The sequence below is a fragment of the Talpa occidentalis genome, unplaced genomic scaffold, assembly GCF_014898055.3.
Source record: "Talpa occidentalis isolate TD23 unplaced genomic scaffold, MPIMG_talOcc4v2.1 talOcc4.6, whole genome shotgun sequence".
Lineage (NCBI taxonomy): Eukaryota > Metazoa > Chordata > Mammalia > Eulipotyphla > Talpidae > Talpa > Talpa occidentalis.
The window spans coordinates 85,727,017-85,871,195 of NW_023604972.1; positions in this window are offsets into that span (position 1 = coordinate 85,727,017).

Consider the following 144,179-nt stretch of genomic DNA (forward strand, 5'->3'; position numbering starts at 1 on the left):
AGCAGGAGACTTTTTCTGAGACACTCTTGCTAGGAAAATGATGTAGTTTAGAGAAATGCATGACCTTCACACTACCCTTCGTCTATACAGACCCTACGCTTTCTCCAGATCCAGGCCAGGGAACATGAAATAGAGCCAAGTGAGAAGGTCTAGGAGAAGAAAAGAGGGTGCACATGGAGGAAGCCGAAAATTATCAGATGTTATGGGCTCAGGGGAAGAAGAACAGTTATAGGTAACAGGTCCCTGTTGACCCTGGACCTGTGTTGTAGGCATGCAGGCACAGCTTGGCGGGTAGGGGAGTTCCCAGGGGTTCAGGAGAATGCTTCCTCATTTCCCCTACAGGGTGAGCCTAAGGTGGCTTGACAGGTGACTTTCAGGCCCCTGGGCCAGACTGTCCCACTCTCTGATCTGAAGGGCAGGGTAGAAAGTGCCTGCCATTTACAGTCTGCCTAGTACTCCCAAGCACTTGAGTTTCTGGCTCTCAGAGGAAAACCTACCATTTAGCTGGGTTGTTGCCACAGAAACAAACAAACAAACAAACAAACAAACAAACAAACAAAGAAACAAACTGAAAAGCTTATCAGCTTCCCTCTTCAAGTAGGGCTTGATTTGGAAAAACAAAGGCAGAAGATGAAGCTGGTTCTGGACTTCTTCTATCCATATTTTTCTGTGCAGCATCTCCTTTGCCCCAAGACATTAGAATACTCCCTCAGCTATAATAACTCCTTCTTAAAAAAGAAGAATCTGAAGACTCCTTTATGTTAGGGTAGGTAGATAGAGAGTACACAAACCTTTTCTTTTAGTAGGAGAATATGGCCACTGTTGCCTGCAGCTCTGTTACTCTGGCAGTCTCTTAAAGGTGGAATGCATGCTGTGTTCCCAGGTAATAGTGCTGATGTTAAAAATTACCCCTCATGTAGCTTGCTTCTAACTTATAGAATGTGGGAATATTGAGGTGATGCCACTTCTGTAATTATGTTGCAAAAAACCACTGTGAGGTCTGTCTGCTAGAAAATTCTCCTTTTTGTTGGCTTTGGGGAAGCAAGTTGTGATGTTAGGGAGGCAAGAAGGATGGCTGCCAGCCCACGGCCAGAAAGTAACCGAAGCCCTCTGTCAGCCCCAGAGGAACTGAATCCCTCTGACAGCCGTGAGTGAGCTAGGAAACAGAGACTTCCCTAGTTGCACCTTCAGATGGGACCCCAGCTCTGATGCTTTACATTCTTATAAAAGAGGGGAACTGTGCCTGGATTCCTGATTCATGGAAACCGAAATAAAAAGAAAAAGGATATTATTTAAAGCTGCCAAACTTTAGGGCAATTTGTTATTAAAATGACCAACTGTCCTGGTTTCCTGGGACTGTTCCAGTGTTAACTGAAAATTTTGCCCTTCAGTAAACTCCATAGTACTTGACAAAATGTGATGGTTGGTCACCATGTTTGTAATGCAGCAATAGTTAACTAATACTCCTATACATATTCTATTTCTCACTTGAGCAGTGAGAATTTTACTAGCTATTTCCAAATTCCCCTTCATAGGGTTTGTGCCACTTTGTACTCTCACATGTATTATGAGGGCACCTGTGTTTTTGTGGTTTCCTAACGGTTTTATTTTCCTGTTATCTATTTATTGGATAATAAATTAATAGTTTATTGCATGTGTAAGCTGGCTCAAATTATCTTAGAACAAAGAAATACAGTTAAACTTTAATTAATGCTTGCAGAATTAAAGTCATGATTTATACTTTGTTTATCCCCACAAACTCATTTCCCTGACGTCACAAAAGGAATAGAGATGAATGCTTAGCTTCAGTACTGGATAAAGGAATGAAAGGAAAGCAGAGATGGTGGTTTGAGTATAACTCTGTGTGATTGCTGGCAGATTCAAATGTCTATATTGTCAGACAGTTAACTCCAGGGAATGAACGTGGCTGGGCTAGGAAGCTGATGAGCTGGATAGCGTGCATCCTGTCCAAACAATTCACTCCATCAGCCATGTGGCCATGGAGCAATACAGACCAAGTGCTATTTTTCAAGATACACTGACATAGCAGTTCTAGAAAAATCTTCAACTGTGACTCTTTATAACAAACACACACACATATTTTGCAGCAAAAGCATCTATAAGTCAACTTAGTCAATAGACTGCCTCTTTAAGGTTATTGGGGATATATAAAAGAAGGGGAGAAATGAATCAGCAGGCACCAGTGGGCCCTTATCTTTCACTTAATCCTTGGATACATGTATTAACAACTTAATTTTCCCAATGAGGGAACTAGAGCTCAAGGAGACAAAGTAACTACCTTAAAGTCATGTAATAAAAGAGTGGCAGGTCCACACCCAGGACTAAGATGCCTATATCTCTGTTATTTCTACCCTACCAAGCCAAGATTAGTTCTCTCCATGATGTGAGTGATCTTTCACTTTCCTCAGGGAATAGTCCTAAACAGAAATTAAATTGCAAATTGAAGTGATTTCCTGTTCCTCTCAATTTTGTTGCTCAGTGGCGTAACAGAACAGACACATTGATTTTTACAATAGTTTGAGACATGTGCCTGGGTGAGGTTCTCTAGGCAGGGATCCTGCAGCCTCATCCTTCATGAGTGTGCAGTGGATTCCTTTCAACTGGAAGAGCACACAACAAAAGCTTTTCAGTTTTGATTTCCCCTGTACTGACTTAACTCCTCCTTTTAGGAAACATTATGGGGAACTTTAAGGAAACTCAAATGAGGGTAAAATTAGATTAGGAGTCAGTGTAGATGAACTGTTCTGCCATACGTCCTGTACCTGGCAGCACTTGAGATCTTGTTTATTATGTCCTCAGTTTATAGTCCTTGCATTCCCCAAATTGCTCCCCCAGGACAGTCTGTGAGGTGGTGTGAATGGAGCATCTGTGAGGCAGTGTGAATGGGACTCTTGTAAATAGAAATGAGGCCTAGGAGGTTTGGTTTGCCGGGTAATCAATGACACCGGCTGCTGGTCCTCTTCCAGTTTATAACCTGAAGTGGCTCTCTTAGTATGATTTTTATACTTTCTTCTAGCTATTCCTTTGTAAATCTGTTTTAAATCACTTCTATCAATAATTCTCCCTGTTATTTGCCCTCATGTGGGACTTCTCTTTCTTGCTCTTTTTCTAATCTTTTAGAACTTGCACCTCGATACCTGCTTGGTGTAATTCACTATGTTTTCAGTGATCAGGAGAAAATTGTCTAAATTTTTGAGAGACTAAATAAGTCAACCTCTACAAAACACAGACTTACATCGTTTAGTCAGGAAGTGTTTTGATAATCTTTTAGTACACTGAGTATTAATATAAGAGGATGGCGGAAGTTAGTACTTTGGCTCCTAAGGTAAGTTTTTCATGACTTGGAACAAGTAACAGGGTTGGGTGCTCTTTTCATGTGGTTCTGGGGACATAGAATAGTGCAACTTAGAGCTGTGTTTTGCTTAATTTTCAGTTTAACTGAAAAAGGAAAGAGCAAAGCTCATCTGAAATAATAGAAATCTTTTATGAAAACAGCAAATTTATTCTCTGAAAGCTAAACCAGGGGGGAAATCAAGTTATCATCAACTTTTCATTTTTGACTTTCTAATTTTCAGTGTGATTTTATAAAGATAATTAGATCCTTGAATTGGTTAGGGATCGCTTTTGACTGTCACAAATAGAGACTCAACATAACAGTGGCATTAACAAAATGAGTCTTTTCCCTTCTTACCATTCATGTAAAACAGAAGCAAGTTTTCCAGAAGCAGTGGAGCAGCTCCATAGTCATCGGGAACCCAGACTCCTTTTTATCTTTATGGCTTCTCAGTTCTTAGTGCCTGCCTTCTATGTTCAAGGTCATGTCACTGTCAAGGGATGGCTGCCTTGCAGACATCCATCACTTTTGCTTTGCAGACATCAGGAAGAAGGAAAGGAGATGGGTATGGGAACCTTCATCCCAGTTGAATCAATTTCTTTTGAAGACCTTTTCCTAAATCATTCCTCAATAATTTCTGCATCAGTCTTGCTGGCCACCTGTATTTATAAGTGAGGTTTGGAGATGTGGTTTTCAGCTGAGTGCATTGCAGTGTATAACTTCTATAGGTGTTTTTTACTAAGAAGGAGAATGGCTATAGGTGGGCAGGTGGCAAGCTCTATTGTCCTTTTACTTCTGACTCTGGCAGGCCCACCACTGGAAAATCCAACCAACAGGCTACCTTGGTTAGAGCAATCCAAGGGTAGTTGACACAGGACTAATATATTAGGCCTGTAAGCCCATATCCTTCATTACCATCCCATTATTATGTCATGTATGAGTTCCTATGGCAGCCATTAGCAAATTCTCTCAAACTTGGCAGCTTAAGGCAACAGAATTTGTTTCTCTCACTATTCCTAAGGTGGGAGATCTGAAATCATTTTCACTGAGCTGAAATTAAGGTGTTGACAGGGCTGTGCTCCTTATCAGGACTCTAGAGGAGAATCCTTTCCTTGCTTCTTCGAGCTTCTAGTGGATTCCAAAGTCTCAGGCAGTTGGTTGTGTTTCCCCAATCTCTGCCACTGTCTTTACATCACTTTCTCCTCCGTATGTCCCTCCCACATCAAGATACATGTAATTGAGTTTAGGACAGACCCAGATAATCCAGCATAAGCACCTGCTCTCGAAATCCATGCTTAATTATCTCTTTTGCTGTGTAAAGTCATATTCAGAGGTTCCAAGGTTTAGGATGTGGGCATATCTCTTTTGGTGACCACCATTCAACTGTGATGATGGGAAAAGTTTGTATCCTAAATTGCCTCATCTGGCATAAATACACGTTTTTTTTTTCTTCTTGATAGGTAAATTTAGTTGCTTTTCTTCCAAATATAAGGAAACATGTAAGTTTGATGAAAATCATACAAAGAACCAGATATTTATCTTTTCTTATTTGTTATTGACATAAACTAGTGTTAAACTGACACCAACCATTAGGGCTTTGTAATTTTGAGTCCATTTTTGTTTATTGTAAGTCTGGTTTTTTTTGGCCACATTATTAAAGTTTATTGAGGTATAAGTTATATACAAAGTGTTTGGCTCTGTCCTCATCTTTCCAATTACAGAGGTAATAAAGAGCAATCATTTGAATCAATTCATTAATCAGTCACTGAGTGCTTATGAGTCTCAGTTCTGTGACTTGCTATTTATGTGAACTTTGGCATCGATCCCCTTTCCTATAATAACAAAATGGATAAATTAATAGTACTTCCAATAAAATATGTGTGATCATAATAGCTTCTTTGCATTCACTCTAAGGTACATTTGATGAATAAATGAAATACATGTAAAATTATTTTATAAACCTTAATGTATCATCCATACATTGTTAGCCCTACCTCATGGCCTACAGTCTTCTAGGTCCCTGAGGGAGGTGGAATGTAAGGAATATATGGAAGAACTAAAGAACTTTAAAAACTAGTGCTGTTCTACATGTGGTATCACTAAGTAACCATGTGTCCAGGATTTCCTGAAACTGTCCTCTCTTCCCTTGCAAATTCTTTGCGTTAGCATTTGTGTCTCAATCTTTGGTTCAGAAATATATTAATCATACATATAATGTATGTTTTATATGCATGCTCATAAACCTCATGGAGGTTAATAGACTTAGGGGTTATTTCTATAATAATATTGTTTTGTTACTCTTCAAAGATTCAAAAACTTGGTTGTGTGAATATGTTACTTTTTCTTTTGGTGAGCCTAAAACATAGGGTGTGTACATATAAATATGGTGTTTCCATAACACAATAAGTCAAATTTGTACATATTATGAAAAGATTATCATAATCAGTCTAGATAATATCTATCACTATGCATAGTTACAAATGTTTTTTTTTTTTTTGCTCGTGGTGAGAACTTTTAAGATCTACTCTCAGCAGCCCTAGAATATGCATTACAGTGTTATGAACTGTAGCCACCGTGCTATACATTACAGACTCCTGACTTATTATTTTATGAGTGGTGGTTTCTACCTTTTAACTTCCTTTACCCATTTTGTCCCCACCCTACCCTTTTCTTTTGGCAACTACCAATCTGTTCTCTGTATCTCTGAGCTTTCTTATTTTTGAAATTTCACATCTAAGTGAAATGATGAATTTTGTTTTTCTCTGACTTACATTATTTAGCATAGTACCCTCAAAGTCCATCCATGTTGTTGCAAATAGAAATATTTCACTTTTTTATGAATGAATGATGTTTTATTATGTGTATACCACAACTATTTTACACTTTCATCCATCAGTGGACTCTTAGATTGTTTATATATCTTGGCTATTAGAAATAATGTTGCAGTGAATAATGCTTGGCTATTAGAAATAATGCTTTGGAATTAGTATTTTCATTTTCTTTGGGTAAATAAACAGAATGGAATTGCTGGCTGTATGGTAGTTCCAATTGCAATTTTTTTTAAAAATTTCCATAGTGGTGGCATCAATATGCACTCCCATTGTAGTACAGTGTGCAAGGGTACCCCTTTCTCCATATCCTCATCAACATTTACTATTTCTTGTGTTTTTGATAATATCATCTTAATAGGTATGAGATATCTCAATGTCATTTTGATGTATACTTCTTTTCATGTACTTTTGACTATTTCTGTTTTCTTTGAAAATTGTTTATTCAGCTATGCCTGTTTTAGAATTTGCTTGTTTTTTATACTGAGTTATATGAATTTTAAATTTATTTTAGATATTAATCCCTTATCACATGTGTAATTCGTAGTTATTTTCTCCCACTTCATAGGTTGCCTTTTCCTTTTGTTGATTTCCTTTCCTATGCAGAAGCTTTTTTGATGTAGTTTCACTTGCTTATTTGTTTGTTTATTTATATTTTGCCTTTCCTTTGGAATCAGATATAAAAAATCATTGTCAAAACTGATGTCAAGGAACTTCTGTTTTCTTCTAGGAGTTTTATGGTTTTTATTTCAGGTCTTATGTTCAAGTCTTTAATCCCATTTAGAGTGAATTTTTGCATGTGGTGTAATGTGGTACAGTTTCATTCTTTTGAATGTGGCTGTTCAGTTTCCCAGCACCATTTATCAAAGAGACTGTCCTTTCCATGTTGTATATACTTGGTTCCTTTGTTATAAATTAATTGACCATATGCAGGTTTATTTCTGGACTCTATTCACAGAGCTAGGTGGTTGTTTTTATGCAAGATCAGTCTGGTTTGATTACTGTAGCTTTGTAATAATAGTTTCAAATCAGGGAGCATGATGTTTCCATTTTTTATTATTTTTTAAGATTCCTGTGGTTATTTGGAATCTTTTGTAGTTCCATACACATTTTGAAATGGTTTGTTCTATTTTGTGGAAAATCTCATTTACATGTGTATTTTTAATTGGTAAGAATGCTCTTGCACTTTGGGAATAATATTCACATGATTGGATTCTTTTTCTCTCCTTTGATATAATGGTGATTTTCTCAGTTAAATACAAAATGAGTTCCTTGTCTCAAATGTTTGCTTCTCTCTCTCTCTCTTTTTTTCCTTTGCTTTCCAGAAACCTGTCATCCAAGTGAGAATCTTTACTTTTAGCCAAAAGTTTGTTTCATTGACATTTTTGTATAGTCTAATCTCAAGAGTTTTTGCTAAAGATAATAATTCTACAAAAGAAATCATTTTCATAAAGTAAATCTTGCTTTACTTACAAATAGGGTTCAGGTTTAGCCCATTGATGCCCAAACAAATGGGGATACTATAGGAGTAACAAACATTATTCTCTGTGATTATTGTATCAGCATCAATCTTGTGCTTTCTTTGATACAGAAAACCAGGATTAATTGATTTTGATAGGGATTGTATACAGTGTGTCTTCTCTGACATAGGCTTTAAATGTATGTATCATTAAAAGCATACTTATGTGTCAACTTCTTCCTGGCCTTTTCTGAAGTAAACAACAAGGGGAAGCATCCTCAATTGTGTTCTAAGTTTGTTGATCTGCTTTATGTATGTACCTGATGTAAACTTACAAATTCAGACATAGGAGTTCCTAGCTTTATGGAGCTCACCTGGGTTCTGAGGCGTCCCTCAGAGGGGGGATTCTGATAATTGTATGGGGAAGCTAAAAAAAATCATATTTTTTCTCATCCTTTCCTATTTATCTCAACACCCCTTTAAAGAAACCCCACTTCTCTTCTACCACAGAAAGGCCCTCTATATCCATCTCTAGGAAACTGGGAGATCCCAGAATAAGTTGCTCTTGTCCATCACCGTGCAAATTTATATCCTTCTTTGTCACTGCACCAAGACCAGGTGGGAGTGGTGGTACCCAGATTACTAAATACAGAAAAAAGGTTTTCAAAAGATCATTTATCTAGTAGGTAAACCAAGGAGTATGCAATCTGAAAAACAATACCCTGGTTATATCTAATTATCATGTTCAGATATTGGAAAAGGGGAGAACAGAGAAATGCTTGTGTTGAACCCAGATCTGGTGACCATTCCATCATTGCCAGGTCTTGGCATTGTTACATCTGATTATAGCTTTGGGTGAACATAATATCAGGATAAGTAGTGAGACCAAGTGCCCCTGGCTGTCCCACGGAAGCCCCCACAACAGGGATTCTAAGATGAGTTGTGGGAAGAGTATAGCAAAATCATTAGGTCCTAGTAAGTCCTAGTGAGTCATATTTTTGACGGAAAAGTATCACATCCCTAGGTGTACTGCAGTGCCTACATTAGTGTTTGAATAGTGGGTAGAAGGTGAGTGTATGCTGCTAAATGGCTGCTTGCTCCCTGTGTCCTGGTAGTTTAGTCTAATCTGTCTCACACATCAAAAAGACATCACACCCTCCCTCTCTCCTGTCCTTCTGTTTTTTCCTTCCTTTCTCTGCCTGTCTGCTTCTTGCCTTCCTTCCTAATAGTTCCAAACTTATTTTTTTGAGATTTAGAATTCCAGCATTTCCAAGGCACAGATTGGATTTTCAGAATGCTTGCATCTTATTGGAAAAATCCATTCTGTAAGCTAGAACTTTATCAGCATGTGTGTCCTGTGTGGAGTGCTCCTTCTGCTTTCTCTCCATCTCAAGGGGATTGTTCAACCTCAGACTCATGACACAGGCTGCTCTATAAGCTACCTCTATCCAAGAATCATTCCAGGCTGGACTTTCAAGTTTAAGAGCATGGTGGGCAAAGATTTATGTAATTGGAGATGCCAGCCACCAAGCACTCAGAAGAATCACTTTAATATGGAAATCTCTCTTCTCTACAAATCCATGCACATGGGACAGCCACAACAAATAAGGCTTTAAACAATGCCAATTGTGCTGACTTCACACACAGATGCAGCAGTTTTTCAGATTCATTTTAACAAAGAGATGAATCAAACTTCTTGTTGGCAAACAATCCCACATTGTCTTCCCTCTCTCCCCACAAATGGGGCAGCATTGTTCAAGCTTTGCAAAGCACCAAATGCTTGGGTGCAAAGCCATGTGGGATAGTCAGTAGATAAATGCCAACTACCCCAAGATCCAGACTTGCTTGACACTTGATCTGAACATTCTAAAAACAGGGTAGCTTAAAATCTTCAATCCAAGTAATCATCTTGGAGAGGTCCTTGTATCAACAAGGCATCCAGAAGTCTGCCCCCACAAGGGTGTGGAATGTCTGACAGATTACTCAGCCCATTGCCACAAACTGGGAGAGCATTTGCCTTTTTTTCCCTCCTCAGTGTTTAGCTGATGTAATTACACATTTGTGTAATTACAGTCTATTATTTACCATGAGATAACAGGGGGGCCCAAACAACTGAGTACAGGAGCTGGAAATGCACAGATCATTTACTTTAATGACTGCACAATGTTGGAAATGAACAGAGGGGTCAGAATCCCATGACAGAATACTTGATCTCAGCCTCAGAATCCAAGAGTGACACGGCCTCTGGGTTCTCTGCCTTGATGAAGATATCTGTAGTGGGGAAACAAAACTCTTTCCTCATGGTCCTGGGACAAGGCACCTAGAAAGCTTTCTGTTCTTTATTCTTACCTTCTTGTCATCTTGGAGAGAGATGAGCAACTTTTCTGTAAAGAACCAGATAGTAAATAGCATAGATTTTGTTTACAACTCTGCCATTGTAGCATAAAACTCAGGCACAGACAACATGTAAATGAATAAATGGGGCCATGTTCCAATAAAACCTTACTTATGGACACAAATATTTGAATTTCATGTCATTTTTACATGTGATAAAATATTCTTCTTTTGATTGAAAATGTAGAAACTGTTTTCAGCTTGTAGGCCATACTAAAACAGGCAACAGGCTGGATTTCACATATGGACTGTATGGCATCGGCCTTTGGCAACTTAGGATGCCACTTATAATTTGGAAGTGGCAGTAGCTTTGGAGCTCCTTCTTGCCACAAGGGTCTGACATCTGATCAGAAGCTCTAGACCTGGCCTGTGCTACCTCAGCCTTAGTTTTCTAATCTGCTCTCTGGAGTCACCCTTTGTTTGCCTAGCAGCCTGATATAGGCATGAACTAATGGTTGCAAACTCCTCAGAGAACCTTGAATTCAAGCTCAATCTTTTTTTTCATTTGACTTCCCCTTTTTCGTGTTCAGTGTGGTTGTAAAACATCTCCTTCCTTCTTAGTCATCATTACTGAGAGTATTGTTGGTTTTGAGGATTGTAGAGGTTTCAATGAGATAAGCTTGTCACTTAGATTTTGAAGTGTGAAAAGACACTGAATATCAACATGCCAGTGGGGCCATTTGAGGTTCTGTTGGTGCTTTCAGCCAGACTGTGTGCCTGGCAGAGCCCACTTAAAAGCTTTGTCTTGTTCATTTCTCTGCTCTTGTCTCTCTGCATAGAAGAGAACCTTTTCTTAGATGTCTTTCATTTTTACTGTGATATATTACCTCTGTGAAGTTTTAAATGAAAGAAATACTTTTGAACATCTATGTGTCAGACATAGTTCTATACTTGAAAATACAATGAGTTCTTTGGATAACATTCTGCGTTAGAATTTAACCACAGTTTGTAATTTCTGTTTTCTTTAAGCCTGAACAGCCTTTAAAGGCTTTTGATTTGGTTACCTTGCCTCAGAGTAGCTCAGGCCCCACAACTTCAAATAAAAGACCAATATATAGGGATAAGAAAAAATGAGAGTGGGTCACAAACAGCCCCCCTTGCCTTTGTCTGCAGTGATTCTGTCTTTTACAAAGGAGCTGAGAGGGACGCTCACAACCTTTTGTCATCCTTTTGGCAGAGAATAGGACTCACCCTTCCCTGATTTCCTTTGTCAAGGAAAGAGAGAGGAAATAGTTTTGTCCCTTAGGTTTGGATAGGTTACAGTTTCCAGTAATTAGATTGAAAATCATACTGTCACTTTCAGTCAGATGGCATGTGATCTCTGAAAATGCTCAGAAGCCTTATTAGCTACATGCAAAAACTTCAGCAGCAAGCAAAGCCTTATCCTTTAGCCTGCCCTGCTCAGAAACACAGCAGAGTCCAGGACTGAGTTGAGCCAGTCGCCCTTGGTCCAGGGAGCAGTCTGAGGCCCCAAAGAGAGTCCAGCCCTGAGTTATTCTAGCTTTTAATGACTGTTTGCTGTTCCGTGTGATTCTCAACACAAGGGAGGTGCCTGTTCTGTGCTCAGCCTCTTCTCAGGGAGGTAGAGGCAGCCTCAAGTGCAGCCCAGTTTTTCCTAGCTCAGAGGGAAGGAGTATTGATAAGGTTCAGAATTTTATAGCAGCAACTAAGCATTCACTCTTCTTCAGTTTCATTTCATCTGCAGTGTGACATGATGCCTCCAGCCACTTGATGGCATAGGAATTCAGCCCTTTGTGCATACCTTTATTCTCCCTCACACCTGTTGTCCGTACCTGAAAAGAGTTAGTCATTGTGTTTTGCCTCTGTCTCATCTCTCCCCAACACATGCACACACACATATGCATGCACACACACACCACACACAGTTGTATATGGGCACCCATGCAAGACCAAGAGCCATCTATGAACTACACATGTGACTACACCTAGATGTGCAGGTGACAGGAATTGTAACTTTCAGAACTACAGAGATTAAAGTCAACCTCAGAACCTTTAGCCCCAGTCACCTGTTCCTCTCATTTGCTGACCAAGTGAATACTAATAAAGGTGGTTTGTATTTCACTATCTAACCCAACTCTTAACAAGAAATAGAATGATTGTTTCCATGTAAGATACAAAGAGCATTTGTTTGTTAGAGCAAATATTGATTGAATGATTATTACATACCAGTTAGAGATAAGGCATAGAGTGTTGAAGAAAAAAAAAAAGATAAGCCACTAACTATGTGTGTCTCTAATGAACTGTTTGACCTGGTGATGGCAGGGGATGTTGTAGATGCAGGGAGCTAAAACTTCTCAGGGGACTAGCTTTGTAGATAGGACACCACAGCCAACTGGTTGATTATTCCATCAGGATAAACTTAAGAATGAAACAGCAATTTCTTTCTTCTTCATCCCAATAGAATTTTAAAGGATTCTTGCTGTATTGTGCATTGAAAGCTCTCATTAGCAATGCAAGCACTTCAGAAGGCAGTGAGTGACTCATACCAAGTCCAGAAATAGTTCTGAGGAAAATTGCTTTTATGTAATTTTTTCTCAGAATGTCACACTGTGAGTACTTATCTTCTCAGCAGAAACACGTGGGAATGATGACATTTTTCTGGGTCTGCAGGAATGCTCATCCCCCCAGAGACATGTCATTGCGTCCCTGGCCTCCTGGAGCCACCAGCAACTTGAGGGAAGCTGTTAAAACACAACAGGAAAGTGAACAGTGACATGAAGCCTTAGAAGTGACTTCTGTCTTCATTTGCAGTCGTGTATTCAGCCATATACCCCGAAAATGTGACCGCATATTTTTGTTAGATTTGTTTGCTGCCTCAAATAGGCTGAAATTAAAAAAAAAATTGTGGTAAAATGTACATACAAAAGTCACCATTTTAAAGATTTTTAAATGTATATTTCAGTGATATTAAGTGCATTCTCAATGCTGTATACCCATTGGCACCATCAATCTCCAAGTCTTTTTTTCATTCCAAACCGATACTTTGTACCCATCATATAATAACCTCACATCCCCTCCCACCAGCACTTTCCAACTTCCATTGTGCTTTCTGCCTATAAATTTGATGACTTTAGGTAGCTCATCTATGTGGAATCAGGTAGTATTTGTCCTTTTATGATGAGCTTTTTTCACATAGGATAATGGCTTCAAGTTTCATCCATGTTGGGGCATCTGTCAGAACTCCATTCCTTTTTGTGACTGAGTGTTTATTCCATGGTATGTATATATCACATTTGGCTTATCTGTTCACCTGTCCATGGACATTTGGGTTACTTCTTACCTTTAGGCTATTGTGCATAATGCTGTGCAGTGAACATGGGCGCACTCTGGTCGACTCCTGCTTTCAGTTCTTTTGGGGATTGATGGATCTCTCTCTCTCTCTCTCTCTCTCTCTCTCTCTCTCTCTCTCTCTCTCTCTCTCTCTCTCTCATCTACAGAGCTAAAAATAAAAAAGGAAAGTCCTGAGGAGAGTAGGTCTCACAGTTTCTACTCTATCAACATATCCAGGACTCTGTACCAATTGGGGCCGATAGAGGTGTTCACCTAGGCAGGGAGGAGGAAGTGAGAAGGGAGGGCTTGATTTGGAAGAAGCTCACACTGTTGACAAGTATAGGATTAGACCTTGAAGTATTCCTTGGTGAAGTCATTGCCAGCTTAGAGGGAAGTCCAGCAAGCTAAACAGAACCAGGGCACCCAGGAGCCATGTGAACGCTCACCACCAAGTGTACAAAGGAGCTGCACTACCTCTTTTCTCTGCTGCTGGGGAACCTTGCCAAGGATGGCACTAGCCCTTGCTTAGTGATGGCCCAGCACCAGGATGGTGTGCTGGTTCTCCCATGTAAGAAATGGGGATGAGCCCAGCCATTCTGACTTACAGCTGCTCTGGGATGCTAGAATGGGCACAGTTACCATAGCTTCCTTCATTCAACTGACCCTTGGAGCCAAATTAGACTCTGGAGTTTAACACTTAACTGCAAGGAGGTCCCCAAAGGGTAACTGTGCTGTTCAGACCCTCAGTCTGTGCAAACTCTTTGGGTGAGAGGGCAGATGAAATGGTCAAATGTTTAGAAGTCACAGCAAAGGCTCAGGATGGTCACCGTTGGTGGCCTGGAATGATCTGACCTGGCACCAGTACATCCCCTCCTTGGGACAGGCCCAGCCAGTGCCCTAGGGACTGCGTTCTTATTCTGCGCTGCCTCTCCCATTAGGCAATGGCAACAGCACCTCAGATTATGACCAATCTTGGAAAGATTAGGATTCTACATACTTGGTTGAAAAAAAATTTATGCAACTTATGTTCTACTTTTTCCTAGAATCGTTGCCTCTCTGAGGACTATTTCTTGCTCTTGCGATGTGAAGGAAGAAGAGAATCCAAAATGTATTGGTCCTCAGGAACTTTCAATTAGCACCCCCAGCCAAGTGATAAAGATACATTACATACAAGAGGCCACCCAAAACCCTGATTCTTGGCTTGAAGAGCCCCTTCACAATAAACTAGCTTACATTTCAGGCCTAGATTTCAAGAGGATTCATTAGTCAGTGGTGTGAGGTGGTGGGAGGAGGGGGTTTGGCCCCACGACAGCTTGGAAGGTTCGCGGTTGATTTGGAAAGAATGGCAGCCCGTGTTCTGAATAGAGAGAGGGAAAAGGGGACAGAATTCTCAGCTGAATACTAATGAAAATAAGATGAAACTGCTTCCAGAAGATGTCCCGCCAGCAGCAGATGAGTACACTTGTGCTGTGGTGGACATTTGATCACGATCACATCCAGGAGCAGACTGAGCTCACTGTAAGGTTGTCCAGGTAGCTCTCATCACAACATTATTTTTCCAGATAAAAAAAGTGACTCTGTAAAAACAAGGCTGCTCTTATTTAATTGTTTAAATCTCTTACATTTTGCCCCATTGAGTGGCAGCAGAGGATGTCAATTTTTTATGCAAGTTGTCTTTGGGATGAGATATCAACATAACAGTTAGAAATTTCATTTAATGATTCACAAAGCAGTGAAAGGAATTTTGCTTTAGGAATTGAGGGAATTGGAACTAGGTTTGGCTCTGCTGTAACTTTGACTATTAATAATAGAGTTATTATTTTACCCATTGTACTCTCTGCTTTCTCATTTTATCATGGGGTAGGAGTGGGTGGGAGATAGCTGGGTTATGTATCTTTTGTTCATAATACAGAGGACTTTCAGAGATTTTGTGAACCTTACAAAAGCGTTTATAATGCATTATGTCTTTGTGCATTGGGTATTTTTCTGGAGAGAGGTTCTGTTGCTTTTATCATGTTTCCTAAAGTTGTCCATGGTTCCTCAAATGTTGAAAACTTCTGAACTGGGTCCCTCAATATCTTAATTTTTTTTAAAGATTTATTTATTTATTTATACAAGCACTGGGTACAGTCAGAAGCTCAGGAGGGTGAGAGAATTCACCAGAGCCAGAGCGGGGAACAGAACAGGCAGACTGATGAAATACACTGGTGAGGGGAGCAGCGGGCACGCTGGGAGAGGTCTGCGCACCATGTGGGACCCTTGGCGACTGGGGATTGAAATGGAGCTGCAGAGGCTGCAGGCAGCTTTGCAGCCCAGCACTCAACCGCTGCGCCACCAGGGGAGGCCCCTCAATATCTTAATTATCTATGGGGACTGACGCTCCTATTGCTGAAATTTGGGTGCAAATAACTAAGGCCTGCTGGGAATAGGACTTCTAAGATGTGGCTAGAAGGCCGTGGACCAAGGGCTATTTTGCTGGCTATGATCAGGGCCTCTGAAAACAGGAAGACCAGACAGTCCTTAAAATTGAAGGCATTTATGCTCTAGATGAACTGAATCTACCTAGGGGAAAAATGTGTTTCTGTATCCAGAGCAAAGAACAGCACAGTCACTCCCAGTGGCAAACCTAATAAAACCAAAGTCATGAGGATAAAAGCAATGTGAGTCTGCGGAAGCAGTGGTATGGTGCTCCCCAAATTCTAAAGGTACCTTTTCCTAAGGCCATAGGACACCAAACCCATGATGTGGTACCTCTCAAGGATTTAAACTTGCAGAGAGACAATAAATAAAAAAGAATTTATTAAAAAAATTACTTTTGGCGTTTCTATCGCCCTCTGTGATTCTCAGGATATTCCGGTTTATTCGGAGATGGGAGCTGTGCTGTTGTTTTCCCTATATCATGTTTTCATTACCTCTTGAGAAGTTGGGGATATGTGCTGTGGTCCACTCTTGGTTCCTGGTCTCAGCTGGACTGTCTTGGGGGAAGTACAGAAGAAGCATGAGTCTTTAGACCTTCCAGTCTCCCTAATTCCCAACTGTACCTCTTCAACCCTCCCTGGGGTGCGGGAGGGACAGCAGCATGTCCATTGGGAAGTCCAAAGCAGGTTTCTGCTCTTGAGCCTTTGCTGATGAATACCTTTCACCCTCACTCAAGACTCCCATTGAAATATGCCTTCCATTCCACACGCTCTTCTTCAAAAAAGTTGACTGTGGTTAAAAAGCTAAAATTGACTGTGGTTGGAAGATGAACATTTTAGTACCCCCAGCATGCTGTCTGCCTATAATAAAGGAACATTTACTGCTAAATAATTAGTCTATGCATATAAAGAAGGAGCTGGCATTGAAGAGATGTGTTCTTTTAGAAGGGGAGAGTTCCTGGGGTAGATTTTCATACTGGGTGCCCTTGGTGGGAAACACCCACAGACTAGCCCATCAGACCATTCTGCCCACAAGCATTTAAAACAAATGAAATGAAATCAAGTGATTCTCTGTTTGACAAACACAAAATTCACTGTTTCAAAACCCTTTCAACATGATTTTTGTTTCTTTAGATTTCTTGTTCCAAGGATTTTGCCCCACCCAGCAGGGGATTACTGAATATTCTGAGGACTGTGTCTTCTGCCCTGAGTGTGACCTTCTCAGTGCAATGCCATGACTCAGGGACAGAGATGGGCTTTTAATAGGAGTAGGGACGTGGGACTGTCAGACTGTTGGCCTCCAAGATTGTTCTGCATATATTTCTAAGCTCTCTGTTCATTAGACACCATTAACAGCTTTCTTTGGAATCATGGGAAACTGTTTCCCTGAAATGGCATCTAGGATTATCCAATTCTAAGGCACAGGGCAATGTGAGGAGACTTTGATAGGGTACTGCTGTTAAAGGTTAGCCTGGATTGCTTTGAAAAAGTTGCTAAAACATGAGTAGGGTGGTGCAATAGTGAGACCATCCTTTTTGTTCATGTGAAAGTTCTAATTTTGTTTGCAAAGGAGAAAAATTCAATTTAAGTCAATTTGGAATCCTGAAAATCATGGAATACATTGAAATGGCATCTAGGATTATCCAGTTCTAAGGCACAGGGCAAAGTGAGGAGAAGTTGATAGGGCACTGCTGTTAAAGGTTAGCCTGAATTGCTTTGAAAAAGTTGCTAAAACATGAGTAGGGTGGTGCAATAGTGAGGCGATCCTTTGTGCTCGTGTGAAAGCTCTAATTTTGTTTGCAAAGGAGAAAAAATTCAATTTAAGTCATTTGGAATCCTGAAAATCATGGAATACATTGTGTTTTTTAAAAAAGAAAATTTCTTCTCAAAGATATATCAAATAGACAGGGTTTTTTTTTTTTTTTTTTTTTTTTTGGAAAAGAGATAATTTTATGGATATAGATTCATTAATTTGATGTCAACTTTGTATCCTGAATGTTTCGGGTGCATATCAACTTGATGACTGTGACCCTGCAGTTCAGGTCACTATGCAGGATGCATTTTCAAAAGTTAATCTTTTCCCTTTCACTTAGTGTTCTCTTTCTTTGCCAGCTTTCATATTTTCTCTAGAATATTTTAAGAAAGAAAATGTATAGAAACATCTCTATTCCCATCAGATGTTATCAAAGCCCTCTTGTGGGATGAGGTTTAACTCTTTAACAGTGGCCCTTTGATAGCTAAAAATTTGGTGTTCAGCAATTACTGCTTTTTGAGAACTCCAAGTACACCCAGCCTTGCAGTTTTTAAAACAATGGTTTCTTTTCTCCAGTTTCTCATCTCACTTGGCTCCCATAGAGACACGAGACAGGCCCTCTGTTTCTGGTTAAGCAGAACAGCTGACATTTACAGCCCAGCTGGACGTACAGAGGTGGATGGACTGATCCCAGCTTGCTTTTTTATTCTTAGCTAAAATGTGATAGGCGTTTGTTATACATTTGTTTAAATCTTAATTCAGTCTCCTTTACAAAAATCCTGGTGGGAGAAAGAAAGCAAATTTTTAACATAAATGTTGAACTTGGAATAAAAAAACCTTAATCCTTGGAAAAGTGTTATTATGTAAATTCCAGATTGCAACTAATCATAATATATTCAGATGGTAGCAGGAACATTTTCTTTTCCATTTTAATATTCAGTTCACACAATCATGCATTGAAGTGACCTTTTGAGTACATATTTTCCTGAAATTTTCTTTAGGCCTGTTTTATCTTATTCTACTAAAACCCTAGTGGCTAATATGAAGTAAACCAGATGTTTTCCATTTCCAGAAGATGCACCTAACAGTCAGAGCCTGAGCAGGTCTGCTGGGGCCAGCTGTTTGCCTGCACCCTCAGTACTAGTGTATATTTTAACTGCAGAGAACAAATAAGATTTCATTTACCAGACACTTATAACCTGCCCCTCTGCTGTGGATTTGAGGTTCATTAGCTGATTTATTGCTTACATGATCTAATGAGGTAGGTCTTTTTTACTAACCTACTACTTTATTGATGAGAAGACCAAGGATTAGAGAAGATAAATAACACTTACAAGGTCACCGAGATAGAATTTAGAAAGCCAGTGTTTGCCTGACTACAAATCATTACTGTGTTGTCTCACTTAAATCCAAGTATCAGGGGTCCCTCCTGCCCCTTCAGCTATGAATCAGCTTGCCTTGAAGCTCATTCCCATCCTCAAGTGTGAGGGAAAGTCTGGTAGCATTTGGTGAGTTTCTGGGGACTGATCTTTGCAGGAGAAGTAGTTCAGCTTAGTGAAGAAAAGCATGTGCTTGGAGCATGTGATCAGCTTGTTTGCTTCTCTGTAATGTGGAGATAGGACATGGCAGTGCTGGGGGCTCAGCCCTCGTGGTCACTGTGGTGCATGTATTTCTGGACCCAGGCTCCCACTTCTGGCAAGTCACCTCAGTTTATAGAGGATCTCATCCTTGGGGGCCTGGGTCCCATCCCCATGCCAATGATGACAAAACCCTGTCTGTTTGGTTTTCCATAAAACTCCTGCTATTTCTGCAGGCCTCTGAGTGTGTGTGTGTGCTTAGTAGGTTTTACTGAGGGTTTGAGGAAATCACAAGAGAATTTCCATGTTCTCTTTTCTGAAAAGCACACACATCATTCCAGTCCAATGTTGGTTTACTTTTTCTTAAAAGTTCATGCTGTTCCTGTCCTAACTATAATTGCCCTGTCTCCTGCTAACTCCTATCCTCAGAGCCTCACACTCTACCTTATTAAGGTGTTTTCACAGAGGCAGTGTCATAAAGAGAATCCTAGAACTGAATGTTATCCTTAAAAAAAAAAACAAAAACAAAACAAAACTCTGACACTGATTTCAGGGAAGGGAAGCCTTTTGCTGCTGCGGTTAGTCCTCCTTTTCTCCTCTTCTCTCCCCTTCTTCCCTCTCTCCCTCCCTTCCTGTTCAGAAACATAAGTGCTGAATTAACTGGTCAGGTGTTTTCAAATGTCATGAAAAATAGGTATCTTGAAATGTTATTTTGCCCTGTTCACTGCTAGTGAATAATCAGAGAACCTTTCTTTTTTTCCCAATGACCTGTTGATAGTGTTGACCTCCCAGATCCCACATAGATGGAACATGGAGCCCCTGGGCAGCCAGTATCTAGGGAGCCAGTATCTGGGGAGCCAGTGTCTGGGGAGCCAGTATCTGAGAGCAGTGTGTCCCCTGGGTAGAGAATGCTTGAGTTCCCTCACCCAGGGTCCATCTCTACTTCTGGCTCTGTGGCTGCTGGAGCTGGACAACTGGTTGGGGCTCAGCATACATCCCTGGACTGCGTCCCTGCCCTCAAAGTAGGCACTCACTCCCCAGGGAAGAGAAGTGGGGAAAAAGCCAAAAGGTAGCAAATAGTTCCAGGAGCGGAGAGCAGAACAAAGGAACTGACTAAAGCTGGACTGACCCACCCAGCAAATGTAGGGGTGATATAAAATGTATTTGTGTGTATGCATGTGCGTAATTTTTCTAATTATGTAATTCATACATATGAAATACTTTTGGTTAGGAAAATTGGAAAATACGAAAAAACTCAAAGGAGATAAGAACATTCATAATTTCTGCAGTCAGAGTAAGCTTTTTGAAGATATTTCTATGTGCCTTCTGAGTGGCCTTTCTGTGACTACACATATGTATATATAACATATACTTTAGACTAGAAAGGACCCTATGCCTTCCTATTATTAGTAGTTTTTTTTTTTTTTTTTGCATAGGAGAACTGGGATGTTGGCCAGAGTTATGCCAAGGGTGAGAGGATTCACCAGAGACAGAGTGGGGAGTAGAATAGGCTAAAACACATTGCTGAGGGGAACAGTGGGTGAGACAGGAGAGGTCTGCTGTGCCATATGTAAGTCAGCTTCCTGACCAGGGATCGAACTCAGGCCATAGAGGTGATGGTGCTGAGACTTAACCCCTAGGCCTGCCTATTATTAATTATTTAGGCAAAAGTAGAATATATGTGGATTTTTTTTTTTTTGCTCAACTCAAGAAATTTACTCAGTGTCCTCTGATCTTTCCAATATTTCCAGAGTCAACACTCCTTTCCAATGAACTCATCGTTCAATTTGATCTGCTCAGCTCAGGATCACTTGCATTCTTGCTCGCCTTTCAGGATGCTTTTGTGACCCTTCAGTTTCATCTATATAGCCTTCTTTCTTTGTACCTCAGCAGGCCCCAGCTAGAACTTCACAGACAGGAGTCCCCATTTTACCAGTGTTTTTTTTTCACCTGGAGGCACTGCAGGAGACACCTTCCTTCACGAGTGTCTATGAAATGCATCATTTTAGCATTCACAAGAAAAACAGTGTAATACTGGGCTTGGAGGTGTAAGCTTAGGTTCAGCTTCATTTCTTTAGCTACAGTTTTATCATCTGCAAAATGGGGTGTGGAAAGAACACTTGACCCAAGCTGATCGTAAGGATTCAATAACTGAGGAAATGTGCTCAGCACAGTGCACATGATATGTACAGTTCTCAATTTATGAATATACAGCATGCTTCTCCAGCTGCAAGACTGGAGAATGGACTAATTAGGCAGTATTTGAGTGACATTTTCCCAAAGTTAACCATTCAAGATGGAACTTCCCTGTGAAGAAATGACAGAGAGAATGAGTTGAAGTGGAAAGAATAGAGCACTACAATGGCAGCTACTTGAGTACCTTCTGCCTTCCAAGCACTTCACAGGGTTTCATTTAATTTCCCATGCAAGCCCATGGAGTGGATAACACCACTTTGTCAGTTAGAATATTTGAAATCCCAAAAGCAAGCCTGGCTTAAACGATAAGGAAATTCTTTCTCTCTCACAACAGGAAGTCCAGAATTAGAGCAGTCTGCAGAACGGGTTGATTCAGCAATCCGAAATGTCAAGTACAGCCCTGCTTCACGCTCTCTCATCTGTCATCCCCTACATTGGCTTCACTCTTAAGCTCAAAGCAAGATGGTGGCGGTGGCAGTACTTCCAGACATCACAGCCAAACACAGCAAAGTCCAGAGTGAGATCATCTCTTCATGTGACTCTTTCTAAGAAGTGAGAAATTTTCCCAAATGTCTGTACAGATTTTCCTTTACATTTTATTGTTCAGAATCTTGTTCGTTTTCAAACCAATCATTGGAAAAACAAATATAATTACTCTTAGATCAATTAGATGCACTCCTGAAGCTAAGGGTGGGATTAACTACCCTGAGGCTCATGTCTGCATGAGGGGGCACAGATAATTGGCTACACTGGGTCTTGTTAAGAAGGAAGAATGGATGCAGGGTTGGCACACAATAGCATCCACATTATAAGATCATCTCTGTTTTTCAGATGAGGAAACTGGCAATCGAAAAGCCAGTGTCTGATGGCCTGTGGCTAGCAAAGAACAAGCAAGACAAAATTACAATCCATGCTTCATCTGACCTTGATGATCACATATCTCTAAAACAGATAAATAGACAGTTGTCCTCTGCTTTTTGCAAACATTCAGACCATGAATGTGCAGTTGAAGCAAGATTCTTTTAGGAGAGTATAGAAGCTTATGGACCAACTAAAGCCTAACACTTAGCAATGTGGAATGCAAAGAATGCTGTTTGTAGCCAGTGTGATCTGGCACAGAGTCAGCAGTGGGGTGGCGCCTCTGGAGAAAAGTGGAGGTGAAAAGGCTAATCCTTCAACAGTGACAGGTGGTACAAAGAACATGTGCAGTCTCATGCCAGAGACCAAACTGTCGAAAGAAGAGCAAGATAGAAAGTGTCCCCGTCACACATCAGTGACTTTTCCAGGGCTGTTTTCTCGGTATTCTTCACAGATGTTCACTTAGCTGTTCATGAGCTAAGCAGAGGTGAGCACTCTTCTCATCTTGAGAAGTCAAAGTTTTTTTATTTTTTTTACATTATTTTATTTTATTTTATTATTTAAATTTTATTTTTATATTCCCCATACAATCACAACCCCCTTATTTTGATCCTAAGCCCTCCTTTCCCCGCCCCCCCAACCCCCATAGAGTGTCTCTGGTTCATAGTTGTTTGTTGATTTTGATATTTTCTTTGTTATAGTTATTCTTTTTCCTGATCCCTTATTTAAGTTTTCTAGATTCCTGTTATGAGTGAGACCATCCGGTATTTTTGTCTTTCTGGCTTATTTCGCTGAGCATGATCCCTTCCAGCGCATCCATGTTGCTGCAAATTGCATGTGTTTATCTTTTTTGAATGCTGAGTAATATTCCGTGGTGTATATGTACCACATCTTCTTGATCCAGTCATCTATTTTTGGGCATTTGGGTTGTTTCCAAAGCTTAGCTATTGTAAATAGTGCTGCTATAAACATAGGGGTGCAGGTGCTCTTTGGAATTGATGTTTCTGTGTCCTTTGGGTAAATACCTAGGAGTGGAATTGCTGGATCATATGGAAGCTCTATGTTTAGTAGGTCCAGAAATCTCCACACAGCTCTCCATAGTGGTTGGACCAGTTTGCACACCCACCAACAGTGCAGGAGAGTTCCTTTTTCTCCACAACCTCACCAACATTTGTTGTTGCTAGTTTTTTTAATATGTGCCATTCTCACTGGTGTAAGATGGTATCTCATGGTAGTTTTGATTTGCACTTCCCTGATTACAAATGATGTTGAACATTTTTTGCATTTCCCTGATTACAAGTGATGTTGAACATTTTTTTCATATGCCTGGTGGCCATTTGCATTTCCTCTTCAGAGAAGTTTCTTTTTAGTGCTTCTGCCCATTTTTTTTTTTAAGAGGCATGTATTATTTATTTATTTGTTTGTTTGTTTGTTTGTTTTGTTTGTTTATACATGCACTGGGTATAGTCAGAAGCGCAGGAGGGTGAGAGAATTCACCAGAGCCAGAGCGGGGAGCAGAGCAGGCAGAAGGACCGAAGTACACTGCTGAGGGGAGCAGCGGGTGGCAGGAGAGGTCTGTGCACCATGTGGGACCCTCCTCCGGTGGCCGGGGAGCAGCCGGGGATCGAACCAGCACTGCAGAGGCTGCGGGCAGCTTTGCAACCCAATGCTCAACCACTGCGTCACTGGGGAGGCCCTCTTCTGCCCATTTTTTGACTGGATTATTTTCTTTGTTTTTGTTGAGTCTCATCAGCTCTTTGTAGATTTTTGTGATCAGTCCTTTATCATTAGTGTTGTGTGCAAAAATGTTCTCCCAGTCAGTGGGGTTTCTCTTTGTTTTGGTTATTATCTCTTTTGCTGTGCAGAAGCTCTTTAATTTGATGTAGTCCCAGCTGTTTGTCTTTGCCTTCACTATAACTGCTTTGGGTGATATGTCTGTAAAGATGTCTTTGATGTGCATATCATGTAGTGTTTTGCCTATATTTCCTTCTATGTATTTTATGGTTTCAGGTCTTATGTCTAGTTCTTTAATCCATTTTGAGTTGGTTTTTGTGCATGGTGTTAGGTAGTAGTCAAGCTTCATTATTTTGCATGTAGCGACCCAGTTTTCCCAGCACCGTTTATTGAACAATCTTTCTTTGCTCCAATGCATATTCTTTGCTCCTTTGTCAAAGATTGGTTGACCATAAATCTGTGGGTTTATTTCTGGATTTTCTATTTGATTCCATTGGTCTGTGTGTCTGTTCTTGTTCCAATACCATGCAGTTTTGATGATTATGGCTTTGTAGAATAGTTTGAAGTCTGGGAGTGTGATGCCTCCGTTCCCTTCTTTTTTTTTTCAGGAGAACTTTGGCTATACGGGGTTTTTGGTGATTCCATATGAATTTCATCAATAATTGTTCTATTTCTTTGAAAAATGACATTGAAATTTTTATTGGAATAGCATTGAATCTGTATATTGCTTTTGGTAGGATGGCCATTTTATTTATTTTTTTTTAAAGATTTTTATTTTTTTATTTTATTTATTTATTTATTTATACAAGCACTGGGTACAGTCAGAAGCGCGGGAGGGTGAGAGAATTCACCAGAGCCAGAGCAGGGAGCAGAGCAGGCAGAAGGACCGAAGCACACTGCTGAGGGGAGCAGCGGGTGGCAGGAGAGGTCTGCGCACCATGTGGGACCCTCCTCTGGTTGCCGGGGAGCAGCCGGGGATCGAACTGGCACTGCAGAGGCTGCGGGCAGCTTCGCAACCCAGCGCTCAACCGCTGCGCCACCGGGGAAGCCCAGGATGGCCATTTTAATAATGTTTATTCTTACGATCCAGGAGCAGGGGATGTCTTTCCATTTCTTGGTGTCTTCTTCTATTTCTTTTAACAGTGTTTTATAGTTTTCTTTGTATAGGTCCTTTACCTCTTTTGTTAGATTTATGCCCAAGTATTTAATTTTTTTGTTTCAATAATAAAAGGGATTTTTTTTTTTATTTCTTCTTCTTCAGATTTATTGTTTGTGTATAGGAAGGCTACTGATTTTTACGTGTTGATTTTGTATCCTGCCACTTTACTGAACTGATTGATTAGTTGAATTAGTTTTTCTGTGGAGTTTTTGGGGTTCTCTATGTATATTATCATATCATCTGCAAATAGTGATAGCTTGACTTCTTCTTTTCCTATTTGGATTCCTTGGATGTCTTTTTCTTGTCTTATTGCTCTGACTAGGACTTCCAGTATTATATTGAAAAGCAGTGGTGAGAATGGACATCCTTGTCTTGTTCCAGATCTTAATGGAAATGCTTTCAGCTTTTCACCATTGAGAATGATACTGGTTGTTGGCTTGTCATATATGACCTTTATGATGTTGAGGTATGTTCCTTGTATCCCAAGAATTTCAAGGGCTCTTATCATGAATGGGTGTTGCACTTTGTAGAAAGCTTTCTCGGCGTCTATTGATATTATCATACATTTTTTATATTTCTTTTTGTTGATGTGTTGGATAACATTGATTGATTGTCAGATGTTGAACCATCCTTGTGTCACTGGAATGAATCCTACTTGGTCGTGGTGAATTATCTTATGGATACATTGTTGGATTCTGATAGCTAAAATTTTATTCAGGATTTTTGCATCAGTGTTCATTAGTGAGATTGGCCTGTAGTTTTCTTTTTTTGTGTTGTCCTTGTTCGGTTTTGGTATTAGTGTAGTGATGGCTTCTTAGAACCTGTTTGGTATTATCCCTTCCTTCTCAATTTTTTGGAAGAGTTTGTGAAGGGTAGGCACTAATTCATTTCTAAACATTTGGTAGAATTCATTTGTAAATCCATCAGGTCCTGGGCTTTTGTTTTTGGGGAGGTTTTTGATTACCATTTCAATTTCACTGCTTGTAATTGGTCTGTTTAAGTGTTCTATTTCTTCTTTATCTAGCTTTGGGTGATTGTAGAGTTGTAGGAATTTGTCCATCTCCTCTAGATTGTTGAACTTCTTTCCATATAACTGTTCATAGTAGTTTCTGATTATTCTTTTGATTTCTGCTGTGTCTGTTGTGATTTCTCCTCTTTCATTCGTGATCCTGTTTATTTGTACTTTCTCCCTTTTTTCCTTTGTGAGCCTGGCTAGGGGTTTATCTATTTTATTGATTTTTTCGAAGAACCAGCTCTTGGTTTCATTGATCTTTTGGAGTGTTTTCTTAGTTTCAATTTCATTTATTTCTGCTTTTGTTTTTATTATTTCTTTTCTTTTACTGGTTTTGGGTTTTTTTTTTGTTGTTCTTTTTCTAGTTCTTTGAGCTTTGAGATTAGGTTGTTTCTTTGAATTCTTTCTTGTTTCTTGTTGTGAGCCTCTATTGCTATATATTTTCCTCTTATTACTGCTTTTGCTGCATCCCGTACATTTAGGAAATTGGTGTCCTCCTTGTCATTCAATTCAAAGAATTTTTAAAATTTTTCTTTGATCTCCTTATTAGTCCAGTCGTCTTCCAGTAGTGTGGTTTTCAATCTCCATGAGGTAGGAGAGTTCCTTGCCTTCTTTTTATGGTTTATTTCTATTTTGATGCCTTCATGGTCAGAAAAGATGCTTGGGATGATTTCAATCTTGGTGTATCTGTTGATGTTTGTCTTGGGTCCCAGTATGTGATCGATCCTGGAGAATGATCTGTGTGCACTTGAGAAAAATGTGTACTCAGATTTTTGGGGGTTAAGTGTTCTATAGATGTCTGTTAAGCCCAAGTGCTCTAGATCCTTATTTAGAGCTTTAGTGTCTTTACTTATTTTTTGTTCTCTTTGATCTATCCATTGTTGATAGTGGTGTGTTGAAGTCTCCTACTATGTATGTGTTTTCTCTGATGTCTGTTTTCAAAGATGACAATAGTTGTCTGATATATTTTGGTGCTCCTTCGTTTGGTGAGTATATGTTAATGAGTGTTATTTCTTCTTGAAGTATTGTCCCCTTGATCATAATATAGTGACCGTTGGGGTCTCTTTTTACCTTTTTGAGTTTGAAATCTGTTTTATCTGATATAAGTATAGCTGTTCCTGCTTTCTTTTTTGGTCCATTTGTTTGTAGGATTGTTTTCCATCCTTTAACTTTGAGTCTATTTTTATCTTTTGTAGCTAAATGTTTTTCCTGGAGACAGCAAAAGGTTGGGTTTTGTTTCTTAACCCAGCCTGCGACTCTGTGTCTTTTTATTGAAGAGTTTAGTCCATTTACATTTAGAGTTAATATTGATATGTTAGCATCTGTATTTGCCATTGTGTTTGTCTTTTCTTTGATTTTATTTATTCTTTTAATAACTTTTTTTGGGCCTTCTTTCATTGCTATTTGTCCCTCTGAGGTTCTGGCTTAGGAGTGTGGGTTTAGTCGTAATGAAATTCCGGAGTTTCTGTTTGTCTGGGAAGGTCCTTATTCTGTCTTCATAGAGGAAGGAAAGCTTTGCAGGATAGAGTATTCTTGGTTGACATCTGTTGTCTTGAAGTCTGTTGACTATGTCCCTCCACTCTCGAGGAGTCAAAGTTTTTGCTTGACACCCTAAAGTTAGACTCTGAGTTTTTGTGTGACCAGGTGCTCTGACCTTATTCCTGTCTCTCTGGATACTCCCTCAGCTGCACTCCCTTTGTGTGCTCATGGAGTCAATCCTTGACCTTCCTTCATTTCATGTACTCTCCTTGATGTATTTTCAGAGATAGCCTGAACAGTAATGATGTTTAGGTCTGTGTTTCAGACTCTTCCTTTTACCTAAACTCCAGACTTTGTTTTCCCAAATACCAATGGACATCTTCATATGGTCACCTTACAGATTCCTAAAGCTCAGTATGTTCAAATAAATTTGTATCTCCCCCCACCCCCACCAAAACCAAAATAGGAACATTTATTTCTAATCCATTATCTTTCAAAATGGACACCACCAGAATCTAGCTGGTATTGCAAGATGGTGTCTTAGGGTCATTCTGACTCCTGACTTCTAATTCATTTTTTTCCTAAAGATTTATTTATTTATTTATACAAGCGCTGGGTACAGTCAAAAGCGCGGGAGGGTGAGAGAATTCACCAGAGCCAGAGCCGGGAACAGAACAGGCAGAAGGACTGAAGTACACTGCTGAGGGGAGCAGTGGGCACAGCAGGAGAGGTCTGCGTGCCATGTGGGACCCTCGCGGGTGGCCAGGGATAGAACTGGTGCTGCAGAGGCTGCGGGCAGCTTCACAGCCCAGCGCTCAAACGCTGCACCACCAGGGAGGCCCCATACTTCTAACTCATTTGAACCCATCCTCCAGGCTGTTGCTAAAGGTATCTTCCTGAAACATAGACACAGTCGCATCACTTCATAAGAAAGGAGTTAGGCAGATACCAGAGAATTGAGACACAGGAAGAGACTGAAATTCAAAATGTACCATATAAGACACCATGATATTAAGAAAAACGGCTGCAAGGACCAGGAACAGCCTTCCCATGTATCTCATTCCCATTTCTAAGTGTCTAGATATGTCTCCTCCTCTCCCTTGTGCTCTCTCTCTCTTTATATATCTGCTTCACTCCTTCCTAGCTGCATTCAGGAAATCTGGTTCATGGCATGCTGGAGTTTATAATCCAAGGTGATTGCATGTAGGTGAGGGTGTGGAAAATGGTACTGACTCATTGTTTCTTTGCCTTTAGTGCAGATATATCTATAACAGAATTACTGTTTCTCCAACTTATCAATGAGGAGACTGAAGGAGAGAGATGAAGTGATTACCTTCCCAAGATAATCACACCACTCTGTAAATGATGGTGCAGTGAGAGAACCCAGGCTGTCTTATTCCTGAGCCAATAATCTTGACCACTAAGATGCTGAGCCACTAACAATGGTCTTGTTTTTGTCTTGCAGTCACAGTTAATCATTTGTTTTTACAGAAGATGTTCCATATCAATTAAAATCATTAGTGGCCAGGAACAAATATGAGTATGTTTGATTTTCCTACTTCTGGCATATTCTAGCTAAGACTCAGTTCTGATCAACACATTCTTTCATTGATGCTTGGAATCAAGATATTTCATCACACTCACTTAAGTTACCAAATGATTACTCTTCAGGAAGATGAATAACAAGAGTTATGAGTCATTAATTCACCAAATTGGATTTCCCATTATGTAGTATACATCATTTTCTCTTTTACCCTTGTAATAATACACCCATTTTTGTCCTATCCTGATAAATAATAGACAATCTTGATAGAGACAGGAAAATCACTTGGACCATGAGAAAGAAAGTAAACTGAGTATCTCCCTTCTCCACCCCCAGTCAGCTGCCATTAAAGGAGGAGGGTTATAATTATTCTGCTAGAATTTGAACCTGTAGTTCCAGGGAATCCAGGCATTTCAAACCTCTGACTAAAAACCACTAAACTGTATGCTTTGTGTGTGGGTATATGGGGCTGTATCATGGAAGAAAAATAACAAATCCACTTTCAACATCAGGGTTAGCCATTATTCTGCCTTCAGTTTGGAGAAAATAAAAAAGATCTTGTCCTTTCAAATATAGCATCTACTATAGATCTTATTCTTCCACTTATCTCAACTCCTCTTCACTTGTCTCCTCTTTTATCTCTTATCCTCCTGCCTCCCCTCCTTCCCTCTTTTTATATGCAGTCTCTCAACAGTTCTTTACTCTCAGTGCTGTTGAACAGTCAGTCCGTTGTTCCTTTGCATTTGTTCTAGAATCATTTTGCAAGCTTGCATTACCAGGTCTTTTAAACCTAGAAGGCCTGCCCCTCATCTTGCCATCTGCTTGTTTATTCTTCATAGTACCATTTTAGGAAACAGTGTTTAGTATGAAATGTGTGCTAACTAGGGCTGAGGTGGATGGGGAATTCCCTCTGTGGATGGGGAATTTCTGTCTTTGTGCACAGTCTTCCATGGCTCCTGGTACTGTGTAGGTAGACCACATCCTTCTTTGTGTTATGGGTATGTATTTTTCTCTCTAAACTCAGTGACACTCTATGAAGGCTGCTCCTTGGAAGTATAAGGCACTAGAATGGAAGAGGTTATTAGTTTGTAGGGAGCAATTAGCCCTTGGCCTGATTTGTTCAGATCACATGAGCACTTGGAAAAGGGTTTGGTATATGTAGATATTAACTAGTGATCTTAACCATTCTTTCCATCACTTCCTAACTTGTTTTCCTCCACACACACTTAAGACTTGCTTAGATTTCCCTTGTGGAAGGAAAGCCTTGGAGTGGTGGAGAGTGGGAGTTAGATTACAAATATGTGGACTCAATCTCATTAAAATCATTTGATGTAATATTATTTGCTAGATTCTATGATGGCTGCTTTTCATTTTATTATGCAACATGATTGATACTGGGATACTTGTCTCATTTTCTCTGTTTGTGGCAAGCGGAGAGGAACAAGGAGCAAACCACACATACAATACAAACACATCCCTGATTATTTACAGTTTATGGCACATGAAGGGGTAGGGATGCCATGTTTTTCATTCCCAACCCAGGGGACATGTGCTACTTATACACTGAATTAAACCAATGTGCATATCTGATTAAGACCCATCCTGAATTTCTGAGAGTTGGGAGGCCTGTCCAGTCCTATCCTCAGGAAAAGAAAAATCTTGCTACAGGCTGACTCCTTAAGATTGGAAAAATAGAATTTCACTGACCAAGTGAAGCCGGGAATGATTCATTTCCTGTCATTAACAGTGAAAAATATGTCATTCACAGAGTTCTTTAAGCTGGAAAAGCACATTATGCTAAACACTCAATTTCCTGATGGATGGCATCAACCCTCATAATTTCCTTTCAGCAGCAGTGCTGCTTTTGGGTATTTCTAGGTTCTAGAAACTATCAGAGCACATGCTAAGTATTCCATGGGCTCTACGCAAAGTCGTGGGAGTAAGAGGACATCACGTAATTCAGCTCTGGGTTACGGGGGTGACGTCTGCTTTCTCCTGAATGATGTATTGATATTTAATATGCCGGTTGCTATAGAAGAATGTCTAAATATTTAGGGATTGGATCTCAGGTTATAACTTCCATGTTCAGACTCACTTGGGTATTAATCACCTACAATAATACAAACAGAAAACAACAGATAAAACAAGGGAAAACCTAACCTCCTACTTAAAAATTACAGTGAGTATTATTTGTAGATAATTCCTTCTTGGGAGAAAAAATCTTTCAGCTAGAAAAAACAGTTTTCATCAAATAGTCAAGTTAGTGTGTATTTTGATTTTGTAGAATTAATAAAGTCATAGATTTGAATTTATAGAATCCTGCTGTACAAGGAGCTTGAAGAATTTAATCTTTCTTATTTATTTGCATAATGCCTTGAGGAGAAAAAAAATAGTAACTAGATTTCCCTTCTTACAGGTGGCAATGGACCTAGCACACAGTGATGTTAAGTGAATTGTCTGTGTTCTCACAGCTAGAGTTGGGTCATGGTGTGCCACTAGAGACACGTATGCTCACTCATTGCTCAGTGCTGCCAGCACTTGATGTTGTGCATCTTGAGTGACTAATAATCTTTTTGTATGAGATATCTGAAATATATACTGCAGGATGCAGACTGGGGTCCAGCCTTATCTATTCCTGGGGTTTTCACAGGATTCATTTCACCACCATAAGAGCTTTCTGAGGTCAACTCTGCTATCCCCATTTCACAAATGAGGGAATTGAGATTCTGCATTACATAGCTGGCAAAGATAAGTTTGCAGTCAAATCTACCTGACTCCACTATATTGACTGGAATATATAAAAGCAAAGATCTCTGTACACGAAACAGATAGAGCAGGCAGGGTATTCATTGATATCTGGGGATGCAATAGTCTAAGAGAAACCACAGAGTCAACATTTCAGTTGAAATGTGATTTGCTAACTTCTGGTTACAATACAATTATTAGTACAGATGTACTCCTTTTTGAAAATTGCATTAGAATACCTTGCTTTTATGAAAGACCTATTTTAGTATCTGCTTTTGCTAACCAAAAGAAATCCTAAGGATTGTCATTTTTATGGTAAAAGGTGAAAATCAAAATGAGTGGTCAATGTTTGTTTTGCAGCAGCATTCTGGAGGTAGCAACACTGAGACTGCCAGCACCCACCAAGCTCCTTTCCCGGACCTACTTTTCATACATGTATCCAATATATATCTGTCTGTCCTGCTTTTACTGTGTTATTGTTATTTTAGGTTTTAGGGTTACTTGTTATAATTTGGTATGTTATTTTTTGGTCACAAATCCTAAATTATTTTCCATATAAATTAATGGTAAGTGTTTTTTTGTTTTGTTTTGTTTTTTATGCCATTTAGTTTTGTGCCATTTAGTGTTCATAGGAACACTTACTTTCAGATAGCAGGAAAAATGGGCAGGTGTTTCTCAACACCTAAAAGAAAGTGAGGGTTGTTGCAAAAAGGGTTTTGTTGTGAGTGGGAAAAGAAGGAATATGGAAAGGGTAGAAGGTGGTTGAAAAAGATCTCCCAATGGTGGCCTCCACCATAGTCCTGTTTATCTTTGAAGAGAGCTGATTTTAGGCAAGGGCATGAGTGTGTGTGTTGGGCGAGGGGCGCCGGGGTGGGGAGGGGTGGGAGGAGAGAGAGAGAGAGAGAGAAAGAGAGAAAGAGAGAGAGAGAATATTAGTAGCAGCTATTTACAGGGTGTAATTAGCTTTGAAGAACCTCAGAATCTCCTCCCCTTAGTCAGAAAGATAGCGATGCCTGCTATCTGCAAAATTCCTTGAGGTGGTATCAGGGTGGGGTGGATGAAAACAGATGGAGAAGAGAAGGACTTCAGAAATGCCAAGCAATGGAAAGGAGAAAATTACTTGTCCAATAATCTAGGAGAACTCAAGTGTGGTCTGAGTATCAGCATCATGTGGGCACTTCTTAGAAAGCACACACTCAGGACTTCCTCTGACCTTCTGAATTACAGTAGAAATGCTGGGATGGAATCGGGCAACCCAGATTTGACAAACTTCCCAGGTTTTGAAAGCACCTGTCTTTGAGAAACATATTCTGAGGCATACGGAACCAACCACACAGGTGACCCCTGAATAACAGAGGGAGGGAGAAGCTTGTCACAGGTTAGATTCAATCTTATTAATGTGATAAATATATGTGCCACATAAGGCTATAAATGTAGACTAGGTGCCAGTAATGGCTGGATGCTTCTTGTTCATATTTTCTGGGCACACAGGAAGACTATATTTTCTAGCCTGTCTAGCACTTAGATTGGCATATGACTGGATTCTGGCCCATCTGATATCATGTGAGTGAGGTAATCCACACCAGAGCCTTCCTCCTGACATGTGTACTGCCAGTCTGCACAGGGTTAGGGGAAATAAACCTATATGTATTAAATGACTAGACTTGGGTTTTTTCTCAGAGCAGCTTCTATTAATTATTTTGATTAATGGAGCCTATAAGTAACAAGAGAGCAAGGACCAGTCCAGTCCAGTTCTGCTCATGATTACATCCAAGGTAATAGTCAGAATGTTAACACATGCCAGAGACTGGAAGGGATCAATTCACATAGATACTGAATGCAATGCTGAGTAGGCTCCTGGAAGCCCTTTGTATTTCAGTGTTAACCTTTTAGTTGAGGAATTTGGGGGAATTTCAGGCTTTCTAGAGGGAGGAGGCCTTGGTTGAAGCGATATGGAAGAATTTCAGTATTTCAACAGCCCATACAGCTGTACTGGCATATGCCAATTGTATCGCTAATGCTTAGCACAATCCTGGCAAAAGCAGGTGTCCAATAAATATTTTTTAATTGAAACCAGATAATTTGAATATAACATAGTTAGGGTCCTGATTGAGCATTGAACATACAAATTGCAGACATCTGTTTGGAGTCCGTCCTGGTGTAAATAACCCGTGGAATCTAGAGATACCCACGTGGGATCCATTTCAACTACTTCCTTGCCCTAAAAGATGGGCAAAGAACTATTGGAATGGTGAATCCTGATCTTTGTTGGGTCTCTGAATCATTTTGGTGTTTGATAAAATTTACAAGTTTTTTTCCCCTAAAAGAATGCACTTATAGACATAAATTCAGGAATGCGGATACTCTTTTAAGGGTTTCATGTGCCCTTTAGCTCTACCTCCAGGAATGAAGAATAAAACAAGAAGAGAGTAATTCCTGGAAGTGGCTAAGCGAGGGCCAGGACCTGTTTGTCTCTGAGCAAAGGATATGTGTAACTTATAAAAACAGACTTGGGAAGTTTGTGCAGCCTCTATAACTTTAAGGATGTTTGGTTTTTCTCAATTCCTGTCTTCTTGCCTGTTAAGAATTGCAGCATAAACTCTTGTACAACAAAAAGGAGGTTGTGGCTTTATATAGAAGTGGATGTTATTGTTCATGTTATCTGTAAATTAAGTTTCACTTGCACACTAGGCAGTGTATAAAAACCTGCATATTATGTCCACGCACTTCTTTCTCTGTCTCAGCTTCGTCTTATAGGATCAAGAGGTTCTTCATGCAGCAAGAGCCTGTTTATTTTATTTTTTTTATTATTTATTTATTTTTTTTGGTGGGACCCTTCCCGGCAGCCAGGGAACGAACCGGCGCTGCAGAGGCTGCGGGCAGCCTTGCAGCCCAGCGCTCAACCTCTGCGCCACCAGGGGAGGCCCAGAGCCTGTTTATTTTAACACCCACCATAGGGGGACCCGCCTTCCTGTTCTGTCGCTGGATATAAGAACTATTGGATGGTGAATCCTGCAGATTTAAAGGGAGGAATTTCTGGTGGGTGGGAGGTTGAATGATTCACTTCCTGATGTTAGTGCAGTGCAAAAAATCTCATTCATGAATGTTTCCTCACCGTAACAAACTTTAGTTTTAGTAGGTTTTTATTAATGGGTCATTCCAAACCCTGATGAGTCTTTGGCATAGTTGGGAGGAATGAGAGGATATATTTGTTATTCCGCAGTGGACTGTCCATAGAGTAGGAGTTACTCAGGGACCAGGGTTAGAAGTCATTCTGAAGGAGAAGTGAAGGTGACTAGACAAAATGAAGTGGGAGTTTTTTCATGGTAATGGGAACTCAAAATTAACTCCCATCAAGATTTTTAAACAGTGCTGTGACTGTCTAGTCCTGTTGCTATCAAATAAGCCCCTTTGTTCTTAAGTCTGAGAATTGAGTATTTTAGAGAAGGTCTTTCACGATCTTCTGCAACATGCAGATGAAACTGAATTCCTACAAGATGAAGGGACTTGCTCAAGGTCAGTGGCTGCACAGGGGTCGACAGTGTTTCTGCTTGGCTGTTGCAAGGCTTTAGTGGAGAGATGTAGTAAGATTAAGGCCAATCATTGGGCAGAGAAAAGGGAGGTTTGGAGTGTTGCTCTACAAGAATTGTGCTCAATTCTGTGAGCCATAAAATATTGCTCAAAAGCTCTGAGTATAGAATGAAGGCAGCATTTGTCCAGGAGACAAGCCAGGAGATGGGCTGGGCACTTTGGTGGGTGTGCTGAAATAGATCACCTGCCTAGTACTTTTTCCTGGGACCCTTCGTGTGTTTGCTGCTCCAACCCATTGTAAGCCTTACCTGGTGCCTTAGAGGCACCCTGTCCACATGTGGTGGACTCATGGGCTGTGAGGCAAGGCTTGATCAAGAAAGGTGGATGTGGTGCTGGGAACGAGAGAGGTGAAGTGGAGGGCAGGGGTGAGGTTACAAATAAAAGTGGAACCAGAGAGAATGTCAAAGGTCACAAAATCAGGATAAGTTATGAGCTGAGGAGCCTGTGGGATATGAAGACCTTACCTATCTCCAGAGAAAAAACGAACATATGAGCCTGGGTGTAGGGCACTGCGCTCTCCACCCACAGACTCAGGGCAGGCCCATTCAGGCCATCTGATCACCTTGTAACTGCATCAGTGTATGGTTGGGCTACTTACCCAGGACTGCACTTCTTGACTATCAGTCAAGGATTCAGTCCTGGCGCTATTTAAAGACCATTTCAAAACTGAGGCAGAGCTGGCCTCTGAGAGGGAACTTTGGTTTTTCATATTGATATAACAGGAACAGGTGGCTGTTCTTTATTGCTGGTGATAAAGCTGCTAACTGGAGACCCTGATGGGTCCCAGAGGAGCCCAAGACTGTGAAAGCTGGGTTGTGGCTGTCTGGTTTCTACACAGACTCGGGGCAGAAGTCTGATAACAAATCAGACTCTGAGTCGATGTCAGGTCTGTGCTGGTTTCGAGGCTGGACCGTCTTCTTCTTTACCAAGATCCCCACCATTTTGCCAGGTGAATGAGTTCTTTCCTCTTTAGGAGGAAAGAAGAGTGCAGAAAATGGGTAGGTCACAGGTCAAGAAAGCCTCTTTATCTGGGGAAATACATTTTGTGTTTTCCTGTGGAATGTGTAGAAAGACTGCTCTTAAGGAATGAGTTCCAGGTCAGATGTCTGAGCTTTCGTCCTGCCTTTATCACCAGCTGCCCACACGCCTTGGGCAAGTTACTTATTCTTCCTGAGCCTCAGTGCCCTCATCATAAGGTGGGGATAATAGTTTGTCCCTCATGCCTTTTTTTTAGGATTGAATCAGCAGTTACAGGAAGAGAATAGACTTGTGCCTGCCGTAGCGAGTAAGGCCTCAAAAACTTTGGCTGTCATCACGATGGTGATAGTGATGTCATAGGCAATACCAGTCACCCATAACTAAGGATTTTCACGTTAATGAGGGTTCATTTCTCATATTGACCTGGGAAGGTGACACCAAATAGGGACACTTTGGTCAGGGTTGAGCTTTTACAGAGACAGCTTTGGTGGGCTGCCGGGAGGAGAAGAGTGTACCATGCTTGAACAACAGCTTCTTAGCTGTTGAAAACAGTACTCTTGGGTGACTCAGTGGAGGAAGTGAGCTGCACGGTGGATGATGGAGAATTTCCTTCTCAGCTGTGGGACTGGTGAAACCGTAGACAAGTGCCAATGGTGAAAAGGTGGTAAGGGGTGAGGTAGAGGGGAAAAAGAAGGGCAGGGGTGGTGGGGCAGATAGCCATCGGCTAGAAGCCAAACCAGAACCTCAACTCAGAACAGGAGACAGCTCATGAATCAGCATTAAAAGTCCCTCGTAAAGGCCATATGTGCGGCCCCATGAAAAAGTTTATCCCCCAGATGTGACATTTTAATACGATTGAAACAAGCCTTGACAAAGTTGAGCCAAACAGGGGCGGGGGTGGGGGTGGTCTGTGAACTCCTGCAGATGTTTTGTGAGGTGAAGAAATGTATACAAATTCACTCAAAAGCCTCAGAAGACCAGTAATTGCAGATTTTGTGTAGTTCTAATGAGAAAGCATTTTAGTTTGGCAAACACATCAGTGCTGTGTGTCCCCAAAGCCCAGTGGTATTTGCCTGCTTGGCTTTTGAACTCTGAAAAGTGGCACAGCAATCTCCAGTAATCACAGGAGATTTCAGATTGCCAATGGGTTTATACCAGAAACATCTTAGCACAGGGCTTAAGAAAACCTCACACTCTAATTATGTGCTGAAAAAGGTCGTTGGGTGGAATTTCCTTAAGAAGGATTCCAGTGTCTCATACGGAGAGGCCGCCAGGCTGAGGCCACTTTCACATTCTGCTGTAAAACCAGCTTTTTTGCACAATTTCCATGGAAAAGTGGTGAAGAATTCTGTAGCCATTAAGTCTATGTGATTTGAAAATGCTTCTACTTTGTGTGTGTGTGTGTGTGTGTGTGTGTGTGTGTGTGTGTGTGTGGGTGGTGGTGGTGCTGGTGGCTGTGGTGCTTTGGTAAAGAGTGTTCTAAGAGAGTGATGTTTGTGGAAAAACTGGGCAGATTTTGAAAATTTAAAAATAACTGACACGTTCCTGGGGTTCATGTAGAATTCTGTTGTGCAGTGTCTTTGAAGTGATGTGTCCTTGGGCTGAATATTTAAACTCATCTCACTTTGGCCTTTGGGAATAGAGTACTAAATTTCTCTCATAGACAGTTAGGTGGGAGCATTGGAGAACAAAAGACATTTCTGCTCCTCAATATTCACAGTTTTTGGACTAGAGAAGGGTGATCATGCCCTCACTTGAGAAGTTGTGTGCATGTGGTGTTTTCTGTGTCTCACACCAGATATGGCAATAGTGCAATGATTGCCAGGTTGCACAAAATCACTAAGGACAGAGGAGGCCGTAGGTAAAAACATTAGGTGGGTCACAGGTGCCTGAGTATTTAGACAGACAGCAAATCTATGGGTCTATTTCTAAAGCAGGGTCTAGTTGGTGTGTACATGTGGGTGGGGCTTATTTTGGTATTTATAGTCTTAGGAGATATGTAGGACTGTGTATACCTGTTGAAATAGTCTTACCTGACAGGAAAATAGCTCTAGAAGACTTGAAGTGAGTAGATTCTGTGTGAGAATAAGTTCTTTTTTCTGCAGTTTACCATTAAAATTGTCTTCTAGGATAATATTAAGACTTTCCACTTATATATAAGAAGATGCATTTTAGGCTTCCTGTTCCTATTCCTTTTATGTATGTGTGTTATTTTTGCATACAAAGACTTCTTAGAGCCAGGATCCAAAGCCTCAGCCATGGGAACTACTAGCTTTTTGTGTGGCCTTCTTCCTCTTCAGCCAAACGCTCTGTTCCCCTCCTTTGTACTGTTGACAGCCACAATTTGTGGAAGCCTCTTGGTGTTTCTCTTCTCATCAGTTCTCTGATACTTTATTCCTGGTAGTGCCTCAGCTTTTCTAGGATGGGAATAAAAGACCTATTGTTTGGTTCTGTGGAAGGTTTTTCCATTTGCTGCTGCAGAATGGAGTACAGGACACAACAGAGTCCTGAGTGCAGTTTTTTCAAGTAAATCTAGTTCTGCTCTTTCCTGGCTACATGTATAAACTGCATAGGCGAGCATTCTTGTGGTTGGAAGGAGCCATTTGAGATGGTCTGGCTAATGATTTGTGAGTAGGTGCTAAGCCCCACCTCTGGACTGTAATATCTCCTTGTGGGACCTTCCGGTGTTCTCCCTTCCCTCTGGGGAACACACAAGATGAAGACTCAACTATGACAAATAGACCCTTTATGCAGACCCAATATAGGCAACCTGCATTGCTTAGTCAATAGGATTTTAGAGTTAGTTGACCCTTTCAGATAGTTACCTATTATGAGAATTCAGATTCTACTTTTCCTGTTATTATTTTAGAGTGTCTAGAAAGATACTCTACCTCAGAGTACCACCACCTCCTCTTAGTCCATTCCCTGCCCCTGAGTTTGCCATACTTATCTGAAGCCATGTGACTAAGGGCAAATCACCCTTTGGCTTTTTGAACCTTTGCTCTTTAACTTTAAAATAAGCTTTGGATGTGATGACCCCAGTGCCACAGTTGGCTTTCTGCTGTGTCTCAGTAATGAATTGGTTTCCAAGGCACCTATTCTGGTAAGACTGACAGCCTGAAGTGGGCCTGGCAGAGTTCATGGATCTTCCTGTAATGCCACAAATGCTTCTATTTCAGACCATTTCTGCATGTTTTATTCCTTCTGCCTTAAAGCATTCAGTTGCAAGAAGCTCAATTGTCATGTCCCCAGAGAGGATGCCCTTGAAACCCAGTGTAACACCAGTCACTCACTCTCAAGTCACTGAATTTCATTGTCACCAAGCCCCTAAAATGCTGGTAGAGGTCACTTCTATTTGTTATTTTATTGTTCATTGGCTGTTTCCCATTCTAGAAAATAAATGCAGTGAGGCAAGAACCTTGTCATTTCATTCATTGCTGAATGCTCAGCCTGGCACTTGTAGGCCCTCAGTAATTCTGGCTGAATTATTGCCTCTTGGGCTAAAGGCTGGGGAAGCTCAAAGAACAGAAGCTGAACCATGCATGAGCAGCCCTGGGCCTCGCAGTAAGCAAGCCACTGCCTCTGCGTGCCCTTCCGAGATACAGGAGCTGTTTTGTTGGGACCCTAATAAAACACAGAAGCATTTCCCCTGGTGGTTCCTACAACTGGAGAATGAAACTCATAGAATGCATTCCTGTCAAGGTAAAGCTTGGGTGTGTGCCAGCAACAGATGTGTGATCTGTTTGCCAGTGGGGAGCCAGGCAGAAAATGGGAGATAGGAAAAGCTGGCCTGGGACCCCAGGAGCATCGGCAGTCTTTGTGATTCCTTGCCGCTGGCTGTGAACGTGGCTGAACGTGAATGCTGCTTTATTTATTTGCTTAGGATAACAGCACTTTGAAGGGAGGGCTTTTAAAGAGATGTCTCCATTCCTAAGATATCTACTGTATATACTTGGTAATGAATTTCCAAGGGTGTGTATGAATGTTGGTTTCATAAAACTTTGGTCTTCTTTTCATGAGCCACTACCCTCTTTTTTTATTTTTTTCCTTTAAACAAACATAGGCCTATTCAGTAATAGCCAGAAAGGGAAGTAAAATTCTGATAACAGAATTTCATTTGGATTTATATGGGAGAGTAGATTGGCTTTTTAAGTTGCATCAAGTTGCCTCTCAAGGTGTTGTAAAAAGTCAATTTAGATGCAGAGTGTTCTGCCTTTTCTTGTCAGTGATATGAAATATGAAAATCAGTATAGTGAAGAATTTAATGGTTTTTAGGGTACCTGACATTTTTACAAAATACTTGTTCGTTGCCAAACATTTGGTCTGTTGGGTACAAATACTGAAATCCTATAGCCTGTACAAATGTTAGACAAAAAGCTGGCTAAACAGCTCAGGGATCAATTAAACTTACCAGGTGTTTTGATATTGCCCTTAAATTTCTGCAGAGTGAATGAATCTGAATGTCAATTCAGAAATTATGATTAATTTATCTTTTATAAAATTCTGACTTTTATGCAATTTTCATTTTCTTCATGAACATCGGAGGGACTAGTCAAACTACTGGCTCTCCCTTTCATACCCAAGCTATCTATGGCTGCACGAAGGCTGCCCATCAGCTGAGGCATTGGGTCTGCATGTGATATGGCTGGCGGTCATGCTGGGGCTGCCCTTGTCCTGGTGCAAAGAATTGGGCTCAGCACACTCTCAGCACAAGGGCCAGTTTTTTCAAGGTCCCACTGTTGGCAAAGCAGCAAATTGCTCTTTTGTGGGAGTTGGGGAAGTCACAATTGGTTGTCTGTTTCTTGATGGATACAATAAAGAGACAGGGTGGCCTCCTTACCCTGTGCCCAGGACAAGAATTCAGAAGCTTTGCCTCCTGCCTTCAGCTCTCCCACTAACAAGCCCTGATCCTCCAAGTCAGTCAGCCAAACCCACTGTGACTCAGCTTCTTTCTTTGCAAATTGGGTGCAAAGACTTGGTCAGATTAATTCAGGAGCTGCGAGGCATGTTTAAAAAGAACTTTGAAAATGCCAACTCACATAGAATGACTGCTATATCATTTGGGAACTGGCACAAAGTTTGAGGAAGGTCCTTTGAATGCGGGTCTATGACTGTTGCAGAAGGTAGGGCTGGCCCCACATTGAATTTCTCTGATCCTGTCCACTTTCTTTTTGGACCTGGACCCCATGCTTCGGACCCTAGTTAGAACCCCTAAGTCTTACCATGTTCTAATTTTCTCTGTACCTCCTCCTGTTTCTCAGAAAAACTCACTTCTGGGTGTCAAAGAATTTAACAGATGGTATACATAAAGATTGTAGGCAAAACATCAGCTAGTTAAATACATAACTTTAAAAATAATTGAGGAAATAAAATTAAAAACAACTTGAGTTAGAAAAAAATAACTTGTTAAATCTACTAGGTTATGGGGGCACACACTAGTTTCTTTGTTAGTGACTATTGTTCTAGTGTTTTTGTGGAGTGATCTGGTAAAATAAGTTACATACTTCTTGATCAATATACTCCAAGAAGAAATAAAGGATGATTTACTAAAAAGTGTCCATACACATAAACCCATACATACACACATAGCAACTTATGGCAAAGGAGTCAGTTAAATGGAGAAAGGAAAGTCTTTTTAATAAGCAGTGTTGGGAAAACTGGATACCACATGCAAAAGAATGAAGCTAGATCCCTATCTCCCATCATACACAAAAATGAACTCAAAATGGATTAAAAACTTAGTACACACACTCACACACGCACACACAGATGTGAAAACATGGGTAATAAGCTCTTTGAGACAGGCCTTAGTAATGTTGATTCATCTCTAATGGTAAGGGAGACAAAAGCAAAAATAAATAAATGTTATTACCTCAAACTAAAAAGCTTCTGTATAGCAAAAGAAACTATCATCAAAATGAAAAAATACTTCACTGGATAGAAAAAGATATTTGCAGAGTATACATTTAACAAAGGGTTAATGTCCAAAGTATATGAAGAACTCATACAACTCAACAAAAAGCAAACCATCACGTTAAGAAATGGATAGAAGTTCTGAATAGATACTTCTCTAAAGAAGGCACATAGATGATCAACAGGAACATGAAAAAGATATTTTCCATCACTTAGCTTTAAGGAAAAACAAATCAAAATTACAAATAAGGAAATGTAAATTACTTCATGTTGGTTAGAATTGCTGTTTTCAAAAGAAAACAGGCAAGTTCTGTTGAAGACCTGGAGAAACAGGATCCCTGATGAGAATGTAAACTAGGGCATCTACTATGGCAAACAACGTGGAGAGTCCTCAACAAGTTAAGAATAGAAGTAACATATGATCTAGCTATTCCACTTACAGGTATTTACATGAATATGAAAACTCTAATTCAAAGATTTATATATCTATATGTTCATTCCAGCATTATTGTCAATAGCCAAGATTGAATCTAAGCGCCCGTTGTTGGATCAGTAAAGAAAAATCAGTGTATATATACTGTAGGATATTACTTAGCTATAAAAAATATGAAATGTTGCCATTTGTGACAACATGGATGGATCTGAAGGGTATGGTATGCTAAGTGAATCAATCAGATGAAGAAAGACAAATACCATGTCATTCAGTCCATCTGTGGAAGATAAAGAAACAAAACAAAGGAAGAAACAAAAAAAACAAAACCAGACAGATTCTGAAAATAAAATGGTGGTTACCAGAAGGGGAAAAGGAAGGAAGGTGAATAAGAAGGAATTGGGATGAAGGAGATCAATTGTATGGTGGAGAATGAAAACTAGTCTTTTGATGGTATTCCTTTTTTTTTAAAGATTTATTTATTTATTTACACAAGCACTGGGTACAGTCAGAAGCAGGGTAGGGTGAGAGAATTCACCAGAGCCAGAGCAGAGAGTAGAACAGGCAGAGTGACGAAGTACACTGCTGAGGGGAGCAGCGGGCGGCAGGAGAGGTCTGCGTGCCCTGTGGGACCCTCGCTGGCGGCCGGGGATTGAACCAGTGTTGCAGAAGCTGCGGGCAACTTCACAACCCAGCACTTAACTGCTGTGCCACTGGGGAGGCCCTTGATGGTATTCTTAATGTCCTATATACAGTTGTTAAATAATGTTGTACAGCTGAACCCTATATAATAAATAAAATGTTTAATTTTACTTCAATAAATATTTACAATTAAAAAAGAGCTAAATGTATTTTTTTATTTTTTTTAAAGATTTATTTATTTATTTGTGCAAGCACTGGGTACAGTCAGAAGCGCGGGAGGGTGAGAGAATTCACCAGAGCCAGAGCAGGGAGCAGAGCAGGCAGAAGGACCGAAGCACACTGCTGAGGGGAGCAGCGGGCGGCAGGAGAGGTCTGCGCGCCATGTGGTCCCTCCTCTGGTGGCCGGGGAGCAGCCGGGGATTGAACCGGCGCCGCAGAGGCTGCGGGCAGCTTCGCAACCAAGCGCTCAACCGCTGCGCCACTGGGGAGGCCTGAGCTAAATGTATTTTTCAACAAACAAATTTCTATAGCAGTGATGTGTAGCAACCAATATAGTCACCCAAATGATGAGTAATGTTTAAGTAAACTCTGGTTCCTCATCACTGAGGATGCTTCATATTAATGAAACTCAGACCAGGGCATGGGAGAGGGGGTTACTCAACCACTGCTCTAGCAAAACTATTGTCACTGGTAGAAGGTTATCATAGTTGCATACAGTTATTGAAATGCTAACATTTAGGCTCATGCAAGGGTATGATAAGTGTGACATAATATTTACTGAAAAAATACTTCATAAATATTCATTATGACTGTAAAACAGCATATGCCTTTCCAGAATGCTTTCTAAGTGATGGACAATACTATATGTTTCACTTTTTATTTATTATAAAACATGACATTTTACATTAAAATTAGAGATAAGAAAGCTAACAAAACAAGCCCCAACAATTTTTTAGTGTGTCTCTCCAGCATAGAAAGGGGGATTTTTTTTTTATTTATTTTATTTGTTTGTTTGTTTGTTTTTGTTTATACATGCACTGGGTACAGTCGGAAGCGCGGGAGGGTGAGAGAATTCACCAGAGCCAGAGCGGGGAGCAGAGCAGGCAGAAGGACCGAAGTACACTGCTGAGGGGAGCAGCGGGCGGCAGGAGAGGTCTGCGCGCCATGTGGGACCCTCCTCCGGTGGCCGGAGAGCAGCCGGGGATCGAACCGGTGCTGCAGAGGCTGCGGGCAGCTTCGCAACCCAGCGCTCAACCGCTGCGCCACCGGGGAGGCCCAAAAGGGGGATTTTTGCTTGTTTCTGTCTCACTCATGGAACAGTGCCTGGACATAGTAAGTGCTCAGTGTACTGTGGCTGAAACTTGTTGAATGACGTCAAATTACAATAGGACTAGGCTTTCTGCCAATGATGGTAGACCAGCCTGACTGACTAATATATAACCATCCTCTACCCTCTCTTCTCCACAGAAATGGTTTATCCAAATCTCATTTCCTGTATGCACAGGGTTCTTAAGAAATGAATGCAATGCTAGGAAGTCAGAAATTGAATGCTTTTGGCATGAAAGTCCTTTATTTGTCATTCAAATTATATGGTGAAGACACCTGAATAACTTCCACGCAGTTGGCCTTGACCTGGCTAAATGATAATGCAGGGAAGATGATGTCTCCTTGTTATGTCCCACCTTGTGGTGCCCTGCTGTGACCTGCAGGGTAGTAGAGCATCGTCCAAGGACTTTAGCTGAGACAGATTTCTGAATAGTCCTGATTTCCTCATAACCTCACATAATAAGCTGAGATTTTCCCTAAATAAAAAAACAAAGCTACAGCTCTTTTAAGGCAGGTAATAGATGGCTTTTGAGACTAAAAGAGGGAGATATCTTTCTCTTGTACTCTCAAGGTGACAGCTGTGTCATGAGGTGAGTTGGGGTGTGGGTTTCTGAACACAGTATGATTAAGGATGGAAACTCCTCTGTCCAAGCTACTCACAATGGGGTGGAGGTTTGATAGTTTCTTAGTGGTGATGTGAATCTGTGTGTATATGTGTGAACTAAAATTACACTGTGACTGACTGTAGTAGCAATGGCAGTACAAGCACAAGCTACAGTGAAGTGAAATAAAGAGAGCTGCATGTAATATATACGGAGAGAGATTTTTCTCCATTTAGTGCAAACTTGAGATATTTTAGTTTAATCAGCAGAGGTAGCATCTTAGCTCAGATTTCCTAGAAAACAGCCTGAGGGAAAAGCTCATATGCTTTCTTGTGTTTTATGGAGGAAGCATCATTCCAGGGAAGCAAGAGGAGAAAAAGATGTGAGTCTGAGAATAAAGAGAAAATACAAGGGGAGGTGTTGCTGAGCAGACCACAGCTTCACATCAAGTGCAACTGGAAGGACCCTCAGTTGTGGGTAGAGGACATCTTTTAGAAGCCAAAACCTCCTCCCCCACCACTTCTCTGTGTATAACTGGCCATTCTGGGAAATAGTTGGGGAAGTCAGGGCCTCTGTTGCTCCAGCCAGCCAGTGTAGTTGTTAGTTGTGGCATGGGGGCCACTGGTTGTGGTGGTGGTGAAAATACCAGCCGCAGCAGCAGCAGCAGCAGCAACAGCAGCAGCAGCAGCAGCAACAGCAGCAGCAGCAGCAGCAGCAGCAACAGCAGCAGAAGCAGCAGTTGTTCCAATTTGGGTAACATCCTGAACCATTGCTAGGGCATCTGGCTAGGAACTGGGGTACAGAGCATATGTCTGAGGCCCCAGACCTGAGCAGTGCAGACTTAGTTGGGTGTGGGTGGGCACTGCTTAGATAACCACAGGTCCTTCATTCTGCATCAGGCTGTTGGGATGCCTCATCTCAGTGGGAGGGAGGGACATGCCTAGTTCACTGCCTTGTTCCAGTGGTTGACAGGGAGGGATCTTGCTGACCTGCTAGATCACTTTATTTTCAACACCAAGCAACAATTCCAGCAATGGCAGCAGCAGAAAAAATGGCAATCATGGAGGATGTCAAAATTGACTTTGTGTTTTTCTTTCCATTATGTGATCACCAGGACTGAGTCCACTTTTCTTGGGGTCCTGGACTTGTCATAGTATAAGGGAGATTGAAGTCATTTGTAACATTTAAAGATAACCGATGATTTTATATGATTTTTGTATCTCAACTTAGTTGGCAGTGAACTACACAAGATCTGTAATCATCCACACAGCTTGATAAAATCCATGAATTTCATTATCAGAGATCAAAAATGGGAACCCAAGAGTGGCAGAATCAAGGAAAGGGGATGCACTATTTCAATGTTCTAGAGTAGTGATTTTATTGAACTTGGTTACAACTGTGATGGCACAAGTGGTGTGATAAGTTGGGAGTGCTCAGCCCATGTATTAAGACATATGCATTCCCAGTGTTCAGCTTTTAGCAGCACTTGGAATACACCTAAGTCAAGAACACTGGCATCTGCATCCTTCCCATATGTAATGTCTTCGTTTGTGTGAGCTATGCTATTTTGGGGAGTGATATTTAACATGAATGATAAAATATCAAATGATGTGGCAGGAAATTGTTCTCTCATTCAGTTCCCCATAAATATTTACTAATTAATCGAGTTTTATGTGGTCTTTGATTTAAGCCCAGACTTGAGGGTTTATGTTGATCCTATGTATTTTTAAATGTTGAGGTTAGAGTCAATCAATGAACTTTCCATTTAAGATTCTGGCATTTCTCCCATGAGCTCCATCAGTTGAATATACAATAGCAAGATTAAATTCTAATATATCAAACACTTTCCACCTGGAGGACTTGGTTTGTCTTCTGGGTTTATGAGGTCACCAGAACATCTCATACACAATCTGTTTAAGTGGCTTAGTTGTCACGGTGAATTTATAGCTGTGGCTACTTGAGAAGCTAATAGTATTAGCTATTAGCCACAAAATGAATAATTGATTTGAAATGGGTATTGTTTAGGACCCAGTAGGTGAAGAATAGGAAAATTTATGGGGGTTTTTTTGTGTGTAGAAGGAGTTTAATATTGTTTGGAATGAATAACAGGTTTCTAGGTTTTGTTTGTTTGACACCCTTTTCTTACCCCATGGCATTTATCACATATGAAGGCTATTCGTTTTACATCATTTCACATTCATATATTCATATCATTTTACATTCATATATTTAGAGTCATTTTACAGCACTCATTTTTCCACCAGTTTTTAAGCTTCTGGAGGTTAGTAACCGTATCTTAATTTCTGTTATATCCCTTTTAGGATTTTAAATTTAATAATTCTTGTGTCTCAATGTCATAAAAACTGAAATTTCTAGTAAATTAGCTTCTATGTGTTTCAATGACACCCTTAGAAATATTCTGACAACTTGCCTTGAATCACACCCCAATAAAGATTCTCATAAATTATTTCCAAGCAGGTGAACTTTTTTGAATGTCATGTGTGAAGAACCATCTGGGAGTAGCTTCCTCTTACTACTTCTCAGTCGAACTAAAGATACCTTCTGTGAGTCTCTGATTACAATGCTACTGATTGTGTCTGCAGATGTCCTGCATCTTTGAAGGAGTCATTACCACCTGCATACCTGCTTCCTCTCAGCAGACTCCTTTATTTGCTTGGCAAACATTGATTCATGAACTACCTTGAAAAACTAGGCTGAGCCCAGGAAACTGACAGGGTTTAGAAGTACTTCTGAAAAGAAAGACAGGGATCCAAGTTCTCATGAAGCCAAGTTTTCAATTGAGAACCACTAGTCCTCATTTGATCCTGCACAGTCAGCATCCAAATTTCTGTTGGAGGACCAGGGTAAAAGTCCTAGCGGCTGTTAACACCTGTGGTCGTCTACAGTCTTACCAAAAGGCAAGGCTCAGCAGACAGATAGTGCTCTGAAATTTTTACTGAAGACTTTTTCAGCTGTTTTTTACAAAATCTGAGCCACCACATTTGTTCGGTTCTATTTTTCCTGGTTGCTTCAAGTCATAAGCCTCCAGATTATTTTACTGAGCCTCGAAGGTGGTAGTTTGAATCAAGATCAGATAAGAAACTGTTGGCCCCCTTGAAGCCTGATGGAATTTTGAATTCAGGGGTGGGAGACTTTATTATCCCCCCAAATATCCAACTATTAGGGAGCTGTGTTGTAAGGTGTCTGTGACCACATGGTACTGCTTTTCTCTAAATTCTGAACCTACAAAACCTTTTTGAAGGATAGTGCAGTGAGTCTAAGCTGCCTCGTACTACTTCCCTGGAACCTTCTGGATTTTAAGTAGTATCCTTCGGGAAACTGTACTTCTACCATACCTGCAAGAAGGAAAGAAAAATGTACCCTCTAGTCATTTCATCCGGTGTGGGTGAGCACTCAGAACAGTACTCTCCTTAGGGGACCCTGCCCACCCATGCAGATAGCTCCTAATATGTACAGGCCCCTCTTGTCCCCTCTCTGTCATGAATATGCATGAATTTGGGTATAATTAGGTCACAGAACAGATGCTATTAATCATTTCACTCTAGGGGAAATGCTATACGGTGCTGCATAAACACAAGCACAATGCGTTATCCACATGTGGAGCTTTCACTTACCAAAAGATTATAAAGGAAGGCCCCCTATAAAGCCAAAATACCTGCCTTTTGTTTGAAACTGGGCTTTCTCAGGGACAGACATTCTCTGCACAGGAGGACTTGCTTTTGTGCCAATAATGATTACACAAAAATAACTAGAAAACAGCCTCGATATACAGTGCCTGTTGCCACTTCTCATTATTGTCAGAATGTCTTCAATTGCCCAGGGGTGGTATTTTTCCTTGTTGTTATTGGTTTAATTATGGCAATGCCATCCTATGGGAGAGAACTAATTAACCTTCTGTCAAGAAATCAACTCTGCTGTATTGCATGCGACATTAATGGCTCTGTAGGTTTCAGGGCAAGTTTGTAAAGGTATTTTTCTGTTTTGTGATCATTGTTGACCCCTTGAGAGGAAATAGTTTTCTAGTAAATACAGATGTATGAGAATGATCTGGATATTATATTGCTGTCAATGATTGTTATAAATAAAATGATAATAAACAGGTCAATTTAGTGAGCTACAAAATACATTTCTCACAGTAGTGAGTAAGTGAAAAGGAGATATTGAAGGCAAGGGTGGGTTCAAGGTGGGACAGGAAGCTAACATTTGCTGAAGCCAACCACATGCAAGGCACTTCCTAGTCCCCAGGCCCTGCAGAGTAGGATTTATTCTTCTTGTTGTGATGAAAATTCAAGGTTCTGAGAGGCTGTGAAAGTAAAACCCAGAGCAAGTAGTCATACTGAGATTGGCGTGATTTCAAAGCCCAAGTTTTCCCTACAAAAACAAATAGCAATCACGCTGTGCTTGATGCCCCCAGGCAGAGCTCCGTCTGGTGTGTCACTTACTGTCCACAGCTGTCTGCTTGGAGGCTTACCTGGAACAAATAGTTAGGTCTTTGTGAGATGAACTATTTTAGCTTTATTCCCAACTTCAGTTTATATCCCAAATCTTGCTTTTATCTGTGTCTTCTTAGTCCTAACTCTTATGTCATATTATGTTCTTTTATACATATGACAGCTGTCTTGACTCCTTTTTGAAAACACATAAGGTGTAAAAGATAATTTTCACAATATTCCTGTAAGGTAAATGTGATCATCCTCCTTATGTATTAGATATTCTCATTATTTTATGTCAGAGAAGTCACTTGTCTACCTCGCACAATGACTATGTGGAAGAACTGGGTCCTGAACCAAGTTCTTTTGAGCTCATGCTTATTTTACAACACTGTGTCTTTATATATAAAAAAAAATACTAAAAACAGAGGAAAAATCACTACAGGCCAAAAGTATATTTAATACATAGCTTATGCTGTGGGGTGGGCAAAAGAGTAATATACTCTTTGAAGAAAGAGAAAACGAATAAGAAGGAACATTTTTACCTATGTGATAAGTCAAAAGCTAAGTTGGACAGGGATTATAATTTGAATTTTGTGTAGATTCAAATACATTAATTTTTGTACTCTGTTTTTCTCAATTCACACTAGTTTAGGACATACCTGAGTTAATAACCAAAATCTTTTTTCTTTACTGGACCCTGTGTGAGAGTGACTGTGTCCCCATTAATACTGTCACTAAATATTTACCCAGGATCTTTTGAACACAGGGTGATATATATCATTTTAAAGCACAATGTCTTCTTTGTTGAGCTGAAAAAGATAGTAAATGAATAAGTGTTTCTTTTTAACAAACAATACTGGAACATGCGTTTATATGTAAGTGCCCATCCTTTTCAAAACTTGGGACCTCTGGAAAAAAACCTTTGGGTCAGCCAACCCCACCTTGTCCTATGTATAAATGAGAACACTAAAATAGAGTGAAGGAAGTGATTTGCTTAGAGTCACCCAAAATGTGGTAGTTTCTAGGCACGGAATAACTTGAGTTGAAACCCAGACTCACAAATGTTTTTCAATAAATTCTGTATTGCAGATTCATATGGGCTTCGTTAAATCGAGTATGGTTGTCTCCCACTTCAGGTCACATTTTTCCGGAATGGTGATGCAAAGCAGTGTCTCAACCAGTGCTCACATTACCAGTCCTATCCTAGCAGTATCACTCATCCCACCTAAGAAGCTAGAGCACTTCTTCTACGAAGAAACAATTTCCTGGCTTTGGAAGCAATGCCAACTGCTTTCCAAGAGGAGTAACACTGATGTAGTTTTAAGAGATTTAAGAGCACTGCTAGGGCCAGTGAGACAAGTCCCACATGTGGGCATGGTGTTCTCTGTAGCTGCCACCATGTAAATAATGTTTAGAACAAGAAGTTGACTTTGAATCTGTTTTCTCTTCCTTTTCTATAACTATGTTGCCAGAGAGGTAGGATCTTTTTCCTCTTTTCACAGAAACATTTAAGTTTTGGGAGTTCTCATTATATTTAACTTGGTGGCAGCGGGGAAGCTCCCAACTGAAGTCTGAAGCCTACAACAAGGACTTTGCTTTGTGGGGGATGTGCATCTGGTAAGTGGTAAAGTGAAGTCTCATATTCCAGTTCCAGTGGGGGTGGGGGTGGTGGTGATGAGGAACAGGCACAGTGTTAACTGGGCCCTGGCAGAGTGTGGACTTTCCTGAATTATCCTGATTATACATCTATTTTATCTTAATTTTTAAGATACTTCTCTTTGGCAAAGAAGTAACCTACTATTAAAGTAACTTGCCAAGTATAGTCTGAGTGTTAAATACCTGGAGAAAGACTGATTTTCTGAATCCACTCCCCCATTTTCTGCTGAACTTCCTGTGGCCTTCTACTCCCCTCAATCTCTTTGTTCTGTGAGCCATTGCTAATTGAGAAATGGCACATATTAGAAACATTGTCCTATTTTGCTTGAATTTGCCAGGTCTCTTTTCAGACAACATGCTTAATAGATTCCAGTTCAGAAGCATAAAAGATTGGGGGAAAATGCCAAAGACCTGTAGATCCCCTACCCCTTTGTCTCTTACCCTCTATATTAGTTTGGGCTGCTACAACAAAATACCCCAAATCAGGAGGTTTAAACATTTATTTCTTACAGTTCTGGAGACTTGTAAGTCCAATTCCAAGATGCTGTTAGATTCAATTCCTGGTGAGGACTTTGTTTCTGGCTTGCAGATGTCTCCCATTTCACTGTGTGCTCACAGGAAAATTTGTGCATAGGTTTGGGGGATGGGGAAGTGGGGGAGGGGGAAAGAGCGCACACGCACATACATGCAGTATCTCTCTGTGGTCTTTTTCTGTTTATAAAGGCGCTAATCCCATCACGAGGTTCCCAGCCTCATGATCTCATCTAATCTAATTATTTCCCAAAGGCCCCACGCCAAATACCATCACACTGAGAATTAGGGCTTCAACATAGACATTTTTTGGGGGGAAGAAACAAACATTTATAACACCCTGCTTTAATATTCTTACTCCTTATATGCCTGATATTATTCATATATTCACTTGATTACTATGTCTTTCCCATAATGATTACATCTTTTCTGATTTGGGGTCTGGCTTCCACACCCCTCTGGCTTTAGTCGACGCTCATCAGGAAGCATTTGCCTGTGGGAGCTACACTGGGAAAGGTCACTCAGAGAATGGAAGCAACACTGAGAATGTGGGCAAAAGAAACTAGAGACTATACAGGGTCTGGCCTTTTGTTTGAACTCAGGACAGAAGACTATATTGACACTAATTATTTTAAAAAGTTTCCTGTTATTTATGCCACTTTGAACTTTGAGTTTCTGTTCATTGCAAATTAAGTGACTGTAACCCTGGAGGGATGGTTTCCAAGACAGGGAAGTTTGGATGTGGGAAGGGAAAGAGGAGGGCAAAGCAAGTGCTCAGATAAACTGAAACTTAATTCTTAATTTATCAGAATTTGTCCATACCTCTCACTCCCTCATCTATCTTTGTCTCTCTCTGTCTCTCACCCACACCTAGTCTCCTTCTACTTCCTGAGGTATTTAGGGGTGATATGAGCTTGTGGCATAATCTTACTCTATGATAGAAAATGCTGCACTTTTCTAGCACTCCCAGCACTGTGGCCTTATCTAGAACTTCCACTTCTCACAGACTGGGTTTCCTTGCATGCATAAGATGAGTAATACCTGCCTCATCTGGATGGGGGGGAGAGAGGAATGGATAAAATAAGCACACTTATTTCACAGTAGCTAGACTATGCTCCCTAAATGTAAATGTTCTCCCTTTCTCTTGCTTTGGTGGATTGACAAAGGAAAGTTTAATGATTAAGTCCTGAGTGGATGTTGAAACATCTATTCAAAAGTAGCTAATCCTATGTAAATGGTGTTTCCAAATTGCTGCCAAATTTTGTAAGGCCTGCAGTTTCATATAATTAATTAATCATTTTCAAAACAACTTCTCAACTGTAAGAATTCCAAGGAAGAGAGTCAAATATGGCTTTTGAAAGAGGGACTGGTGAATTTTTTGACACTCTCTTTTCAGTTGGAACAGTGATGTTGCATTTACATGATTTTGCTCCCCTAAAACAGCAGTGCTGACTGAAGGACACACAAATTACTATTAAAGACATTGCTACTTGTTGCCAGGAGCAGGTTTACTACAAAAAATACTTGAATATCATATGTTTTATTCTCTATAAAATCCTGTATGTTTTTGTATGTATGGGATTCAACATGTATGGTCAACTAATCTTTGACAAAGGAGCAAAGACTATGCATTGGAGCAAAGAAAGTTTGTTCAATAAATGGTGCTGGGAAAACTGGGTCGCTACATGCAAAAGAATGAAGCTTGACCACTACCTCACACCATACACAAAAATCAACTCAAAATGGATTAAAGAACTAGACATAAGACCTGAAATCAACATGTATTTTTCTAAATCTTTGAATGAAACCTGGTACATGGCAAGATCTAGGTCTTGTGCTACTTTGCTATGATAAATCAAATATTTTTCTTACAATGAATTGATTAGCAAGTTTAATGCAAACTCCCAACAGTAATGCAAACTATCTTTAACAGTAGACTCAGATGATAAAGTTGACTATTTTATTTTGAGTCAATTTTGTAGAATGCCTACTGTGTGTTTGTTGGAGGGAGGTTTTACTGCTGAATGTTTGCTCAAACACTACCGTCTCTGTGGTCTGTTTTAGGATTCCTCCTCAAATTTATTACCGGAGCTTTATATATGTCATTTGTTTTCTGTTTTATACTGTTCCAAATTGTAAACATGCCACAAGTAATTTCCCTTTTTTCCCTTCTTCCAAACTTTATTTTCTGTGGAATTCTTACAGACAGAGCTGTCACTTTTGTACCCTCAGGGATCCTCTGGGAGCACTGACTTTGACTACAAGAATTGGCGTCTTTGAGATTTCATGAGAAAGGACTCCAAATCAGCATCCCAGATTGGGAAAGCCATCCCCTTGCTCCATGGAGTAAATGTGACCATGAGGAGACAGAATAATAGATATACTGTGATTCTTTGATGTTGTGGCAGAACATTTTTTTAGAATAAATTTTTATTTTGAATAATGTGAGATTTATAGAAAAGTTGCCAAGATAATTAACAGAGAGTTTCCATACACTCGTCATCCAGTTTTCCCAGTTAATGGCTTAGTACATTTGTCAAAACTAACAAACCAATATTGTTATAGCACTATTAAGTAAACTCCAGATTTTATTTGTATTTCACAAGTTTCCACATTAATGTCCTTTGTGTGTGTCAGGATTCAATCCAGGGTACCACAATGCATTTAGTTTTCATGTTTCCTTAATCTCTGTTCTGTGACAGTCGCCTAGGCACTGTTTGGTTTTTAGGACACTGACAGTTTTGAGGAGTTCCAGCCAGGTATTTTGAAGATGTTTCTCATTTTGGATGACTCTGATGTTTTTCTCATGGCTAGACTGAGGTTATGGGTTTGTGGGAAGAATACCTATGAGAGGTCCCCTCCTCATCACCGCTACATGTTATTAGGGGTACATGATATCAATGTAGTATCGTACTCATGAAAAGTTAACCTTGATTATTTGGTTAAGGTGGTGTTTGCCAGATTTCTTTAATGAAAGGTTATTATTTTTCCTTTTCCATATTCTGTTCTTTAGATATAAATTGCTGAGTTTATCTCAAGTTCAAGGTGGCGAGGTTTTAAACTCCCCATTTAGAGAATATGTGAATGGAGTTGTTGGAATTATTCTATAAGAAAGATTTATTCCCTCTTCCTTCAGTAATTTTTTTTTAGATGTTCATGTAATAGAAATCTTCTAAACCAATAGGAGGTCTAATGTTGTTTGTTTGGGAAAAGTATAAACTTTGATTCCCCCACTTGTTTCCTTGGGAACATTAAAAGGCATGAGAAAATATTTGGGTTATAAGGATCATATTATCATATCAGTAGTTGCACAGAAAGCATTTAACAAGGCTTAACATTATAAAGTCTCTCAAAGAGTGGTGATAGGAGGAACATACCTCAACATAATAAAGGCCATGTATGACAGGCCCACAGCTAACATCATATTCAAAGGTCAGAAACTGAAAGCTTTTCCTTTAAGATCAAGTGCAAAATATGGTTGTTCAGTTTCACCATTACTGTTCAACATAGTATTAAGTCCTACCTAGTGTGATTAGGTAAGAGAAAGATATAAAAAGATTCCACATTGGGAAAGGAAGAATAAAACATCACTATTTGCAGAAGATATGGTAATATGCATTAAAAAATCCAAAATACTGCACTAAAAGCTTTTAGAAATAATAAATGAATACAGAAAAGTGTCAGACTACAAAATCCATATATAAAAATCTACTGTGCCCTCCTGCAAGCCTATGTTTATAGCAGCACTATTTACAGTAGCTAAGATATGGAAACAACCCAAATGCCCAAAAATAGATGACTGGATCAAGAAGATGTGGTACATATACACAATGGAATATTACTCAGCATTCAAAAAAGATAAATACATGCAGTTTGCAGCAACATGGATGGAGCTAGAAAGGATCATGCTCAGTGAAATAAGTCAGAAAGAAAAAGAAAAAATACCGGATGGTCTCACTCATAGCAGGAATTTAGAAAACCTAAATAAGAGACCAGGAAAAAGACTAATCAATGCAAAGTAATAATCAAAATCAACAAGCAACTATAAACCAGAGACACACTACGGGGGGGGGGTGGGGGGGTTGGGGGGATTAGGGAGGGGTGGGGAGAGGAAGGACTAGAGTAAAAATAAGGGGGGGTGCAATTGTATGGGGAATATAACCATAATGAAAATGCATACATTGTACAAAGATGAAAAATGATGTAAGTATTATATAAAATAAAATATTAAAAAAATTTACTGTGCCCTATTCCCAAACAATAAACTAGAAAGTAAGGAAATAAAAAAAAAACTCCCATTTGCAATTGCATCATTTTTAAATACCTAGGAGTAAACTTAACAAACATGAAAAACCTGTACACCAAAAACTGTAAGACATTGCTAAAAGAAATAGAAGACACAAAGAAAAATATTTCCTCTTCATGTACAGAAAGAATTGTTTAAATAGGGGGCTTCCCTGGTGGCACAAGGGGTTAAGACACAAACCTATGAAGCTATCAGCAGCCACTGCAGCAGGAGTTCGATCCCCAGGGAGGAGACCCACATGGCACAACAGACCTCTTCTCGCCCACTGCTCTCTTCAGCAGTGTATTTCAGTCAATCTGCCTGTTCTGTTCCCCACTTTGTCTCTGTTGAATCCTCTCACCCTCCATACTTCTGGCCTGTCTACTGGGTAACAAGAACTGAGGTTCTTATATGCATAAATAAATAAATCTTTAAAAAAAAGAATTGTTTAAATAAAAAGAATTTAAAGATTCAACACAATCCCTATTAAAGTTTTAGTGCCATTTTTCAAAGAAATAAAGCAAATATTACTGAAATTTAAATGGAATCACAAAAGCCCTTGAATAGCCAAAGTAATTCTGGCCAAAAAAAGAATCACAGAGGTAACATCCTTCCACACTTCAAACCATACTATAAAATGATAGTAATAAAAAAAGTATGGTAGGGAATAAAAATAGACATAGTGACCAGTGGAATAGAATTGAGATCCCATTAAGAAAAAAAATCTATGCTTACGAGGATATTTAATTGTAACAAAAGAACCAGGTGTAATATACAATGGGGAAAAGAATGTTTCTTCAAAAAATGATGTTGGGGGCCTCCCCGGTGGCGCAGGGGTTGAGCTCTGGGTTGCGAAGCTGTGCACAGCTTCTGCAGCGCTGGTTGGATCCCCAGCTGCCGGGCGAGGGTCCCACATGGCATGCAGACCTCTCCTGCCACCTGCTGCTCCCCTCAGCAGTGTACTTCACCATTCTGCCTGCTCTGCTCTCCCCTCTGGCTCTGGTGAATTCTCTCACCCTCCTGCGCTTCTGACTGTACCCAGTGCTTGTATAAATAAATATATAAATCTTTAAAAAAAAAGTGATGTTGGGAAAATTGGATAGTCACATAGAAAAAAATAAAACTAGATCACTGCCTCATCCCATATCAAAAAATTAACTCAAAATAGGCTAAAGACTTGGGTGTAAGATCTGAAACTATAAAATGCATAAAAGAAATTGTCAAAACAATATTGACTGAGTGATGATTTTGGGGACTTAACAATAGCAATAGCAAGGGAAACAAAGGTAAAAATAAATGAATGGGACTACATCATACTAAAAAGCTTCCACACAGTGAAATGAATAATTTTTAAAATGAAAAGGCACTCTACCAATGGGAGAAGATACTTGCATATCATACACCTAACAAGGGGCTAATACTCAAGATCTACAAAGAACTCACACAACTTAACCACAATAATAACAAAAATCAAATCAAAAAATGGGCAGAAGAACTAGATATGTCTCCAAAGAAACATACAGATGGCCAACCAGCATATTAAAAAATGCTCACCTTTACTTATAATCAGGGAAATGCAAATCAAAACCACAATGAGATAAACATTTCACACCTGTGAGAATGGCCCAGCTCAAGAAGAGTAGAAACAACAAGTGTTGGTGAGAATGTGGAGAAAAAGGAACCCTCTTACACTGTTGGTGGGAATGTGGACTGCTCCATCCCCTATGGAAAAGAGTATGGAGGATTCTCAAAATATTAAAAATAGATGTCCTATATACTCCAGCAATTCCACTACTAGGTATATACCTGGAGAATGCAAAAACACTCATTCGCAGGAATCAGTGCACTCCTATGTAGTATAGTAGTCAATGTGTAGAAGCAACCAAAATATCCAATAGGTGAAATCTTGCCATTTGCAAAAACATGAATGTAACTGGAGGGGATTATACTAAGTAGAGAAAGTCAGAAGGAGAAAGACAAATACTGGGTGTTTTCACTTATATGTGGAATATAAAGAAACAAAGAAACAGATAAAACTAAAACAAAACAAACCCTAGACATCTGATTGCAGAACTGAGCCTACCAGAGGGGGCCAAATGGACTATGGTAAAGTATATGGTGGCTTTGGTGGTAGACATGGTGTGGTAACATACATCTGAGTAGGTGTGATTTCATACCCCTAATTCATAATCACTGTTATAAACCAATGTTACGTTGGTAGAAATAATGAACACACAAAAATAGAGAAATGCCCATGGCATAATAATTTCTACATCAACCAGGCAAAAGGGTCTTATATTTTAGATCCTCTTTTCCCTTTCTCCAACGTATTTACCCATTTGCCCACTTAGAACCTGTGCCACCCCTTCATGATGCTACAGTTACCCAGGAATCTGGAATCCTCTGCCCAAATGACCCTTAACCCTTTTCCAGGACCTCCATGCTCCTCCTCTACAGGTCTGTCTCCAGGAGGCAGGCTGGGCCACTGATAATGCAAACTTCCAGGCCTACGGGGTGGTCAGATACTGCATGGACTGAGTGTGGATGTGCATCCAGGGTGTCCACATATTTGTGAATGGAGGTGTGGGAGAATGCTGGATTTGGGAAGACAAAGGAACAGTCCCTGGTCAAACACTATACGGTTGGCTCTCCAATGCCACACTCTGATGTCATGTTCTGATATAAATTCTGAGAATTCTATCTTGGAATCTGGCCATGAAAGTTGTTGAGAGGATAGTTCTGTTAAGATAATAGAAGGTATTTAATAGTTTGCTTGCTTGATTTATAATTCCATTAGTAGACTCCATTTATTCTTGTGCCCTAGGCTCTGAAAATATTCACAGCGCTTCTGCTTATGTATAAAGTTAAATGGAGAAATGTCAGAGCTGTTGTCCATAATGTACTTGTCCCCAGCACCAGCACTCTGAAATGCTCTCCTTTCAAGACACAGCCTCTGGGGCACACATTTCTTTCAAATTCTTTTAAAGGCAATGAGTAGAGTGTCTTTTCTGTCATAGTAGGGGGTTGGCCTTTGCTTTGTCTACTGAGAATCTCTTTTATTCACCTAAATCCCATTCTCACTCCTCTTCATCTGTTCAATCCTCCATTATCTGAAATGACACTTTTTTCTATGACGTTTTCCTTGATTCTACCAATCCCTTTAGAAAGCTGGTATTGTTATTCATTTATACCTGAAAGTTTCCACAGGTCACCAGTCACTGCCCTTTTCTTCTGGAATCTTTGAATGTGGTTCTGATTTGATACTACTAGGTGACCAAATTGTGACTAGGTTCTCCCAAGACACAGTTAATTAAGAGCATAGCATGGTTTTACACTCAACTATGCTAAGTATAAATACTCTATTTTAAAATCTATTTAAATAAAATCTATATTAGAGCCAGGTTGAAATGCCTGAGAATCAGTACAAATGGACGGTCATTCATCATCATTGTTTGTTAATCAAATAATGTTTTTTGATTGGGTTTATTAGAAATTTTTCTGTACTTTATCTGTAATCGCATCTGATTCAAAACCCTTTTTGGGGTAGAGGAGGGGACCTTTCAGATTTCAAGTAACCTGAAGGTGCCAAAACCCTGTAGTAGAGCCTAATCAGAGAGACTTGGGATTCTTGTTTTAAAATGTAATTTTTATTGAACTACCATTATTTTACATCCTTTTTCATTTTTGTTCACCATAAAGAATTTTTCCCCTCTTATTTTAACCCTTTAAAAGGACAGGATTGCTAGGAAAAGGAGAAAGAAAAAGAGAGGCACCTGCATAGACACAGGTGCAGGAGAGATGCTCTCCCTTCCTCTGAATAGTACTTTTTCTTTTCCAGCCAGTGTGGGGTCTCAGCTCACCTCTTTCTTATAATGTCTCTCTGTTTTTTGTTTAATTTTTTTTTAATTTTTTTTATAGAGGCATGTTTTATTTATTTATTTGTTTGTTTGTTTGTTTGTTTGTTTGTTTGTTTTGTTTATACATGCACTGGGTGCAGTCAGAAGCGCGGGAGGGTGAGAGAATCCACCAGAGCCAGAGCGGGGAGCAGAGCAGGCAGAAGGACCGAAGTACACTGCTGAGGGGAGCAGCGGGCGGCAGGAGAGGTCTGCGCGCCATGTGGGACCCTCCTCTGGTGGCCGGGGAGCAGCCAGGGATCAAACCGATGCTGCAGAGGCCGCGGGCAGCTTCGCAACCCAGTGCTCAACCGCTGCGCCACCAGGGAGGCCCTGTTTAATTTTCTTTTATTTTTTAAGTATCTGTAAAAGTTTTTTTTCATTTTGGAGACTTTGCCAAAATCCATAGAAGACTGACAGCCAGAAAATGAAGTCTAGGTTGAAAGGTGCTTTCCCCTTTCTTGCCTCTTCTAAATTGGCTTTCTCAGTAAATTGGTGAAGGTATATTGTTCTTACTATTGTGTTTTATTTTTCACAGTTTTTTTTCTAACCAAACTGAACATATTCAGACTATATTTCTCTTACATATTAATCATCGCTTTGGAAATAACATCACTGGATATAACAGAATATATCTAAAGAAGTAAAATATATCAGCTTTTAAAACAAATAGGAAATGGCCTGTTAATGAAACTTTCATAGCATGTGTTCTAAATTCTACATAGCTCCTTGTAATTATAGTCTACCTTGTACTATCCTTTACTAGTTTTGTAATAGGATGGTCTCCAGGAAAGGGGGAGGTTCCAGGTTCCCTGCCCCACCCAAGGGAGGGTGGAGCTGAGCAGAAAGAGAAGAGGCTGCAGAGGAGACTGAGGAAGGAAGGAAGCAGGATGGAGCCAGAAGGAGACCTGGAGGAGGCACATGGAGCCTAGAGACACGTGAAGAAACTGTGCTTGTCTTTTGGTCGTCGACTGGGTGACACAGATGTGGGTGAGACCCGTGGGGAGGTGACAATGGCAGCTTTTATCTTGATGTTGATTTTGCTCTTTTCCTTCCGGGCTTGTCTGGTTGTTTCTGATCCTTTTCTGTGGGTCCCCACTGGAAGGTGCTTTAGACTTGTGGCAGGCTTTGGGGCCTTGCTCTGTGCCAATCCCATTTGGATGGACTTTTACCCACGAGGGGACGGGTAACTTTGGGTGCTTGATTTAGAAACTAGATTCTTTGCCTTTCCTGTATTGTTTCCTAATTGTATTAAAGTTCCTTCCCATTAAAGTCTCATATGTTTTGTGTTGATGCAGCGGATGGCAGAACCCATTTAGAATAGGCAGGTTTGGGCTGCCCCTCTCTCTGCCCTATAACAGTTTCATTCATTAATTCATTCATTCATTCATTCATTCAAGAAATCTATGTTAAGCATCTACTATGTTAGGCTGTGTTCCTGGTTCAAAGGGTGTAACAGTCAACACACAGACAAACATCATTCATCTTATAGAGTTTCCATTGAAGGAACCCGAACAATAAAAAATAAGTAAAATACATGCTCTGTTAGATGGTGATAAATAGAAAGAGAAAAATAAATAGGAGACAGGGTTAGAACATGTTGAAGGTTGGGTGGGGAGTTGCAATTTAAATAGGATGATCAGGAAGGCGATATTCGAGCAAACACTGATGGAGGTAAGGGAGCAAGTCACTTGGATCTGGGAGAGAAGGCATAGGAAATAGCAAATTCAGAGTCCCTGAGGAACTAGACCTGGTGTGTCTGAGAAGCAGAGAGAAGGCTAGTGGCTCCAGCAGTGAGTGATGGGGAGTTAGAGGTGAGGCTGGGGTGCCAGGTCGGGGCCAGTTTATATGAGGCCTGGAACCTACTTTGGCTTTCACTCCAATGATATATGGGAGCCACTAGGAGTATTTGAAAAGAAGAATGATATGATCCAACTAGTGTTCCAAGTGTCACCATGGCTGCTTGAGGAGAAACATCCTGGTAGAGCGGGAAGAGATGCCAATGACCAGTCAAGACCAGCAGCCAGATGCAGTATTGCTGGTGAGGGATCACTGGGGCTTGGGCCAGTGTGTCTATGGTACAGATGGTGAGAAGAGGTCATTTCTAGAGATAGGAAAATATAAATGTCTGCATATGAATTTTTTTTGAAAGATTTATTTTATTTATACAAGAATGGGGGTATAGGCATGGGGGTATAGGCCAGAGGCACGGGAGGGTGAGAGAATTCACCAGAGACAGAGTAGGGAGCAGAACAGGCAGACAGACCAAAAGCACTGCTGAGGGGAGCAGCAGGTGAGACAGGAGAGGTCTGCTGTGCCATGTGGGTATTTCCCTGGAGGGCCAGGAATGGAACCTGCGCTGCAGAGGCTGCAGACAGCTTCACAGTTCTGCGCTCAACCCGCTGCACCACCTGGGAGGCCCCTCCCTGCATATGAATATTTCTATGACAACTTTATTGAAAATAATGCACTTACCATCCAATTCTCTATAACTCAAAGGCTTTTTTAAAAAATCTCTCAGTTCAGAATGTCATTGCCATGTTTATTTTTTTAAATTTTTATTTTATATATTTTTTATATCATTTTTTATTTTTGTACAATGTATGCATTTTCATCTTGGTTATCATTCCCGTAAAATTCCCACCCCCCCCTTTTGATCCTACTCCCTTTTAGTATATTCATAGATTTGTTCATTCATCGCCACAATCAATTTAGAACATTTTCATCACCACCAAAAGAAACTAACAGGATGCTCTCTGCCCTGTAACAAAGTCTTGCACCCCTTGGCCATCATCCTCAGTCCTCCCCTTTCCCTTAGCCCCAGCAAGTGCCAAGCTGTCAGGCTGCTTCTCAGCTTGAGCCTTGAGCTGCCAAGGTAGGCTCCCCCGACTTGAGACCCTAAATGTAATAAGGGATTAGAAAAATGAATAAATGGGTGGATGGATGAATACAAATGATTGATTAATATTAGAAGTGTTTAGTCTTTATTTAGAGGTTTGGTCATGTTTTTGTGATGTTATGTCACAGGAACATAATTCTTGTTACATTTATTAGCTTACGATCAGATTGGTTTATTTATATATCTTTTCACTTAGAGTTTCATTTTCCAAAAGTCTACCTGTAATGTCAAATAAGGACTTACTGTATATACCCAACCTTTTAATCCCTTCTATTACACTAGATTTACTAGACTTACAATCAATTTCATTTTTCTTTATCTTTTTAAAAGTTCTTTTTCATTCTTCTCCCTCTTCTTAGGTCATCTATAAATCACAAAATGATGATACTTATGGAAAATAAAAGTGAAAATCAAGGTACACCTATATGTTCACAAGTAAATGGAAAATCAGTTTGAATTTAAAAAAATCCCCCTGAAGAATTAATGGTATCCATTTTAAAAACTCTTACAAATTTAAAAAGAAAAGACACTCTGTAACATCCTTTCCTACCTCTTAATAGTGTTCTGAGTTAAACTCTTTAAGCACCAGCATCAATTTGAATGGAAGCCCATTTGGATTTAATTGACCATTGTTGCAGTTGATTAGTAGTATTGTCAGAGTGTGGCTCCCCACTCTTGGGGTCTAGCCTGAAAACTGAGGCAATTGAAGAGATTCTTTTGGGATAATACGCTCAAAATTTCAATGACTATGAAATGAAATCTTAAGAAATAACTTCTCAATTGGTGACAGCCCGTACTTTTAGGATTGCCTTACAGCCTTGAATTGCTACACAGGGTCAGGCAGTAAGTTATGTTGAACTGAGGGCAGGCCAATGTGACTTTAAGACAAATTTGTTTCTAGGTCATGTGATGGAGAATCGAGATGAACAGTGGAAAGAATGCTTTTTGGCCTCACCTGGCAGCATCCCTGGCATTTTTTGGTATGTGTTGCTTTAGTAGGTATTGTGAGGAGTGAAAAAAGCAATCATGATACGTTAGTAATGTTCTGTCTATAGAGGCCGGCTCAAAAGAGAAGAAAATGTACAGAATGCCCAAATATGTATAATTGCATCTATGTTTCCATCATTCCAGGAGCTAAATTATTGTTGCTGGTGGTAATAGAATGAATAATGAGAGCCAAGTGGGGTCAGTCAATAAGCACCCAGAATAAATTGCTAATCAGAGTGGCGCTAGCACAGACTGATAAATAACAAGGTTACTTGATCTGAAGAAAGAACCTGCTTCCCCTCATGTCAGTAATTATATCAATACAGAGAAAGGGCCTACTTGGCTTTCACTGGGTTACGGCCAGATGATGTTGTAAATCAATTACATGTTCGCAGCACCCTCTCCTCCAGTCGCCTGGCCTGGGTTTAAGCAGCAGCTGATCCCAGTTTGCATTGCCTGAGAGCTGCTTAATGATTGCCTTTGTACCTAGTGTGTGTCTGTTCAGAAAAGCTTGGGCTCAAGTCCACGCAGAGCAGTGCTTTTAGGTTTTACTGTGCATCCAGATTACCTGGGAGTCTTGTTAAAATGCAGATTTTGATTCAGTAGGTCTGTTTTAATAAGCTCCCAGGTGATGCCAATGCAGCTGATCCATGGAATGCATTTTGATTAGAAGAAAACTGGGGAGAAGGAAAGTGGCGTCTAGAGGAGGAAGTGGAACTGGAAAGTGACTCCAAACATGAGAAATGTGTGGATTTACTTTTTCTCTCCAGTTTCTCTTTAATTTTTCTCCTCTCCTCTCCCTTTAGAGAGGTTTGCCTCTCCCTGATTGCTGTATACACACTGGGCCAAGAGAGCCTGACTGGCATGCTGAGGGTTGGGGCTCAGGCATTGATATGTTTAACGACTCCCCAGATGATTATCACGTGTAGACTGATTTGGGATGTACTGCTTTGTCATCTTGAAAAAACTCCTTATGTGTATCTTTGAACCTGTCTTGCAGGTTTTATTGCACATAACATGCAACAAAATTATTAATAAATGATTTTTGTTGGTGATTGTAATGGCAGGATGGGGCACTGAGCAGGTTTTCTAAGATTCCAGCAGATGAGGTAAGAAGACAGTCCTGGAGCCCTCAGTGGCTTTTGCAGGCTTTTATTGGGATTTACCAGGTACACAGCAGGCAGGACTGCCGGGGGGGCCAGGAGGCTAGCAGGCCTCCCAGCCCCCAGCAAGTCTTCACTCTATCTGGGCTCTCTGGTGCTCTCTGGTGCTTCTCTCTGCTTCTCTTGTGGTTCTGCTCCATTCTGCTTCTCTGCTTCTGCTTCTCTGCTTCCTCTTCTCTTGGCTTCTGCTGCTTCTTTCTGCTGGCATCCCCGTGACGCCACCCTTAAAAGCCCAGTCAACCCAGGTGAATCCCATCTACATATGCCCACACCCTATTCCAGGTGCCCGCCATCAGACAAGCATTCGGGACCACAGGGTTCTGTCATCTATCCTAATAGCGGAAGGGCAGAAAAGCCTGATATTTTTACCTTACCCTACAGTGATAAACTATATTAGGTAACAAAATATATCATTGCCCCAATTTTGAGATTCTGTGAGGAGCAGGTGGGCATTGCATGTTACCTGGCCTCGTTGCACTTGCAAGGACTAAGAGGACTCACTACCCCAGTTCATCTTCACATGGTACCAGTTCTCCAGGTTCTAGGCAGCCTGTCCTCTTCACCAGGAGCTTGTTCCAGATAGAGTTCTAGACCCCTACCTCAGGCCTACTCAATCTGCATTTTAATAAGATCCCTACTCGCACATTGGAGAAGCAGTGTTTAAAATACAGAGCCTCCCATGTTGCCACCTTTGCTCAAGGTGAACTGTGGGGCACTCCACTCAGAGCTCAGGTGTGCCTGTTTAGGAGTGTCTTCTCTACTTGCTTGCCTCTCGGTGCAGTTTTCAGTCTATCAGATGGGAGTGTATCATCTCTCATCTCGTAAAACCACACACTTGTTGGCTAGAAACTTTGCTCTTGTGAAATTCTTGTTAAAGGAATTGCTTCAGGGTCTGCCCTCTCCCCTGCATGCCATGGTAAGTGGAGGGGGTTGGGGGAGGAGGTAGGGGCTGCCCTGAGATTTACACTTGGGTGGGTTGTCTGTGTATGCCTGGTTCTGGTTTCTCTGGAGCATTTTGCATTCTAGTCAAGACTTCTGCTCAGAGATGGGCTCATAATTACAACAGTTTGGATCCCTGTTGCTCCTTTCTAGAATATCATCTTGACAGCCCAGATTTCATAAATGCCCCCATTGATGAATGGAAGTATCTGTACTCAAAAGTGAACATGCCAAAGGGAGCTCAGACTATTTTTCCCCCTGCAGCTTCCTGTCATTTGTGGTGTTCTCTTCATAAACCACAAGGCTCGGCAGTAACTAGCGGCTGTTTACAGAGCTCCGCCGGTGATTAAGTCAAATTGGATCTGTTCTCTTAGTCTGGTGAGGAAATATACTGACATCCATTATGTACAAGCTGGATGTGGCGGGGGAGCGCAAGCAATTATTGTCAGTTTTGATACATGTTCAGGCTGCAGACCATGTGAAGAAAGAAAAACTTCTGCGGGTCAAAACAGAGTGCTGTGTCAGAAGCAGCGCTGCCCTTGGAGCATCAGGGCACTGAGGTTGGGAAGAGAGAGGAGAAGCCAGCATTCTGTGGTGGGAATGAGAACACACAGAAGTGGAAGGGCGCACGGTCCCTGAGAGGCCTGGCCACAGTGCAGAGAGTTGTGGATAGTCTCAATTCTCTATGAATGTCCCGGAAACATCCCACCCTCGAAGGCAATCATGCCCACCTGTCATCTCGGTCACTGTCATAGAACTGTTTCCTTATTTTTTAAAAAATAACATTAATGGCATTTGGGGGCCATCCTCCTTTTCAGTTACAGGCTTATTTGTTTTCTCCACTAAAATTTTAGCTCCTTGAGAACAGGGGCCTTACTTGTCTTGCTGGTGGCTATCCTTCACTGCTTGGTACTGTAACTAGAAAATATCAGGAGTGGTGTTGGTTTCCTGTGACTCGTGTCACCGATTACCACAAACTAAGCAACATAAAACAACAGAAAGTTACTCTCTTATAGTTCAGGAAGCCAGAAGTCGGAAGGAAAGGTGTTAGCCGTGTTGGTTTCTTCTGGAGCCTCAAAGGCACACTTCTGTGCCTCTCTTCTAGCTGCTGGTGATTACTGCGAATCCTTAGAGTCAGGTCTTGGCTTGTTTGTAGCTGTTTCACTGTGGTTTCTGCCTCCATCACCACACGGACTTCTTCCCCAGATGCAACTCTGCCCCTTCCTGTGAGGTCATCAGCCATTGCATTTGGGGGCCACCCGCTCCTCATGTGGCCCCATCTTAATAATAGCTGCAAAGATATTATTAGCAAAGATATTATCGTAATATTATCTGCAAATACCCTATTTCCAAATAAGGTCATATTCTGAGGTTCTAGGTGGATGTGCATTGGGAGGGCGGGAAGGACACTCTTCAAATCAGGACAGGAGCTCAACAGTTGAGTAAATGAGTCATGTCAGATTTGCTGGTTTAAGCTCCAGAGAAAGTACAGAACATAGAGGCCAGAACTAAAGAGAAGGGTTACCTTTGATTCTAATAATTGGGAGGCAGGAGTGGGGGGAGACAGCTCGTCCTTGTCTACTGAGTACAAAAGTCCCATTGTTCAGAGGAATACTCCAGTGGGAAGACATTGGGGAGAAGATACTGTTTTTTTTTTTTTTAAAGATTTATTTTTATTTATTTATGTCCACAAGAACTGAGGTGTGGGCCAGAGGTGCGGGAGGTAAGAAGATTCATCAGAGACAGAGTGGGAAACAGAACAGGCAGACTGACTGAAGTACACTGCTGAGGGGAGCAGAGGGCGAGTCAGGGGAGGCCTGCTATGCCATGTGGGTCAGCTCCCTGGCCGGGGATCGAACCCAAGCCACAGTGGCTGGTGATAGCTTGATAGCACTGAGAATTTAACCTCTGCACCACCAGGGAGACCCCCAGAAGATATTGATATTTTACTGTGGGAAGATTGGTGGATGTCTATGCAGGGGCAACTGTGATCTTAGCAGGACTCTGGGACGAAGCTCCTCAGGTGTAGGTGGGACTCTGACATGGGACCTAGTCCTGGGCGTCCCAGGAAGCTGAGTGGGCCGGGAGTACAAGCAAGGAAGAGTCCAAAGAAAATGAACATTTTGAGAAATTAGAGTTGAAAAATTGGAAAAAAAAAATCATGATCATCAGAAAATTAGAACTCAATTGGATCTCTTTATACTTGTATATTAGAGTTCGAGAATACTCTAATTTTGAACTTCATATGGACTGGAGGCACTATAATGTTCTCAGTGCTCTCCAATGTTTTAATTCAGGTCTTATTGACCCCAGTACTTCTGAAACTTTGATCTGAATAAAGGGTAGAGGGCAGGAAAAATTTGCTTTTTTCTAAGCTTTTGGCTGTTTCTGTTCAGTTACAGGTCTAAGCAAGACTACACAAGTTCTCAAATTGGTTTAGGAAAGATAAAAATCAGGTTCAGGATACTAAGGAGTTGAGATGATATAAAAGACATCTTTCTTGAGGTCAGACTTGCATCACTGAGGGATGTTGAGCAGAGGGTCAGCCAATGATCAAGGGCAAAGGGGAAGCTTTTCTGGTGGACCTCTTCACTTTATACCATTTTGACTTAGGAAAGATTTCTTAGGAACGCTCTTTTCAGACAGTGGGGGAAGTCTGTATCTTGATTCATTGGTCAAGTACTGGCTGTGCTAGGTTGTTGCATGAAAGGGCAATCGTTACATTTTAAACTTAAAATGGCTATGTTTGTAATCATGTAAATAACTGACAATGTCCTGTTAACTCTGGAAATGAATCTTTCAAAGTATGTGTGCAGTTGTGGTGGGGGGTGGAGGGGAATGAAAGTTAGCACATTTGCACTTAGGACTTTTGGTAAAATGGAAGCATGGCTCCTAGAGTGGCTGACCTGCACCTCCCCTTAATGAGAGGAGGTTTGCTGTGATCCAGGCTGAGGGAAGAGGAGAATTGACTGAGGTTCTTGCTTGTGCAAAGGCCTCTGTGGACACCTAGTTAAATCTCAAGAATTCTTCTACTTTGGAGTCAGTAACACCTGCTGCTCCCTGGAAGACTGAACTTGAACTTTTTATGGGCTCTGATTTCAGCTGGGGAGGCCTTTCCCCTTCTGTCTCCTGCCACCCACTACCTCCCAAGAGGTAGGATAAAAGAGAATCTCATTGTTTTCCTTCCTTCTCTGGTTTTGATTTCCTCCTCTGCCTTTGTGTTTCTGAAAATTTTAAAACAAGCAAACAAATAAAATATAACTCAGTAGGCTTTATGAGGAGCATGAGGAATTAAACTATGAACATTAATGCCAATCCATCATGTATTTATTTATTTATTTTTAAAGATGTATTTATTTATGCATACAAGGGCTAGGTACAGGCAAGAGATGTGGGGGTGGGGGGTGGGTGAGAGGATTCACTAGAGACAGAGTGGGGAGCAGAACAGGCAGATTGACTGAAATACACTGCTGAGGGGAGCAGCGGGCGAGACAGGAGAGGTCTGCTGTGCCATGTGGGTAGCTCCCTGGCTGGCTGGGGATTGAACTCATGCTGCAGAGGCTGCAGACAGCCTCATAGGTTGCATCTTCACCCCTTGCACCACCAGGAAGGCCCCATCATGTATTTAAATTCAACTCTCCCTTTCAATTGCTGTTAGGTTTGATGATTTACCTTCCTGGGACCTGGATTTGCTATAGCAGTACAATAGCGGGTCATAGACAGTTCCACAGTGGAGAACAGTCACTGTCTGTGGGTTCTTTACCTGCATGTACAATTGTAAGACCTCTCAGTCTCAGAAAACAACAATGGGATTTATTTAACAAACAGGGAAACAGATTCTAAGGCCACAAATGGCCAGCTATCTCGCCCCAGATAGTATCCACAGTGTCAGAAGTCCCAAACAAAAGGCCGCTCATGTGAGATGACACTGTCCCATTAAGGAGGGCTTCGAATTTGTGGCACACTGGCAATCACTGGGCCAGGATCCAACTCAGTGGCAGCAGGAGGTGCTCATGACTGGGTCCACTGAGAAGACACCATAGCAGCCCACAGCATTCTGCACCTGGTAGGCCTTCAGTGGGGCTAGGTGTAACAATGTAAAGGTGGGGGTGGGAGAGTAGATTGATAGAAGTAGATGGGAGCATCACTGAGCCAGTTACTGCAGCATGCAGCCAGAGCTCAGTGCTCTAGGGGCATTCTAGGGCACAGTGAAGAAATGTCTCAGGTTATCCCACTCAAGGAAATAGTGATCTACCAACTGCCACTGGTTATTAGTTGAGGTCTGCTCTACTCTAGGGGATATTAAGTCCCTAGTACTTCTTCCTGTTCCACTTTCTGGCTCAGTGGACCAGGGAAAGCCTTGAAGCAAAAAGCCGTAGGTGCATGCAGTTGGAAATCCCTGGGTTGCTTAGTGCTTGAGGGGACCAATTTTACAGTGCGTGACCTGATTCAGAGGGCAGAATTTCCACCTGTGATCTGAGAATGGTGCCTGTGAAGGGGATGGATGATGCCCATGTTTGTGTCCCATTGATCTAAGTTTTTGCCACAAGTATTTCACTGCAAACATATTTTGCCACTTAACTAATAGGCCATAAGGCAATTTTGCAATAAATGATAAAATAACAGGTTGACAGTTTGTTTGTATTTAGGCACAATAGATCCTGAAGTTTTTTTGCAACATTGTTTCATTATAATGGTAATTTAAAAAGACCCAATCCAAGTGACCTTGAACTAAAGGGCTTATTTGAGAACATAGTTTCTTTTAAAGTCACAGTTTCTCAAATCCTATTAATAATGTTAAGTGAGGCCTTAGTAAATCAGTATGTCTGAAAATGACAATACTTTCTCAATGTCAGGCATTAAGGATTCAGGATCTAGTGTAGGATGATGCTACTTCTTATCACTATATGTAATGCATTTTACTGGTAGTGCAAACCTGGACTGCATTGAAATGTTCAACTGTATGCCCAGCCCTTCTATTTCAGATCACCTAAGAAAATTATACCCTTCAGGAATCATGTAACCATTTCTTTTTTTTTTTTTTTTTGGGGAGGGGTAAGAAGAACTTGATTCTTCTTTTGCCTCTAATTTATAACATTGCATGATAAAAGTTGGTAAAGACAGCTTTAGAGAACAGGTGTTTTATCTTGTGAATTACTAGCCACCTCTTTTGTATTTGTCACAGCTTAGTAAACTTTTGATTTCCTGGGTAGGAGAGATGACTGGGCTCACTGAAGTATTTGCAAACTGGTAGGCTGTTATTTTCTAGTATCATATGCAATTTGGTTTTATACTCTTATTTCTCACCTTCAGTAAATTTTGTCACATTTTCTATCAATTTCATATATGTTACATAGTTGTTATCGACCATTTTAAGATGACCACATTTACTAGCCATTGTTTAGACCATTTTGAAGACTAAGATTTATATAATATAAAAATGATAGTACTGTGTGGAAACCAAGCTTGAACCAAAACTATTAACCAGTTGTTTTCTCTTTTATAGAAAAATGTTCTCACAATGAAGTAGTTATATGGAAAACTTGCCTGTGGCAAAGAACGTATAGTGAAACTATCTAGAACCTCCCATGCTGTTGTATTTTGCAGCTATGCTGCACCTCTGTGCATTTGAGGATAGACCAGCCATTCACACTGCTTAATAGTAACCAGATCCCTTTGGTAACTGCTATGAATCAATGTCCAAGGCTCTTATTTTTCTTGAAATGGATGTTGATAGTGCTCTGTGGTCATGTACCTCATAGATCAAGATGACTTGGTAGTTTATCTTGCAGTCTAACAGTCAGATTCCTACCATTATGTTCCTGATGGTTTGACTGTTTTCCTAGGACTGGGTACCATGTTAAAGCAAATCACTGTGTGATTTCAGTTCATCCTCATGCCTTCCCAGGATATATGCACTACTCTTATTTTGTAGGTGAGGAAGTTAAAACTTAGAAGTTGGGGCAATTTATTAACATGTTATTTCTTTGCTTTTATAAGGTGATGAAACTTGAATATAATTAGTAGTTAAGGTGAGTTTGCATGATTTTGTCTCAAATTCCCCAGAAGAAAGATGTCACATATACCCACATAGGGACCTCTACCTTGTTTTGATGGCTTCTAATTTTACACGATCACGTTACCCTTTCTTCTTTGTCTTTTTTGCCTTTCAAATCTCTTAAGACTATTAAAAGTGGGGCCTCCCTGGTGATGCAAGGGGTTAAGCACCTCACTATGAAGCAATCTGCAACCTCTGCAGCATGAGTTCCATCCCCGGCCACCCAGGGAGCAACCCACATGGTGCAGCAGACCTCTCCTGTCTCGCCTGCTGCTCCCCTCAGCAGTTTTGGTCAGTCTGCCTGTTCTCTTCCCCACTCTGTCTCTGGTGAGCCCTCTCATCTCCCGCCCCCACATCTCTGGCCTGTACCCCAGCTCTTGTATGCATAAATAAATAAATCTTTAAAAAAAAGGACTAGTAAAGGTAAGAAATTTTTCTGGAGGTTACCGTATCAAAGTACTAGCTTGTGTGGTGAGACAGAGAGGAGAAAGAAGCACGAGGCATTTCAGAAGGGTTGCTTTAACAAAACAGTGCCCATCTTAGTGTGTGGCTATCATAAGGCAATTTGTATAATTTATACAAGGAGTTGTCTATGCAGAAGGCCAGCCTTCCAATTTACTTTAAAAATAAATTTAGTACTTCTGAAGGGTCTTCTATCAACTGAGTAAAATCAGCGAGTACAGATGGATAGTGACTTTTTCTGGTCAGTCTGCCTTAACCTCGTCAGAACTAGGCCAACCCAGGGATGTGCTAAGTAGATGTGATGTTTTTTACATTCTTGGTCCCTTTTCTCATCTGCCCTTATAAGAGCCACTGGGGAGAGCAAATCATATTACATGGACAGATTTCCAATCTGTTAGCTCAATATTTAACTCCTTTTATACAGACTGGTAAATAGCCCTCAGATGGCAATGAATTGTAATTGTAGCCAAGGAGGAGAAAAAAAAAATAATGAAGCCAGATATTTAGATGTACAGAACTTCACTTCCTTCAATTCCTTGGAGCAATCTGGTCTGTTAGAAGAGACTGCCATCGGGATGCATAATTTCGACAGCAAAGGTCTGATTGAATTTGCACTGGGCAGCAATGGTGAGTTGCATGTATTGATCAGAATCCTCTGATGTTCTGGGGGAAGCTTGTTAGCATGTGGTTAGTCCCTGTGGTTTCTTTCATGTAATTATACACAGCAGGTTGGCATGAAGGTGTAACCTTCCTTTGAGGTATGAAAATGCTTTAACTGTGCTGTTATGTTACAGTCTTGACTAACCCTAAAGTGAGCAGTATGTGATAAATACACATGGGTGAATCTTCGTTGTTAAGACCTTTTGTCACTTCTTTCTTCCCTGTTTTGGAAAGCACCATTGCACTTGCTTCTCTCAGAATTTTCTTTATCCTGTATCTAAAGGATGAAGTCTGTATAGTGATTTATGTATGTACATACATACATTGAAGATTTTTGGGTGACGTGTATTAGATTAAAGCATCAGCTTTTTTTCCCAGAATGACATTCATTTATCCGTTAAATATTAAATTGGTAGTAACTCTGCATGCCTGTATTGAGTACCTGTACATGCAAACAAAGAAAAGATAAACCCCACTTTCAAGAAACTCAAAGCCCTGTTTATAAAACAACATAATATCACCATATTATATGACTTGTTGGGTATAAATAAAGAAGGGGGAAACCACTTGTTTCATAGAGTTTATCCTATATATAAATAACTTCTTTAAAAGCACTGTGTACATAAGATATTTACTATCACATGTGCTTGCTTTGCTTAATAAAGATATTAAAGAGAGAATATTCTTTATTACCGGCATCAATATTCAACTTCTGAATTACAATATTCAACTTTAAATTACTCTGCAGCATAGGATTTTCTTGTAGTTTTATTGCATTGAAAAAAATTCGAAAAACCTAAGATAATGTAAGTGCTATTGCTAGTAACCCAGAGACCTTACTTGACTCTCCTTTTCACATTCTTTTTTTTGTATGAGTCTTTTCTCCTGTCAAAGGTTAATTCCTATACCTTTTCTCTGAATTCTACCCCTTCCTGCCCTTTTGGAAAGTCCCTTTCCTTCCTATTACAAAATCTCACTTTTTAGTGAGGTGAACTACATCAAGAGATCAGTATGCTCTAAACTCTCTAAAGTAAAAAAATCCCTTTCTTTAACCCCACACCTCACCTAGTAACTGCTCTAGATCTATGCTCTTTATAATCAGTCTTTAAGAATGAGATATCTATGTGGATTATCACTTATTCTCCAATTTCATTTTTTTAAAAAGATTTATTTATTTATTTATACAAGCACTGGGTACAGTCAGAAGCGTGGGAGGGCGAGAGAATTCACCAGAGCCAGAGCGGGGAGCAGAGCAGGCAGAAGGACCGAAGTACACTGCTGAGGGGAGCAGCGGGCGGCAGGAGAGGTCTGGGCGCCATGTGGGACCCTCCTCCCCTGGCCGGGGAGCAGCTGGGGATTGAACTGGCGCGGCAGAGGCTGCGGGCAGCTTTGCAACCCAGTGCTCAACCGCTGTGCCACCGGGGAGGCCCTCCAATTTCATTTTAATCACCTACAAAGGATGCCTTATCACTCCATTGACAAGACTTCCATGAACTTACTAATGATCTCCTTTTTGCAAAGCTAATGAATATTTTTCATTTTGACTTTATTTCTCCGCACCATTGATACTTTTGATCACTCCCACCCTTCTAAATTAGCTTAAAAATCACACACACACACAAATAGAATGCACATTCAGAGTAAAATACTGCATCAACAGTGGATGTTGTTAGGTGGCAATTCATGTTTTCTTTCTTCTGTCTCTGATTCTCCAGCCTAGCTTCCTTAAGGACCTCTGTTTGACAGTCTCTTGTGTGTCCTTTTAGAAATGTTCTATTCAGATTCAGTATGATAAAATCACAATAGATCATATCACATATATTTCTTCAACCTACTCTTTTCAAGTAATTTATTTTGAACATCTTCACATAAGAGCACATGTGGACTCCATCTTTGATACTTGCAGCATGTTATTGTGACCACCCTCCCGAAAAGATCCTTTCTGAACACAGTAGTGCTCCCTTTCCCTCCATGGGCATCTTGTCAGTCTCTTTGGCAAGAACAAATTCTGGGCCTATGTTCTCAAGTTTTAAGAGTCTCAGCTCTCACTTTTCTCCATGGGAGATTTCATCTACTCACATTCACTATAATTTGCTGTTGATTCTAACCTTTATTTCCTGTCTGGATCTTTCATATCTCCATACTTAATTAACTACTATGTACTCCCATTTGAATATAGTGCAAAAGTGTAGAATTTAACACATCAGAAACTTAGTTTATTATCTTTATTTATTCCTATCCCCAAACCTGTTTTTTCTCCCTGGTTTCCTGCCATAGCAGATGCTATTCCCCACAATAGTTGTTGACATCAGATACTTAGTATCATCCTTAATCCTTTATCCTCAACTTTCAGATGTAATCAATTCTTATTGATTCCAACTCCTAAATATTTTTTGAGCACACCACTTATTTGTGCTGCCATCATTATTCCCCTAACATAAATCACAATAATTTCTCATCTAAATTATAGCAATAGCTTTTTAATTAAACAACAACAAAATCTTCCAGTGTTCTGTTATAATCCATCCTCCTTACTATATCGAGTTATATTTCTAAGACACAAAGCATATCAAATTCTTCATTTTTCGTAAGTCTGATAAGAGTCTACAAACCCACATCTTGTACATCTTTCTGGTCTCCTTTTTGCTTTGTGTCCAAATTCTATACAAGTAGAACTGACTTCTTTTGAGATCTAAATGAATCAGGTTACATCTTATCTCTGGGTCTTCCTCATTCTTTTTCCTTCTTCCAGAACCTTTTTACCCACATCCACATTCTTCTTGCTGCAACCTGACTCTTATGCACCTTCTGGTCTCAAGTTGGTTATCATTTTCTCGGGCAATATATTCCTCATTTACCTAATTTCAGATCTGGTTCTCTGTCCATTTCACATGTCTACTTGTAACCCCCTTCCAACTATTCCCTATCACATTCACTATAGTTTATAGGGTTTCTCTTTAAACAGCATATTGTTTAGTCTCCATATATTGATAAGTTTTCCTGTTTTTTTTTTTTTTTCAGTTGATTTCATGCTTAATGGCATTATGATAGAAAGAGTACTTGGTATGATTTTAATCTTTATAATTTCATTGACAATTGACTTGTGTTCCAATATGTGGTATATTCTTGAAAGTGTTTCACATGCACTTGGGAAAAAAAATACAGCCATATACATATATACATATATATATATACACATATATATAGTGGTTTTGGGTGGAGTGTTCTATATGTTCTGCAACTGTCTTAGGCCTGTTGGTCTTGCTTCTCATTTAAAGTTATTATTTCCTTATTTATTATCTCTTATTGATCTATCCATAATTTGAAGCAGAGTATTAAAATCCCCTGGAATATTGTGGTGGTGTTGTCAATGTTTCAATTCAGTTCTATAATTACTTTATGTTTTGGTGCTCCATCATTTTTGTGTGTGTGTATACATCTATATGTATTATATTTTTCTTGTTTTATTAGACCCTTAGTTATAATTTAATGTCCATTATTATCTCTTATCTTTTTTAATTAGAAGTATATTTCATGTGATTTAGTTAGAGCTATTCCTAATTTTTTATAAATTGTCATTTGTTTGTAAGGATTTTCTTTCTAGCCTTTGACTCTTGGTCTGTGCTAGTCTTGGTTGGTAAACTACAGATACTTGGAGTTTGTTTTGAAAATAGATCTAATAATATTGCTTTGTAAGTGTTTGTATCTAGTTTTCACCTCACTCTACGCTTAGCTAGAGCAGATTCTTATAAAATATTTTATAGAGCAGTTCAAAACTAAAATCATGTTGTAACTCCAGAGAATTGACAGTCCTTTCCTTTTTTTTTTTTTTTTTGTTATTATTGTCTTTGTTGTTGTTGGTTGGGATGGAGATACACATATGTTGTATCCTTTTCTCTCAATTCTTCTTTATCCCTCAGTTTGGTATCTTTTTATTTCTTCAAGTGATTCAAATAGGAACTAGACTTCTGGGTCCTTAATAGAATTAGGAAATGCCTAATAACATTTTTCCAAAGTGCTTGCCCTGGTTTATATACACATCCCTTTTGTGACAGTGTCCTCCCAAGGCTCACAGGGCCCAAGGCCATATCTGCCCCTTGTGCTGGAAGTCTCTGCCTATATACTTGTCATAGTCATGAGACTGCAATGTCATTCTGTCTCACAATGGATGCTTCACCACAGGTAATAGATGATGATGGTATTGGCCTAAAAAAAATACCTGAATCCTAGAATTCTCAAGAGTTAATTACCTGCCCAAAAAGAATCCAAGAAGGTGACAAGAATATAAAATGTCAAGGGAAATTAAAAATTTTCAATATTCACTACAGGGCTGAAAACTTACTCCTGGAAGGAGAAATTATTTATGACCAGAAGGTGGTCGGTTTCTTGATCTCTCCTTGTAGGACACCATCATCAGTTTTTGTGGATTTAATCATTTGGACTAGGCTGGGGCCAGATTAGGGCAGTCCCTGGAATCCTTGATTCTCTGATTTAGGTGTGATGGGGCCACAAAATATTTGGAATCCAGAATTAGTAAGATTTCCTATTTGGTGAGGAGGGGTACAGTGGACTATGGTGGAGGACTCTGGGTGCTTTGGTGTAGTATGGTGACATGTATCTGAGGTTGTATGACTCTGTGCCTCTGACTCATATACAGTGTTGTAAATCAATGTTACCTCATTATTTAATTAAAGAAAGCTTTCTGATTAGATTTTGAGACTGGGAGTGGGAGAGATTGAGACTTGGTTACTGCTTGAATAACAGGTAGATGGTGGTCCCCCAAAACTGTAGAGAACAGAATGAAAAGCAGATTTGCATGTAGAAGAAAATATAGTGATAACTGCATTGCGAGTTACTTTCTAATTAAAAAAGGCCTTTTACATTTTGTACAGAACTTTTTTGATGAGGTTCTTTCCTAATATCCTTAGCAAATAAACAACCAATTTAAAATGTTTTATTTTGGCAAAAATTATCACAAGTACATGTTATATTACCTTACAGATTGGAAAGGACCGTGAAGTAGGGAAGGGACAGCACACAATAATGGCAGTTGTTTCAAGTATAAAATGGTTGTTGCAGCTCCTTGTGTCCATGATTGTTTTATGGACACTGGTAAGGGAGTTACTGAATATCAGACATTGTGTTGGGTGCTTCCCACACACATATTATTGTGTCATCATTATTGTTTTCATTTCACCCAGATGGGAACTAATCATCAGAGAGATGAACTTGTCCAAGGTCTTATTGTGTTGGTTTCAACCAGTCATGACTCATGAAATCCCCAATACAGGAAGATTTATTAAGAAATGGGTGAGATTTATTTCGCAGAGCATGATCCCGTCTAGTTCCATCCATGTTGCTGAAAACTGCATGTGTTTATCTTTTTTGATTGCTGAGTAATATTCCATGGTGTATATGTACCACATCTTCTTGATCCAGTCATCTATTTTTGGGCATTTGGGTTGTTTCCATAGCTTAGGTATTGTAAATAGTGCTGCTGTAAACATACCGGTATAGGTGTCAGAAAGAAAAAGAAAAATGCTGGATGACCTCACACATAGCAGGAATTTAGAAAACCTAAATAAGGGACCAGGAAAAAGACTAATTAATAAAAGTGAAAATCAAAATCAACAAGTAACTATAAACTAGAGCCACACCAGAGGACAGGGGGTGGGGCGGATAGAAGAAGAATTAGGGTCAAAATAAGGGGGGGTGCAATTGTATGGGGAATATAACCAAGATGAAAATGCATACATTGTGCAAAAATGAAAAATGATGTAAGAATTATATAAAATAAAATATAAAAAAATAAATTAATAGCAAGGCACCAGACTTAAAAAAAAAAAAAAACAAAAAACGATGAGAGTACACTTGATTAGGAGAATACAGTGCCTTTATCATAGCATTATTTTTGTTTCATGCCAATAACCACAATATTTTTCCAGTGAGATACTAATGTTTTGTTTTTCTTTTTCTCCACTTGCTCAAGTGAGTCAGACTTTTAAAAGCTTAGAAAAGGTAATTGAATAAACTGTCCTTATAAAAATATTCTAGGCTTAAGGAGGTATGACTGTTCCAACTTAATTTAAAAATGGAGAATTATATATTTAAGATAATTATATGTTCTTTTTGATAAAGCAAAAAACACAGACACAGACATGGTCTTCTGAGCTGGTGTGGCTATGGTAAGCTTGTGGCAAGTACTCGTCTAGGTAGAGGTGAGTCCTGTAGCGTCTTAGTGGGTGAAGAAAAGCAGACTGACTCATTGGGTCACCTTTCACAGTGACCCAATACTACCTTAAGAATCCAGTCCCTTAACTTAGATGGTCATGAGTGAGGACTGTGTTATGTATTGATGGCTCAGTTGTTCTAAAAGGATATGTAGGAGGCGCTGGGACACAACAAGTATAGCTACTGACAAAAATGAATTTATTTCCACTCTCTCGGTCTTCCATAATTTGTATTGAACTAATAGTCATTGTTTGCTCTTTCTCTGTATCCTTTGCTCGCTCCTCTGCATGTTCCAGACCCCTGTGCTTCCCAGGACCAGGACCCACTTCATTCTGTGTGTTCATTTACTGGACTATCCTATTCTAATTCACCAAGACCCATCTGGAAGCTGATGGCTTCTGAAGTCAGATCTTCAGCCCAAACTCTTCCCCAAACTCCAGATTCATTTCTAATGGTCTCCTTGGCATTTCTTCTTGATATCTAATAAATGTCCTAAACTCTTTATGTCCAAAATGAACAGATCTCCTAGTCACCAATATTCTACTTTCTATCAGCTCATCCTTTCTTTATCTTAGGAAAAATCTGTTTTTAAATTTGGTCAGACTAAAAGATTTTTCATTTATCCTTGATCCTCTCTCTTATTCTTTACATCTAAACCATCATCAACATACTCTACTGGCTCTTTCTCAGAAATATATCTGGGAGTCAACCATTCCTTTTCATGTATATCTCTATCATACTTGCCCAAGTCACTGTCTTTTTTTTACCATCCTTTCCCCTATGAGCTAGTCTCAAAACAGCAGTAAGAGCTATTTGTTAATTTCAGTTGTGAAATACACACACTCACACACACACACATTTTAAACATCCTTGTTTATTTTTTCACATTACAGGTTTTCTTCCTTCAGGGACAGTCACTATAATTTTCCCACCACCAAAGTGCCTATAGTTATCTACCACACTCCACAGTATTCTCCCCCAACCCATTCTCTAGTCTCCCACTCTCCCTTCCTTTTTCCCTTCCCTCCTGAGTGCCTTAGATCCATGGTTTGCTTTCAATGGTCATCCTTACAATGTGTCTTCATCTGATTTTTTTGTTTCTCTAGATTCCACGTACAGGTGGAACCATCCAGTATATATCTTTCTCCTTCTGAGTCACTTCATTTAGAATAATCTCTTTCACTTCTACCCATGTTGCTGCAAATGGCATGAGTTTATCCTTTTTGATTGCTGAATAGTATTCCAGTGTGTGTGTGTGTGTGTGTGTGTGTGTGTGTGTGTGTATGTGTATGTATATATTTCACATCTTCTTGTCCAGTCATCTGTTTTGGCATTTAGGTTGTTTCCATATCTTTGGCTATTGTAAATAATGCTGCTATAAACATAGGAGTGCAGGTTTCCTTTCAAATTAGAGCACAAAAATAATGAATTCAAAAGAGATATCCATTTAAATGAGTTGTAAAAGATGGAATCTTCTCAAAGTCCTACACTGGTTTCCTTATCACTCAGAATACACATAAAAATCCTTACAGTGGGGCCTCCCTGGTGGCGCAAGGGGTTAAGACACAACCTATGAAGCTCTCTGCAGCCCACATGGCGAAGCAGACCTCTCCTGTCTCCCCTGCTGCTCCCCTCAGCAGTGTATTTCAGTCAATCTGCCTGTTCTGGTCCCCGCTTTGTCTCTGGTGAATCCTCTCACCCCCCGCACCTCTAGCCTGTACCCCAGTTCTGGTATGCATAAATAAATAAATCTTTAAAAAAAATCCTTATGGTGGATTTAAACTTTCCTTCCCCTCCCCCATATTCTCCTCCTTCATCATGGGATGCACTTCTCTCCAGTCCCGGTAACTTCCCTGCAAGTCATTGAATTTATCAGGCACAACTTTCACTAAGAAAGTTTGTTTAAACAGAAGAAGATTTCTGGAGCCCCCTTCCAGAGTTTGTGATTCATCAGGGTTGGGGTGTGATTATTTAATTTGCATTTCTAAAAGGTTCCTAGGCTATACTGTTGCTGGTGTCCCTGTGATCACACCTTGAGAACCACTGGAGGTTTGCTAATAACCTGATTTCTGAGAAGATGGCTGGAAGCCCTGATTAACTGCTGATTTCTGTGATGTGACTACTTTAACATGGCCCATTTCAAGCTCCCAGCATTACTTCAACTGATTAACAACATTCCTGAAAGAGTAACAATTGACTCTCACTAACACAAAACCAGAAGAGATCACTGATCTAGAAGAACACACAGGACCTGCTTGGGGGAGAATGCTGAGGAAGGGAATGATCACTTATTTTATATTTACATTTGCCATTCCCCACTTTGATCCTTCACTTAAAATATTTCATTTGGTCCTCATTACAAGTCTATGAGATTGTATCTTGTTATTTCCTTTTTTTTTTAAATGAAATTGAGAAGTAGATTTACTCTTCTGAGTCATACAACTGAGGTTTAAATCAGGGACTGGCTGAACATGAAGTCCTTTTCCCTCTAAAGAAAAATAATATAAGTTTCTTTGGGTTGCACCATATCACTGGGACATTGTTGCAGGTCTAGGAGATGAAAGATGTGAGAAGTTGAAAGTAACCCACAGCACAGATAAACATATAGTCTTAGACCTTAGGGCAACTAAATTCCATTTATCTGGGTTTTTGGCGGGGTGTTCTGATGAGTAAACCTACACATGAAGTAGACTAGCTATGTGGAGGCAGCAATCCTTGGAGCTGGTTATATACACAGGCCAACTGCACTTAGAGAACATATTCTTCCCTTAGTTACTACCTGATAATTTGGGAACTAGTTGAGTGCAGATCAAAGGAGATTGAAAAATTCATATATTGAGAATTCTGGTGCCAGGTGCTAAAATAACCTTCCTTTGAGGGCAAGTAAATTCTCTCAATTGATGGAACAGAAATTGCTCCAGGCAAAGGCCCTACTTGTTCCCCTGCTTAATTGCTTTACTACCCTCATTCTGGTTTGAGCTTCAATCACTTTACTTTCTAAGCTTGGAACCCCTGGGACAGGTTTCCACTGGCATGCTTTGTAAGCAACGGGGACGATTATCCAGGCATCAAAATTGCTTTTCTCAGGTATTTTCTAGCCAAGCTCATTCTCTGTTCTTCCAAATTGACTGGAACACTGCCCTCCACCTCACCATCCTGTGTCGGTGGCGACAAGATCTCAGGCTGGGCAGTCTGGATATCTGTACCAGGTGAAAAAACTCTAAGCTTTAAATGTCACTGGCCTTATGCTGACCTCAAAGTCCTACACAATGCAAAGCAAATCCAGTGTGATGAAAATCAAAGTTCTGAGGCACTTTGTTCTTCATACTTCTTTATATTTGATGAAGAGCTTCTGGCAACTTTAGTCCCTGAAACATTTCAGTGTGGCTCTAAGTGGCAGAGGAAAAGTAGCTCTAAGATCAGGGAAGTTTCCATGTCTCTGGGCAAGCCAGGGACAGACATTCCATTTCTTTTATCATTCATTCAGATGGCCTTAGAACAAATATAGTGAGAAACCAGAGGAGGGAGACATCACTCTGTCAGAGACCAGGGAACACTTTTTGGAAACCTTTAGGAAGGATTTTTGGACATGGAGGGCATGGTAGGTAGAAGGAAGTGGGTAATCCAAGGCAGTTATGTACCCAGAATAGTCTAATGTCAGAATCTTTTCTTTTTCCTAACTAAAAGATAAAAATCAAGTTAAAGTCATCAAAATGTAAGAGTTTTTCTAACTTGCTCTAGCCTACCTTAAGACTTTCATGTAGCCCTAAAGATGGATTATGAAATATATGCTACCATTTCCCTTTCTATGAGTGATGTGTCCTATACTCACAGACTAAAAACAGAAAGTGATGTAATGCTCTCTGTCCAAGAAGAATCGACACAGAAAGAGTGAAGGCTGTTTTTTTTTTTTTTTTTTTTTTTTTTGATTTTTGAGTTTTTATCACTACCTCTCATCTGCCAGGAGTCTTTGACTGGGCCCAACAACAGAGAGACAACTAAAATGCCACCTTATCATGGTAAAACTCTCATCTGGATGATGGTTGTTTGACTTTAAGCAATATGACCTCCTGAAAATGAACCCAGATTAAGCACATTCCCCAACCCAAGTGCAGTGGTGACTTAGTCTTTGCATGAAAAGAAAGGAAACGCTTAGTGTATTTTTCCCATTACCCCCTTACTTCCTTGTGGTAAAATGAGATAAAGGAGGAAGATATACAGGTTTGTGACACCAGTGGAGATTCTCCACCTGGGACATCAAGAGTGAGGAAGAAACATTGACCATGGTCCAAAAAAGTAAGAGTGGGTGGGGTAGTGATTGTGGGGAATGAACTCAACAAACATAAGGTGAGCTCTTTCCACAAAGCAGGACCTTTCTGAAACATTGGGGGCATTCCTTTTTTCCCCTTCCTTGAGGTGTTGAGATGGGAAAAAACGTGCCTCACAGAAACTTAGTCCCTGGCAGGCTGACCCTGAGTGGGTCCCATTGACAGTCCTTTCTGGCAGTCATGAATAAGAAAAGGTAAAAGAGAAAAAGACCTGGCTCAGCAAGACACAGGACTGTGGAGCCTCTGAGCCTTTGGGAATAAAGCAGATTTAACTTGACTCCATCTCTCCAGGACCTTACTAAAAGGATGAAGGATAATGGGGATTTTGTAGGGCAAGAGTAGAATAAAGCTGGGTTTGTACTCTCTTCTGCATTCAAAAGAGAAAGAAGGAGAGAAGGACCAAATATGGAATTGGACTTCATTTCTAAGCGTGAACCTTCATCACTTTCATCAGTAGCCATCTGGCATGCAGTGTTCTGTGGCATTTCTCTAAAATGACTGGCAACCTCCAACAGTTTCCTTGGCATCACCACTGAGAAGCCTCCGTACTTAGCAGTGTGCTAGAAATAGTCAAAGCTCAACACAGGCAGGTAATGGTACTTATATAATCAGCACCTTATTCAATCCCAATACAGGAAAGCCCTCATCCCTTTGTGATACTTCCAGATGCAGATTCAGAACTTCTTTGTTTTGCCTCCTTCTCATGAGGCTTATTGCAAGAGATGCCAGTAATAGAGGAGAAACAGCATATACACACAAACTCAAAACCCTCCCTTCCTTTGGGTTTCACATCGCTGTATTCCCGTATCATTATAGCACTTACTATAAAGTATGCTCATTCTCTTTTCATCTATCGGTCTTCTTACAGTAGATTTTAACACTCGAGAAAGAGCAGAGACACCCATTTTGTCAGTTGATGCTCATCACTGAACACAGAAGTTCAAAAAGATTTGCATGGACAAATGTTTCAACTTTATGGTGTACTTTCATTACAATTGGATTACAACAGGTAGGGCAATCAGTCATTTTCAGAATATAATGAAAATTCATAACTTTTTTCAAGAATAAATGGTTCTGAGCAGAATTTTCCCCTCTGAAAAAATATGAACCTTTCCTAAGATGCTTTGTGAGGAACTAAGCCAACATCTTAAGCAGGTCTCACCAATAACCACAGGACACTTTCCACAAGCACAAATGTGTGTTCTGATGCTCTGGCCAACATTGGGAACTGGCAATGTGATTTGACTGACTTAATTTAAGAATTTATTCAGTCTTTCAAGAGACCAAACTGAATCTTTTGGCATTTTGGAAGAAAAGAACATACACACATGAACAAAATTCCACAGAAAATTTGAGAAGCCCATAAAATGTTATGATAAACAGGTAATAAAAGCTTTGTGCTAAAGAGAAGAGGAAACACGCAGTATGACAATTTGGACAAAACTAAGTTTTTTGAGGACTGGTGCCCATAGAGTGGTAAGCTCCATATTGTTCTATGAAAAAAAAAATCTGATTGAGGAAATTATTTTTGTTCATTCAATGTGTATTTCCAAGTAGAACTCAATGCACTTGCTGTTACACCTGGTGTTTTAGACCTGCTGCTCCATGTATTGAAAATGAACCCAGACTAAGCACATTCCCCAGCCCAAGTGTAGTGGTGACTTAGTCTTTGCATGAAAAGAAAAGAAACAGAGTATTTTTCCCATTACTCCCTTACTTCCCTGGGGTAGAATGTGATAAAGGAGGAAGATAGACAGGTTTGTGACACCAGTGGAGATCCTCCACCTGGGACATCAAGAGTGAGGAAGAAACATTGACCTAGTATTATTCATGGTCCAAAAAAGTAAGGGTGGGTGGGGGTAGTGATTGTGGAGAATGAACTCAACAGACATAAGGTGAGCTTCTTCCACAAAGCAGGACCTTTATGAAGCACTATGAACCTATCCGCAGCTGTGATGCTGAAGGATCTTTATGTGGGTACATGTACATAATATTTACTCACTACTGCCCATTCATATTAAATGGCATGCTAAGTAAAATGAATGCACCTCTAGGCCCCGAGTAATGGTTAACTTATGTGTAACAATGTTTCATGCAGACTATCTCCTGGGCCAGTGAAGAATTTGGGAGATTGTTGCCCTAGTTTTTGACTTGCAATAGAATCTTTTTGTAAGAGTTTTCAGATTATTATATACCCTGATATAGAGTAGTACTCTGGAAGGCAGTGCTTCGTGAAACTATGTAGACTTCAGTAGTATTTGCTTGTATTGGCATTTGAATATCCTCCTCCAGAATCTACGTTGAGAAATTTCATTATTAAAATGCACATGTAGATACCCAGAAAACTTGGACGATCTGTGTAGGTCATGCATTTTCCACTTTATTATCCACCAAACAATAATATCTAGCTTGTTAAACTAGCTAGATATTACTTTTGAAAAGCAGTGTTCTCAGGCTTGCAAATGTATAAGCTCATTTTACAAGCAAATGAAAATTCTTTAAGATTCCCTTGGGGGTACTTGGAAGGCAGTTTAATTGACATTGACTTAAGAAAATAGAGTTTTAACTTGTGAATATATCTTTTTAAAAGCTTGGAGGTGTGGAAGAAGTATGATAAATCCAATAATCCTTAAAAATAGTCAATAAGTGTGCTTGCTTATTAAATTTGAGAATTATATGTTAGAGGTTATATAGCTTAGAGATAATACTAAAGTTCTAAAGGTAATAATAAGATAATCAGAGAATTATAGGATTATTACCCCTGACACAAATCTCAACCCCTGGTATTGTGTACCTTATGGTGATTAATTTTATGTATCATCTTATCTGGACCTCAGTGCCCAGATATTTGGTCAAGCATTATCTGGGTGGGTTTTTCTATGAGGATGTTTTTAATTGAGATTTATGTCTGAATTGGTGGTCTTTGAATAAACCAAATTGCTCTCCCTACTGTGGGTTTGCCCTATCCAATCATTTGAAGGTTTGAATGGAACAAAGCAGTGACCTTTCCTGAACGAAAGTTATTTCTCCAGCAGACTGTTTTTACATTTCATCACAACATCTGTTCTTTCTGGTTCTATAGCAGACTATGTTTGCACTTGAGCTCAACTGAGTCTATAGTCTGCTCTATTTCCCCCATCAGATTTTGAACTAGCCAAACTTTTATAATCCAAATGAACCACATATTTATATGAGAAAATACTATTATAATTAAGACCAAAACCAATAATTGAAGGGGGATTCATCAGTGGAATATTCACTTAACTCTGGTTGTGGGCTAGTAGACATTTCTTGGGACCTAGTTGTTGTCATTGGATGAGAGTATGAAACAGATTCAAATGTAAAACATAACAGATATAGCTCAAAGTATTATTCTTTTATTTACTGAAAAATACTAAGGAAATGTACAAAGATGCAAAAGATAATGGAAGGTGACACTGAGGTTCATGAAGAAGAAACTTGTGGTTTTGTAGAATAGCAGGCTAAGATTGCATATAACCTGAGATCCAGTTTAGGAATAATCTGGTAGGAATTGATGGAGCACATAAAATTACCAGCTTTGGACTGTAGCCAGTCGTTCGTTCTCTAAAGGAAGGTAGGGAGTTCTCAAAAGGAAAACAACATACCTGTCTATTGTGTCGATGCCATTTATGTAATTCATACCATATGGGATATGCTTTTCATCAACACTAGACCAAAAAAGATTTTAACCCACATGGTTATAGAAATGAATTAGTTTGTGAAGCAATTAGCATATGGAATAGATTATGAAGAAGGTCATTTTAGCATTAGACTTACTGAAATTCCATGTTTCCTATAACTCTAGGACATAAGAGTAATTCCCAAAGAAGATTAAGGCAATAATATTTGAAGAATGACTATTTTTACCCAAAGTGACTCTTGTATTTGTGAACATGGTATTGATTTCCTGTTTGCATTTTCTGAGTCATTGTAGAAAGTGATCTTTACTCCCAGAAAAGTCATAAAGACTAAATAGACATGGGAACATTGATGAAAGAAACTGATTTTATATTATTTTTTAAAGATTTATTTATTTATGCATACAAGAGCTGGGGTACAGCTCAGAGGTATGGGGGGTGAGAGGATTAATCACAGACAGAGTAGGGAACAACAGGTGGATTGACTGAAATACACTGCTGAGGGGAGCAACGGGCGAGTCAGGAGAGGTCTTTGTACCATGTGAGTCACCTGCCTGGCCCGGGATCAAACTTGTGCTACAGTCCCTGAGGATAGGTTCGTAGTGCTGCGTCTTAACCCCTTGTGCCACCAGGGAGGCCACACCTTATACTAATTTTGACTTCTCTGTGTGCTATTAGTTATGGACTGATGGAATTTTTCAAAGAAAGACTCGCTGATTAAACACTCTAGAATTTAGTGAAGTTTAGTTTTCAACGTTCAGAAGCCTTATTTTCTTCCCTTTCATATCCAGAAAAGTTTGAAAATAAAGAACTTCATATAAAATCCTTGGAAGTTTAGATTACAAGAGATATTTTTAAATTAAAGGCACTAGATTGACATGTGTTACTCTTCATTGAAATATAGTCAAATTATTTTGGCTGTTTAACCCTTTGCACTCTGAACCATTCTGGACATTGGCTACCAGGTACTCGACGCTACTTTGTGGCAGAAACGTGCATTTACAGACCCTCGTATTATTTAGTATAATTTTGGAACCAAGTAATGTATTATAATGATATTGGACTTATATGAATTGGGTGACATCGAGGAATGTATATTTGCAAAAAAACCAATATTTTATTGTTTATAATTTTGTACAGTATAAGTTTTGTAACACTCCCCAATATGCATTGCAGACTGATTAGTGCATGTTTGACATGTCTGTATAGAGGTCTGTCTGGAGCTCATCTTCACTACTACTTGTGTCATGAGACTCATTCGTGGTTGGACGCTTTGCCATTGTTCTAATAAAAAATATGAATAAATGCATGGGTTGAACATTTCTAGTTGTTATTACTAACTGACAAGATGATATTTACCAAAATAGCTTTCACCAAACAATTTATTCACTAAGAGAAGAATCACTTTTCTGATTTTCTCCTCGTTAGATCTATGTGCACTGCTTGAAGCTTCAAACCAAAATGAGCTCAGCTTTGAAAATCTTTTCCTCCAGATGTAGACTTGTTTATTTGTAATTATATATCTCACTATACAGTGCGTGCTATGTTCGAAAACCGACCTTTCTTCTACTGACTCCCCTTATCGCTCTTTTCAAGTGGCGTTGCAAAGTGCTCGGACTGTCGTGAGCACACATCTCACATTCTCGTCCGACACAAAACCCGCTGACATTTCTTGTATATATCTTAGTAATTTTACAATATTTTGATTTAATTTCTTGTGCCATTTCAAGTTAAAACTTCAGGGAAACATGCATGTCTCAAAAAGTTGCGTTGAAATAACTCAATTCCCCGTAATCACTAATAAATTGCAATGTCCCCTGAGAGGGGACATCCGAGTGATATGCTAGAATTCCAATGTCTCCTGAGAGGGGACAGCGGAGTGCAAAGGGTTAACTATTTAAAAAAAAATATTTATTTATTTATACAAGCACTGGGTATAGTCAGAAGCTTGGGAAGATGAGAGAATTCACCAGAGCCAGAGCGGGGAACAGAACAGGCAGACTGACGAAATACACTGCTGAGGGGAGCAGCGGGCGGCACGAGAGGTCTGTGCGCCATGTGGGACCCATGCCTGTGGCCGGGGAGTGAACCGGCGCTGCAGAGGCTGCGGCCAGCCTCGCAGCCCAGCGCGCAACCACTGCACCACTGGGGAGGCCCTATTTAACTATTTTAAGCAGAAGAATCTGTTAGTTTTGAGACCTATAAATTCTAAATTTGGTTTTTAAGACTTTGGGAAGAAAATTCCTTGAAGAGTCTAACTGTGCACTTGCTGACTAGTGCAAAGGCCAGTGTTTCAGCATCACAAGGAGAGATACCTATTCTGGACATGTGTTTTCCTTTCCTATCTGCAGAATCCCAGCCAACACCACTATCAGGGGGCTAACAGAATGCCTGAACTGGATGTGACCAGGGATTCAGTTTCACAGTAAAGGAAGAATGGGAATCATCAGCATAGTATCCACTAATCTTATCACATACTGCACTGCCCACCATGCAGAAGGAGCTGACCTCCAAAAGCCATGGGCTGGCCATCTGAAGGCATGGCTGAGGAGCTAGCATGAGGGCAACCCTATTAACGAATGGAGTGCCATCCTCCAAGATTAGCATAAACACTAAATCAGATATCTCTATGGCACTATGACCCCAGTAGGAAAAATATGAGTCTGGGAAATAAGGGTTGGATGCAGGAATGGTTCTGCTTTCCGTCACTCTAGTGACCCACTAGAGATTTTGTGCTTCTTGTCTCTGAAACTCTGGGCTGTCAGGGTTGAAGAGGATAACCTTCTGCCAGAGTACACAGTCAGGTCCTGTTAAAGTCCAACATGCCTCTGCTCCAAAGCACTTTGGATAACTTGTGTCCAGGTATTGAAGAACAGGCAAGAAGTAACATCCTAGCAGGAGTAACTGATTCTGACCAGCAGGGGAGCATGGCCACCTCTCTACAGTGGGGGTAAGGAGTAAGTGCCTGGGAACTTTGATCTACTTTGGCATCTGCTGACACTTCCTTACCCCTTTGGAACTGTGAAAAGATCCATGCAACAAACTTGGGCATAAAAGAGTGTGATTTTCCAGAAGAAGAAATAAAAATTTGGGTCCCATTTCCAGATAAGCCACCAAGATATGGTGACAGTAGAAGGGACAGTAGAAGGGAAAGTGACAGTAGAAGGGAAAGAACTTAGAATGGGTAGTAGGGGAGGGACAGCCATGGTTGTGAAGCTCACAAACCTCCTTTGGTTAGAAAGGTCAACCAGGAACCATGTAGAAGGGCTCCCAAATCTGTGTCCAGAATAAATCTGCACAGCTTGGTAAAACATGGTGGCCATGAAAATGAACTCTCAGTTCTCCCGCTATAGGAGCATAACTCACTTATTACCCCACCTTCTCTGCTTCTGGGCCCGCCTCCGTGGAGCCACGTCTCCCACAGGCTTCTCACGGCAGTGGCTGAGCATGGTGGGGAATGAATACAAGCTCTTCCCTTGTAAGATGCAGGACTCCTCTGAGGGGTAGCTTTGGCTTGAGGACTTACCATTGGCCTGGCCAAGGCTTTCTTCGAACTGCACTGTGGTCTGGTACCTTCCTTCCTTCTGTCATTCACAGGCCTCAGGCCTGCATCACAGTCTCCCTGCCTTCTTGGACTTCCTGCCCTCTGTGTCACAGGCGTTTTCTCCACTAAATTTCCCACATATCTGATCCTCTCTTGGTTGCCACTTCTCAGAGGTCCTGAGCTGACACAGTGACATTGCCTAGCTTCTCAGAGTCTCTTGGCTCTGCTATGGGGTGTGAGCTACTTCCTGGCCTGCATCTACCCCCATCCCCTTCAAACATTTCTCAGTTCTCTCAGCCCAGTGTTTATTCCCCATGGAGTGGACACTTGCCAATTTCCTTTCATTCCTCCATATTTTCTACCCTGCCTGCTCAGATTTTTATTTTTGAAAACTTTGAGTGACAGTGTATAAATCCTCTTCTAGATTAAATGTTTCCCTTACCTTAAGTGCCTGCTCTAGAACTCTGCTTCACAGTGAACCTTGAGTGGCTGCGAGGCATTCATAAAGTGCCGCAGCCACCGTGTCCTGCAGACGTGCAGACACAGAGTAACTGTGGGGTCTCACAGTCTCACAGTGCTCGCGCTCTTTCCAGGTGTTCAGTTAATCCTTGCAATTCCCGTGAGATATAGACTCTTATTATCCTCTTCTTATATGAGGAAATAGTACAGGATGAACAACTTGTGATGAAGCCACAGATAGTAAAATAAAACACACAGTAGTGGGATTTGAACTTAGACACTATGAGGAAGAGAAAAGAGATAGTAATTAGAGGAGATTGGGTCAAAGGAAAGTCTGTCCCCCCCCCTTTTTTTAAGAAACTTCAACGCCTCTCTCCCCATTCTGTATTTTTTTTTCAGTTAGCAAAAATGCACATGTTGTGCCAAATGACATCCTGTTTGTTATCTTGTTCTCTTGCTTGTTTGTGTGACAATAGCAAGAGACCCACTGGGTTGCAGGGCTCTATGGGGCTCTCTCATTCTTGCCTTGTCTACTCTTGGCCCTTCTTGGCTTAGGCACCTAGAGCATGATAGCGCGTGGACATTCTCAGTTTGCAGAAGTACCAGCCTGAACACATAACCTCTGACACTGCAAAAATCTGATTGCCTTTTCTCTTCCTTTTTGTTTTTAAGCAAAAATGATGAGAGTATATAAAATCTTGTAAGAACTACGTAATACAAAGCTGAGACAGAAGAAAGATTTCCTCCTCTGAGTTTCAGACACCATGCTTGAGCTCTCTGGCAGTGGCATGTGTGTGCAGGAGAGGAGTGGTGATGGAATATTCTCAGCAAAGTCCCTTCATGTCACCAGCCTGGGGCCCTCCTAACACCCAGCACATGGGAACAGTTAGTTGGAGCCTTGAGGATTTGTGCAGGTGGGATAGAACAAAAAGACAAACAGCTGATCAGCTTTTAATGTCTAGGCAGCTAAATCGGGATTAACCTTTTTAGGCTTTTGTGCTGATGAGATTTAGAGAGCCCTGCACATTACCCAGCTTAGAAGCAGACTTTTTTTACTAAATGAGATTAGTAGTCTTTCATAAATATTAACCTAGAAATGCACCACTAATTAAAAAGTAATAATGTTCCTGAATTGAAATCTTTGTTAATTTCAAATTCCGTTTGAATTAATTGGGTTGATATTATGAGGACAAAAATCCATATCAATGTATGCTTCAAGTTATACATTAGTGGGAAAAGTGAAATACCATGGACATTCTCTCTAACCTTGTTTTTTATTGTACCTAAGGATGATGTCATCTTTCTGCCAACATGAAACCTAAGTGCTTCATGGCATTTGTTTGTCCGTTGGAAAATATTCAATGAGGCCTAAAAATATATCTCAAGGAGAAGACTTTGAATTCTTCTGAGTGGCTGGGGTTAAATATGTCTTTGGGGAACAAAATATTTGTTAAGTTTTCCTGCATATCAGACACTTTATTTTCTATGTAACCCTATTTAATTCTTAGAACATCTTATGTTAAATTGAGGACTCTGCCACTTGGAGATCTTACATAACTTGTCTGTGGCCAGTGGCTGAGCCAACATTTAGACTCACATTTTGTGACTCTAAATCTAGAGCTGTATCCCTTCCCCTCACATCTCCCCACCTGTAGATTAATGTTTTACTCTGGAGCCTCCATAGAAAAGCATAAATGACTGTGAGCTCTGGAGGCAGAGAAATCCTCAAGCAAAAAGCCTCTGTGCTGCCACTGTAGTTGTGTGGCTACTGTCAGCATTTCACCTTTTGAGCTTCTCTTTCCTTTTCTGTAAGATCATGATACTTTCTAACACACTGTGTCATTTTAATGATTGCATGAGATAATGTAGGTAAAATATTTTAGCATGGTACCTAGTACATTGTTAGCTTTTTTTAGTAATATTGATGTCTAGCTCCTTTTCTTGGTTTCCTGCTTTAATTCTGGCTATTGGATGTTCTTTTTTTTTTTTTTATAGAGGCATGTTTTATTTATTTATTTATTTGTTTGTTTGTTTGTTTTGTTTATACATGCACTGGGTACAGTCAGAAGTGCGGGAGGGTGAGAGAATTCACCAGAGCCAGAGCGGGGAGCAGAACAGGCAGAAGGACCCAAGTACACTGCTGAGGGGAGCAGCGGGCAGCAGGAGAGGTCTGTGCGCCATGTGGGACCCTCCTCTGTTGGCCGGGGAGCAGCCGGGGATCGAACCGGCGCCGCAGAGGCCGCGGGCAGCTTCACAACCCAGCGCTCAACCGCTGCGCCACCAGGGAGGCCCTATTGGATGTTCTTGGCAGAGTAACCTATGAGAAATCATTTTTAAAAACATCGCTGTTCCTGAAGTGTGTCTAAAACCTCCCCAGTGTTGTTTTCTCACCTCCCGTCTTATGATGGAATTCTATTATCACACTCTAGGTTTCACAGGAATGGAGGAATAAAGTTGTTTCTGGGATGGTTGGATACATATCCACTAACTGAAGTAACTTCTCTTTCTGTTACATACCATTAGGGCTCACCTAGTCATTGTTCATCTATTTAAGGCTTTGTTTTGTTCCAGTTTCTATAGACCAGTCTAGACAAGAACAGAAAACTTGAGTCAAAGTTGAAAACCCTGTGCTATTAGGATTTGGATATTTGGAGAGCTAAGCTCTTGGATGAGATCTCAAGCAAGATTTAAAAGGACTGAGCACCTGCATCCCTATGTTTATAGCAGCACTATTTATAATAGCTAAGCTTTGGAAACAACCCAAACACCCAAAAATAGATGACTGGATCAAGAAGATGTGGTGCATACACACCATGGAATATTACTCAGCATTCAAAAAAGATAAACACATGCAATTTAATTTGCAGCAACATGGATGGAGCTGGAAGGGATCATGCTCAGCAAAATAAGCCAGAAAGAAAAAGAAAAATACCGGATGGTCTCATTCATAGCAGGAATCTAGAAAACCTAAATAAGGGAACAGGAAAAAGAATAACTATAAGAAAGAAAAAAATCAAAATCAACAAACAACTATGAACCAGAGACACACTATGATGGGGAGGGATGGCGGGGAAAGGCGGGATTGGGGTCAAAATAAGGGGGTTGCGATTGTATGGGGAATATAAAAATAAAATTAAAAAAAATAAAAGGACTGATTCCAATTTTGATGAGAGACTCTGTGTCTTATTGGGGTGTGTGTGTGTGTGTGTGTGTGTGTGTGTGTGTGTTGAAAGGCATTAGAGGGAACTACTCCTCTAGGAAGTCTCTTCAGTGACCTGTGTCTTATTTTTAAAAAAAAATTATTTATCTATTTATACAAGAACTGGGGTATAGGCCAGAGGCACAAGAGGGCGAGACAATTCACCAGAGACAGAGCAGGGAGCAGAACAGGCAGAATGACCGAAAGCACTGCTGAGGGGAGCAGTGGGCGAGACAGGAGAGGTCTGCTGTGCCATGTGGGTTTTTCCCTGGCTGGCCAGGAATCGAACCTGCACTGCAGAGACTGTGGACAGTTACACAGCATGGTGCTCAACACGCTGCGCCACCAGGGAGGCCCTGACCTGTGTCTTGAAGGAGTTCCAGATGGACACATAAAATTTCTATCTATGAAAAACATACAGGATTTAGAACCTGCAGCAGCAAAAGTACAGCCAGTTTTTAGGTCACTTACAAATACTGCCATGTGCTAATCTGAGTATCTCATGTGCATGTTAGTGGCTCGAGAAATAAACTTATTCTACACTAAGGAAGTCATCTATCAGAAGAATTGTTGAGTTAGTAATTTGGTATATATAAAACCTTTTTTCATTATTGTTAACATTATTGTTTATTCTTTTAGCTCTACCTTATTTTGATGAGTCCAGCTACCTGTTTTCCTAAGATAGGCTGTAACGCTTTTTTTTTTTTTTGCAAAATAGCTATTCATTCATTTTGTTTATAATTTCTTCCCTAAATGCCTAAACAATTTATGTGTGTTGGTTGTGGAGAGACAACTTGTGAATATATAATAGTCATTTTCTGGCTTGGTACTGTTACCATTTGACCTGAGGCGCAAATAGTGCTTTCAGTGTCCTTTGTCCTCTGAATCAAGCCATATAATTTTCATCACTGTCAATGCTGCCCAATTGTAAATGGAGAAAGAAGTGTACTGATTTGATTACATAAACATTTGGTTCTATCCATATCAAGTGCATACCATCATGTGAAATATATACAAAGGCTTAAGCTTTTGAAACTTGAGGATTTATTCCTTCTGTCCACTTTATTCATCTTTTCTTTTCTGCTTGGAGGTTGGCATTTGTGCACAGATTGCTGTGAAAATGCCCATTAGCACCTAGGGAATCTGAGAAATGGCTTGGGCAGATGTAGGCAGCTTATGCTGATTTGGGCTAACAGCCTCTTTGTATCAGTGTTCACAGTCTGGAGCTGATTGAAAATAAGATTGTTGTTCCATCACTCAGGACCTATCAGTTATATGCTTATGTATTTTTTTTTTGAAAGTATAGATGAACTCAACAAAAGATCTAGAAGCCAACTTTTTAACATCAATATCATAGGTGACTTACTAACTTCCTACACTTAACGATTTTATATGGTTTGATTTCTTACATCAGATATGACACAGTGCTTTAAAAAGTCCAATAAAGTGAAACAAAAGACAAAATGTTATTAAAAAAGTATGATGCATATCAGTTCTTCTTAAGATCTGTTGTACATCCAATTCATCTATAAATCTTGGTAAAATGAACTTTGTGATTCACTAGCTTCGGTGTGGAGCCTCTGTGGCTGCAGGTCTAACAAGACCCGAAGTCGTACCAATGCCAAAAACCAGTCCATGTGCCACTTTCTATGGCAAGAAATTAAGACCGAAACTAGATAACAGGATTTGGTCCTCATCATGAAAAACAAGATGGTATTGTACTGTAGTTTTTTAGCTCCTTATCATTGAGAGAGAAAAAGAGAGAGGATTCTAGCACTTTTTCAAAAGTTTTGATTAAATTTAAAATACTTCAAACCAGACTATAGAAATGCCTTAATAAGCACAGAGTAAGTACCCACATAAACAATTGTATTTAAAATCAATCAAGCATGCATTTACTGTAAGAGAATTTGCTTTAGAAGAATTAGATGAAGCCTATGTCCTTAAAGAATTTATGTACTTGTTGTTGAAATAAGCTTAAAAAAATATCATGTGTTCTGTGGAAAGCAGTATTGTTTGCAGGAAAGTAGGAGTCAGGGCAGCAGAAGATACATAAGACAAATACAAAGGTGTGGAAAGATGGCTGGGGTCCCCCAAGCAGAAGGCCACATTTGGACCCACAGGTTATAGACCCAGAGGTTTGGATGGTGTAAAAAGCATAGGTTGCCTTTTAGATGAAGTCATTATTTCTAGAAGGTGACTCTTAGATACTTAAAAGAAGCTTAGAGTTCTTCCTAGCTTGGGCTTCATGCAACCGAAGTGGGATTAACTACTGATTAGCTAGAAATTGTTGATGAAGATCAGCTCTGTTCAGCAAAATCTCATTCTCCTCATCACATCCTCATATTCAATTACTCTGACTAAAATAAGTATTTGGGTTGTGTCTGCCAGATGGTCAGCTTTCTTTTTTCTAGAAGAGCTGTTCATTAAAGTAGATTAGGGAGAAAAATACTTGGTAGGAAATGTATAAATAAGCGAATTACTTATTTTATCTTTGTGCTATTATTTGAAGATTCCATAAGGGAAATAGAAAAGGACAGAAATACTGTTCAATTCAAATTCCTCTCAAAGCAGATTAGACAAACTCTGCCAGACTGCCTGCATCTTTGGATGTTGTACGGCAAGCATGACTGATGGTGTGATAAGTTCGTGACTTATTTGGAATATGGATTTACTAGTAATGTTTTGTCCATTGTCATTTCAAATGGGTAGCTTTAAAAAATATTAATCTCATGTGATTTCACAATGTCCATTTTTCTCAAACATGACTATTTCATTTAGGATCCCAATTTTTTCTCAGTGGAAGACACAATGTAATTTATATGAAATCCAATAGAAATAAGAACTTCTGTAATAGAAATTGAAAGCAAATTTTCAGAATTGTGTTTATAGGATTAGGTTGAGGGTGCTTCATGTTACCACAAGTAATTAAAATATAGCTTGTTTCCCAAAACAGAAGGGATGGATTTTTCATATTTCCAAGTAGTTGAGATGATTTAGTGTCGATTTTATTCAAACTGCAGTCAGGTCTGTGAGCTGTGACAGGGAGTATGAACAGTTAAGTGTCACTGTGTAAGCATTTGCAAATTAATGCTAACCTTACAAGATCAGTGAATTCAGTTCTTGAATTTTGAGTACATAATTTTGAATGACCATGCCTTCCGGTTCTAGTATTCAGATTTAGGGCTTTAGCATGTGGAGGAATGAGATTAAGGGTGGAGTTACAGACTCCAAGGAAAGCATAACTGTACACAAGGTCTGCTCTGGATGGAGATTCAGTTCTAGATTCATATTCAGATCCCGGTTCTACCACTTATCATCTCTGTGATCTGGGGTGAGCTACTGAGCTGCATGTCCTTATCTTTAAAAACTAAATATCATCAAATGCTTTAAGAGCAAGTACTAGGTATAACCTAAGTACTTTTCATGGATTACTTCATTTATTATTCCAATTGTAACTTCATAGAGCTGTAGCTGGGGAAGGGTAAGTAAGACACAGTACATACACATTACCCCATAAATGTTAGTGACTACCAATTGTGGTTGTGATTCTTACTGAGATAAGATGTACATTTAAAGGTGGGTCACTTCTTTAAATGTAGAAGTAGAGTCTATCAGAAGTTTATCAAAGCTAACAATTTGTATAGTGTTGATTGAGAGACTATTTTGTAAATTATGTCATTCATTCATCTGCAGATAACTTAGAAACAAATGCCTCCTAAACTTACTGGCATAATCATACTGTCCAAATTCCTCCCCAATATCTATAGTTTCACATTTTGGGCTCTGACATAATTGTGTGTTTGACAGTTAGTTACTTAGTAAGAAAATACATATGTTCAAAGTAATAAATTGTCATTGCTAAGAAAATAGACCATGGCTCTCTCACCTCAGAATATTAGTTTAGGATTATCAATCTACATATGCACACTTAGTTATATGAAAGAAACAGTTCTGATGGCACCAAGTATATATTAGCATAATTCATACATTCATTTAGCAACTACTAGTGTAAGAGTGTGATGTCCATAGGAAAGGGAAGTTCTAGGTTCCCTGGCCCAGGAAGGATGGAGCTGAGCAGCAAATAGAAGTGGGAGGAGATGGGAAGGAAGGAAGAGGAAGTCTAAGAGAAGAGCTAGAGGAGGTACCTGGAGCAGTGAGAGACATGTGAGGAAACTGCCTTTGCTTCTTCACCTTGGGCCTGTACCCGGGAGTCATGGAAAGAGACACTTGACAGAGACATAGGTGAGAAGCCCATGGGGAGGCTGCTGATGGCACCCTATATCTTGACATGTATTTTGATTTTGCTCTTTTCCTGCCAGACTTACCTGGCCCCTTCTGCCGTTTCTCTATGGTTCCTCCCAGAAGGTACCTTAATCTTGTGGAAAGCTTTTGGGCCTCTGTAGCCCTGCTTTGGAATCCTTGTTGGCTGGGCATTTACCCACCAGGGGATGGGTAATTCTGGGTGCTTCATTTGGAAACTACTTTCTTTCTCTTCTCTTCATTGCACACTGATTGTACTAATGTTCTTTTCCATTGACATATGTTTTGTCTTTATGCAGTGGATGGCAGAACCTATTTCAAGCAGGCAGGTTTGGGGGTCATGGGCTGCCCCTCATCCTGCCTTGTAACACTAGATCCTTTATATGCCAGGCACAATTGTAGGCTTTGGGGATGTAGCAGTGAACTACATGGAAAAAATTAACCATACTCACAGAACTCACATTTAAGTAGAGAAAAGACATACATATAATAAATATGTATATGTGGACTTACATATATGTGTAGGTCTCATATAAATGAGAGAGAGAATAAAGAGACAAGGAGGAGAATAAAGGTAGAGAAGAGAAGTGAAGACTGAAGTGTTCAGTGGGATCTCAGGGAAGACCTCTCTGAGGGCATGGCATTTGCACATTGATAAGCTCAATATGTAGATTGTTAGAGATCCAACCTTTGCTCTCTAGAGAGATAAGTGACCCCCACAGTACCCCCACAGTGAGTGAACCAGGATGAATGACTGACAAGGAGTATCTCTGGGCCTGCAGATCTATGACTCAGCAGCCCTGGCAAGCAGCCAGGACTGGACCATGCTGGAGATGGGTGTTGAGCGTATATACCATGGCTCAGCCAGCGGACACTGGCTGAAAAAAATTTCAGCTACCTCAGAAGTATTCCTATTTCTGCCTTCTTCCTTGTAAACAATGCTGATTTTTCTCCAGCGCTTCTTTTTGTCCAGCTCCCTGGACTTGCCTGCTCCAGATGGCCCTACATACATTTTTTTTTTTTTTTCCAGTTTGAGAAGGTGTTGGGAGAGAAATAGCATGTAAATTTGATCTGGCATCATGAGCATATAACCTACCTCCTTGAAAAAGTAATCCTGGCTATAGTTAAATGATATAAACTCATTATAGTTTTTAATACCCCATCTTAGTTTAGTAAACATTTTACTTTAATATATCCTTTTGGTAATGGTTTACAATGAGATTTCCTGTCTTTGCAAAAGGAAAAAGGACTTGCCATTCCTCAAAAAATATATAGTTATTCAATTTTATTTCTTTAAATTGTAGATAAAAGTCTTGAGGATAAAGTAAACCTCATTTAGGATAGTGAAAGAAATGGAAGGACTTGTGGCTTCCATCATTACCACTTCTCCCTCTGTGAGCTACATGGAAAATTATCCCATGAAAGACTCTCAGTCTTACCTGCTGCAGGTCTAACCATCTCAAGGGGTCAAAGCACTTCACACACATGTACACACACCCTAAACCACACCACTTAGTAAGCCTTTTTGAAATATGGAAAGAATTTTAGACTCACATAAGTGTTTGCTTAATGGGAAAACTAACATTTCTAGAAAGGGAAGTGGTCAGCATAGAGAATCTCTTATATTAGGGTTCAACAAATTGTGTAGTGGATAATAGAAAACAAGATATTGAAAACTCTTAAATAAATTCCTATTTTACCCACCAATTTCAAAACCTTCTAGTTGTTTTGTTTTTTTAAGAAAATACATTTACCCTGACACTATTTTCAGATTTCATTTTGTAATTAGGTCCTCTTGTTTTGCATTTATTTTCATTTTGATCCTACCTTTTAAATTATTTTTAAAAGGTTCAACATATTGACTTTATTTAATTCCTTCAAACTGCCTCCATTTTGCTGAAAATAACATTTCATATTTCCTTATGGCTGGTAATTTTTTATTTTATATGTATTTTTTTATTGAGATAACATTAGTTTACATTGTTATTAGATCCTTCATTTTTAGAGTTCCACTAGTAGAATCTGTTTGCAGCTGCTTTTTAATAGTGCAATGAGATTTAAGCAGTTTTATCTGCACTGAAAAGAAAATAGTAACTACATTTTTGCTATGCCAATTGCACCTGGACTGGTTTTAAAAGATCATTTTATTTCATAGTAAATAATGACAGTAATAACAAACCTTATCATCACCACCCCAAATCCCACAACCAAAAAACCCTGTGTACTTCTTACACTGATTTAGATTCAGTGATTTCTAGTATTTCTTGACTGAAAAGAAAGTTAAGGCTCGGGCCTCCCCTCATGGCACAGGTGGTTGAGCGCAGCACTGTGGGACTGTCCGCAGCCTCTGCAGCGAGGGTTCAATCCCGGCCGGCCGGTGAGAATCCCACATGGCGCGGCAGACCTCTCCTGTCTTGCCCGCTGCTCCCCTCAGCAGTGCATTTCAGTTTGTCTGTCTGTTCTGTTCCCTGCTCTGTCTCTGGTGAATCCTCCCACCCTCCCGCGCATCTGGCCTGTACCCCAGTTCTTGTATGCATGAATAAATAAATCTTTAAAAAAATAAAATTTATATAAAAAAGAGAAAGTCAAGGCTCTCTAATTTGCCAACCAACTTTTCTTCAATTAACTCATATGCACACTCATCTATTGTCAAAGGAGCCTGGAGAAAGCTATTAGATATGTCTTCATCAATGATTCATGTTTTATTTTTGTTCTCTGTGGGAATATTAATTCCCACATCCCTTCTCTGTGGGATGTGTCCATCTCATGTGACTATGGCTTGCTCCAAGAAGGTTATTCCCCACATATTTGTAGTATATATCATTCATAGCCCTTGTGCCATCAAACCAAACAAATCCTCAAGAAATCCAGGCTATCTTAGTGGTCTGAATATACATTCAAAAGCAGGAGAATTGTGTGGTGGAATCAGGAATACCACATTCTTTTGATTCCTTCATTGCTCATTCTCCTTTGATGGTGTCTCCTTTTATCGGCCAATAATTGTTGGAGCAACTGGGCTCTGTCCTGGGCTCTTTTTTGATCCTATGCTAAACTATCTAGACATTTTAATCTATATTATACCATGGTTTAAATGCTATTTATATATATTCCAAATTTCTATGTCAAACTTACATGAACACCACAACCACATATTCAAAAGGATATTCTAAAACTTACTTTGACATACCATGTCAAGCATAATCTTTTTCCCATTTTCTTGCTAAATGACCTCTACCAACCCACTTTTGTACAATTCAGAAATTGCAAATTATCTTTAAGTTTTGCCTCTCCTTCACTCTCCCTATCCTGTTGACTCTCTTTCAAATCTATGTTACTCTTTTTTTTTTAAGATTTATTTATTTACTTATAGAAGATCTAGGGTACGGACCAAATGTGTGGGAGGGTGAGAGGGATTCACCAGTGACAGAGCGGGGAACAGAACAGGCAGACTGACGAAACACACTGCTGAGGGGAGCAGCAGGTGAGACAGGAGAAGTCTGCTGCACCTTGTGGGACCCTCACCAGCTGGCCAGGATGGAACTCGCACTACAGAGACTGGACAGTTTCACAGCGAAGCGCTCAACCGCCTGCGTCACCAGGGGAGGCCCTAAGTTACTCTTTTCTTTGCCTCTGCACCTTGAATCAACAGTCTTCTTTCCCCTGGAAGTGCTTTCATAGCTCCCTGCCTGGAGGTTCCTGACTGCTCCTCATGCTTAATAGCTCTTCCAACCCCAGAATTTTGTTCTCTTACAACCTGTTTTCCATATTGCATTAGAGTAATCTTTTTTACACTTCAGATTGCATTTTGCTTTCTTATGGAAGTTTTCAACAGTGTCTTATTGCATTTAGGATGAAACACAAACTCTTTTAACATGGCTGGAGCACTAGACACTGGAATTTTGATCCCTGCCTGCTTCTTTAGGCTCATGTTGGGCTTTCTTCTTTGCTCAGAGTAGGTACTTCTTTCCTTCCCCTCTTCGCCCCCTTCCCTTCACCCCTGCCCTCCAAACTTTTATTCTCCCTTCCCCCCCATTAAATTTATCTCACCAATTTAATTGAGATATAATTGGCACATAGTATTGTGTAAGTTCAAGGTATACAAAGGGATGATTTGATAAGTGTATGTATTGTGAAATGTTTACCAAAATAAGGTTAGTAAACACATCCTTCACATAACGTGATTAGCTGTGAGAACACTTAAGGTCTTTCACAGCAACTTTCAGGTATATAATACAATATTGTTAACTATAGTTACCATGCTACATATTAGATTCCTGGGATTTATTCTGCTTAGAGCTAAAAGTTTATACCTTATGACACACATGTCCCTATATTCCTCATCCCTTAGTCCCTGGTGATTATCAATCTAATTTCTTTGTTTCTATGAATTTGATGTTGTAATGTAAGTAAGATCATACAGTATTTGTTATGCTGCCTGACTTAATTTACCTAGCATAACATCCACACATGTTGATGTAAATGGTAGGAATTCCAAATAATATTCCATCGTATATATCCCATTCTGTATATGTAAAAGGCAGGTATAGCAAAGTATTCCATTGTGGGCGTGTTATATGTATCGCATTTTTTTAATCCATTCTTCTTTCTATGAATACTTGGGTTGTTTCCATATCATGGTTATGATGAATAGTGGGAGCATAGATATTTCTTGGAGATAGTGATTTCATTTCCTTTTTTAATCGTTTGTTGTACCTGTTGTCCACAGCGACAGTACTCATTTACATTCCCACACATAACGTATCGGCATTTCTTTTTCTCCACACCCTCATCAACATTTTTAACTAATAAGAGATAATTTTATTTAACAGCAAGTAATGGTAATTATCATATATCTTATGTTTTTGTTAATAGCCATTCTAGCAGGGGTGAAATGATATATCATTTTGGTTTTGATTTGCATTTCTCTGATGATTAGTGATGTTGAATGATTTTCATGTATGTGCTTGGTCATCCCTGTGTTTTTTTTGAAAAATGTCTATTCAGATCTGATAGGTGATTTTAATTTTGTTGTTGAGTTGTATGAGATCTTTATATATATACTTTTCAGATACATGGTTTATAAATATATTCTCCTGTTTCTTAGGTTACCTTCCCATTTTGTTATTTCATTTGTTGTTGCAAAACCCTTCAGTTTGATGTAGTCCCATGTTTTAATTTTTGTTTATGTTGCATGTACTTTGGCATCATATCCAAAAATCATTTTTAAGATGTATGTCAAGGAGCTTTTCCATATATTTTCTTCAAGGAGTTTTATAGTTCATTTAAATTAATCCCTAATCTATTTGAGCTATTTTTTTTTGTGAGTGATAATAGAGAGCAGCCCAATTTCATTTCTTTTGTATATGAATTTTCAGTTTTCCCATTACCATTTATTGAAGATACTCTCTTTTCCTATTGAGCATTCTTGGTTCCCTTGTCAAATGTTTGTTGACATTATACATGTAGGTTTGATTCTGGATTCTCAATTCTGTTCCACTGGTCTGTGGGTCTGTTTGTATGCCAGCACCATGGTATTTTGTTTGCTTTCGCTTTGTAATATACTTTGAAACCAGTAAATGTAGTGGCTCAGCTTTGTTCTTGCTTAAGTTCCTTTGGCTTTCAAGATCTGCTGTGGTTCCATTCAAATTTTAGGATTTCTTTCCTACTTCTATGAAAAATGCTTTTCAAATTTTAATAGATATAGCACTGAATCTATATATGGTTTGGGGTAATGTGGACATTTTAATAATATTAATTCTTTTGATTCATGAACATGGATTATCTTTCTATTTATGTCATCTTTAATTTCTTTCATAAATGTTTTATAGTTTTCAGTATATAAATCACTCATTTCCTTTATTAAATTTATCCTGGAGTATTTTATTGTTTAATGCTGTTGTAAAATGATATTAGTATTTTATTTCATTTTAGATATTTCATGGATAATATGTAGAAATGCAGCTGATTTTTGTATGCTGATCTATATCCTGAATGGTCACTGAATTCATTTGTTGGTTCTCAAGAGTTTTTGATGGAGTCTTTAGTATTTTCTACATATAAGATAATAATATCAATGCAGACATTTTTACTGTGTTTCTAATTTAAATACCTTTTGTTTCTTTTTCTTGCCTGGCTAGGATTTCTAGCACTATGTTGAAAAGAAGCGGTGAGAGTGAGCCCCTTGTCTTTTTCCTAACACCTGTGAGTATAATGTTTTCTCTGGGTTTGTCAAATACGGGCTTTATTATGTTTAGATATGTTCCTTCTATGCTCACTTTGTTGAGTTTTTTATTTTTATCATGAAAGGATATGGAATTTAGTCAAATATTTTTCTTGTATTGAGGTAGTATTATAATTTTTGTCTTTCCTATTAATGTGATAGATCTTTCATTTGTATGTATTGAGTCATGCTTGAGTCTCAGGGATAAATACCACTTGATACTGGCATATAAGCCTTTTATTGTGCTGTTGAATTTGTTTTCTGCTATTGTGTTGACAGTTATTGCATCTATATTCATTAGGGACATTGGCAGGCACACCACTAGCTGCAAAGACCCTAGCTGTCAGCATGCATTCCTGTGGCTGTAGTGTCTTATCTAGGTTTTTACACAGCATGGAAGTTAGTGATGGGAATTGGACAGGGAGGTTGCACGTGCATGACTGAAAGGGCTAACCACAGGTTGCCCCAGCAGTGTTACTAGTGACGGGGGCTGGTTCCTGTTTGTTGGTGTGCACCCCTATGGCTTAAGGAGCTGCTCTTTATTTTAAAAGTAAGGGAATAACTTTGAAATTGCCAGGCTGTCATCACCTGTAACACAAGCATAGCACAGATGTTACTTAATAAATACTTTTGTACAATTGAAAGAATAACTTGGTGAAGACAGGCCTGTAAAAAAAATATTGCTTATTCTTAAGGTCTCATTAACTTAACAAATAAGATCCTGTTGGTGATCCCTGGTAACATTCAGGATGTTAGTCTTCTGTTTTTAAATTGTAAGACATTCATGCATTTTAAGTGCCCAACTCCTAATACCTTCTCTAAACAACAATAAGCAATCTGAAACAGTTGAACATTATCTAAAGAGTTTAAGGAAAATAAGTATGAGCTAAAATTTGAGTATCAGGCCAATTTGTCTTTAAAGTATAAAAGCCACAGACTAACAGGCTGAGCTACTTTTAAAGTATAAGTAATTATACTTATGCTTTATATTGGAAATGAACTCTCTGCTTTGAGTTCAACTGAGGAGCAAGGTTTACACAACCTCTGCTCTCTCCCTTCAGGAAAAACACTGGTGAGGCATCCCATGGCATGTTCCTGGGAAGCAAATGATATGATTTCCTCATTTAGAAACCTTTGACTAATTGTGCTAATTATAAAATAAGCTGTAGGGAGCAAGGGAAGATGATGACTTGAATTTTACTCTAAGAATTAGTTTAAAGTTTCTAGACAGAAGCAAAGGATGAACTATTATAGCCATTTCTATACTCATAAGAGGTATTTATGCAGAGGAAAGAAAAATTCGTCGTTGGTTGGTTATAGGACATGGTTCTATGTTTAATACAGACTCCTTTTAATGCAAATATGTAGAAATAAGACCTAAAACCAGTGAAAACTCAAGTACTTATACTGATAAATTTTAAGTGGTATATCAATACTTTAAATGGACAGCATCCTCATTTTGTTCCATTTCTTCCTTGTGCTATCTTTCCTTGTCTCCAGTATAACCAGCATATGAAATTTTTCTTGGCAAATGAATCGAACAAAATGAAAATATAAATTTGAATTAGTGTCACTGTTCTTTAGATGAAAACTGCTAGCATGGTGCTGTGATTTTTCAGCACATGTTGACATACAAAAAGCCTGATAGAGATTTTTTGGATGCTAGTGATTGTGAAATAGGGTGGCATTTTGGAAGAGGATCTGTGTACTCTGGTTGCAAAGCTTTTATTTTTTCTTGCTGTGTGCCCATTTTATAAGATTTATTTTTTACATTAATATGTGACCTATTTATTTAATGGAGGTTAATTGGTTTACAACCCTTCATGTAATTTAGGGAGGAAGTAACACCCCTTCAGCTGTATTTAAGGTGTGTTGATGCCTTGAGAACTTCAGGATGCTTTTTACTTTTCAAGGGCACATTTTGTGAATTGAAACCACAAACGTTTCTAGCCATTATTGCAGTGTCCGGGCCAGCCGGGCAGATCAACGGGGTACCCGGGGGAGGAAGCAGGGGCTTGGTATGGGACAGGGGTACACAAGGAGTGGAGACAAAGCCAGGATCATCGCCAGTCTCATTTATTCAGGAATGTGTACAATGTTATATAGGGTTCAGAGGAGGAGGTCTCTCTCGTTATCTCTAGCAAGGAGAGACCACCAATGCAAACAAGCCACAGTAGCAAGCAGGGGGAAAGGTTCAGTGTCACAATAGGAAACTTGAAACCTTCCCTGGAGCTAACATTCAGTACCTGCTTCAGGCAAGAACCCGGATGTTCAGGTCTGGGCCTCAGGTCTGGGCCCGACAGATCCTCCTTTTCTATTATTTCTAATGAGAGAGCGAAAAGACAAAAACCCCTCGGGGACTGCGCCTGTCTTAGGTCCTCAGGAGTCACAGACGTGTGGCGATTTAGCACCTCAAGCCATTTTGAGTCTGCCCCCGATCTTACCCGTCATTGGCTGACCAGTCCATCGCACAGGGGAAGGGAGTCTTATTTCTTCAGACTGAGTGTAAGTCTGAGTAAGAGCCTCCCTTATCTCGCATCTTCAACTTATGGTAATGTACCTGAATGGGTTTTGCCTGAAGGGCCTGAATCTGTTGTCTTACAAAGGAGATTATTCTGTTAAAAATGTAAGGACCCAGGACAACCAATATCAAAAGGGTTAATAGGGGACCCATGAGGGAAAGAAGGTAAGGTAAGAGTCCATTGAGACCAGTCCAGAGTGGATTTTTAGCTAGTTCCTGGCGTCTTCTTTCCAGGTCATCTTGTAACTGTTGGATTTTATTGCGGACAATTCCTGATTTGTTGGCGTAGAAACAGCATTTCTCCTGCAGGACCAAGCAAATACCCCCCTTTTCCGCAGTTAGCAAATCAAGGCCCCATCGATTTTGAAGGACTACCTCAGCTAAGGAGTCAACCTGATCCTGAAGATCCTGAATAGTACTAGAAAGAGCATGAACATCATTAATAAGTTGTTGAGACAGTTTAGTATATTGTGAGAGAGATATGCCTAATCCAGCTGTCCCTGAGGCCACAGCGGCAGTTATACCCAGGCCTGCAAATAAGGGAATCAGGTGTACTGCTCTTTTACTTCTACTGAAAAAATGGTCAACCGTTGGAATGGGCATGGGCTCACTTCCAGGAACAACGTCTATGTCAGGTAGAAGGAACCCCAACACACATTGACCAGTCCAATTAGTCGGCAATGCGGTATACGCCCGGTTATTTCCACAAATGAAAATAGTGTCCATGGGAGGACAAAGAGGAGAATTCACCTGAGAGGTGACATTGGTAAAAGTGGAGCAATTTGAAAAAGCTAGTGCGTCCAAGTCAAGAGAGGTATTAAGATCGGAAGTGAAACAATGCGCCTCAAAAAACTGGATAGGCTGAACCAAGATGGGAACCGAGAAAGAACAATTATGGTAGGGCGCAAGTGAGGAATTGGTTGTTGGAAAGGCCAAAGGCACAGGGAAACCCATTTGTAAACATAGCCAACAATTATTGGCCAGTGAGGAATTTGTTAAATTAAGTAAATTGAACGAAGAGTTGAGGATATTAAAAGTATTGTAGTCAATGCCCAACTTTTGTCTTTCAGCAGGAAGGGCAAGTGGATGGTAGCTAAGCGCAGGGGGAAGGGGTGGTGCAAGCTGTTTTAAGACTGTACTGACAAAGTGATCTCTGGCTTTGTCTTGAGGACCTCTTCCATTGGTGACATGTACTGGGGCAGTAGTTGCCCAGCACACTGTGTCACCCACCTTTTTGTTAACACCACAGGTGGTCAGCAAGGTAACTTGCCGGGGATTTTCTGATAAGAACAGCAGTATAATAAGTCTTATTATTATTGGCCGTGCATTCAGAAAATGTCTTGTAATGTTAGGGGGAAAAGGATGTCCCAAAGCTAATTTCATATAGGCTTTGTGGACTCCACCCCCACCCCAGGGTTGCTTTATAACAGTAACATGAGGAGTGTACTGACTCAGCAAAGGAAGTGCAGGTACACTGCCCTCCATGTGAGGGGCCACCTATAGCTGTCTGGAGGCATTTATAGCGGGACTTACGGCTGGAGCCTGCAACAGTGACCAAATATGTGATGTGGCCAGGGCAAGTAATGTAAGAGACATACCCATTAGGAGCGGTAGAGAAATAGCCCCACCTGTACTCACAAGGTTTACCATGAAGATGTTGAGTCAAAGACACAATCTTGCCTGGATCCTTGAAGCCGGCAAAAGCCGAAGAGAAAAGTAACATCTCAGCATAGAGGATGAGTCAGGAAGTGGTCACCATGCTGTAACAAATCTGTAACAAATCTGACAAGCCCTTCAGGCAACCATCGGCCGCATCATGAGTCTGTGAAGAGAAACATACTGATCCCCTTCCCCAGATCAGAACTGGGTCAGGGCCGTACCAAGTATTGTCCAAAGGGTCCTTCCATTTTACCATTGCTAATTGATTTTGTGTTTCCGTATGCCAGAAACGATCGGCTGCACTTTTCGCCTGAGTGTCAAGCCTTAAGAAATTGAGGATGAAAAGAGCATGGTTTAGCGTGTTGCGGGGGTTACATTTAGAGGGGTACCAGGAACCATGTAAAATCTTTTGGATGGTGGTTTTTAATGAAAGATGGGCACGCTCAACTATGCCTTGTCCTTGAGGATTATAAGGGATGCCCGTGGTGTGGTGAATGGACAGGGTAGAGCAAAAATTTTTTAAGGCCTTTGCAGTGTAGCATGGGCCATTATCAGTTTTAATACGTTTTGGGATCCCCAAAATGGAGAAACAGTGGAGCAGGTGTGCAATAACATGTCTAGAGGTTTCACCTGTTTGAAGGGTGGCAAGGAGAAACCCACTAAAGGTATCCACAGTAACGTGAATATACTTAAAATTACCGAATTGAGAATTATGGGTTACATCCATTTGCCAGAGGGCGTTGGGGATGAGGCCCCTGGGATTAACACCAAAATGGGGCACAGGAAGACCTGTCCCGCAGGTGGAGCAGGCTTTTACAATTTGTCTGGCTTGGTCACGAGTAATTTTAAATAAAAGCCGTAATGAGTGAGAGTTGAGATGATGAAGCTCATGAGCCTGTGAGCATTTGAAAAGTCCATGGGTTTCCAGCCTGTTTATTTTCTCAGGCCAGGTCCCTACAGAGATCCTGAAATTTAGTTCTCCAAAGTAAATGATCTCCGCCGTCAAGGGCAGCCTTTACTGAAGTTTGCCAATCTAGGGGAGTGAGCCACCCTTCTGCGATAGAATCAAGAATTGTAAGAGTGAAAGGGGCACTAGCACCATATTGGGTAACAGCGGTTTTTAATTCCTTTAAATGTTGAAAATTATGTGGCTGGTGATAACGGCGGCATTGGCCTTGAGCATCTAGAGCTTCAATAACAGGAAAGACAGAAGCCGCGGAAAAGGGCTTTTTGGGAGGCGGGAAAGCAGACAAAGCCGCGGGAGCCAGGGGAGGAGTTAAAGTGGCTTTGGCGCTAACCCCGCCCCATAATGGCGGCTTTAAGGTGACCTCAGCTTCAAGCCCGCCCCTTAACGGCGGCTTTGAAGTGGCCTCGGCATCACCCCTCCCCCATAATGGCGGAGCGGGATCTGAGTTGGATGAAGAAGTTAACTGAATATGTCGAAGTTGAAGGGAAAGTTTATGATAACGGGCCTGTAGGCGCATGCGCTCCTCAAGGTGGGCAATTTTGGTTTTAAGGTCGAGATTAGGGTCAGCGAGTTGTGAGGGCGCAGAGGCAACAGCGGCCGTGTAATAAGGAGAGTGGGGATTGTAACGTGCAGCATCCTCCTCCAGGTTGCTCCAATCTACCTCGCCTGCCTCAGGATCCTCCCCTTTTGCGATAGTGGGGGTAGGTTGCGAAGCAACTTTGATTTTGCTTTTGGAGTTAAGCAGTGGAAAAACTCCGCCCTCTTCTTCAGACGAGCAAGGAGGGTTTGTAGCTACAAAAGTAAACTTGCTCAAAGAGGGATAAATTCTGTTTTTCTTTTTTATTTTGGGCCGGTCGGGAGAGGCCCTTTCATTTTTCTCTAAAGGTTGTTTTTGTTCTTCTTTGGATGGATCATCCTCCGCATCACTGTGAAACGGAATTAAGTCCTCACAGCGATCATTGGGGGATGGGGCCCCTGCAGTGCTGGGAGAAGCACTTCTAAGCAGTTGTTTGGTTCCCCCCACCCTTTTCCATCTTTTTTGATTTATTGTGCCCTCTTGAGGGAACCAAGGACACAGGTCTTGAACAAAATCAAAAAAGTGGAGTAGATTCTTTTTTGTGACCCTGACTCCTCGCGTCCTAACTGCCACTTTTAATTGCTTCACATATATTTCATGCTGGCTTATTTCCTGTCCCATGATTCAGACGCTGTACCTGAGCTTACCTTATCCACGACGCGGCAGGGTCCCACGTCGATAAGGCTTCCTCCTGAGCTAGCTAGCTTCCTTTTCGGGCGTCTTCTCCCTCTGTAAGTTCTTTCTCGTACCGGGCCCCACGTTGGGCGCCAAATGTCCGGGCCAGCCGGGCAGATCAACGGGGTACCTGGGGGAGGAAGCAGGGGCTTGGTATGGGACAGGGGTACGCAAGGAGTGGAGACAAAGCCAGGATCATCGCCAGTCTCATTTATTCAGAAATGTGTACAATGTTATATAGGGTTCAGAGGAGGAGGTCTCTCGTTATCTCTAGCAAGGAGAGACCACCAATGCAAACAAGCCACAGTAGCAAGCAGGGGGAAAGGTTCAGTGTCACAATAGGAAACTTGAAACCTTCCCTGGAGCTAACATTCAGTACCTGCTTCAGGCAAGAACCCGGATGTTCAGGTCTGGGCCTCAGGTCTGGGCCCCGACATTGCAGTCTTCTGTTAGTAGTGTTTTCTATGCTCCTTGTTATAAACCATATGAGCTACATAATTTGTTAAAGAATCTTTTGATAACTACTCTAGCCACGAACTATTGTCTTTGTTACAAAGGATGAATTTTACCTAATTTTGAGTTCAAGTTTATAAGTAAAATATTGGAACACAAAATTTTTGGATGGTGGGTTGCTAAAAAAAAAAAAGTATAGTTCTTTATAATATATGATGAATACCTATTTTTAATAAGGTATATCAGGAGGAAAAAAAATATCTGCCCTGGGGCAGAGCATACAACTTGCCAAATAACTTGTAAGTCACTGAAACTATTAATAAGGTATAACAATATCTAAGCGCTAAATGGGTGGTATCAAATGTACATGTCATTGAAGGTCAGACCTGTAAAATTATTTAACTGAAAGAAGATAGTGTAGTCTGCCCAGACTTGCCTCTACTGAAACCATTTGCCATGTACTCTCAAGTGTCAGAGAAGGGAAATGTTGAAAACTATTTTTCTATATTGAACATATGAAAAGTATTCCTGTGGAGGTAAAAACATATGCATCTGCTAATTTAAGCTATTACCAGTTTATATATTAACATATTGCATATCACAATTCTTTAGTGACTAGAGGTAGTTGAAAAATATATCTATGAGCCTTTTCCTAATTTTTAGAAATTATTTAGGTCTGCATTGATGAATTACATCAAATATATGTGTCATGGTTAGAGTATTACACCAGAGTATTTTCTCCAGGAGAACTGTATTCTTGGTTCTTCTCTCCTTGCCATATTTCAAGTGAGACAATAACTTTTATTTTTTATAGTAAGGTCTATGTTTATTGTGGTATATGTTGTTTTGCACACTGGCAGGACTAATAGAAAACTTTAAAACAGGTGGCATGTGTTCCCTCACTGGTTTCCCTTTGGAAAGCTCTTTATGCTCTTCAGAATATTTTTTAATATTTTCTCTTGTGGGTATCAGGTCAGGCTCAGATCCATGACATTTCCTGTAACTCATTCCTTTAGTAGAAGAATGTTCATTCTCTTTATCATCCTCTATCCTAAGAGAGTCCAGACTTGGTTTGTATACCCACCCCATTCTCATGAGTATCTATCTGCTTCAGTGAAAACTGGCCTAATCCAGGACAAGAGAGTGGATTCTGATTGGCCAGAGTCAATGACCAGCAATCCCCTTTACTTGTCAGTCATTCGCTTGTGAGATTTTTTAGGTTGATGCTTCATGAATCAAAGTATTCTGTGGGCTTCTAGGAAAAGCCTCTTTGTTCTTACAAAAAAAATGGCTTTTTTTTTTCCTCTCTGGGAATACTGTTATACTTGGGTAGAACATTCGACCTTTTGACTTTGGGTAGGCAGAGTCTGATCATATAGCAATTCATGAAAAAGAACATCGCCCAGAGAATTGAAGAAGATAGAAGTGGAGCAGGATTCAGAAACTTGTTTTGTGTAAAGGGATAGATGAAAAATATTTTAGTCTTTGTGGTCGTATGACCTATGTCACAACTATTCACTACTGTTGCAATACAAAAGCAATCATAGGTAATGCATATATGAGTTACTGTGGCTGTATTCCAATAAAATTTTATTTACCAAAAGAAATTGAAAAGCTAGGCTAGATTTGACTTACATGTTGCAGTTGCCAAGCCCTGAACCATAACCTTGCTTGGTATGCATTATGATCTTTTTGTACTCACAATACTTCCGACACCAAATGTGTAGGTTTGTTTTCCCTCACACATGACTGATAATCAATTTATCAGTCCTCCAGCTCTCCACGTGAATGCTCTGTGATTCAGTTCAATTCTGACACTAAAATACCTGGAACTAGTGTAGATGTTACAGGTGAAGGATGCAGCCCCACATGACTGCCTCCGCATTAGAGGTCAGTTCTAAGCCCCAGGCCACCCATACTTCTGACTGACTTGTTATAAATCAGGGGATTCATGGCATTGCTTTACTTATTATAACCAGTTTATTATAGAGGATACAACTCAGGAACAGCCAAAGAGAAGAGATGCACAGAACAAGGTAAGGCAGCTGGAATACATAGAGCTTCCTTCCTCTTCATGGAGTGCCACCTTCTTGCTTCTTTTTTTTTTTTTTTTAAGATTTATTTATTTATTTATTTATTTATTTATTTATTTATTTATACAAGCACTGGGTACAGTCAGAAGCACGGGAGGGTGAGAGAATTCACCAGAGCCAGAGCAGAGAGCAGAACAGGCAGAAGGACCACCGAAGTACACTGCTGAGGGGAGCAGCGGGCAGCAGGAGAGTTCTGCGCACCATGTGGGACCCTTGCCCAGTGGCCAGGGATTGAACCAGCGCTGCAGAGGCTGCAGGCAACTTTGCAGCCTAGCGCTCAACTGCTGCGCCACAGGGAGGCCCTTGCCTCTTAATGTATTCACCACTCCAAAAACTCATCAAATCTCATTATTTAAGAGTTTCTGTAGAGCTTGATTTCCAGATCCCCATCCTGCTCTGGAGGTTGGTAGGGAGAAGGAAAAGTTCCAACCATTTAGTCACTTCTTCTTTGTGATGACTAGACTCTTCATTAGGCTATTTAGGTGTTCTGTCCCCTAAGTTACCCCATTCACATAAACTCATATGTGGTAGAAAGGGATTCTTTATGAATAATAAAAGACACCTCCGATCACACTCAGGGAATTCTAATGGTTTTAAGAATTCTGTGTTAGGAACAAAGGGCAAAGACCAAATACATTTATTATTCCACAGTGTATCTCTGAAACTCGCCTATGTTTGTATTACTTTATATGTGAGATCATGCATCTTCTAATTGATTAAGCAGTTGCATGTGTGTTTCTTTGTTTCTTGTAGTCAATAACATCTTCAGAACTATGATCTTGGATAGTGAATGTTAACCAAAACCTTTAGGAGGCCATTAAAAAGGTATACTTATTTGGACTCAAACAATTACTATTTGCAGACACAAATTCATTAGACAACCTAATATACATCAAGGAGGGACAAAATCAGGAATTTTGTAATGGGAAGTAAAGAGGAAGGTGAGGTTAGTGGTTAAAGGATAGAGTTGTAAATATTAACAAGTTTAAAGTAGTTTTAGTTATATATAACTTGTTACTGACTCTGGAATGGATGAAAAGGGAAGTGATGGATTCTATCCTCTGACTAAAAGTCCTTATCAACAGTTCCCAAACAGTTGCTTGCCTGATGGTGTCTGAAAACAATTGTTTTTACTCAGTCCAAAGGTCTTTGGCCCAATTCAAATGGTAATGCAATTTCTCTATAATGGCTCCCTAGCTTCAGTTTATAATGACTCACAGATGTCGACTTTTCATATAGGATAAGAACCATTTCCTTTGTTCCTAAGTACTGTTTGTAAGGCAAGAGAAACCTTTTGAAAACAATACCATCCTGCTTGTTTAATCTGCTCTTGTTTCTAATGACTCAAACCTTAGCATTGGTTATAGAGGTAAGCAGAATTCTTAAATTAAGAGGAGGTTAGTTATTCTAGGGCAAATGAGGTCATTATGTTCAGATTTTCCAACTTTGCTCATGGAACCAGACAGGGCGTATTTTGCTGGATGTACACTGCTTGGTGTATTTTGCTGGATGTACACTGCTTGGTGTTTTGAAGACTGCTGACCATTCTAGATGTGGATACTTCTATTTTTCTCATGTAATATCTGAATACTACGTCTATGCCATTAAGTATGTTTCATTCGTGAGCTTTACCCAGGATATTTTAAAAAGTGTCTGTTATTCAGAAATAGTGAAAGAAATACACATGGGGTGGGAGGAGAAAGGAGTAGGATCAAAACAAGGGTGGTGGTAATTGTATGGGGACTAAAACCAAGATGAAAATGCATACATTGTGCAAAAATGAAAAAATGATGTAAAAATATATAAAAAAATTAAAGAAAGTATATATTATTAAGAAATAGTGAAAAAAATGCTTCTGTGAGAAGAGAGACCAGTGATTCCCTGAGAAAGACATAATTAAGATGCTCTGTGATTAAGTCCTTCCTGGCTTGGTCATTTCTTGCTTCAAGCCTTGGTGTAAATCTTCATAATGTAACTATGAAGTTTGTAATTAAATTCTTCTGGCCACTTTGGAGTATACCAGGAATGTTTTAATTACTTTTTATGGGTTATTGTCATATATTTCCTCAGGGGACTGCCTCTTTTGAGTGATTCCATTCTTTTGGATTACATGTTGTTATTTTTAAAATAGCAGTTATTCTAGACTTCCATTTCTCTCCCTCTCATATTGTAATTTTAACTAAGCTGAGTACAGAATCTCATCGAGGATCCTTGTGTAGGAGGTCTAAGTACTGTTAATTCTTTTGAAGTAGGTGAAAGCTAGAAGTAAGGAAGAGGATACATAGGAAAGAAAAAAAAATGCTAGAGACCGTGAGAGTTATTAAAACTTTTAAAACTCAAAAAATCCTGCTTGGATAAAAGGTCTGATGAACATTCTCGCTTAGGACCAACAAGTTTTTAAGAGACTTGGGGTTAACTTACTCACCCCCATGCATTTGAGTTGGACCCTTTACCCTGACTGCCCTTGTTCTGCTTTTCCATCTACTTTTGCCCTCATATATTCAGTTAAATTTAGATACAGTGTTTTTCTTAGATACCCATGTGTCTTAGATGATTTAAACAAATGATGCCAACATCCACTTTATCATACTTAGCTAGCCAGTAACACATCCTTTATGAGGATGATGATTTTATCATCCTGTGTCTTCTGTCAGACCTGAAAATTCAGTCAACAGTTATTATAAAACCAGCAGCAACAATCATAAGAATTTCTTGAGAGACATTAGTTTATCTTCTGAAGGAAGGAAGACGCTGTGGTAATCCTCTCTACATTCTTGTGTGGTAAGATTAGAATTACTTTTTTTCTATTCCAGCTAAAACTTTATTGTTGTCTCCGCTTGTGCCCACCCTAGAAACACTTAGAATTCTGAATTGACCAGTTAGAAAGAATAGTCTGCCGTCCAAAGTGTGAATAATAAAGCAAAAACAAAACTTCAAATATTATCTAATACTAGATACCACTTTCAGATCTGTATGAGAGTTTGATGACTGTGTTTAGTCATTTTGAATTTGGTTTACATATGAAAGGTAGTGAAAAATAAAGGATAAACTTAAATGTCAGGGGACAAGAGGCAGCCTTGTCTGCTACAATCTTATTTCTCTCCACAGTCAAAATGCTGTATAGCTGTCCCCTTGCTTGATGGGATATTTTAGAGAGAATCCTTTAGCTATAACTTCTTATTTTGTCTTTCAAAATAAGATGATGCCTCCAGGGATGAAAGGTTTGAATTAATTAAGCCGAGCAAACAATAAAGAGGCTTTGGTTCTTTGGAACTTTTTCTTAGAAATCAAAATATAAATGTTTGCTATTAGTGATAGTTTTGTTTTTTCCTAAGTATATACACCATCTGGGGCTGGGGAGGGATGGAAAAAATTCTTGTTTTCATCCAATATTTAGTGTTTCTTGGGTAGGAAGGAAGTTTGGTAATAGCCCAGGGGTTGTGTTTACCTGAAGGAAGAAAACTTCTATCTGCTTGGTCAGTAAGGAAGAGTATTCAATTCCACCTCCTTTGTAAGCACAGGGGAATTTAGAATGGATTTCTTCTATTATTTTCAGGAGAGTTATGTATAATAGAAAATTTTCATATTGATCAAAATCTCATTTATGTGCACTGTGATGGGCGCTAGAGATACATTTGTCATGATGAAGAAGCCTGTCTTCTAAGATACTCTCGTCTTTCCATTCTTACATGTCCAGGTTCTTGGCTGTCTCTCTAAGAATAGAAAAATTTAGGTATAGTGTGTACCCTAAAAGTAGTATGTGTTTTGTATGGCACTTGAGAACCCGTTGAAAAAAAAAATCCTTGTTTTCACCCAATATTGATATTGTAAGCACACATCTTGTCAGTTCCTAAAGGGAGATGAATCTGGTTACTGAACGTGCTGGTTCATTTTTATTTGACCTGATTGGAAAATAAAGATTAGACTGTAAGTTAATAATAATAAGTCTGAGACCCTTGAGGCTAAAAACCTGCTGTTCATCACTTTGGTATTCCCAAGTCTCCATTTTCTCATTTAAGAACTTTCCCTTGGCAGTCTCACCCTCTCCCAATTCCTCAAGTTTCTAACATATGATTAAAAAATCTGTATCACCAGTCAAGATCTTTCTTCTGAAATCAAACACTGTATATGGAGTTGTTCTTCAGTGTGTGACTAGATGCGCCATAAGCCATGTTTAGAACTCAAATCCTTACCTGTCCCCTTCACTCATAAGTTCCTCTTTTATTCCTTAATGCTGTTGATAATTACACTCAACACCCTATGTCCCAAATGTCCATTCAACCTCAGGAGAATACCTGATAACCATTTATTTTCTTCATTTCCAGTGTTACCTCTTTAGTTCTGGTCCTAATTATTTTTTTCACTCACTTATTGCCATTATCTCTTCAATGAATCCCTGCCTCTACATCTGAACCCTCAGCATCATAATTTTCCCCCAATTTGTGGAGACATAACTGTTAGACAATAAACTGCACATATTTAAAGCATTAAACCGGAGGAGTTTTGAAACCCATCATCACCAGAGAAATGATGTGCACACCCTTCATCCTCAAAAGATCACATGTACTTTTGTACTCTCCTCCTCACTCTCCTACATACCTCCATTCCCATGCAGTCATCAATCTGCTTTTTGTTACTATTGATCAATTTACATTTTCCAGAATTTATGTAAATGAACTGTTCTTTCATCTTCTGACTTCTCTCACTCTCCATAATTATTTTTTTTTCCTTTCCAATTAGGATTCCTTTTGTTTCTTTATCTTGGTTTATTGCTTTTGCTAGAAACTCCAGTATAGTGGACAGAAGAGTTGAAAAAGGACATCTTTGTTTTGCTTTTGATATCAGTTTTTTTTTTTTTTTAAAGATTTATTTATTTATTTATACAAGCACTGGGTACAGTCAGAAGTGTGGGAGGGTGAGAGAATTCACCAGAGTCAGAGGGGAGAGCAGAGCAGGCAGACTGACGAAGTACACTGCTGAGGGGAGCAGCGGGTGGCAGGAGAGGTCTGCACGCCATGTGGGACCCTCACCCAGAGGCCTGGGATCGAACCGGCGCTTCAGAGGCTGCGGGCAGCTTCGCAACCCAGCGCTCAACCACTGCGCCACCTGGGAGGCCCTGATATCAGTTTTTTAATATTAAATATAATGTAACTTTAGGGTTTTCATAAATATCTTTTACCAGTTTGAAGAACTAGCTTTCTATTTCTAATTTGCTATTGTTTTCATACATTGTACTTCTATATATACTATAAATGAACACTGGAATACATTGTTATTGTTTTCCTCTTAGTCAATTATATTTTAAATAATTTTTAAAAATTAAAACCAAAATCCTTTCCATTGCTCTTTAATCTTTTGGTAGATCCAAATTTCCACATGGTATCACTTTCCTTCTGCCTGAAGGTCCTCCTTTTAATATTTCTTGTAATACACATCTGCTGGTGATGAATTATTCAGCTCTTGTATGTTATGGAAAATTTTTTTATTTAATATTGACCTTGTGAGGGTATTTTTCCTGGACATAAAATTCTAAGTTGACTGCTGATCTTCTTTTTAGTCTTTAAAGATGTTGCTTAATTTCTTTCTTAAATTATTTCCAAGAAAAGAACCTATTATGGTTCTTGTCTTTGTTCTTCTGTTATATATCCTGCCCCCCAATTTCCTATCCCATCGCAGCTTATTTTAGTATTTATCACTCATTTTTAAGCAATTAGAATGTTATGAACCTTGGTGTTATCACATGCATGTTTCTGTGCTTGGCATTCATTGGGATCCTTGACTCTGGGTTTATAGTAAATATTCAATTTGGAAATATTTTGATTTATTTCTTTTTGGACCATTTTGTCCAACCTCTTTTTTATTCCTTCAGGGACTCAATACATTGACGTTCTTCCTAATATTCATTTCAGTTTTGGGAACCATTTATTTTTCCTCTCTTTGTGTCATTTTGCAGTTTCTATTACTGTACTTTTAGATTCATTGACACTTTTTTCTCAATACACATTGCATAAAAAGTGTTTTTTAAATCTCCACTTAACATGCTCAAACATTATCCTACTTCTTTGACATTTGAAATATGGTTATAACTTTCAATGTACTTGTCCAACAATTATGTGATACTTTCCATTTCCTCTCTGTTGGTTGATTTTTCTTCTCTTTCTGGGCTGTCTTCCCCCTCTTATGTTAAAGGCTAGAATCTGTGCAATCAGAACTCAGTTAATTCCCCCCCTCCTTAAGAGTGTTTGTTTGTACAGCCTGTTTGCAATGTCTGAAAACATTCATATATTTTGTCTAGTTTTTAAACATTGTTTCAGGAAGAGGATTAATCTGGTTCTTATTATTTCATCTTGACTCAAAGCCAAAGTTTTCTCATAAATTCTTTTTATACTATTATCTTAGGTATTGAATCTCCGATGTAATTTTGTTAATTTTTAAATTTCTCCCACTTACACATTTTTTTTAAAGATTTATTCATTTATCTATACAAGTACTGGGTACAGTCAGAAGCGTGGGAGCGTGAGATAACTCACCAGAGCCAGAGCAGGGAACAGAACAGGCAGACCTACAAAGTACACTGCTGAGGGGAGCAGCGGGCTGCAGGAGAGGTCTATGCGCCATGTGGGGCCCTTGCTGGTGGCCGGGGATTGAACTGGTGCTGCAGAGGCTGCGGTCAGCCTCGCAGCCCCAGCGCCCAAGTGCCGCGCCACCAGGGGAGGCCCCCACTTACAAATCTTAAGTGATAACTTTTTACCTATAAGTCAAAGTTATAGCCTTAGTAGAACATCTAAGATCCTTTACATTATGGCTCTTTTCACTTCATTTTAGGCTATTAATTTTCCATTCTCCATCGCACCTCCTACACATATAGGAACCCTATAATCAAGCCACACCAGATTAACCACAATACTTAGAATAAACCAACCTCATGTTTTAATCATGTTTTTTCTTTGTGCATACCCCTTCCACTTCTTAGGCTGTTGATATATTACCTCTGCTTATCCACAAGGCTTAGTTCAAATTTGCAAAGCCTTCTCTGCTGTTTTTTCTACTGTCTTCAACAAGATTAATGGCCTAGTCTTCCCTTAAAGGACATTTCTGTCCCTTATGGAGCTCTCACCATATTACTCCTGAGTTTCCTTCACTAGATTCAGAGACTTTCCAGGGCAGGACTTGGCAAATTTGTTCTTTAAAGAGATAGTAAATATTTTAGACTTTGAGTACCATACAAATATTTGTTGCATATATTCCTTTTTTTTCTTTGCAACTCCTTGAAATTTTCAGTTGATTCCTAGCTTAGGGGTCAAGCAAAAACATGCTACCACTGAAGGCAGTTTATTGAGATTGGCCTTAGAGGGAGAGAAGTTATATTTCGTTCTTTACCCACTAGAGTTCCTGATTTTGAGAAGAATTTCAATAAAAAAATTGCAGTTCTTTCATAAGGAATATAAAATGGAATGCTTAACATGTGACAATAACTCTTCTAAAAATTTAACATAGGTTATATCCTTTGGTTTGCATAAAATTAGGTCATAGTGTCAGTGCTATTTTGTAGGTGAGGCAGTCACAGCATAGAGAAGTTAAAGGACTTGCCAGAAATTGTGCTGTTGCTTGTTGTCAAGCAGTTATAAAAGGAGTAGAACTGGGACAGAGACAATTATGTATGTTCTCCTACTGTTGGGGTAGGTTCCCACAAGACAAGAAATGTCTCTGAGATTCAGCTATTCAACACCTTTCTCCCTGATGGGAAACAAATGTAGACTAACATGTTCCCAGAGAGTCTTTAACTTAAAGATTGCATAAATTTTAAGGATAAGTAACCATATCTATTCACTTTTGTGTTTATCACATAATCTGGGGGAAATAAAAACTCTGGGTTTCTAAGATAATAGGTATTACTTTTTACTACATGAAAAGTCTTGGGTATATTGCCATTGTCATATTTTCCCCTCAAAACTTAGAGAACTTCTGTTCCTCTTTAAATATAATAGTATCTTTCAAGCAAAAACAGTTTGTCTAAATTAGTTTTCTTCAAAGCGTATTTGGTTGAGCAAGAAGCTGAGGAAACATATTATTTGAAGTCACACAGAAATGCTTTATTTACTTTTTAAATTTCTTACTCAAAAAGGAAAAAATTATTGTCTTTGTGTTTTATAAAAAAAAAATACCTCTTGGCTGACAGTTTGTGACAGAATGAATTAATGTGAGTTGATATTAAGTATTTGATAATGCCTTATGGAAATCCCAGTAGACTAGATTCTTTAGCATAGTGGAATTGGAACTCCAATAATCAATCAAATCATCATCATGAACCAAAATACCCTCAAAGCAGCTGTCATTTACAATTAAGTGGTAATGATCTTTATAGGAAAAATTACTGTGGCATAAAAAGCACCTGCTGTCAAAATGAGCTTTTTTCAGATAGCAGAAGCTATTACATGCCATAATTTTAAGCATTAATTATTATTGGGTCAATTTAAAGCAAATTAGTGGGTGGTTTGAAATTAAATATACAATATATTTACATAAAAAGCAGTATTGTGAAGACAGCTAATTTTCCCTGATGGGAATTAAATGTAATTTATCAAATGGCAACTATGCTCTTCCTTGCACTGAAGACAGACAAAGGGCTTCAGGGCAGCAGAGGCACTGCATCTGAGGTGGGCTGTGCCAAAGCAAGGGCCGATACTTTGGACTCATGTAACTGGTGTTTATTTCAGTTTCTAAATATGAATCTTTAAACACTGACATTACTCCTTACTTCCAGCATTTCATGTCACTTATGTCATTGTTTCCTACCCATTGTTATTGACAGCCAAACAAACAAAAAGCCATAAAACAAACAAAAAGGAAAATTGTATGGTAGCAACATAAATATGGACTACAGATAGATTGTTATGGGGTAGTTGCTGCATATTCTTGCAAATATCAGGGTTACCTCTGAGAATTAGGGAAAAGTGGAATTGCAGATGTGGTTCTACATTCCTTTAAAATAGAATCTTGTAATGTGTCCTTTTCTGAGGACACATCATTTCTAATCACTGGTTCAACTTAAGTCGGGTCTTGTGGCCGAAAGCTGAGAGGACTAGGGCTGAGTCAGCTTGAATGGTCAGGGGAAACTTGGGAGCAGACAGCTATTGAGTCCATATCCTTGGCTTACCTGGCATAAAGCCACACACCTTCCCATGACAAAACTAGCCGTCACACAATAGGACAAGGGTGGGAACTTTTTCCCCTTACTAAATCCAAGAATGAATTTCTCCCATATTTTATCTGGGGAGCAACAGTGCCTGCAATGCAGGTGGTGCTGAGACATTCACTATGTGCTTTATCTAGTTAACATGGTCATGAAATTACCATTTGGTTGATTTATTTGATCATTTAGTGTTGTCTTAAGCAAATGTTGTAGATAAGTTTGGAATATTTATTTTACTTATTACATATTGTATTTACCTACCTTTTTATTTTTTAAACATACAAAGAGTAGCTTCCTGAAAGAGTGAGAATCTAGATATTGGCTTATTCATTTCAGTTTCTTTAGCATGGATTTTATACAATGATAGATCATATTTTCTCCCTATCCTTGGTCATAGGTTATGGCCGTGTAGGTAGGGCATTGCTTCCTTGGGGTCATTATGAAATATCAAACTCACTGGAAAGAGTCTTCCTAGATGACTTCACACATTGCTCTCTCTTCCCTAATTCTACTGACATCTTCATTTATTCCCTTTTGGAGCTACTTTTTCTTTAGTATCCTCCATAACATGTGTATTCCGTGCTTATTCTCTGTCTGTGGGCTGTCTTGGTTTTTAAAACCTTTTCTTGCTCAATTTCTCTTCTTTTCCATTTAAACATTCCACCAAGACCTGACCTTAAGATCCTCCTACCACACTTTCTGCATGGGGAATGTCATGGTATCAACTTTCATTTTCATGAGTCTGTTTCACTGGCGCCACCTTTTCCCTGTCATTCCTGGTGTCCATTTGTTATTGATATTTACCTTCTTCCATTTCAAAGTAATATCCCCAAAATTCATAATCTTTCTTTCAAACTTGTCCTGTCTCTTTCTTCTTCCATCTTCTGATAATTGCTTCTCCCACTTCTGGGAAATCAGGCATGGAATCTCAGCATCAACTTTGATCTTCCTTCTTCATTGCCTCTCATCATCAATCAATGGCCCTGGCATTTCAGTCTTATTTCTGTAGGAAAGTAGTGTACCAAAATCATTTGAAAAAAGGGGTCTGGAATCAGAGGTTTCATGGTTAAAATGGTTCAACTAGGTCAGTTTTTAACCTTTCTGTACCTCAATCACTGCATCTGTAAATTTGAAATAATGGAATTTACCTCATAACACTGCTGAGAGGATTAAACGAGTTATTTAATTATTCTCAGAGCAGCGCAGGGTACACAGTACTAACACTCTCCTTTTTCTTTTCTCCCTCTCTGAGTGCTCATCCAGGCACCTATTAGTTCTTGGTTAGACTTTGAAGTAGTTGTTAGTTGTAATCCTCATCCCTAGGATCTCCTTAGTCTATTTCTCCTTGGTTTTTGCTGCCAGACTAATCTGACAGATGGCAGAGATTTTACTCTCCTGCTCAGAAAGATTTAATTTAGAAAACAAAGTCTTTAGCTTTTTTGTTTGGCACTGAAAATTCTATACTAGTTTCTACTGTCTTTTATAACTACTCCCTTTCAGAGACCTTTCAGCCCAGACAAACTTTTTTAAAAAAATTTTTTAGAAAAGATTTATTTATTGATGCATACAAGAACCAGGGTACAGGCCAGATGTGCAGAAGGGTGAGAGATTCACCATAGACAGAGTGGGAAACAGAACAGGCAGACTGACAGAAATACATTGCTGAGGGAACCAGTGGACGAGACAGGTCTACTGCACCATGTGGGATTCTCGCCGGCCAGCCAGATCGAACCCATGCTGCAGAGGCTGCAGACAGCTTCACAGCGAGGGCCCCAAAATAAACTTTTTTAAAAATATTTATTCATTTTTATACAAGAACCGGGGTACAGGCCAGATACGCAGGAGGGTGAGAGGATTCACCAGAGACAGAGCGGGGAACAGAATAGGCAAACTGACCGAAGACACTGCTGAGGGGAGCAGCGGGCGAGACAGGAGAGGTCTGCTTCACCATGTGGGATTCTCACCGGCCAGCGGGGATCGAACCTGTGCTGCAGAGGCTGAGGACAGCTTCACTGCGTGGCATACAACTGCCTGTGCCACCAGGGAGGCCCCCCCCAAATAAATATTTTAACCTTCTCCATTAATGCTCTGCCGAACACCTTGTTTTTCCTTATTGTAGACCATTTGCCTGGATTGCCTTCCTCTTCATACTCTTTTCTATGTGACCAAATATTCCTTATTTTGAAGTCCTACTCAGAAAACTTTATCTATGGAGATTTCTTTTACTACTTCCATAGGCCCACAGGAGGTAATATGCCCTTCCTCTTACCTTTCACAGCAACGTACCTGTATAACTCTTACGACTCCTTCTACTATATGTTTTAGTTGCTTAATATCTTTATTATTTATAATTATTTTAGAACAAATTTCAGAGCAAATGTATGCTTGATACAACTTTATATTTCCCTTGCATCTACATTGCCTTACTTAGAGCCAGTCATCACCACACAGGCATTGAATGAATAAATGACTCTCCTTGGGTCTCTGAGCCTAGAAAATGTTTTCAAGCTAGTAGATGCCTAATATATCTTAAAAATGTTTTACATGATTTGAAAAAATATATTAAGACAATATTTGCTCTTTATTTATAATTGACATTTATTATTCATGCTAAAGATTTTCTTATTCTAGTAAGAGTTGCATTTTAATTCATAGAAACCACAACATTTGGAAGTCACCATAGACTTTAGAGGAAATGGTCCAAACCCTGTTGGGAAAACTAAGGCCCGGAGGGAGAGAGTGACTAATCCAAGATGCAGATCAAGTTATTAGCAGCTGAGTTCCTTGGCAGCCAAGACTGCTGGTGAGTTTCATACTCCTGGGTTGGCATGTTTTCCTTTTGATTGCTCTAAAATATTCTCTTTGTGCTTTAGGAGTAGTTATCAGAGTCTGAATAAAGTTTCTTTCAAACTCTAAAATAATTTCAAAAGGAAAAAGTATTCAACATTTATAAAGCAGTTGAAATTAGCATAATGGCACATCTTGAAGATTGAGGCAATTTAGATGGCTGATTATTTGGGATACTTAAGTAAAAAAATGTTGGAAGTGTTGGTGACAATCAGATAGGAAGATGTTAGTGTACCTGGTCTTTTGGAATGACAGTAGTCAACTCACAGACTTTTACTGTGTAGGTCTGGTCGTTTATGTACTGCCTTCCCTTCTCTTCCCTCTATAGCAAATTCATTGTTTCTTTCCCTATTTCTTCATATTTCACTCAGAAAATGAATATTCTCATGTGAAAAATGTTATTTGTTTAGCTCATTAGGTCCATGAAAATGTAATAAGAAAATGTGTATATACACTTATACAAAACAAGTACTTAGTGGTGGCCAGTTCCCGTCTCCTGTGTCTCCTAATTAAGAGATGGGAGGTACATAACATATATGTTGTCATTTCCTATTTTATGCCCAAATTATGCTTATCAAAATCTTCATAATACTTTCCAGCTGAGTCCTTTCAGCACAGTATCCCAGGCAGCTATTATTAATCATATGGAATTCATATGTGAGATAAAAACTTATTTGTCCTTTCAACCAGGATTTAATGTTTTTAAAGGAATAAATGAGATGAAATTTTTTTTCAGTTCTAAATATGGTTCTGCTGTTTCTGTCTATTTAGTTGCCACCTCTCTCAGTCTGATGTTTTGCCTTCTGACTGTGCTTTAGTTCAGGTTCTAGCCATGTTCTCTTTTGATTTCTCTTTCTTTTATTGTATTCCAGAATGATTCCAAGAAACCAAAGATAAGGCTTACTGGGGCTTGGGTATAAAAAAATTATGCTAAATACAGTAACTTGTTACTTTATTTATTCTTCTATTTTCTCATATCAAAAAGTATTTCCCTTTTGTTTTTGGAAAAAAAGGGAATGTTTTTAGTCTAAAACACAATTTTTGTAAGTTTGAAAACCAGACTGGAAAAAGAAATTGAATCTGAAAGTTGCCTGATATAGGCACTTCCCTATAAATTAGAGAAACCTTAGCCTGAACATATTCTCTTTTTGGATTTTGGAAATTTCTTGAGTAATTTCTACTTTGTAACTATAATTGGTAAAATCAGAATAAACCTCTTTGCTTGTTCTGAGAATTTATAGGAGATTAAGTCATGAAGAGTGCTTGTTGAACATAGCATTCATTGCCTGTCAATGAGTAAGGATTCAAATCATCATAATAATTATCATTAATTCATAGTACTGTATTTTGAATGTAAAAAGGAAATAGTTTTATAAATTTTCTGCTGGAAAAAAATTGTGTCCATTTCCTTTTTCTGAAAGGATGCACAACCTTGACAAAAGATTTCTTAATGAACTGTTTTTCCAGACTTAGAGCTGTGCTGAAAGATCTTTTATATTTTAATCCTTTCTTCTTTTTTTTTTAAACAAAATAAAATCATTACCTCCTAATAGTCTATGGGAAGCAGAGATAATTTTTTCGAAAGTAGTAGATAGGAAGAGTTTTTTTTTTAAGTTTTTTTTTTTCCCTTGGTTTAAGATACCAAGGAAATGGGTTATAAACTGATTATAAAAGTTTTGGCTCTGTTAGCATTAGTGGAATACTTTAAATGTGTCTAGTGGAAAGATATATACTAAAATGTTATAATGTGTCTCTTGATGGTGTTGAGTACAGAATCAAAAGTGGAGATGAAAATTTTTTTCTTTAAATATTTTTGTGTGCAATGAATGTTACAATAAGAATGTACTATTACTTTTAATAGTGAATTTTTTAAGCCATTAACATTTCAATATGAATCACTTTTACTTTTGGTAAAATTATAATAGAGCTGACGATTGTGCTCTGTATCTTCTGCCTTCTGATTCTGTACAATTTGATTTGATTTCCTTTTCTTTTTACCATAGCAGCCACATTGTTTTTCTATAAAAATTTACTACCCCACAGGTATAAGAAATTCATACACCCTTAAATAGATATAATTTCTAAGACATAGATTTTGCCTTATGAAGATACATTTGTCATTCAACAAAGATCAAAGTCAAGAATAAAGGTCAGGAAAAAGATTCCCTTGCTTAAATTTCTGTTAACCACAAGCAAGAAGAGGGGTTTTAAGTGAGGGAGACTTTCTGTTTCCATAAATTTAAATCATTTAGACATTGAAAGTGTAATATTCTATGTCATGCATAAATATGGACCTGGTCCCTCGGCCATAGGGCAGGGTTGAATCTTTGATTGACTTACCCTGTGGCTCTGCACCTATATATGTAGAACATATATACCATTATGATAACTTTAGTGGTTTTCTTGGTTTTACTTTTGTTTGTTTCAATGAAAGAAGTAGTCATTACAGAGTTTTGTGTGTATAAATAACAAAATCTAGCTTAGTTGTAAAATGATTCCCCTGGCTCTTATGCTGAAGGTAGGTTGTATGGAAGAAAGGGTTGGAAACAGAAAGCTCATATAGTAATCTAGTTGAAAGATGATGATTGCTTGGGTAGAGTAGGGGTAGTGTTAGTAGTACAAATTGATCATATTCTAAATATATCTGAAAGTGGCCATCAGGATTTCAAGGTGGATTAGATATGTGATGTAAGAGTCAATGATGACTCCAAAGTTTTTGGCCCAGGCATCTACAAGAATGAAATTGCCATTAATTGCAGTAATAACTGGTACTTTACATCACTTTTCCTCAACAATGTGAAAAGTTTATCTAGCAATGTCTAAGGGAATTATTAATGCTAAATTTCTTTCCTCTTTCATTTTTTGGTTCTGAGGAGCCCTCCACCTTATCTTATTTTGTGGGTAAGTTAGGTCAAATGAATAACTTTCCTGTATTAGTCTTAGTAGTAGATAGGAAGAGTTTTTTTTTTTTTAAATATTACTCCTTTCAATTTCTGAAAGTTAAACTTTAAAGTTCAGAATCTTTACAAACTCTTAACAAATATGATTTATGTTCTGATTAGTATTCAGAAATCCACACAGTATTAGAATTTAGGGAGGCCTCTCTTTAATATCTGCACTGCCACCAATGTCTGCATTGTATTCTGGAAATGTTAGCAGTGCCTGTTCTTATTACTGTGACACATCACTGTTCCTGTATTAAATGCTACCCCTGACACAATTGGCATTGGATTTTGTTCTATTTAAGAATCTCTTGCCCTCTTAAGCATGGATGAAATCAGACCAATCAAGCCACTCTGATAAATCCTGCAATTATTCATCATCTTTGATTTATTACTCATACCAGTATTACCTATTTCTTATCCATCTAATCCATCTAATTAAGCAGAAAGAATAGAGAAGATACTTGTTCATTTTTCTTTTAAAAATGTTTCCTATCTGGCCATGATTATAGGACAAATAGTCCTTTCATTTTTGAAAGAAAAAAAAAAACATTATTATACTCTCTTCTTGATTCCTGAATGGCATGAGAACATTTTGTGATCACATTTTCTGAGCACAGTTAAAGAAATCAATGGAAACCAAGTTGAATACCTGTAAAATGTTCTGGAACTCCTGTTAAATAGAATCATGGGACTCAAGAGAGGAGGATTAGAGATGCTTTAAGCTGCAAGCCTTTTAAAAAAGATAGAGAGAGAATATTTTTCTAGCATGAGGATAAAATTGTACCATTTAACAAACTATTTTAGTCCTTGCAAGAGGTTTCCTTGTTCAGCTGATTAGTATTCCCACTAATCACAATGAGGTAAATAGCATTTAATAGAGAAAGATTGTTACTTAGATGCAGCACACAAGAGTACTTAATGAAAACAATACAAGAAATGATGTGATTTAGCTTAATAAGACTTCAGCTCCATTTTCCAACTTTTGATAGAAAAGATGAAAGCTACTAATGTGCCTATCAAGAAAAATGGCAAACATATTCCTCACTCTCTTCTCCTGCTCCCTCTTCCTATCCCCATACACATGCACAGCATACACAGAATGATAATTTTTGCATTTAGAATAAAGTTTTCTTTCAAAACACTACAGGCAGCATACTAAAGGAAAGGAAAGTGAGACGTGACCACTTGAAATTAGTGAATCTATAAAGCTCCTAAGATTTCTGTTTCTTCAAAGGGAAAATAGTAAATAACACTTTCCTATAATATAGTGTGTGTAGTCAGTTTAAAAAATTATTAGAACCACCTTTTTCATTTCCACAGCTCGATGCAGGTGACCATTTTTGACTCTATCCCAGTCATTGTATGACTATTATCAAACACTTGTAGACTTATAAAAACTGTCAAAATTTCCCAGTTTGAATAATAACTTATATGGTCATCCTAGCCATAAGAGATTCTGATCTCACAAAGAAGCTGTAATTTGACTAAATGCTGGTCTAAATGTACTTTAAAGGTCATCAGAGATTCATATTTCTGAGATGATAATCATGCATACAAACGAATTTAGACTAGTTCAGCAATCCAGGTAGTTAAGCTTCTGTCATCTCAAGCTATGTGAAGCCACATTTCTAGGTAGAGTTTGTTTTATTTTCTTCTTTACATCTTTCTCAAATATAGCAAGAAGTGTTGTCACCAGAAAATGCATGGCGGTTGGAGGGAGGTAATTTAATCATTATCAGTAATAGCAGCATAAGGTTTTGAAAGTCTTGGATGTTTAAGAGTTTCTGTTGAAAGGTAATTATTGAAGAGTGTGTGTGTGAGTGTGTGTGTGTGTGTGTATTTTTCCCTCTTTTTGGGGCATGAGGAGTTTTAGTACCTCTTTAAAGGTCTTATAGTTCCATCCATGACTGAGAAATCATTGAATTGAGTTGGGGTCCAGCTCCCGGATCCCAAAAGCTTGGTCCTCTGTCCTTGTCTTGGTGACAAAGAATTCAGTGTTGACACTAGAGTTAGGCAGAAAATCAAAGTGTTTATTAACTGATGAAGAGAAGGAAAGGAAAAGCTTTCTAAACAGAGAGAGGCCCTGAGTGGGTAGCCACTGAGGAGTAGGAAACAGATTATATGTTATTCAATAATGAGGGAAGGGCTGGCTCTGGGCTGTCTTTTTGATTAGCAGGGCTCCACGACCAGTTCATCTCTGGTTGGTTTTGGCTACTCATTGTCTCTTGGGCCTGGGGTCTCCTTGGCTGGATGATGTCTGGCTCTTTACAGGCCAATGGTGCTAATCTTGGTCAATACAGGTGTTTATTTTGGGGGCGGCAACCTGTGGAATTCCTGTTTTCTGGGTGTTATCAAGGGTGAGGACTGCCTTGGTCCTAACTGCTTACATTTCCAACTTACTCCCTCCATTATTATAAGATTGGAGACTGCAGGATAAAATTCATTGAATGTTATGACAGGCCACTAGAAATGAGCTACACACAAGCATAAAGAAGAAAAAACTTAGGGCCTCCCCTGGTGGCGCAGCGGTTGAGTACTGGGCTGTGAGGCTGCCTGCAGCCTCTGCAGCGCCGGTTCGTTCCCGGGCCGCCTGCGAGGGTCTCACAAAAAAAAAAAAAAAAAAAAGAAGAAGAAAAAATGAACTTAGCCTCAGCTATTTATGGAACAATATTAAACAATATAGCTATATGTAGTTGGGACATCAAAAATATTTAAAAATATCAGCAAAATATTTCACATTTGAGGAAAAACATAAAGCAGCAGATCTGTGAATATCTATAAACCCAAAGTAGGATAAACATAAGGAAATTCCATGAAGATAATACATAACCAAGTTCTCAAAGCCAAAGAGGAGGACACATTGGATAAGAAGAATAGTGTTAACAATGTTGATTTTCATGAAAACAGTGGAAACCTGAAGACATAGTTAAAGTATTAAAAGAAAAAAGCCTAGAAGTTTTATTTAATGACAATATCCATCAGAAGTTAAGGTTAAATAGCCACTTGAAAAACAAACAAAACCGGGCCTCCCCGGTGGCGCAGCGGTTGAGCGCTGGGTTGCGAAGCTGCCTGCGGCCTCTGCGGTGCCAGTCCGATCCCCAGCTGTTCCCCAGCCACCAGAGGAGGGTCCCACATGGTGCGCGCAGACCTCTCCTGCAGCCCGCTGCTCCCCTCAGCAGTGTACTTTGGTCCTTCTGCCTGCTCTGCTCCCCGCTCTGGCTCTGGTGAATTGTCTCACCCTCCCGTGCTTCTGACTGTACCCAGTGCTTGTATAAATAAATAAATAAATAAATAAATAAATAAATAAATAAATAAATAAATAAATAAATAAATAAATAAACAAATAAATCTTAAAAAAAAAGAAAGAAAAGAAAAACAAACAAAGCCAATCATTTAACCCAAAATGTTAAAGGTTGTTCTTCAGGCCTAAGGTAAGTGATATCAGGTGAAACAGAGATTAGCATCAAGTAATGCTAATACAGGATGCCAGAAAAGAGCAGCCTCTCCCTCCTGCCTGTGACATGCAGGCATTTTTTCTCTCACACCTTTTCCCTTTGTAATGCAGCAGCAGAATCTCTTCCTACCAGTGTCTATGCAAGTGTTTCTCTTTTCCTTTCTTCTTTTCCTAATAAACCATTCCTTTTATTTTTATTTGTTTGTTTGTTTGTTTGTTTATTTATTTATTACATCATTGTTCATTTTTAAACAATATTTGCTTCCCCCCACCCCCTTAAGTGTAGTCCCCATAGAGTTTCCTTCACCAATGCATCTGTGCACCATCACCTCAGTCCCCTGTGCTCCTCCACTGATTCCTCTCCCTCCTCCTCCCCTGCAGTATATCTCTGATTTATAATTGTCTGTTTTTTGCTTTGTTGTGTTTTGTACTTTTTTTTTTTTTTACACTGATGTCTTATTGGGTTCCCCTGTATTCCTGCAATAAGTGAAACCATCCAATATTTTTCCTTGTCTTTCTGGCTTATTTCACTGAGCGTAATTCCTTCTAGCTCCATCCACGTTGCTGCGAATGGCATGAGATTATCTTTTTTGATTGCTGAATAATATTCCATTGTGTGTATATACCACATCTTCTTGATCCAGTCATCTATTTTTGGGCATTTGGGTTGTTTCCAAAGCTTAGCTATTGTAAATTGTGCTGCTATAAACATAGGGGTACAGGTGTTCTTTTGAATCAAATGTTTTTGTGTCCTTTGGGTAGATCCTTAGTAGTGGAATTGCCAGGTCATATGGGAGCTCCATTTTTAGTAGACTGAGGAACCTCTGGACAGCTTTCCATAATGGTTGGACCAGTTTGCACTCCTACCAGCAAAGTAGGAGAGTTTCTTTTTCACCACATCCTCGCCAGCATTAGTTGTTGCTTGTTTTTTTGATTTGTGCCATTCTTACTGGTGTAAGGTGGTATCTCAATGTGGTTTTGATTTGCATTTCCCTGGTTATAAGGGATGTTGAGCATTTTTTCATATTCCTGTTGGCCATTTGCATTTCCTCTTTGGAGAAATGTCTTTTAAGTTCTTCTGCCCATTTCTTGACTGGCTTGTTTATTTTGTTTTTGTTGAGTTGTGAGAGTTCTTTGTATATCTTTGTGATCAGTCCCTTATCAGTTGACTGGAATGTGAAGAAGATTTTTTCCCAATCAGTGGGGTGTCTCTCTTAAACCATTCCTTTTAAAATGCTAAAAAAATGCCAAAAAGAGAGAACAGTGGGGTAAATGTAACTACTTCTTTCTCACTTTCTAACTTCTCTTAAAGATAACTGACAAAATAAAAATATTAACAAATATGACACTTATAAAATTTTTATAAGTAAAATATATAATTGCCCAACAATATAAGTGTTTATATGATTTAGACAAAACTACTAACCAACCTAAACAAACTAATATTTATACAATGCATACCTTAACAGTTTCATAATAAATATTCTGATAGAATAAAGACCATCCATCAAGACAAATCATATATGGAATCATAAAATAATTACTGCTGACTTCCAAAAGATTAAAATGTTGCTGACTACAACAGATCTATATTGGAAATCAATAGCTAGGTGGTATTTCGAACTTCTCCAAATATTTGGAAATTAAATAGCACATTTCTAAATTAGTCAAAGAAGGACTCATAAAGGAAATTTTTGAATATTTCAAATTGAATAATAGAAACCAAAACAAAAAAAGTTGCATGGGATGCAAATGGACAAGTGATTACAGTAAAATTAATTGACATAAATCATTATTTTAGAAAACAAAAATATTAAGTATATAAATATATAAAAGATATATATGTATATTGGTTTATTATTGGAAAATCAATGTATTTTATCATGCTAACTTAATAAAGGGAAAACATAATTATCTCAGTAGATTGAAGCATTTGACAAATTATCTAGTCACCATAAAATCTCTTATAAATCTAGTAATTGAAGCAAACTTCTGCAATCTGATAAAATGTAGCCATAAAAACTTACATTATCAGACTTAATAAAGAAAGGTTAGATGTTTTCCCTTTCAATTCAGGAGCAAGGGAAGAATGTCGCACTACTTGTTTTCAAAATTGTGCTGGAGTTCCTAACCAGCACAAGCCATCAGGGAAGAATACGATCATGTGAATGGGAAAAGAAGAAATTGCAAAAATCTTTCTTAACAGATGAATGAAATTTGTACTTAGGAAATTCTATGGAAACTAAAATGACCAATAGAATAAGTGAATTTGGCAAACACACAGGCTATAAGCACTCATTTTTAAAGTGTAAATTGATGAATAGGTTCAATACCATCTCAATAAAAATTCCAAAGGTGTTTTTTGTTGTTGCTGAAATATTAGTGTTTATGTGGAAAGTAAAGCACCTATAATAGAACAAAGAACACAGCTAGAGAACTTACATTACCTGATCTCAATGTAGACTGTAAAGTTATAGTAAAACAGACTGGTACTGTCAAGTAGGTCAATGGAATAAAATAGTCTTGAAATAGATTCAGGGTTGTACAAATGATTTTTGGCAGATGTTGCAAAGCAATTCATAATGAAAAGCTTCCATCAAATTGTGCTAGAACGAATTGTTCATGGAAAACATAAACCCTACCTCTCTATATAATATCTTAAACAGAAAATATTAATAAAACATATCTGGCAAATTCTTGTATCAAGAATGTATAAGTAATTTCTATGACTTAATAATGAAAAGAAAAATAGTCCAATTAAAAATTGGGCAAAAGATTTGAATAGAAATTTCACAAAGGAAAATAGATGAGTGACCTATATAAATATGAAAAAAAATCATCAATGCAATTAGTCATCAGGGTGATGCAGAGAAAGCTGCAATGTATTATCACTGTTACCTACTAATTGGCTAAAAGTAAAAAGACTGATCACAGCAACTTTTCTTGAAGATGTGGGACAACAGTGCATTGCTGCTGAGAGAGTATAATGTTGCGACCTTCAAAGAGAAAGATTTTGCAAATTAAAAACATTTTTTCACAAAGTTAAAACGCATCTGCTCCATAATCATTCTTGGTTTTTATTCAAGATACATGAAAGTAATTTTCTCAAACAAGATTTCTTTGGGTATACTTATAGCAGCTTTATTCTGAATAGCCTATAACTGAAAGCAACCCAATGTCCATCAACAGAATAATGGATAAACAATTGTGCTATATTCATGCAGTATACTGCTACTTGACAATAAAAAGGAACGAAGTACTGATATACTTAATGATAAATCTCAAAAACATGCTGAGTGAAAGAAGCCAGACACACAAAAATGTATGCATTGTATGACTCCATTTTTATGAAATTCTATTATAGGAAAACTAGTCTATGGAGATAAAAATCAGTGCTGTTGCCTCTGTTTGCAAGAATTGCCTGGGGAGTGGCATTAAGGAAAGTTCCCAGAGGATGAAAATATCCTATTTCTTGACATTGGTAGTGGTTATACTGAATTATACAATGTGTCAAATTCATCAAACTGTATAGTTAACAATAAAAACAAATCAATGTGAGCTGATAAAAGACAAAAACTAATGTCTGTAAAAGAAGAGTCTTCTCTCTCCCGCGAAGAATATAGCAGATGGAAAAGGTACTTCCTACTTTTGAAGTATAGGGAAAATGGGGAAGAATTCTCAGCGTCCCTAAGCAGAAATCCACTCTTTCAACATGAAAGATATAGGATCCATGAGATTTCCAGGTCCTGGGTCACTCTAAATCAGAGGGTGTGGGGGCATTGAATTGAGTTGCTTTGGATCCGTTATGAGGTGACTCAGAGTTTATTTCCTTTTTGATTTATAGCTCATTTTTGAAAATGTTGTTCAAAACTAGAATGGAAGTAGAGTGGTAGATTGAGCACTGGCCTTAAACACAGCACCATCTCTGCTATCATGAGTTTATATATTTGCCTCATATTCTTAAACTCAGTAGACTTCAGCTGAGGAATAATATCAGTTCCATCAGATGATTCTTGTCAAGGATATTGGGATATAGGAATGAAACATTTCTTTTTTTTTTTTTTTTTTTTTTTTTAATGGGAAGGAACTTTAATACAACTAGGAAACAATACAGGTAAGGCAAAGAGTCTAGTTTCTAAATGAAGCACCCAAAGTTACCCGTCCCCTCGTGGGTGAAAGTCCATCCAAATGGGATTGGCCCAGAGCAAGGCCCCAAAGCTGCTAAAAGTCTAAAGCATCTTCCAGTGGGGACCCACAGAAAAGGGTCACAAACAACCGGACAAGCCCGGAAGGAAAAGAGCAAAATCAACATCAAGATAAAAGCTGCCATGGTCACCTCCCCACGGGTCTCACCCACATCTGTGTCACCCAGTCCATGACCAAAAGACAAGCACAGTTTCTTCACATGTCTCTAGGCTCCATGCGCCTCCTCCAGGTCTCCTGGCTCCATCCTGCTTCCTTCCTCAGTCTCTTCTGCAGCTTCTCCTCTTCCTGCTCAGCTCCACCCTCCCTTGGGTGGGGCAGGGAACCTCCCCCTTTCCTGGGGACCACCCTGTTACATTACCTTCTTTATCATTGTCACAGTTGCTACATTATTTAATTAAATCACAAAACAGTGTGTATATGTACATGCATGGAGAAAGGTCTGGACAGCTTCCTCTAAAATTACAGGTAATATTCATCCTATGGATGTACAGTTTCTAGGAATTGATGATGCCTAATACTTTTCCTTAGCAGGGAGATTCTTGTGCAAAAGTGAACAGACTATTGATATGGAAAAATAAATTCAATTATATTTCATTATAAGAAGAGTTTGGAAGAATTGCCTTTCATAGTGTTACCCTGACTGCAGTATTATCACCTCACATGGAGTAGTTTTGGTGTAGCATTTTTCACAAAAGTTGTGTATGTCAATCTGTCTCATCTGTGCACAGAGTGTGCCAGGCATCCTTGGGTTTTAAAGTAAAAGGCATAACCAGTGTGCTAACAGATCAAATGTAACTGTAATACTATGTGAGCACTATAGAGATACAATGTCATTTTGGAGTCTAATTGAAATGTAACAATAATTTAGGTGCCTGGAGGTCTTTGCTAGGAACAAAATTGTTAGCTTTTTGTGGCAGTTGAGATTTCTTATCTTTAATAGTTTACAGAAAAACTTAGCCGTTTCCTCTGTTCCATTTGAACTTAGAAATTTCAGCAAGATTATTTCTAAACCAATGGGAAAGAGCAAAGATACATGGAAAAACAAACAAAAATTGCTATTATGTTTTTACATAGTTAACATTATTCTTGAAAATGTATCATTCTTTTTTTTTTTTTTTTTTAAATTTTATTTTTATATTCCCCCATACAATTGCAAACGCCCCATTCTGACCCCAATCCTTCCCCTCCCGCCCCCCACCCCCCAAAAAGTGTCTCTGGTTCATAGTTTTTTGTTGATTTTGATTTTCACTTTCTTATATTCATTTTCCTGGTCCCTTATTTAAGTTTTCTAGATTCCTGCTATGAGTGAGACCATCCGGTATTTTTCTTTTTCTTTTTGGCTTATTTCGCTGAGCATGATCCCTTCCAGTGCCATCCATGTTGCTGCAAATTGCATGTGTTTATCTTTTTTGAATGCTGAGTAATATTCCATGGTATATATGTACCACATCTTCTTGATCCAGTCATCTATTTTTGGGCATTTGGGTTGTTTCCAAAGCTTAGCTATTGTAAACAGTGCTGCTATAAACATAGGAGTGCAGGTGCTCTTTGGAATTGATGTTTCTGTGTCCTTTGGGTAAATACCTAGGAGTGGAATTGCTGGATCATATGGAAGCTCTATGTTTAGTAGGTCCAGAAATCTCCACACAGCTCTCCATAGTGGTTGGACCAGTTTGCACTCCCACCAACAGTGCACAAGAGTTCCTTTTTCTCCACATCCTCGCCAACATTTGTTGTTGCTAGTTTTTTTAATATGTGCCATTCTCACTAGTGTGAGATGGTATCTCATGGTAGTTTTGATTTGCATTTCCCTGATGACAAGTGATGTTGAACATTTTTTCATATGTCTGTTGGCCATTTGCATTTCCTCTTCAGAGAAGTTTCTTTTTAGCTCTTCTGCCCATTTTTTGACTGGATTATTTTCTTTGTTGTTGCTGAGTCTCATCAGCTCTTTGCAGATTTTTGTGATCAGTCCTTTATCATTAGTGTTGGGTGCAAAAATGTTCTCCCAGTTGGTGGGGTTTCTCTTTGTTTTTGTTATTGTCTCTTTTGCTGTGCAGAAGCTCTTTAATTTGATGTAGTCCCAGCTGTTTATCTTTCTCTTCACTATCACTGCTTTGGGTGATGTGTCTGTAAAGATGTCTTTGATGTGCAAATCCCGTAGTGTTTCGCCTATATTTCCTTCTATGTATTTTATGGTTTCAGGTCTTATGTCTAGTTCTTTAATCCATTTTGAGTTGATTTTTGTGTATGGTGTGAGGTAGTGGTCAAGCTTCATTCTTTTGCATGTAGCGACCCAGTTTTCCCAGCACCATTTATTGAACAAACTTTCTTTGCTCCAATGCATAGTCTTTGCTCCTTTGTCAAAGATTAGTTGACCATAAATCTGTGGGTTTATTTCTGGATTTTCTATTCGATTCCATTGGTCTGTATGTCTGTTCTTGTTCCAATACCATGCAGTTTTGATGATTATGGCTTTGTAGTATAGCTTGAAGTCTGGGAGTGTGATGCCTCCATTTCCTTCTTTTTTTTTCAGGAGAGCTTTGGCTATTCGGGGTTTTTGGTGATTCCATATGAATTTCATCAATAATTGTTTCTATTTCTTTGAAGAATGCCATTGAGATTTTGATTGGAATAGCATTGAATCTGTATATTGCTTTTGGTAGGATGGCCATTTTAATAATGTTTATTCTTCCAATCCATGAGCAGGGGATGTCTTTCCATTTCTTTGTGTCTTCTTCTATTTCTTTTAACAGTGTTTTATAGTTTTTTTGTATAGGTCCTTTACCTCTTTTGTTAGATTTATTCCCAAATATTTGATTTTTTTTGTTTCGATAATAAAAGGGGTGGTTTTTTTGATTTCTTCTTCTTCAGATTTATTGTTTGTGTATAGGAAGGCTACTGACTTTTGCGTGTTGATTTTGTATCCTGCCACTTTACTGAATTGATTGATGAGTTGAATTAGTTTTTCTGTGGAGATTTTGGGGTTCTCTATGTATATTATCATATCATCTGCAAATAGTGATAGTTTGACTTCTTCTTTTCCTATTTGGATTCCTTGGATGTCTTTCTCTTGTCTTATTGCTCTGGCTAGGACTTCCAGTATTATATTGAAAAGCAGTGGTGAGAGTGGACATCCTTGTCTTGTTCCAGATCTTAATGGAATTGCTTTCAGCTTTTCACCATTGAGAATGATACTGGCTGTTGGCTTGTCATAGATGGCCTTTATGATGTTGAGGTATGTTCCTTGTATCCCAAGAATTTCAAGGGCTTTTATCATGAATGGGTGTTGCACTTTGTCGAAAGCTTTCTCAGCATCTATTGATATTATCATATGGTTTTTATATTTCTTTTTGTTGATGTGTTGGATAACGTTGATTGATTTTCGGATGTTAAACCATCCTTGTGCCCTGGAATGAATCCAACTTGGTCGTGGTGAATTATCTTATGGATACATTGTTGGATTCTGATAGCTAAAATTTTATTGAGGATTTTTGCATCAGTGTTCATTAGGGAGATTGGCCTATAGTTTTCCTTTTTTGTGTTGTCCTTATTCGGTTTTGGTATTAGTGTAATATTGGCTTCATAGAACGTGTTTGGTATTGTCCCTTCCTTCTCAATTTTTTGGAAGAGTTTGTGAAGGATAGGCACTAATTCGTCTCTGAATGTTTGGTAGAATTCATTTGTAAATCCATCAGGTCCTGGGCTTTTGTTTTTGGGGAGGTTTTTAATTACCATTTCAATTTCGCTGCTTGTAATTGGTCTGTTTAGGTGTTCTATTTCTTCTTTATCTAGCTTTGGGTGATTGTAGAGTTGTAGGAATTTGTCCATCTCCTCTAGATTGTTGAACTTGTTTCCATATAACTGTTCATAGTAGTTACTGATTATTCTTTTGATTTCTGCTGTGTCCGTTGTGATTTCTCCTCTTTCATTTATGATTCTGTGTATTTGTGCTTTCTCCCTTTTTTCCTTTGTGAGCCTGGCTAGGGGTTTGTCTATTTTATTTATTTTTTCAAAGAACCAGCTCTTGGTTTCATTGATCTTTTGGATTGTTTTTTTAGTTTCAATTTCATTTATTTCTGCTTTGGTTTTTATTATTTCTTTTCTTCTACTGGTTCTGGGTTTTTTTTGTTCTTTTTCTAGATCTTTGAGCTTCGAGATTAGGTTGTTTCTTTGAGTTCTTTCTTGTTTTTTGATGTGAGCTTCTATTGCTATATATTTTCCTCTTATTACTGCTTTTGCTGCATCCCATACATTTAGGATATTGGTGTCCTCCTTGTCATTCAATTCAAAGAATTTTTTAATTTCTTCTTTGATCTCCTCGTTAGTCCAGTGGTCTTCCAGTAGTGTGGCTTTTAATCTCCATGAGGTAGGATAGTTCCTTGCCTTCTTTTTATGATTTATTTCTAGTTTGATGCCTTCGTGGTCAGAAAAGATGGTTGGTATGATTTCAATCTTGGTGTATCTGTTGATGTTTGTCTTGTGCCCCAGTATGTGATCGATCCTGGAGAATGATCCGTGTGCGCTTGAGAAGAATGTGTACTCCGTTTTTTTTGGGTTTAGTGTTCTATAGATGTCGGTTAAGCCCAAATGCTCTAGGTCCTTATTTAGAGCTTTAGTTTCTTTACTTATTTTTTGTCTTGTTGATCTATCCATTGTTGATAGTGGTGTGTTGAAGTCTCCCACTACATATGTGTTTTCTCTGATGTCTGTTTTCAGAGAGGACAACAGTTGTCTGATATATTTTGGTGCTCTTTCGTTTGGTGAGTATATGTTAATGAGTGTTATTTCTTCTTGAAGTATTGTCCCCTTAATCATAATGTAGTGACCATTGGGGTCTCTTTTTATTTTTTTGAGTTTGAAGTCTGTTTTATCTGATATAAGTATAGCTGTTCCTGCTTTCTTTTTTGGCCCATTTGCTTGTAGGATTGTTTTCCATCCTTTGACTTTGAGCCTATTTTTATCTTTTGTAGCTAAATGTGTTTCCTGGAGACAGCAAAAGGTTGGGTTTTGTTTCTTAATCCAGGCTGCAACTCTGTGTCTTTTTATTGAAGAGTTTAGTCCATTTACATTTAGAGTTAATATTGATATGTTAGCATCTGTATTTGCCATTATGTTTGTCTTTCCTTTGATTTTATTTATTTATTCTTTTAATAACTTTTTTTTTTTTTTTTTTGGTCTTCTTTCGTTGTTATTCGTCCCTCTGAGGTTCTGGCTTTAGGATTCCTTGTAGTATTTTTTGGAGTGGGGGTTTAGTCGCAATGAAATTCCGGAGTTTCTCTTTGTCTGGGAAGGTCCATATTCTTTCTTCATGGAGGAAAGAGAGCTTTGCGGGATAGAGTATTCTTGGTTGGCATCTGTTTTCTTGGAGTCTGTTGACTATGTCCCTCCACTCTCTCCTTGCCCGTAGTGTTTCTTCAGAGAAGTCTGATGTCAGCCTGATTGGTTTTCCTTTGAATGTTATCTGTTTCTTCCCTCTTGTCAGCTTCATTATTTTTTCCTTGTCCTGGATTCTTGGGAGCTTTACTATTATGTGTCTTGCTGTGTTTTTCCTTTCGTCGTGGAAGTTTGGTGTTCTTCTTGCTTCTTGTATATCAATTTTCAGCTCCTTCTTCTCATTTGGGAAGTTCTCTTCAATTATATCCATGAATATTTTCTCTGTTCCTACATCTCTCTCCTCTCCTTCTGGAATTCCTATAACTCTTATATTTCCTTTCCTCATGGAGTCAGATAGTTCCCGAAGTCTTTCTTCATTCTTTTTCCTTCGTACTTCTCTTTCCTTTTCTGTTTTGGTTCTTTTTATTTCTGTGTCTTCAAGATTGCTTACTCGTTCTTCCATTTCATCTATTCTGCTTTCATTGCTTTTCCCAGAGTTCTTTAGTTCCTCCATTAATTCTTTGATCTCCTGCATTTCTCTTACTTCCCTCTTTAGGGACTCAATTTCCTTCTTCTGATCTATCACTTTTTTAATCATGGCAATTTTAAATTCTCTTTCTGGAAGGCTCAGAAGTTCTTCCAAGTTGCTGTCGTTGCAATCTGGGGAGTGGTTTTCTTTTTGTGGTGTGCTTCTTTCCTGAGGAGTTTTTAGGTTGCGTGTGGTTCTTCTACTCCCTACTGTCTGTTTTCTAATTTGTCGTATGCGTTGGGACACTGTGTTGCTCGGACTGACTGACATCTTGGGTGAACTTCTCCGCTCCCCTCTGGCTCTTCCAGGAGCCATCTCTGTCTTCTGGGGGAGCTTTCTGCTGGTTTTAGGCAGTTTTTACTGAAGAAATGTCCCTGTTCTCAAATGGCGAAGCGGGATGCAGTCCCTGCGCCTCCGGTTTCAGGCACACTCTTCTGCGCACCCGGTCTGCCCCGGACGTGGGTGCCTGCTCCCTCTGTGGGCTCAGACTGCTGGTCGGAAGGGGCCTGGCGTGGAATAACTTCCCGGCTGGCCACTGGGTCCTCCAGAAACCTTCTGCCCTTTTCAAGCAGTCTTAAGAAATGTCCTGTTTTATAGGGTGTTAGTGACTTTTTTTTTTCCTGGTCGCTAGGTGGCGCCAGAGATCTCTCCTTTTGTCCTTGGGGGGCTGTTTTTCGCCTCCCCCCACCCCGTGGGACAGAGAACAGAGCGGGAATGGTAGGGTACACCTCAACAGCTTTGGGGTGCTGTGTCTGCCTTGTGCCCCACCGTCGTGGAGAAACCACGCCCCGAATTTTCGTGCCCCGGGTCTCAGTTCAAAGCCCTCAGTTCCAGGACGCGGGCTGTAGCCCAGTTCAGTGGCGCGGGAATGGCGCCTTTTGCACCGCTCCCGTGCCCGGGCGCCTGGTTCCTGCTTACTCAGGGAGGGACCTTCACCTCAGTGAGGACCTCTGCGTCTCCCCGCAAGCCTAGGTCGCAGGCGCGGGGACCTGGGCAGCCGCGATCCAGGTCTGCACTTGCTTTTCAAGTGCGCTGAGTGCGCTGCGTTCCCGCGCCAGCTTACCGGCAGCCCGGGCTGGGTGCGCGTCTCCCGGGTCTTTGTTCTTCTCTATTGGCGCCCGGAGCTGTTCGCTCACCGCCGCGGCGGATCCTGCAGGGTTCGCCTCAGCTCCCGTTCACGGGGTGTGGTGGCTGCAATAGTTCCTTTCCATGCACAGTCCTGCTTGCTGCGTCGTTTGTTCTTGTTGGTTGTTTTGGTTTGTTGTTTCCTCCTCTCTGCCGGTCGGAGAGTGCCGCCTCTGTGGGCGGGGGAGGGGAGCAGGGTTCTGTGCTTCCCTCCCTTCTAGTCCTCTTTTATGGCCACTTTCTTCTTCAGGCAGTTCGCTGGCGTCACCCGTTTATCTTCCGTGTCCCAGTTCTCACTGGGACCTGCCGCTTTTCCTCCCTATTCACTTTTTTTAATGGGAGATCTTACTCGCAGCGTCTCCTCGCCGCCATGTTCAGGAATGAAAC